This window comes from Pimephales promelas, chromosome 9 (genome assembly GCF_988280905.1).
Source record: "Pimephales promelas chromosome 9, fPimPro1.hap1.1, whole genome shotgun sequence".
Taxonomy (NCBI): Eukaryota; Metazoa; Chordata; class Actinopteri; order Cypriniformes; family Leuciscidae; genus Pimephales; species Pimephales promelas.
Window position 1 is genome coordinate 17,971,603 of NC_142777.1, and position 144,179 is coordinate 18,115,781.

The 144,179-nt window shown below is 39.0% G+C and overlaps 2 protein-coding genes and 1 long non-coding RNA gene across 11 annotated transcripts; 1 reads left to right on the plus strand and 2 right to left on the minus strand.

Annotated features, from left to right (window-relative positions):
* Window positions 1–13,415: 13,415 nt before the first annotated feature.
* Window positions 13,416–37,784, minus strand: cplx2b (complexin 2b). Of its 6 annotated transcripts, none has more exons than XM_089134811.1 (4): window positions 37,666–37,784; window positions 21,047–21,194; window positions 15,639–15,814; window positions 13,416–14,563 (listed from the first exon to the last, which is right to left on the minus strand). In XM_089134811.1, exons 2-4 carry the CDS (start codon window positions 21,075–21,077, stop codon window positions 14,366–14,368), a joined length of 405 nt encoding a protein of 134 aa, XP_088990937.1. In that variant the 5' UTR covers window positions 21,078–21,194; window positions 37,666–37,784; the 3' UTR covers window positions 13,416–14,365. The 6 variants fall into 6 exon arrangements, with proteins under 6 accessions (XP_088990937.1, XP_039510445.1, XP_039510448.1 ...); XM_039654511.2 differs by having other exon boundaries at window positions 21,047–21,202; XM_039654514.2 differs by lacking the exon at window positions 37,666–37,784 and adding an exon at window positions 37,475–37,637 and having other exon boundaries at window positions 21,047–21,202.
* Window positions 37,785–45,310: 7,526 nt separating this feature from the next.
* Window positions 45,311–53,853, minus strand: slc25a48 (solute carrier family 25 member 48). The gene is made up of 7 exons (XM_039654480.2): window positions 53,671–53,853; window positions 52,848–52,891; window positions 52,305–52,376; window positions 51,162–51,414; window positions 49,870–50,145; window positions 48,524–48,657; window positions 45,311–46,078 (listed from the first exon to the last, which is right to left on the minus strand). Exons 1-7 carry the CDS (start codon window positions 53,714–53,716, stop codon window positions 45,974–45,976), a joined length of 930 nt encoding a protein of 309 aa, XP_039510414.2. The 5' UTR covers window positions 53,717–53,853; the 3' UTR covers window positions 45,311–45,973.
* A 34,719-nt stretch (window positions 53,854–88,572) lies between these two features.
* On the plus strand, window positions 88,573–94,786 carry LOC120480296 (uncharacterized). Of its 4 annotated transcripts, none has more exons than XR_016169666.1 (7): window positions 88,573–88,653; window positions 91,312–91,541; window positions 91,632–91,689; window positions 91,773–91,856; window positions 92,006–92,190; window positions 92,367–92,491; window positions 92,609–94,786. It is a non-coding gene; the product is annotated as an uncharacterized LOC120480296 (long non-coding RNA). The 4 variants fall into 4 exon arrangements; XR_005623074.2 differs by having other exon boundaries at window positions 92,009–92,190; XR_016169667.1 differs by lacking the exon at window positions 88,573–88,653 and adding an exon at window positions 90,229–91,163.
* The last annotated feature ends 49,393 nt before the right edge of the window (window positions 94,787–144,179 follow it).

Genomic DNA, 144,179 nt, shown 5'->3' on the forward strand with positions numbered 1-144,179 from the left:
ATTGGATTATTGGGAATTATTAGAAGAGCATCCTGAGTTTAGCATAATCTTTAAAAGCTCTAACAGAATGCTGTAATATTGTATGTGCCATATCATAATGGCAAGTTAAATATTAAGCCTGTCTCTGATAGCACTGTATACTGCGTGTGTTAATTACATTTTCAGGTAAAAAAAAAAAAAAAAAAAGTATAGCTATCTTAAAAGATCAGTGTTGATCTATTTGTGATTTTGCTATAGCAAGACATGGGCTGCGTCCAAAATCGCACTCTCTTCAGTAGCATTTAGAATAAGTAATTTGTGAGTTCTAAAAAAGTAATTTTATGTTGTATGAATGTATGCATTACTGTAATTTGGACGTAGGACACATTCACCATGTCGTCATTATTATCATGTGACAGCGTCAGTTGCGTCTGGTTGCTTCATTCATATTCTCTGGATTTTTTATTTATTTTTTTTTTAATTTGTATTATATCCCGTCATGGGATAGTAAGGTTTCCATCGTATGCACACTTCAGAATCTCGCCAGAAGTAGTAGGTGAAGGGGGCGGATTGGAATCCACAGATGCTTCAATGTATATTTTGGGGTTTGAAATGGTTAACTTAGAATTGGTACCAACAATAAAACCTGTTTTGGCTCAATGGGCTTTATGCCCAGCTGCATTACTTCCTGAACTTCAGCCAGCTCCTTGTTTCCTGTCTGCCATTATTGGCCAAATTGATTAATTCAGGTGTACCTGACCTCAGTAGTCATGGCAACAATAATCAGACACACCTGAATTAATCAATTTGGCCAATAATGGCAGACAGGAAACAAGGAGCTGGCTGAAGTTCAGGAAGTAGTGCAGCTGGGCATAAAGCCAATTCAGGGCCAGTTAAGTGTGATTAACTGGCTGAAATTCGGGCCAGTTATGGCCCATGTGTCACCTTTGTATTTAATCCAGTTCTGGGCCACTTAAAGGAGCAATGTGTGATTTTTAGCGACATCTAGTGGTTCGGTTGCGAGTTTGCACTAAGGGCTCAGCCCACTGCTCACCCCTCCCTTTCGAAGAAGCTACGGTTGCTAAAACGGGACAAACATCTCGTCAGCTGAGACAGCAGAGAATAGCCAGAGTAAGCCAAGAGTGTGTAACATTGTCACTGTTTCTGCACAGTCCATTATAAACCACATCATGGATACTGTTTACAAAGCCATAGTCAGGTGAGGATCAAGGGTTTTAATATATCCACAAGTTTCCGAGGGGCGCTCCTGTAAAAAATAAAGTGGGTGAAACTTCCGGTGAGGCGGCGGAAGTAGCATTCCAATGGTATTTTGTGTGTTAGTTAGCGAAGAGGCTAGCTGTTTTTCGGAGAATTATTTTACTATTTAAAGACGCAAATCTTTATGAGAGATGTCGTTACGGAGCTCATGGACAACATGTGCTGTTCGCGGTTGTATGTATAACTGGACTAAACTAGTTCAGTGGCTTAAACGTGATTGTTTTGAACATAAGCTGAAAACAAAATCAGAGTGTTCCTGCCAACGACTGTAGTTTCCATCACCTCCCAAAAGACGACGAATCTTCCTGTGTACATTTGTTTAAATTCTTAATATTCTATAAACTTTTATCAGCATGTGTTTGGCTGTTCTCTACTGATGTTGCACCTAAACTCAGGATCAAAGCCTGTGTTGACAGAATACCAAATGTGCCAGTTAATGTATTCAAGTAGCACATTCATTTATAATTTTGAATAAACTCCAAAGCACAATGACTAAGTGTGTATTTTTTATTTTAATTGTTTGTCAGCTCGCACAACTGTCTGTCACCATGCCTTGATGAGTATTGATTATTAATAATGTTATTATAATACTCCCAATCAACTACTGCGGAGGGTAAAGGTACTGTTATTTCACCTTTTTTAATTTCGTTGAGGTTGTGTTCCCACATCGTTAGCTAGTTTGGATCGCTATAACTTGAATGACTGTCAACTGTTGAATGAACGAGTGTCAAGCATGTCAAATCGTGCTTTGTTTACTTCCAACCGGAAGTCGCGCCCACTTTTGACGCAAGGCCTCATGGGGCGTAGGAAACTTGTGGATAATTTAATATAATAATAGTAATCAGCTGATTGTCTCACAAACGTAACCAGCAGCACATTTCTCCACACATACTGTAGCAAACCCACAATACAGCGAGGGAGCAGCTATATATTTTTTCTAACAGGGTAGTAATAGTTTAGCTGGCTAATATGAGCTGTTACTGTGGCTGAGCTGGGACGCGTCCGCATCGCATGAGTCCAAAGGTCGGAAGTGCGCGCGCTGTTACAATCATGTCATCTCCGCATCCCATAGATACTATTTACTACACACAATAGGCTTTTTTCTCTGATTTTGAAAACTCTTCGTGATCGACTTTAGTGATCTAAAAGTCTCTATCGACGGCTTAGTGATTCCTGTAACGTACTGTTTTACGGTCAATGACATAATCATCAGCTGCTGTCTCACGAACGTAACAGCACATCTATCCCCAACATAACAAACCCATAACACAGCGAGGGAGAACTAAGTTACATGAAACAATCCCAACTACATATTTTACACCACTCACAAGAGAAAAGTCACTACTCACGGAGTGTAAGGCTAGCTTCCAGCTTTCCGCTACTTCTCTTTCAAGGTAGTGATGAAACGCGTTCTGTAGCGCTGTTTGTTCGCGTTCGGCTACGGTAGGAATATGACGTCACAACATGGCGACCTTCGTAGAAGGGGATTCCCGCGGTTATGGAGCTATTAACACTAGAACGGCCACAACGGTCATTTTGACCGTTTTGAATTTTATATCTACAATAACTTTGTTGAAAAAAATAATAAAATCCTGGTACCTGACTTTTCCTAAAATTGTCTGTATTTTCATTTAAAATGCTTTTCATATAAATTAAGTTACGTAAACGTAAGGCAAAAAAAAAAAAAAAAAAAATGAACATACCTATTTCGGCCATAGACGGTCATATTGACCACACTGAATTTTGCGGTATTTTTTCGTTAAATATCCCGCGGTTGATCGTGTTCTCTCTCAACTGTCAACAGAAAGGTCCGCCCGGTCACCTCTGTAGCAGTGTTTGCTATATAATAATTTCTACATTAGTTGTTAATCAAAAATAAGCAAAAAAAAAACGGACTACAGTTATCTATAATACTTACGTTATCTATAGGCTATTTAGCCTATATATATATATATATATATATATTGCGAGGCTAAAATGTCTAAAATGAATGAGCGAATGAGGAGGAACATGACTCGAACCATGGCCCTGGAGATGCTTCAGAACTTGACGAGTGATGATTCGGATGCGGTGAACAATCGGAGGTAGAAAGTGACAGCGACGTTTCCTGGGTGCAAGTTAACATTTCCTCCTCATCAGAGAGTGATTCATAGTCAGAGTCCACATCAAGGAAAAAGAGACGGCTGCTATCATCAGACACGGTGGATCCAGATGTTCCATTCATGTCGGATCATCCTGGTGAGCTCCGCTGCCCTGTCCTGCGCTGTTTGTTTTGCTGCATGGGCTGTTCACTAGTTCTGCTAGTCCTATTATTATTATTAGCCTATTGACCGCTTCGCAAATCGTCACTATCTAACATTTTCGTCATAGTTTTTGTCATTCAAACCTAGTTTTTATTTAGTTATCGTCTCGTTTTCATCTTTGAAAAAATGTGGTTGACGAAAATAATTACGAAAATTATTCGTCAACACTGTTTTTAATCTAACGGTCAAAATGACCGTTTGTGGCCGTTCTAGTAGTTTTGGAATTCTGGCACTTCTAGTGTTAATGTCTCATTCTAAGGTAATAAAAACATTACGGTTAATTAAGTAAGTTCTTTATACACCACTGAAAACATAGTTATGGATGTCATATTGCATTTCTGTTAATAGATACTCATCTTTTTTACACATTGCACATTGCCGACCAATCACCGATCTTGCGGTCCGCGTCGTCGCGACGTGTAGTTACATTTTTGAAGAGGTGCGCGTCAGGCGACGGCGAAGGGTACGCGGCATGGGACGCGTCTGTGCGTATGCTACGCCGTACCTACTGCGCCCACCCTACGCAGAAGTATAAATTGGCCTTGACGCGCACCTCTTCTACACGTCGCGACGACGCGGACCGCAAGATCGGTGATTGGTCGGCTTGGTAGCATTGCATTTCCTCCTACGCATTTCCGCACGTACCTTCTCACGCATTTCCACCACTGTCTATGATTTCCACACGTACCATCTCCTCCGACATCTTCTCTCGTTTCTGCCTTTCAGTTTTAGTAATTTCACTAAAGTGAACTGTTTTTCCACCTCAATAAGCTCCAACTCCAACATGATCAGCTCTCTTTCAATCGCTATTGCTTATAGTAACCTAGCTGCGAGGAATCTAAACACAGTGGAACATTAAAACCCTCCGCCGCCAACTAGCGTTTCGGAGCAGTACTGCAGAGCAACCAAGACCTGAACGCAGAAGTATAAATGCTCACAAATGTACACTACGGCGTACCCTCGACGCAGAAGTATAAATTGGCCTTGAGTGCGTCCGTCTCTGGTTCAGCACCAGCCAGGGCATGAAAGGTGATGCACTGACCGTTCTAATCACACCGGTGTGATCGTACGCGTGAAAGGGTTAACAGTTATTTAGATGAGCTTCTCTGATCCATTCTATACAGGCCTACGCAACCTTTAATGACTAAAGATGTTTGATTCATGTTTTCCTCAAGGAAAGACGATGTTGCAGAACATCTAGTAATCTGCTTAATTTTGTTAGAACATTACCATTTTTGAGGTACTAATTTAAAAAATGAACATTTGCATATTGTATAAGAATGAGTCATAATTTTAATATACAATCAGATGATAAGAGTGTGCATTTAAATGAACTCAGAATTATTAAGAAAAGAAGAATGATCTTGTTTAAAGAACAGCTATACCAGTGATAAAATAAATTAAATCTCTGACCGGGGAACAATGAGTCTGTCTTAAAATAATCTCAATTTACTGCATTTTGTCAGGACTTGCTGATATGATGATGATTAATTTGTGTGTTTATTGATATTGTTCATATAGTTTTATTGTGTTTATAATATAGAAAGTATGCATTTATTAGCCAAGATGCAGAAAGCCAAATGTTTCTTTTATCTACTATTCTCTGCTTCAGGTAACAGTGGAATTGTGTTCACGTTGTCATATGCCATTAAACATCGCTGATTAAACACATGCATAATGCACACAAACACACAAATGAAGAGGCAGAAGTGAAATGCTTTCTGCTTTTCTCTGCTAAAATGACACAACATATTTTCACATCTCTCTTAATTTCCATTTCAATAGATAGAGCCTCCAGGTCCCTTATGAGACTCTCTTGGTCCCTCAGGTCTTAATGGATTACTTTCTCCACCAGCCATATTATTGGCTTTCGTTACTCTTCCCATTTGTCTTTCAGTCTTTGCTCCAGTAATTTATGGGGCTTGATGTGAAACAAAACATTTTTGACATGCGATTTATTAGCACACAATACCCTTTCAGGTTTTGAATGAATCAAATTTGCAATTCACATGCGGGTGCAATATTTTATGCAGACACACTCCTGCACTATTTCTGCTCAAATATTCAGATTGAACTACATTTCTTAATCTCAGGATGTTTCTTGTTTCTTTTAAATATGTGCAAAGTTTAACTGGTTAGCAAGCCTAACCAGTGTTGGAAGGTTTCGCCATCCATCCATCCATCCATCCATCCAGACTATAGTCTTGTTAGCTTTTTATTTAAATTCTCAAAAACATTAAAGTAATTTATTAAGCATTTATTTTTCCCATTTCCAAAATAATAATTTTGGTTTATTAATGTAACAGATTTACACATTTGGTTTGACAGATGTTTTTTACAAAACATGCAATAAGAAACTCATTATATATATTGTCACACTCGTACAATGGTTCAAAACCTCAAAATGATTGAATGCTTCCGAACAAACTTTTCTTTCTTTTTTCTGATAGCCTTTCAACTTTATCATTCACATATGACAGGCATTTATGTGATGACAGGCGGTCGAAACAAGTCTGTTACACAGTAAAGCAAACTTACTGTGCATGAAAATAATGAAAATAAATGGTATTGCTTGATGCAGACAGCTTACACGACTGTGAGTTTGAAACACTAAAGCCTGTTTAGATTGGAAGTATTATTTTATTAGCTATAAATATCATCCAGTATTGTGCCTCAGGATGAACAGAAACATAGGGCTATTTGATGTCTGTGGCACACTTTTGATTTTCTCCATTGCAGTTTTAAGAGATATATTATAATTAAATATGTATTTTCTGACCATATTAAGATGAACTTTTGCAGTGCTGTTTAATCTGGTTAAAGCATAATTTTGATAGAATAGTTGTTTATTCTGATGCAGCAAATTGTGGACTAAACTAAAGTCACATTTCCATATGGTTTGCAAGTGCTTTTAAAGAAATGACAACTTGTTTTAGAAATCAAAGCCTCAAACACACAGCAAGAGGATACATCTGCTTTACATACCAGTAATTTACAGGTGTTTAAGAAGCTGAAATGAACTGTTAAAAATTCATTCAAGTAGCTGATAAAAGAAATATCTCAGTTTAATGCTTTCATTATTTCACCCAAAACAGCCACGAAATAATGGCACAATGTGAAAACATGCATGTCAAAATCTATATAAATGTCATGTTTATGTACTGATTAAGTGTTTCTAAAATCTAGTACCTAATATGTACAAAATTATTCATATTTTGTTATGCTTTAAAAAAAAAAAAAAAAAAAAACATGGCCTACGGATTGACAGTTCTCCAGCTAACAACGTTGAAGATTTTGCAGTATGTGAAGGTCACAGTAAATGGATGTATTTAATTGAATTTTTGCAGTGATCAAACCAAATTCTTTTCTTATTTATGCACATGGAATGGACAGTGCTGAAGTAAAAAGAGTGTCATGCATTTGCAGGCGAAGAACGAAAATAAATATCTCGCATCACTCCAGTCTTGAAGTAAAAAGTGCAATTGTTTAATCCAACCCTAATGAAATGTACTGTATGTGGTGGACATGTGGCAAGTTACCAGTCTCATCCCAAGTCGTCATATAACTGACGTCTTGGGACGTCTTTTGACCATACGTCAACATCCTCCTTTTTAGGGTACCCTTAAACGTCAGTTAGGTGACGGGGTAGGTTTAGGTCTGGGGTAGGGTTAGGATCCTATAATGTCATCTAATCAACGTTTAAGGGTACCCTAAAAAGGCGGATGTTGACGTATGGTCAAAAGACGTCATTATATGACGTCTTGGGATGAGACTGCACTGTAAGTTGGCAGTCCTCTCATCAAGAAACCACAACTAGATCATAGATCATAACATCCTTTTAGATCGCCTACAAAATTATACTCAGGGAGAGGCATTAAGGTATAGATGTACCCAACACTATCTCACGACCAATTCGTACGAATTCGACGCATGATTAAAAAGTGGCTAATTCGTACTAATTCGTACGACCTCACTCGTACTAATTCGTACGATTTGTCTAAACCCACGTGACGGTTAGGTTTAGGGGCGGGGTAAGGGGTAGGTCATTCGTACGAATTCATACGAATTGGCCAATTCGTAAAATATGTACGATTTAGCAAAATCGTATTAATTCGTACGAGTGAGGTCGTATGAATTGTTACGAATTAGCCACTTTTTAATCATTCGTCGAATTCGTACGACTTGGTCGTGAGATCGGGTTGATGTACCTATAAGACAGTTACCATTTTGTCTATTTAAACGTGGAAAAATCTAAAGTAACGTCAGTAAATTATGGACTTCCGGCCTCTGCAAATCTTCAATATATGCTGCATTTTTATGCTCATATTAAAAGAAAACATAAATTTAGATTCCATTGTTATGCCGATGATACTCAAAATTATCCAAGTCTCAAGAGTGTGTTAAAGACATACAAAATTGTCCGACCAGTCATTTTCTTCTATAAATTCGGATAAGACTGATGTATAACTTACTGGACCAAAAACGTGTACACAGAATCTCTAGAATTCAATTTGCATTTAGAAGGATGTACGGTTCATTCTCTACAGTTAAAGATATGTGACAGTTTTGATGTCCACATGTTATTGTTCAAGAAATTACAGTGGCTATAACATTTCTATCGTAAAGAAGTGGCCAAATGTTAAAGGGATGATCTTGTGTGGTTCTGCCATTAACAAAGTGGAAAGAGCAAATGTATGCAAATTTGGGCATTTTCTCACAAATGAGTAGCTATTTAACTAGCCAGTCAAGACTACACAGTTGACGCAGAACGTCTCGGTTACTATTGTAACCCTCGAGACGAGAGATGTAACGTCGACGTGACAACGTAATTGGGATCACTTCAGGGAGCCCAATCAACTTTGAGTATATATACAGTAGAACGAGCCAATGAACATTGCCGTGCGTGAAACGCATCACATGCCCCACCTTGCAGGCATGGGTATAAACAGGAAGCAGGTGCACGCACACATTGTTTTTCACTGAGGAGCCGTGCAGCGATGTGACATTAAGTTTCCCATTCCCTCCTTCAGGGAACGAGGATTACAATAGTAACCGAGACGTTTTCTTTCAGTCGCTCACGTTCTACATAACGTTGACGTGGTGACGTAATTGGGATCCCATGGAAAACAGCACAAGTTTCTGCCACATCCAGCACCCTACGCAAGACTCTCAGACACCCAAATGGCTGGGACGGAAGGCCTACGTAGAGGGAGTTCGGACTGCTGCTCCGTTACAACCCACACAGTGGAACTCTTGGAAAACACTGGGAAAGCGTGCCTTTCCAGGGGAAAGGGACGCTGTGGAAGCCACATCCTGCATGAAAGGGGGTAATATGTGGAGGATACAAATATGGACTGGCCTGTTTAGGGGTGACGAGGCATAGCGTCATCGACCGCCAAGTGCGCCCTTTTGGGACCCAGAGGTTTCAGAAATTGCCCATTTATTGAAAATGTGGGTACCACTAACAAAGAAAATGAAACAAAAGATTCTCCACCCGGCCCTCCACCGGGGGAAGGAGCAGTGCGTTCACCATCTCCTGAAGAGCAACTCAATGCACCTCTGGGTCACCTGTCTCAGGGTCATTTGCTCGCCTGCTTGCGTCCTGGTTTGGCAGCAGCCTGGACGGGCATGGTTGATTTCCTGCAGCTTGCTTCACGCTGAGGCCTGGATGGTGGCTGCTGCTGGGGCTTCGCGGGAACGGAGGACTTCACAGGAGGTTGACCTCGGCGACGAGCGGATGGGAGCGGGTGGGAGCAGAAGTGGCTTGTCGGGGCAGGATGTGTCAGATGGCCTCCGTCTGCTTCTGGGTGGTCGAGAACTGCTGGGCAAAGCTCTCGGCCGCGTTGCCAAATAACCCAACCTGGGAGAGAGGGGCATCCAGGAACCGATACTTATCGGTGTCCCTCATATCGGCCAGGTGGAACTCGGGCAATCCTACAACTGAAGCTCCCCCTCCGATGCTGCGATTGACATCTGGTCATCAGGTGGAGCCCCAAAGGACACGGCTGGCTGTCCATGAGAAGGGCCAGCACGTTCCTTTGGAGGCTCCAACGGCAGCAGCGCTTGTGAGGCGTGAGGGACCCACGGAGATTGCCTTGGTGGGGAAACCCTCATGGTAATCCTCAGATCACCCTGGTCATTAACTGAAATAGGTCTATTCTGAGGTCCAGAATAGATGCTAGATCGGGGCATAGGTGAGGGGACTGCACCTTCCTTGAGGTAAGCGAATCTCGATCTCAACACTGTCATAGTCATAGTCCTACAATGGGAACATGAACTATTTACAAAAGCTGCCTGAATGCCAAAACACGAGAGGCAACTATTGTGGCTGCCAGGGAACGACCACATCCAGAAACGGACAAGCAGAGTGACATCCTGAAAAGGATACAGGGTCACGCTTGTGTTGCTCTTTTAATGAAAATCAAAAACTCTCAGCGATAGCCGCGGCGTAATCAGGGTACACAATCAAAGAGGATAACCCACTGAGACTGACACACACATATACACACACATGCTGTGAAAACAGAAGTTGTGAGCTGTAAATGTTCGCTGTCACCTCTAAGCCGTGGAACAGCAGTGGAACGCCCGCTTCCTGTTTATACCAGCGTTGCGGGGTCTGGCACGTTATATTTCAAAAAAAGGCAGCTCCCACTCTTAAAAGAGAATGAAAAGAGATCAGGTATAATATAATGTGCCTCAGATCTCATCATTAAAATAATTTCAAATCTCTATTACTATTATTTTTCTACTGCTGGACATCTATAGTCCGATAGCATCTTGAACATTACAGAATCACAACACAGTCAGCCCTTTTGCCCAGTTTATTATGTAATGTAATATAAATTACATAAATTAAAATTCCAAATATGACTGTGATACATACGGATAGATGGAAGTATTGATAGTGGGAACTGAAACCTAAAGTGTTTTGATTTAGTGGGGAATCAACCAAGTATACTGTGACCTCAAAAAGTATTTGAACATGTGAGCCGCAATCAATGTACAAATTCCTTTGCGTGGGATAACAAAATGCCTAAGCTTTATTTCCGTGACCTTGTTACAATGAAATTACTGAGTTGTGAGTAACTACATGTACTTACTATAGGGTTAGGGTTTTCACTTTATTTTACAGTATGTGCACTGATGTGTACTTACCTAAGAAAGTAGTGGGCAATACAAGCAACTACATGGGTTAAGGTTAAGTTTAAGTTTTAGTTCAGGGTTAGTACCTAGTAATTAACCAGTTATTACAATTACTATAATAAGTAGATAACATGTCCAGGCGGAACACGACTGTACAATAAAGTGCTACCAAGGTTTGGTTTAGGGTTACTTGCATGTAATTATGCATAATTTATAGTTTATTATTACAGTAAGTACATGTAACATGTAACAAGGACACTGTAAAATAAAGTGTCACTCAAAATATCAAATTTCTATCGAACAAAAGTGGAACAAGTTCATAGATAATGATCTGAAGTTAGTTCTGAGAAAGAGTCTAAAATCTGTTGTTTGCAGATGCTACTTGATATTTTGCATCCAATGACATTCATACATGTTTAAGTACAACCCAATGTGTCCAAATACGTTTTGGGGTGAACCACTGCATTGTGGCTCAGGACACACTGCATGAATGTTCATGCCAAGAGGTATATTGGAAGTACAACTATAAAATTACATTTTATTCAAATGATAAATGACTAGAAATGACCCCCATTTAGCAGTAGCAAGGGTTTGAAGTGCTCTCTCAGTTCAACCTGAATGATAGGCCTGATGATAATTCACCATATCCCATCAGACAGATGGGAACTAATCTCAGGATAAAGGGAGCAGCTTCTGTTGCAGGGACAGAGATACATAACAGGTGCAACCTGACGTTCTGATTTGGTATTTAATGCAAAGTTTATCTGCATGCATACAGGGACATTAGGACTCCTATAAACCGATTCCACCAACTTCATGACAGATAGAAGAGCCTGCTTTAGACTGCACACACTGCAAGAGACATCAACAGGTATAACATGAAGTAACATTTTACAGCACAAACAGGTATAGACACACATTAATACACACTTACATTGAGAACATAGAAACACGGAAATGTCATATACCTTAGTACACTTTCTGACATGTACTATGAAGAGATAAATATATATCAACATATTTTTTACAGGTAACAGATGCTTGACTACAAGATGATCATTTTTTCATTAATTATTGCAGTCTAACAATATGGCTTTGACTAGTGAAAAACCTTTCAGCACTACAAAAAAATAAAAAGTCAGTCTCATTCTTTCATAATAATAATAATAAACCTCTGTAGGCTACTGCTTAAATTAAGGTCTACTTGAGTGTAGCATGTGCTATTCTAAAGTGTGTCATTCTGTTCTTACTAAGATTTGAATTTTTGACAAACTTTACAATCTTAAAAGCATTTTGATCACGGAACAACAAAGCCTAATTGGTACGGATACATTCCTGTAGTTATTTAATTTGCAAACAGAGTTTAAAAAGGGACACATGTTCAATCTGGCTGATTGGAAAACAAGCACTAACTCAGTGTAATCTACAAAATGAAAACTTATCTATAGGTTTATAATTCCCATCATGCAATAGAATAGCTATTTGAGCGTTACCTTACAAAATGAGTTTGCCTCTTTAACCCAGTTTTAATAAACAGTTATGTAAATATTTAACCCCCCTCCCCCCCAAACAAAAAAGTCTCCAACATGTTTATCAAATGGCAGTGTTTATTCAGAGCTTAAAGGGTTAGTTCACCCAAAAATGAAAATTCTGTCAGTATTTACTCACCCTCATGTTGTTCCAAACCTCTATGTGTTTATTTGTTCTTCTGAACACAAAGGAAGATATTTGGAAGAAGGTTTTAATCAAAAAGATCTCATTCCCCATTGACTACCATAGTAGGAAAAAAATACTATTGTAGTCAATGGGGAATGAGATCTGTTTGATTAAAACATTCTTCCAAATATCTTCCTTTGTCTTCAGCAGAACAAATAAACACATAGAGGTTTGGAACAACATGAGGGTGAGTAAATACTGACATAATTTGCATTTTTGCGTGAACTAACCCTTTAAAAATATAAAGACATTGATAATTGAAATAAAAAGCCTTAGTTCATAATATTTGCAACCCCAGATTTTGCAAGCAGTAAGATTTCGGGAAGAATATGAGCTAGCATTTTTATAAATCATGATTTTATAAATCACGCTGATATGGTTTCACGGCAGGATCAGAATATCAGAACGGTTTCTCTAAATGACCACGTTATATATCATTGTAATATATCATTTAACTGTTTCTTGTACTGTGCCATTTACATCTTTACTAAGGTGTGTAACTCTCTCTTTGGTATTTTTTTTACTGTTGTGATTTTTACTGTCTCAGTATTAATTTAGTAAATTTTCATCAATGAATTATTAATTTAAATAACACCATGCTTCCATGTTCTGCAACAGTACTCAATTTATTATTCTATACATAGGCTTGTTTTTTAATGTTAACAATTTTTTTTACTGAATGCACATTAAAAGTCATGTCAGACCTTTACGTAACTTTCAGCTAAGGCAGGCATTTTCATATTGCAGAACATCCAACATCTTTTTTTTAAATAAAATCGAACGCCAATTGTTTTTTAATTGTTTGCATGAGACCATTTAATTTCTGATTGTCGTGTGTGATTTGGCAGTGATGAATGTGCTGTAAAACAGTGACTGACCTCTGAATACATACTGAATACATTTGTAGAATCTTGTATTTCATGCTCTGTATGTTTACCAGAACTTGAATCGTCCTGGATAACTCTTCATTGTAAAGATTTATTCCAGTTTTGTAAAAAAAAATATATATATATATATATATATATATATAAACTGTGGTTTTGTCAAAGTTCTAGTAAATACTGAGCTTTTCCTGATCTTTTGCTGGCAAGGCTAATGCGAATATCAGTTGTGGTCAAATCAAGTTAAATTTTACACTACACTCTTAAAAATATATATTTATTTTTTTCATAATGTGAAGAACATTTTTTAAACTAAATAACCTTTTCCCAGTATAAAGAACCTTTTGTGCATTAAAAGGTCCATGGATGTTACACATCCATGTCTTCACATTACCATCAATGCCAATTAAGAACCTCATTTTTTTAAGAGTGTGCAACAAAAATAAAATTAATATCAATACATCACAGACGAATGAGAACTGCCAGGCTGCATTCAGGTGGTCTAACATGGCACAACTAAGACAGTTTATCAGCGTCTCCAATTTTCACAAATATGTATCGATGGCAAACGAAATTCCTCTTGTAGAAAGATTTTGACCTCATGCACACTACTAAAAGCATTACGGCTGCATTCTACACTTCACTGACATTTTTTTTTCTTTTTCTGTGAAAGAAGGAACAGTTATACCAAGTTACTGTTTTAAAATGCTCTGTTTGAAATAGATAGATAAATATCCAAGTAACCATCCTATTCCCATTGCTCGAGCTCAGTACCAAGATCCTGGAATGTGCCGTTACTGTGGGGCTGATCATTGAGTACCTAAGGCAGATAACTTTCTAAGTATCATAAACCCCCGTGATCGGTAAACAAATAGATATCTATAGAAAGTGTAAACAGTTTGAACCTGAATGGCAGTGAAAAGACCAAACGTGGTTGGGTTATGATTTGGGTTTCTATCCGTAGAAAGGAACAAATAAAATTCCGTCAAGGCAGTGAAAAGCCTTTCACATGTTTGGCAAAAATCCCCCCTCACCCATTTTCCTCCAGAAACAGCTTTGTGTCTGTTACTTTTTAAACATGTCCTGCAGAGGTCCCGGCAGGAATTTGAGAACGGTGTCTAGAATGCTCTCCTCATCCTCATCATCATCTGCCCCGCAGCCGGCTGGGATAGCCTTTTTGGGGCGAGTCAAGGAGCCTTCGCATGCTTGTTCCATAGCCGCTTTCTCCTCTGCTTCCTTCTCTTCTTTCTTCTTTAGTCCATACTATATAAACACATATACAAAATAATCAACATAATTAGACAATAGGAGAAGAGGGCTTGTTTGAATGTTGAAATTATGACATTTCTCGCTGTACTGTAGGTCTACTGTATAGGAAAAACTGTTTTATGGCAATTATATGCTATATACTACACTGTAGTCTATACTGTATGATATAATATACTATGCTATATTCTTCTATACTATACTATACTATAAACTATATGTTTTTCAGGCTTACATGAGAACAAAGTTCAAAAGAACAGCATTTGAAATAGATTTTTTTGTGTGTGACTTTTAATCAATGTAATCATTTCTGAATAAAAGTATTAATTTCTTTTTTTTTTAATCTTACTGATCCCAAACTTGTGTACTACTACACTATACTATATACACAAGAATAGAATAAAATATAGTATAAAGCAAAAAAAAAAAAAAAAAACTGCAGACACAAATGTTATTTTGTATTTTAAATTCATGATATATATATTTTTATACATATTGTGCAATAGTGTATTCTAAAAGTCAAACATAAAAAAACATTTATCTTGCAGGATTTAATTGTCGTATTTTTATTTTTTTTTTTGCATGTAGCAGACGCTTGCATCTGAATCGACTTACAAAAGAAGATCAGGCTATAAATATTTATTATATTGGCCTTAAAATCACCCAGATACATTTCTAAAGGCTCGAATTGGATCAGGCCATGCCCAGATGTTCTCATGCAGCTTCTTATGGCTAAATTCATGATCCTGTTATGACCTCATACTCTAGGCTCTATTTTCCTTCCTTAACAGAGAGCTGTTAAATTAGCTGTAATTAGCTGACATTAAGACCTCCCGCAAACGTGACATTTCATTAAAGGGTACTAAAGATTCTTATTTGATGCATTGTCCGCACACACATATTAATCACAAAGTCCCATAATCATGGTATAACGGCTTCATCTTGCTTTAGTTTGAAATTGATTAGCAGTTAGCAAATAATCCCATGCTTACCAATTCTTCTCATTTTCCCGGTCTCAGTCTAAACAGTTGTCATGAGAAGCTAAAATGGATGGGAAATGTGAAACGAGTACCTTATCTCGAATGGTCTGTCTGACTTTTTCTCTCTCTGCCTCCATACGAGCATGTTTGGCTTTCCGTTCTTCCTCTTGTTGTCTCAGCGCCTCCTGCCTTTCTTCCTCTTTCTTCTGGGCATCAGGGTCCTTCTCCTCCTCTCCACCTAACATCTTCCCCATGTCTTTTGTGGCCCCTGTGCCAAAAAAAAAGAAGAAGAAAAAAAAAGAAATATTATTACTGTTATAAAAGTCATCTATAAGTGGTTTTCAATGGCTGCTGAAACTGATATACAGAGCCTTCCCAGAAGAGACTAAGCTGTTATTTATTTACACTATTATTCAAAAGTTTGGGGTCATTTAGATGTTTAAAAAAGGAATATTTTTATTCAGCAAAGATGCATAATATATATATATATATATATATATATATATATATATATATGAAGAGTTCAGATGCAAAAGCCTCTAAATGCCATTTGAAATTTTCTTCTTTAATGATGATTTTTATCAAACTTGTATATTTAAGTTCAGTAATTTCACTTAAATGGCAATGATAATTACCTATTAATTGTTATTTAAGTGAAATTACTGAACTTAAATATACAAGTTTGATAAAAATCATCATTAAAGATGAAAATTTCAAATGGCATTTAGAGGCTTTTGCATCTGAACTCTTCATATATATATATATATATATATATATATATATATATCCTGTATATATATATATATATATATATATATATATGAAGAGTTCAGATGCAAAAGCCTCTAAATGCCATTTGAAATTTTCTTCTTTAATGATGATTTTTTTATCAAACTTGTATATTTAAGTTCAGTAATTTCACTTAAATGGCAATGATAATTACCTATTAATTGTTATTTAAGTGAAATTAATGAAATAAAATATACAAGTTTGATAAAAATCATCATTAAAGAAGAAAATTTCAAATGGCATTTAGAGGCTTTTGCATCTGAACTCTTCATATATATATATATATATATATATATATATATATATACAGTATATATTTATATATATATAAATGACACTAAGAACATTTACAATGTTACAAATGATTTCTATTTCAAATAAATGCTGTTCTTTTGAACTTTCTATTCTTTAGAGAATCCTGAAAAACATGTATCATGGTTTCCACAAAAATATTAAGCAGCACAACTGTTTTCAACATTGATAATAATAGGAAATGTTTCTTGAGCAAATCAGCATATTAGAATGATTTCTGAAGGAGTAATGACAGGAGTAATGATGCTAATAATTCATCTTTGCCATCACAGGAATAAATAACATTTCAAATTCATCAGAGATTTCAAAAACACAAATTCCACAGAAAAAAATTATGAAGGCAAACACCAGAATGATGCATCTTCCACTCCACTCACTGCCATCTGTTTAAATCGTGCGACTCTGCCTATAACGCTGTGTATTTGACATCATGTTTAGGTTTCAGCAAACAACAGCCACAGGTTATTATGGGTAATGCTGGCATTACATGCTTTTAAGCAATAGCCATGTTTGTATTTACTTAGATGTAAACTTCTTTGAAAATTAGAACAGACGGTCTTTGGTTGTAAGATTTGGTTGCTAATGCTGTATATTGTTTTAAGTCATTAATCATTTGCATAATGGCTGTGCATAATGTGAATTTACAAGCAACTGTACACTCATTTATTATTAAAGGCAGTCATATATTATGCATGAGTGTGCATTTGAAATCCAGAGTCAAGGACTACGCATTACCTTCACTTGTCTTTAATTGCTTCCATATGACGCTCAGGACACTGAAAGGGAAGGGAGTGAGAGTGTACTCTTTAAGTGGCCTTTAACTGTCTGCGTGTGTATGTCTAGGACACCTTGAGCTGAAATAACAGGCCTCGCATTGTGTCATGCTGCATTTTTCACATATGACCATATACACTCCCTTTCCAACACTAATCCACCAATTTGGGGATCCTCCATCCCCAAACTTCCTGACCGATAAATCTTACTGACCAATGAGGTTCATTCTCGTGTTACGCAGCACGTTTGAGCTCCCTTAAGAGCCAATGAGGTTCATTCTCGTGTTACGCAGCACGTTTGAGCTTCCTCAAGAACCAATGAGGTTCATTCTTGTGTTACGCAGCACGTTTGAGCTTCCTCAAGAACCAATGAGGTTCATTCTCGTGTTACGCAGCACGTTTGAGCTTCCTCAAGAACCAATGAGGTTCATTCTCGTGTTACGCAGCACGTTTGAGCTTCTGGGAAAACAAATGACTTCTTTTCTCACGTGTCAAGCAGGTTCGGTCGAGCTTATGTTTATGTTCGCTTGTTAATGTTTATATGTGAATAAAAGCCTAAATTAAATCTTTTTTATCATATAAAGCGATCAAGTTTCTTTAGAAAATTTGTACTAAACCTGTCAATTCATATGGATATGGATTAGTTTTACAATCTCTTTGTGAACTTTTTGAAGCATCCGTGCTAGTTGCATTGTTTTTTAGTCTAGTATAATCTGCAATCTCCGAGTTTGTTTGTTGGCTTTCATGGCTGTTATACGCAGTGTTTACCGCCAAATGGCAACCCAGGGTTTTCGAAATACAATATAGATTACATAGAGCACCTTTAACTTAGCGACACATTTTTTAAATGCAGTGTCACTCACGAGAGGCTGCAAAAGATGAGCACAACATGGACAAACATGTCTGTCTAGTGCACGTTTCCATAGAAAAGCAGCGGAAAAATAGCGCAATGGAATGGCAAAACGCCTTCTGTGTAAATTTGCCTCTAAGGGTGTAATTTCTGTGCTTACCAAACAAAATGTTAAAAATTATAATTTTTTTTTATTATTTAAAAAAAAAAAACAAAGTTAAATGAACCTTTCTGCCATTGGTCGATCAAACCGATAGCCCTGCCTTGAACTTACACAATTGGTTGAGCCAATTTTGCTGTTGTCGGGCTAGTCAGGATACTCAAACAAAGAGAGTAATGTTTGGATAATGATAAAAAGCCACAGTGCTACTCTTTATGGAGAAACAAATCCACAGACGTCTTAATTATAATTGTCACTGCATATTAAACTGGGATATGACTAAGTATTTAAAAATGACATGCTACACAGTATTAAGATTGAAACATTCTTCATATTTTCATGTCACAAAGCAATTGCCGCTCCTGAGAGCTTAAAACAAGATGTAGGCCACTGAATTTAGTTGTTGTCAAGTATAAAGCCACACAGAGAGTGGTTAACAAAAGAACTGCTTCCCTCTATCAGATTCTTCATGGCTTTTACATCAAAGCGCTTGGCAGGAACAGCAGTGATGGTTATGGATGGAAGAGCAAATCTGGGCTCTAGATAACAATGGCGCAGCGGCCGGAACTGTATTCCAGTATCTCTGGAAAAAGGCTAATTCTTAATGATATGTGAATTATCGGAGCTTAGGAAATTAGCATATTAATTACGTTATTTTATAACGGTAAAGTAGTAGTAGTAAAATAGGTCACTTGTATTTTAGAAGCACTGCTAGCCTTTAATAAAGCCTAAAAAACAAATATATTGCAAAAAAAATATACGAAGATAATCTGAGAATGATTAATAAGAGGTTGGTGAGTCTATCTGGAGATATTTTGTGTGATTATGCCCTCTTATAATATCACATGAACACTACAGCCCCATCCATTTACAAGCATAGCTGTCCTGAAGCACATTTTTATTACGTTTGATGTGTTTTTCTGTTTTCCATCTTTCTTTAATAAAAGTCTTTCACACCAACAGAAAACAAACATAAACAGTTTTTTTACAGTCTGCTGAACGCAGAGGGTAGCGTGGGGTGACTTCTCTGTGGGATCTTGAAGAAATTCTATATGCTTCTGAATAATTTGCAAGGGTTGAGTAAAACTAGCTAGGCAAAGTCTGTTTAATAATGGATGGTTTTCATGAGTAAATCATGCTTCATTACCTCAGAACTATGGAGCAGAATTTAAACTATGCCATTTTATAAGGTCTATGCTGCTATCATAGTACAAACCACTACATTTGGTAAAGAGATTTTAGACTTCAGGATTAAATGCAGGGCACATTTACATATCAAAGCTTTCTTTATGTATTGAAAGTGCTTCATGGAACATTTCTTTCATATTTCATTTTACATTTCACAATTCATAGTCACAATCTGACATCTTGGCCTCATCTATGTGGAACACCAAAGGAACTGTGTAAAATATGACGTACAGTGAAAAGACAATCTGTGTTTCTTAAAGACACCTCACACAGAAGGTCATTGTGTGGCCACAAAATCTGCATCTGGCCCACTCAATTAAGGGAACTGAAAGGGGAGGAATAAATTTCGTTTTATTGCCAATAGTCACTCAGCGGATAAAAACAAAATCATGAAATTGGTTTAAGGTCTCTTTGACCTTTAGACAAAGTTATGTCCATTGTATGGTGTGAATATATGATATACACACTACAAATAAATAAAATAAACTATAACCAGAGATCAATAAGTTTGTTTTGTAACTGTTCAAAATATGAATTGCAAAAAAAGATATTGCTGACTTGTCTTGCATCACAGCCCATTCTCACCCCCAAGGCGTCACTTAACTGACGCCTTGGGAAGCATTTGGACATGCTTCAATATCTGACGCTTTAGGCGTCCTTTAGCGTCAGTTAGATGACGCCGTAGGATCGCGTCATGTAAGTGACGCTAAAGTGCGCCTAAAACGTCAAATATTGAAGCATGGTCAAAGGTGACGCCTTGGGGTGAGAATGCGTTGTGCATCAAATTACTAGCAACTTCTAAATGAATCAATTATTTTAATACTAAACAATCTAATACAATGCTTTTCAAAACATATAGTTGTTTTTTTGTGGAATAAAAATGCATTTTTAATTGCACATTAATACATTTGACAGTGAATACAAATGTATCTCTTAAAAACCATCATCAGTTCATGGTTACATGCTAATATGCATGTACAATTTTTAAATATGTAAATATTTAATAAGAATAATAGTATATAAAATATAAATATAAAAACTGATCATAGTCATCAGAAGCAAACATAGACCTAAATATTATGTATAATAACAGGCATATCCTGTGCTTACAGCAGGCAATTTGAAATGCAACAATTATGAAATGTATTTTTTAATGTAGAAAATTAACTGGTATTATTAATAAATACTTTTTTGCATTATTAATAAAAAACGTTGAATATTAATGTTTCAACTATTTAATCATCAATAACTGTTGTTGTTTATTTAATTTATTATTTTAATTTTACAAAAAAAATGTCTAATCGTCATCAAATTCTGACATGCATCAAATGAAAGTTAAATAATGAACCAACTAAATGCAACATATAGAAACAATATATGATTTTTGGTCTTGAGACTAATATGCCAGTTTGATAACATGACACTTACCTCCCAATGCTTGCTTCATCACAAAATCCATGATGCACTCAGATATCTGGTCCTCTTACAGCTAAAGAAAATGTTGCATTTAGTCTTGCTGTGATCCTGATTCTGCCGCTCCACCACAGTCTGTCAGTCTTCTGTGTCCTGATGAATCCTTCACACCTACAAAATGGGAAGAAAACCTGATCAGCATGCAACGTCAATCAGAAACACTCACTCACTATATTATCAATACAACCTCAATAACATCTGTAGCTGAAATTTTTACAAAGCTACCATAAAAAGTCGTAATATCTGCAAATAAATGCACATTTATATTGCTTCTAGACAAATCCCACACAGCAGGCTCTCAAAGTAAATTCAGTTAGTTCTGAAAGCTCAACAGCTGAACATTTGACTAAAACTTTATGGAAGGTTGCTTTTCTTCAGCAGACAAGAGATGGTTTGTCATTCACCGCATTTGAGACATTTACTCCAGACCACAAAAAATCTCTCAAAGCTTGAGATGCACTAAGCCTTTGAATACTAAAAAGCATGTTTTCAGCAGAACAACGAAAACAAACCAGAACCCTATGATATATATACATATATATAAATCTGTTTCCACTTATACCAGTTTACTGACTTTTGCTATTTGTTCTTCTAAAAATATTCCTAACTGAACAATGAATAAAAAAGAAATAAAAAACGACTTGCTCACTGGGTCTCTCTCGCTCTCTCTCTCTCTCTCTCTCTCTCCTCTCTCTCTCTCTCTGTCTCTCTCTCTCTCTCTCTCTCTCTCTCTCTCTCGCTCTCGCTCTCGCTCCAATAGCCTCATTCATACTCCCCCACACTCCGCCTCCTCATCTTTCCATCTCCCTTCAGTAAAAAAAGTTCATTTTGTTCAATTTAAAGGACGGATTACCTCAATTACTGCATGTGTCTGTTTGCTTAATTTTTTTATATACTGTATATATTCATAGACTTCTGTAAACAAACACAACATTATTTAAAAGCAGTAGTTACATCACATGCAAACATAACATACATATAAAAAGGGGATGAATGTAGAGAGCAAAAGACATGCTAAATTCATCCCATCTAAAACATCCCCATGCAAAATATGTATTGCTATTGCTTTTTATGAAGCTAGACCCTTGAGATTAAAATCCTTTTTAGTTTAAGGCAAGAAGACACAAGTACATTTGAAGAAAAAAAAATGTGTCTACTGTATATAGACTAGCCCAAGTACAATTAGCCCACCCAGAGGCTAATTACACTAACCCCGCCCACCAATTTCTGGTTGGACGAGACACAATTACAAAATAAATCTGTCTAATAACAGGATCAGCTGTTTTCTTAACTAATTTTCTCCACATTACAAATCAAAAAGTGAAATAAAGTGGTATTTAATAGTAGGAAAAAAGTGTATCGGATAGGGGGGTTGGTAGGGAAGGTTTTTTGTCCCAATATGGTGGGACAATCCATGTAATGAATTTAGCCATTTATACTTAATATGTTGTTAGGCTATTGCATACTGTTTTACACTAAATCTGTGACTATTTGCACAAAGTTTAAATAGCATCTACCCACTATATTTACTTTTAGCTCAAAAATCATCCATCTACTAAATTTTACAATTATAGTACAAAGACAGAGTTTTTAACCCTGACCTATTCTTATGCAATGTCCGATGTTCTATTCCAGAGTCAAAATGGGGCTGTGATAACACCCACAATGTCTGATTAGCATAAAACAGTGTCCTTGTGTGGCTTTGAGGTCAGGTTTGTGTGCTATTTGCCACTTAATAATTGCTTCGATTGAACTGTCTTTAGAGTGTTTTCATATGTGTAATGAATTGAGAGACTGAGAAAAGATGTGGCACAATAACCATGTGCATTGAAAGATTTGCATTATCATACATTTCTTTGCATCTAATTATAAATCTTTTTCTGTCATCCCCTACAAAACCATATTCTATCTAGCTCAAGCATAAATCCCAGTGAATGCAAATTATCTGACATCCGAATGTGAAGATGTCTAAGACAGCAAAAGTATATATCTGAAATTTTACAATGCACTAATGGTGGGCAGATGTCAAGGAGAAACGACATTCATATTACTTCTGGTTGTGCATCTCATCCATCTTTGAGCTTCTATAATGATAAAATGGGATTAGTACGAAAGCCTCAAGGTTACAGTTTGCTAACTGAAAGCATTAACTGAAACTCAAAAGTGGGGTTTTTATTATTAAACTCCTTTAGATCTTCTTAAAGCACACATGATTGTACAGGATAGCTGTATAGTTTAATTCTAAAAATAATGAAGAAGAGGAGATCATACTTTTTCTGAAGCCATTAGTGGATCCTTACGTAAGCTCTACTTCAGTGGCAAACTACGAGATCACCACAGGGCATTTGATTTCCTAAACAGAGACTCACTGATGTATGGCACAAAAAAAACATTGCATTAATATGACAATTAATTTGAGATGCTTATGCACTAAATGCTGTAGTGGATTTCTGAAATCAGAGGTCTCAGGAAATCAACTTAGCTGCTTTAAGCATGGATGGAGCTGGCTAAGACTTTCCCCAATCAGGCATGAAATTATTACTTTTCCTATTAAAGACTTCACACAATTATGCAACACAATAATGCATGAATAGAAACATGGTCTTTGCACATGTACAGGAAACCTCTATGAGGAAGTCATTGTTTCAGCTTTGGTAAGAATAATAGATGCTTTTTATGGGTTTTGGGGCATATTACATACAAAACCCAGCAATAATATGCTATAAAAAAAACATTATAAGAGACTCTCCCATGCCTGGTTGAGAAAACACTTCAGCCAGATCGCAGCAGATCTGTACCCATTTTTTTTTTTTTTTTTGTCTGAACACACATTCACAAATCAATTGATTTGCTTGGGCAAATAACAACTTGTTAAATAAAGTAAATGACTGTGAATGTATCTGGTACATTGTAACTGGTAAAGTAGATTTCCATCACTTTCCCTGTGGCAGTGAAAGAGACTTCATATAATGACAGTGAAGATTAGTTCACCATGATTCTATCCGCATCTTCTCTTAAGCGTTCTCTAAGCGATGTGGGGCCAAAACATTTTTTGTCACATACATCAAACGTCTCCTCACTATCGGCTAGCTGCCTGTCCCCTAAACACACTGTAAAAAAACGCGGTCTCTGTAGTCACCACAGGCTCCACAAACGGCAACAAAAACAATCATGTCTCACCCGGACCACGAAACCTAACAAACAGTGTTCCAGCCAATCAGTGGCAAGAAGTATTTGAGGGTGGGTCTGGGGGATTAGTGTGCGTGCACATGAAGGGGGTGTGTGTGTGAAGGAGATAGAAGCATCAGAGGGAAGTTTGAAAAATGGCCGACACACGACCAAATAGACGTCGTTCTGAAGAACAAATTAAAAAAAAGAAGGAGTCGGATAAAGAACGTGCGAAGTTCCGAATTTACATCGGTAGCAAAGCTTTTGAACGATGGCGAGAACTCCGGCGGCAAAAGGGCTTCCAGTCCGACATTCAGGTTGCTCTGTTTTTGCTGGACAGGTGGGTAACGTTAAATTGTTTTTTTTTTCTTCTAAATTGACGCTTTGTGTTCGCCAAACCCACACAAGGATATAATTAGCTAGAACTATGCACGTTCACAATTATTTCAGGAAGCACGGAAGGGAGGGGGAGGAGATGAGATGCGGCGGAGGGAGGGTCTAGCTAGTCTCCGATTTGTTTGAAAATATTCCGAACGTCAACAACACCCAGGATCGCTCAGAGAACCTTTAACCCTTGTTCTGCATTATATATTTTAAGCTGTTGACCAAAAATGGTCACATATTAAACATTGCCTAAAATATTATAATTTGTATTATTTTCCACTTTTACCAAGTTAAATCTTTTAACCAGCATCAGTCCTCATCATAACTACCAAATATGTATTTAATTTCAGGATTTTAATCATTTAAATACTAGTTTTGGTGGCGATACCATCAATTTGTATAAGAGGAAAAAACACAAAAATGTAATTATTTTCCATACACTAAATGCAAAGAGAAAACGTCTCAGTCCCCGAAGGAGGTAACGGGAGGCGTGATGTCGACGTGACAACGTAATTAGGTTCACTTCAGGGAGCCCTATCAACTTCAGAGAATGAGGGTTACATCAGTAACCGAGATGTTCCCTTTCAGTTGCTCACGTTCGATGGGATGTTGACGTGACAACGTAATTGGGATCCCATGGAAAATGCCATCGGTTGCTGCCACATCCAGAACCCTACGCAAGACTCTCAGACCCCAACTGGGTGAGGCGAAAGACGGGAGCGTAGAGGGAGATCGGACTGCTGCTCCATTATAACCCACACAGTGGAACTCATGGATAACACTGGGAAAGCCAGTTGCAGGGGAAGGGGACACTGCGGAAGCCACATCCTGCCCAAAGGGAGGTACCATGTGGAGAATACACATACGGACTGGTTGGTAGGGGCAGTGCAACATATGGAATGTCACTGGAGTGGCTCCAGCCTAATAAGGGGGAGGCTACACCAGACAGAGCGAACTCTGCCAAGGGAAAAACACAGGCTCACCGCAAGGAGCTGTTCGTGAAATAATACTCATATGGGATCGCCGCAAGGATCACCACATATGGAACCCAGCCTAGCACAAGTTACACAAATATGCAAGCAATTATGCCTGGCATTGGATGCTCCACAATGTCCGACTGCCGAAGGGGTGTGGAGGAACTCACAGGGTTCGCCTGAGTGGGAAACTCAAGTGGAGCAAAAAGCGCACGTATCCGCTCCGTGGAGGGGAGTGGCGCAGCAAGCCAACAATAGAGCAGGAACTGCGGTGTTACCGGCTGGTTGAAGCGAGCACACAGGAAGAAACCAGCTCAACAGTAAGCTATAAAACCTAGCGAATGCTTTAGGTGTCGCCCAACCAGCAGCTCTACAGATATCTATCAGCGAGGCGCCGTGTGCCTAGCCTGGCTAACGCCAGACCACGTATCATTGAGAATGAAATGTGGTCTGGAAACCACATGTAAATTTTCTCGTATTTGAGGTGTGGTTTACGAGTGCCAAGAGTCGTATTATTGGGTGCTATGAATGTCTATCAAATGCGCCTGTGCATCTATCAAATGCGCCTGCGCTCCCTCCCCGTTCCGTGATTGGTTCCCTATTTCAGGGGAAAATTTGGTTCATGGGATCTAGACTGCCTAGCAGCATGAATAAAATGGCGCTGCAGCAAGGCGGAATGAGGAAACCCAGGATACCGTGTGCCAGTGCCCAAGAAGAAGCGACACTCCTAGTGGAGTTGGCTCTTAACCTAGGCGGGCAAGGCACGCCTTGGGCTTCGTAAGCCGTAAGACCGGACGAAAACTTACATCCACATACCCCTTAGCTGCTCCACCGTCGAGGGTGGTGAGGAGGGAGGAGCTACTAGGACGGCTTCTGGCACTGTATGGTGCCATCCAGGTCCTAGTTAGATCCTAATGCACTTCCGGAAAGAATGAAACCGGGGCGGCACACTGAGAACCAGCACGGCTTGCCCCGAGAAACCAATCGTCCAACCGAGAAGGTTCGGGACGTGGAGGAGGGTCCACACAAGACTGACCTTCTCGGTGGCCCGGAAAAGCATAGCCGCCCATTCTGAATCAGACTCGGGTAATACTACACTCCCGAAGGGGGTAACACAGCCGAACACAGTCTTTTGTGTTATTTCATGTCTCATGTATGTTGTAGTTTACCTTGCTATTTCATTACAGTTTGCATTATTTATTTCAGCATATCTGAAAACTTGTAATTTATCACAATAAAAATAACGGAGGTCTCTCCATAAATCAAGTGGTCTGCCGATGTTGATCTGTGTTTTCGTCCTAAGTCGATCCGATTCACGTTTGGCCTGATGAGCCTCAGCAGAAAAATTTTCGTTTTGTGTTTTATATTTTTGTGGATTTTGCGTTGGAGTCTGGTCCTTTTTTTGGTGTTAGCAGACATGTCGTTAGCTGCAGTGCCGTCGTATAGACTGGATATAAAAAGGAGAGAGGCTCGTTAGTGTGCATGCACGTCACATCTGATGGCTTTCGCAGAAAATCCGACCCAGAGACTTCACATAGAACTAGGAATACTGGCCTTCAGAGGTAATAGCAAAAACGGGTCATTGTAATTTGTGATTACAATCCCTTCACACACAGGCAATAAAAAAAAAACATCCATTTTAGAAGAAAAGTTACATATAGCACCTTTAATTCTAGAAACATATTTGTTAAATATGTGTTTATTTAAAACCTATCAAAACTACAAAACAAAATGGGGTCATTCTTCAGCTCATTTGCAGGAGCTGCAGAATTGCAATGCATGGTCCTTGCAGATGTAAATGCACAAGGGTTTCTTACAGATCCTTACCAGGGCAGGCATTTATGAGTGAAAGACATGGTCCTTGATTGCATCCATTAAGCCTATTGGAAGCTACCTTCAGCCACAGCTTAATGACCCAGGTATAAGATGCCTTGGGGCAGTTAAAATCAATAGATATGGACAAGGAAAGATTCCTGACTTTCCCGACAACCCTAGAGCTTTCAGCTTGAAGGGAGTACTGAGTGCAGATACACAACTTTAAAACACTTTAAAACTCTAAAACCTTTCTGACAGACAGTTTCTTATCCACAAAGATGCCTTGAAAGCAAAAGGGAGAGACAATAGCATCAAAACTTTGGGGAAATATCAGCATTTTCATCATCTTTTCTTGTTTCTTGATGAACTCTGCCATATGAATACAGCACACCGATTTGTATCACTCTGCTTTTTTTTTGACCGTCAAGTGTCAATGCATCTGTGCAAGACCCTATGAAATAGAAGTTGCGATAGTCTTTTCTTCCATATGACGTATATGAGTGAAACGCTTCTTAAAGGGTACATATCATGCTTTTAAATCATTCATTTTTACTCATAAATCATACATTTGTGGTCTATATAAAGCATAACTGCAATGCTTGGGTCTGAATTCCTCATTATTATAGCTCCACAGGCCCCTTTTCTACCCCTTTTCTGATGTGCTTCTGTAAGCAAGTCGTTTTAAAGCGGCCCCTTTAAATAAAAAGGAGTTGCGTCTTTCCGTTCACGGTTGGTTCAACTCCCCGCGTTCGGCCATTATTGTAGTTTGATAACACGATTACTATAGCTTCAAAGAACATTTTTATTCACACGTTAACAAAATGTCAACAACGGAAGACTTGTCCATCAAGCCTTACTTATTCGAGCCAGAGCGAGCAAGTTGAAAAAGATGACGAGGAACCTGCAGAACGACGTCTTCATGTGGATGCAGTGATGTAATTTAACTATGTTGTGTTATTAGTGAAAGTCGACTATTTCTCTTGTTAAAACAAGCACACTGACAAGATGAATGACTGCGGTCTTACCACTTATCTTACCACTAAAAATCTGTATTGATAATAATATGATAACTTACAGTATGTTTAGAAAGCATCAGAAAACACAGCAGCTAACGTTAAATGATAGAAGGAATTTACCCCTCATTCAGACGAAGTCGATCGGCAAACCCTTCTTTATACTGGCGGAGGTTGTTGAAGTGGGGATCCTTGAAGTGCTTCAGGTCACTACATCCAACAACTGAACATTTTGACTTGCCCTCTCGTAACTTCTGCATCATTGAGCTTGAACTACAAAATCGGAGCGAGAAATAATAATGGCGGATTGCTCGAAGTGTTGGACCAGTAGTCGATGTCCTTTTTGTCAGTTCCGCTGCAAATACAGTGACGTAATTGTTTCAAAAAACGTAATAGAGAACAGAAAAATCTGAACAGGTTGAAAAATATGACCCAAACAGAATATAAAGATATGAACGAAGCACCTGAAGAGAATAATTTCATCTTTTCTGTACGTATAAACACTCCAAATATACAACAAAATGCATTTAAGGGCTAAAAAAGTGGATTTTGCATGATGTATGCCCTTTAAACAATAAAAAAAAAATGTTGGGCAGGACTTGATTTTGTCTATCAGGAATTGATTGGATGTTGGTTGACTCTATTGCTTTCATGTGATTGAAAAGGTTGACCCGCCCTGATGCCTGTAAATATATCATCAGAGAAGAGATGTCCCTGTCCCTGAAAGGTCCACTTAGGAAAGGTCTGTATAGTGCACACTTTAGAGCTCACAGTCTTTGAAACACATGCATACTCAACTATGCGTGACAGAGCAGAATACTGGAAAATGTAATAATCAATTTGGCTGTAAAAGCAGATTTTAACAATGAGACACTAAATTCTATTTATTTGAATGGGGTGAATTATTATAGCTCCCTGGAACTTCCAAATATAGAGAGAAGGAACCTGGAGAGAGGCAATCCTCCGATGTCTGCAGTGTTTCTACACTTAACCCAAGCCCACCGCAGAGCTGGAGACCATGCTGATGCCCATCATGGAGCCTGAGCCAATTTCAATGCCCACAATGGAGCCTGTGCGTGAGGCCACATCTATGCAAGAGCCGAAAGTAGCCGTCCAATTCGATGGGGTGTGTGTCCCGACTTCTACCTACGAGCCGATGGGAAATAGAGAAGACCTTGAAGAGGATGACAGTCTCCCTCTCCTGATTCCACACAGTTCTAAGTTGCTGCTGGGCTTGCCCAGCTCAAAGACTGCTATGCCGTTGATAATACACCCACCATGCCTCCATCTCCCACCTCCTCTGCCCAGGCTAGTCCTTCCCTCAGCCCCGTCTATTCTGGCGCCCTTCAGTCTCTCGCCTTCTCTACTGGCTATAACCTGCTCTGATCTGCCAGGGACTTCTAGTTTGCCAGCTCAAGCCAAATCTGTAGATTTACTTTGTACCACCTCAGACCTCCAGGCCCATAGCTCCAACTCGGCCCATCGAGCAGTCAACTCTGCCTTGGCTCCACCCTCCCTCGGCTCTACCAGGGACCGTTGTCTCCTTGGCTCCACCATACTTCCTCATCCCACCGGCTCCACCTTAGTCAGATATCGCCCTGTCTGCACCACAGACTTTCAAGCTTTCCTCTGCGCTTCGGCTCCACTTAGAACCTCCGACGGTCATGTTCCACTTCGGGAGCCTATCACTGCGACTCCGCACTGCACCCTAGGATCTCCATTGTCACCCGATCCCTTCAGTCTCTCGGCTCCACTAGGGTCTCCAGACCGCTCGGTTACACCGCTGGTCGTTGGACCACTAACTCTGCCTTGACTCCTCCCACCATCGATTCTGCCATTGGCCTTCGTACCACCTGTGCTCTGGGCATCCATCTTTTCCACCCTGCATCACCTCCTCCCTGGTTCCTTCCACTGTCAGATGCTCCATTGCTGTGTTCACCATCAGCTTCTCTAGGGGTGCTTCGGATATCCCTCGGATGAAATCTAGAATCATCATCACCTTTCGCCCCGCTACCAACGACCCTGTACCCAAGTACCCGAGTTGGGCAAGCCATAAACTTTAAACATAGAGGAGGGAAGAACATCTGCTGTTGTGACTGGTATTCTTTAATATTTTTTTTCCCTTGTCTTGTCGTTAAAGTAGTGTATATTTACATACAGTACATAAATAATAATTTGAAGCATATTGAATGTTTTAAAAAGCGAAAATAGCCTGTATTTGACTTAAAATCTGTCAGCAAGCTGACTATCTATAGCTGACTATTGTTTATATGGATGTCAGTAATGGGACGCTATATATAATTTTGGCATTAATACGATTTTCCCAACATATAGTCAAGAATAAACCTGGTGTCTTTCATGATTCCATGATTCAGAACTGGAAAATAGGACATTTCTGATAGCCTGTTAAGGCAGCATAATACCTTTTGAGTAAGCTTTTTTATAGACCAGTATTATTTAAGCATACTGTAAAATGACAAAAAACAATGGAAGCTGCTTTTCTAACCATCCAATCAGTTTAGTACCATAAATTATCATAGTACTGTGTGATTATTGGGGATTTTGCAATTACACTGTAGGATCAACTTTTCACAGTTGTTTAGGAGCGAAGTCCTACTAGGTCGCTTTGCGTATAAAATAATGAGTGAGTAAATATGTTCTATTTATTTTGTATCCTCTAAAATGAGGATGTTTTCCTGGTTTTAATAAAAACGCAAAGCTGCAAGAATCTGCAAGAATGCCATGTACCTGAGGGTAATAAACACTCTTGACATTTACAAAGAAACGTTTTGAAGTTAAAACCATTACAAATGACCAATAATTACTGTTTTAAACTATAAAACGAATTTCAAGATCTTGAGTAAAGCAATAAAATGAAAATGATAAAAAAACATATATTAATGTGTTTAATTCTCATGCTGAAATTAAGTTTTTAACATAATAGTTCCTGACATTTGCAGCCAGAGACAAGCCTGAAATGAACAATATTTTTCGGCTGAGTTGTATGTCCATGATGCCTATGGCGAGTTGTTCACTTGGACCAGTTACATTTATTCTGTGACATTTCTACTGAGTTTGCCAATCCCACTTTGTGCTTCAATTATTACTTGATTTAAAAAAAAGCAAAAATGCCAAATTATCATGTCGAAGTTTCAAATCATGCACACAATCTGGCGCCTGGAAGTCTGCCAGCCCAAAATCTTAAACCATATGCCATAATTTTGTTTATTGTTATAAAATAAAAAACAAAAGCACTGATTACACAATTGTAACAGCAAACCAAATGGTTTCAACCTACTAGTCTGGACAGTAAATAAGGAACGGATGCACTTTCCGCAAAAGGGGAGATGTGGGAGGGATACAGGAAGGCAGGGCATGAAGGGTAATTAGGTTTGAGCAGCTCTGCCTGGTCTACAAAGCGATTCCGACAGAAAAGCACCATTCACAATTAGATTAAATATAGGGCATGGGGCCTGGCTACAATACTATACAGATCCATCCCAACACAGAAAAGCAGGAAAGCAATCTGTTCAATCTCAGCATGTATATTAATACATAATGCCTGGAATCATTTTGCCGGGAATCTGCATTTATTAGCACAACAAAACACAGACCTAGTGCAGAGTTCTGCAGGTCCAGTGCTATATCACTGAAAACACTGCTAAATAAATGTAATGCCACAGAGCCGGATGAAAAGTGTTTCCTCAGAGGTCTATCATGATCTATCAGGGCAGCAGCAATACATTTTTCAATGTCTCAGAAAACCATAGAGTCTGTAGCTAGACATTAATGTATTGGTTGAAAAAGAAAAAAAAGTACAATATAAATATAAAAAAAAAACTATGTATTGTTTTGACTGTAAAGAAAAATAATATGATTATAATTCTAAATTATTTAACACATGTGGCATTGAATTCCATATAAAATGGTTTAATTTGTATATTTATTTTACTATGGGATCATAATTATATCTAAATATTATTTCTAAAGACTTTCCCTATTCTTCTACAGACTGTGCAAGCATGCCACCAAAAGAGAAAGCACATCTGTCTGTCTGTAAGTATCATTTACACACTTTTCCCACTGTAAAATATTGTCACTGAGTGTTTCTTTAACTTGAGCATGATTATACATGTTTCATTTGAGTTGCCATTTTCAAACATATAACTATTTTGCCCCTAATAAAAGCTTTTCTAAATTCAGTCTACTTGTTTACCAAAAATCTGGGTAACACTTTATTTTGATGGTCCCTTTTGAACATTCTGTTGACTATAAGTAACTTTTCAACTACATGTCAACTAACTCTCATTAGAGTATTAGTAGACTGTCAGCTTAATATTTGCCAAATCTTTATTGTGATGCTCCTCCAACAGACAATCTACTGACTATAAGTAACTTTGCAACTACATGCCAACTTATTCTAACCCTAACCCTACCAGTCTACTAATACTCTACTAACACTCTAGTGAGAGTTAGTAGAGATGTAGGTACAACGTTACTTATAGTAAACTGAATGTGTTAAAGGGACCATCCAAATAAAGTGAAACCAAAATCTGTTTTAGAGACAAGCATGCTTGAAGATACAAATTAAAGATATGAAACAAACATTAAGGTAAATATCACTATGCATGGCACACAATAAAAAAATAATGCACACAAGTGATATTTACCTTTATGTGTATAATTCTGATTGTTTAAAAAAAATGTAAGATAATATTATTTGATTGTGTTTTTATTATACTTCGGATACATATACTGCAGTACAATTTGCCTTAAGACAAGAGAGTCGCACAAAATGTGTTAAAATGTCATTTTTATCACAGAATGCCATGAAACCCAGAATTTGAGAGATGTGGTGGAAGTAACACATGTGGGAATTTTCCTGTTCAGACAAAAAATGACAGAATTGCCCTGTAATGAATATACATTGTAATCAAATGTATTCATCAATAATTCAATTAAAAGTGGTGGAAAAGGTGCAATGAACTCTTAGTAGAACTCGATTTTAGTAGGTTGAAATTTGTACAGTATTTTTACAGTACAGTAAGTTGCCATTTCTGTTGTATAGGTTTAACAAAGCAAATAACACCATTTGTACAACCAAAGCACAGCCTGGGTGGTAATCACAGTCTCAGAAGAAAATTCAGATATTTTACAGCAATGTACGAAGAGTCAACATTGACCCACTTAAGCCAGCATATTATTATTACACCTCCTGGTGCGTGAGAGCAGTTAAGGACCCCCACTACCCCCACTGAGCTCCTGCTATGTAAGTGTCAAAGCCTATCACTGTGTGCTGGGTTGGGCTCACACAAGAGGTCATGGGAACCCCCCTCTCCAATGGGGGCCAATTAGCTCTTGTCACATTAAAGTTAGCATGTCATATACAGATTACTGTATTGCTGTTGACTGCACTGCTTAACACCTGATTCACACTATACATTTTGATGTATTCAAAACCAGGTCTGTGCTTTGGAAACAGATGGGCCTGACTGTAAAAAAATAAACAGTTGTGCTGAACGCACACAATATTTTCATGTGCAATCTTGTGAAAATGCCAGAATAAATTTGTATACTTCATACTGTGAAACACTGGACCACCTGTGCAAAGATATTAGAATTTATGCATTATGAAATATGCCTGGTATCGCTTTAAATGTCAGACAGATGGTTTTTCCGGATGTTCTTGGGCAGAATAATCTTCATTCGGGCCAAGAAATGTTTTCTTGGTTTTTATAGTTTATAAAGTCTTTCATTATTTAATTATTATTATAATATTCTCTATTATTCTACACTGTAAAAAAAAAAATATATATATATATATATATATATATATATATATTCAAGATTTTTTCTTTTGTCAAATCAACTTAAATAATTTATTTAGTTCAGATAACTTATTATGTTGAGTTTCTGATCATTAAATCAATCTCATTCATCGTATAACTCACTTTTTCCAGTTCAATCAACTTAAAATTTTAAGGCAACCAGGTTACTTTTTAAAGTTAAACCAACAATATTTTTTTTACAGTGTATATTCACTAAGGTATTGTGGTCAACTCAAGTTGACCAATGTTGTTAATACAAAACAAGTAACGTAACACGTTACTTTTCATAAAAAAGTAACTAACACAATTAATGACTTTTTCAGTGAGTAACGCAATATTGTATGGGCTATATGCACGCATAAGTTCCGCATTTGACCTAAGGATGCTCGTCTGTTTCCGGGTGGGGAGTTTTAAGCGGAGGAAAACCAATGAAAACGGGATTATGGCAGAGTCTTCAAAATTTACTGTCCTCCCGTCTTTGAAACGAAACTTTTGTATGTTAAGATGTAATTTTATATATAGTTATGTTTATTTAATATCATTTTAAAAAGAAGCATAAACACAACGAGGGGTGTCTGTTTTGTCTGTTTCTTTAGTATAACCATGGAGTATAAAATTCTATATAAATTCTCGGTATTGCATTGGACTCTACGATCGGCGAAAGTTATCGAGCATCCTTACACCTTCACCGGAAATACCGCCGTGCACAGAGCCCATTGTATTACATTACTTTTAAAAGCAGCATCACATAGCTGTTGACCCATAGGTTGTCAATTTCTCCTAAATCATGCCTCTTCCTTGAGTCTGAAGTGGTTGTATCTGTCCGCCAAGTGGCTAACCATGCAGAGGGAGTTTAGAAGAAATCTGGGGAAGAGAGATAAGCTTTCCGTTGAAATACTTGCTGCAAGCATTTCACCCAAAGAGCATTATTTTCAGACCATTTAGCCAGATTAAAAGTCTTTTCAATTATAATCAACCTCTCCAACATCTTTCCACAGCTTGACATGGTAACATACACATGCATAGTTCACAAAATCGCCAAATCAGACCAGGTGCAGACCAAGCTTTATTCTTTAAGGAAGCGTTAGATTTACGTCAGTGTTGTGCTGTGTTGTGTTTATCGCATGCAAAAACTAGACGTGCTAATTAAGGGATTATCTGAAGGAAAAATTATTTTTTTCCTTATAAATTATTTAGAAAAATGTTATCAATAATCACAAAAGAGACAAAAGCTTGTGGCAAACAGTCACTCCACACCTATTTGCCGTTGGGTTTTGTTTAGCAGCTGTTTAATCACAATTCTGAGAAATTTAGGGCATTTCAATGGTGACAGCAGAACCGTAGCCAGCCAAAAGGAATATGATCATAAAGCCTCACAATGCAATTTGATGGAGGTTGGACACAGCTATAAATAATTCAGCACTTGATTTCTCCCCCTGCAGCTAGACCTCTCCTGACGACTCTCAGTACCAAACACACAGCAGAGCCTTCAAACCGGCACTCCACACCTGTCACAAACAACATCTCATTACACTCGTGCTGGTGGACAGATGTGTCCATATGACTGACTTAAACAGTCATGAATCAACTTTATGCCTGTCTGAATTTCTCCTTTATTGGTTTTAAAATACTTTCAAAACTGGCTACAGCAGGCAGACCAATTCTCTAACTCTTTTCTAACTATTCAGTGACGCTAGTGGCACAAAAATGAAACAAATTACAATAGCTTGAAACGTTTAAATTATTGTTCCCATTTTAAAAACCTGTTGCTTTTAATTCAGTAGGCTATAGACAAATCTAAAGCAAACTCTTTGGCATACAAAATCAGTAAAATAGGCTAGTAGAAATATCACACATGAATGTGCATTAAAACAAACATTAAAAACAAGGTATGGAAAATGGTGCATACGCCACTGTACTTTGCTTTTTGCAGACAGTTTGAATGCTATAACGCCCAGTAAACATCAAGCAGCATATGCAATCCAATTTCTCAATTTTTGAAGCAGAAATAAAGTGATCTTATCTGTTCTTCTTCTATACATCCATTTCATGCATCCTTTCTCTCTTTCGCTCCTTTTATCTCTTCTTTTCACTCTCACAGCGCATGAATAATGGTCAAGGGTTAGGCCTAATTCCCATTCTTGCCTGAGGCCAAAAATAAGAAATAGTAGGCTAATGTGCATTTTCTATGTCCAATCAGGACGAATTCTTTTGAAAGCTAGAGTTACGCATATAAAAACAGTTGTGGTGCATGCAAAAGCCATTTGAATATAGCCCATACCATAATCACTGTAACACTGAAGGATCAGGTTTTCAGAAATGTATCGTATGAGAACTGATTATAAACTAAATTTCATCTTGATAACATGCTTAAAAAATATTGCAATACTTTTGTTTGGGTTCTCAGCAACCCCCACATTACATAAACATTACATAAACAAATGAATTTATGTGCACATTATAAAATAGCCTATTCTTGCCAATTTGAATCAGATTTGTATTGTACAAACTAACCCCACAAAAACATTACTATATTGGTTATGGTTAAAATTCATTAAAAAAATGCATGCCTATAATTTAAATTAATACCTGTCTCATGGTTCAAAGAAGCATATTAAAGAATGTGAAGCTGAAAATAAGATTAATCTCACAATTTCTATTATACACTTGCATCGTAGGGCTTTCAAATAAAAACAGTTTGTCACTAAATATGCAGCCTGTTACTTTAGCTCTGAAAAACTCATTCTAACCATAATCAAATTATAAACTCTTTCCTAAATTTTCATTTAAGGACAGTTAGATGTTTTAAGTGTTCATGTTTGAAAAATTAATAAACCAATGCAATGGACAGTAAAGGAGCTATCCTACTGTATGCTATACTGTACTGGAGCTCAAGGCAATTGTTGCCACAGATACTGGTTTCTCATACACCCACTGTACATCGGAGAAGCTTAATCTCACTGTACTAGAAAAAATCAACAGTAGAATCATGTAGGGCAGGCCTATCTTATTCAGTTGTTTTCGGCCTTGCACTCCACCGGTATACAATGCAATCATGCAGTCCATCAGCTGGCAGATTCACCAATTGCTGCACATGCGCATATTCTCTCTCTCTCTCTCTCATGCACGTCGCGCGCGCTTCTGTCTCTACCGCTTACCTGAAAACACACAAGGCATCTCTCAAAGCACCTGACAACTCACATTTCACTTGCCCTTTTCTTACACACATGGAGCCTAAACTGGCAGATCACGCCTTATCCTGCGTGCCCAACCCTCTCCATCGCCGAGTGCGTTCAGCACCAGGAACATGCAGCATTCAATGGAAACCTCGCGCCGAGTCTGATCAAAAGGATGGAAAAAAGAGAGCATGCGATGAGCGAACATTTACAAACCTCAGCGATGAGAGAGAGAGCGAGGCGATCCTGACTGCTCTGAATTCAGCGTCTGATGTGATGTGTGTGTGTGTGTGTGTGTGTGTGTGTGTGGTGTGTGTGTGGTGTGTGTGTGCTGCTCCGTATCGTCTCTCTCTCTCTCTCTCTCTCTCTCTCTCTCTCTCTCTCTCTCTCTCTCTCTCTCTCTCTCTCTCTCTCTCTCTCTCTCTCTCTCTCCCCTCTGCCATCAACAACCGATCCTACAGCTTTACGAGGAGGTTTAAAACAATCCCAGAGTACAAACAAAATGTGCGGGACATACATTAAAAAACATTAAAAACAATTTTGCATAATACGTTTCAGCTGGGGTTTCAAACCTAAACACCAAGGTTAGATTTGGAAGTTAGTAAGAAGTAGTCATAGCAACAATACGCCGCTTCATTACTTGGGGTCGACAAACACTACAGCAAAATCTTCTAATTATAGATGTAGGCCTAGCTATCAAAATCAAACTTAAGTGTTTTATTTAAAATTTTCTAATTAGCATTTAGTTCACTACACACAATTACAATTCGTGTTGTTCAAGATGAGTCTAGATTAGTGATTCCATGGGATGTTTCCTTAAAACATTATTTAAAAGTTACATTTCTGCATTTCAAAATCTGAGTGTAAATGCAAATGAAATTCCTTTTTTTGGTGGTTTGTAAAAATAATGACTTAAACGTACAGTGTGTAAATTTTGGCCTCCAGGGGTTGCTAATTTCTTACAATAACAAAGACGTTTAGTGACACAAAACATCAAGCGGAATTATGGATCTTGTCGTCAAGCTGATGGATCTTTCAAGGATGAGAGAATACAGTGATGTTTTTAACATGACTGTGGTGTGAAGCAGGGCGCGATTGCTAACAAGAGACGTACCAGCGCCACACGCAACACGAGTCCCGCGGATACAAAGGAATAAGGACTTTTCATTCTACCGAACTACATGCAAATGCTGACTTAAGGTGTAATGTGTACAAATTTTGAGTATATATTAACAGAAATGCAAGATTAAGATTTCCATTACACAAGAGTAGATGTTACAACTTCATGCGGATTTGTACTCGGCTTTTGCCAAGATAGCATCAAACTTCAAATAATAGCCCGGGCTTTTACTTTCCCAAATCGTCAAACTTCACCAGCATAGACTCTTTAAAATTCTCCAAATGCTCCATGTGAAACTGTGGTAGTGCAACCTTTTATTATTGTGTCAATTGATTTAATATGCGTGAGGGAGAGAGAGCAAGACAGCACTCGTGTTGTTTGAAGACGTGAGATTGTGAGCGCGAATCTCTCTCTCTCTCTCTCTCTCTCTCTCTCTCTCTCTCTCTCTCTCTCTCTCTCTCTCTCTCTCTCTCTCTCTCTCTGCTCATTATGCACCCTGTCTAGTGCAGCAGTTATTCTATTCTACATCACTCACCAATCAAAAAGGCGTTCAGGACAAAAATTGCGGACGATCTGACGGGTTTTATTAGATTAAATACAACCCGAAACTAAACACACACACACCGGCCTGGATTTGTGACCTGCCTTTATTTACCCAAACCTTCAGGTACACCAGACGTGTAAAATAGAGCCGAGTAGGGGACATCTCTAGGGCCTTCAAATGGGCACCTTCCGTCCTCAGTGTTTCGTCGACTAGCCCACAACACCTCAAAAGGGCTCGACAGTGACTCTGGCGTCCCAGAGTCACCCTCCTCCGTCCCCCGCTCAACTCAGCCCAGCTTACTGACCTTTAAATGGCCTCCTGCTGCTGAGGTTGCTCCTTCCTCGTAGTTCACATATGACCTGTCTCACGATCTCTCCGCAACTCAACCATACGCGCCAACCCTTTTGACTAAGGCTGTCGAGCCCCGCTGTCTTCGTTAAAGTAGGTTCAGTGGCAATGGTTCTGTATGGCAGACTACCTACCACAATATCGGCCCAAACACCACCACTCATTCACTCAATATACAGTAACGTAATAACTGTAATTACTATGCAAACTATACAAATACACTAACAGACTCTTCGAAAATGTTCTGCCTGTTACACAGCCAGCTAGAATCCTTCTGTCTCAACCACAGCCAGTTGCTGCTCCTCTTTGCTTCTTCAGATAAGTTCTTTACTGTGCAACGCAACTCTTGGCCACTGAATCCGACGTCTCTGAGGAACCGGAATGTAGAGTGTGCCACAAATCATCGACAACCCACTTCCACTTGATAAACCTGGACTCTCCATCCTCGCTGTTCTGCTTCAGTGGCCAGATGAGCATACACCAGTTTCTTCTTCTCATATGCCTCGTCTACAGAATCCTCCCATGGCACTGTTAACTCTATCAGTTGAACAACGCGTGCTGATCCAGACCACAAAAAAAAAATCTGGTCATAGGTTAGTGGTGGCAATCTCAGGTGGAAAAATAAACCGTTGATCAAGATCAGCCAGCATTTTCCAGTCCCTAGCAGCTTCCAGTTGTCCTGGGCGTGAATTGTTTGTAACACCTTTTATTGGTCAACCCGGTCTCATCCCAAGACGTCATATTACTGACGTTTTGGGACGTCTTTTGACCATACGTCAATATTCGCCTTTTTAGGGCCCCATTAAACGTCGGTAGATGAGGTTATGGGATCCTAACTCTACCCCAGACCTAAACCTAACCCTAAACCCAACCCGTCACCTTACTGACGTTAAAGGTAAAGCGTCAGTTGTATGACGGCCCGGGATCGCCATCTACCGACGTTTAAGGGGGCCCTAAAAAGGCGGATATTGACGTATGGTCAAAAAACGGCCCAAGACGTCAGTTATATGACTTTTTGGGATGAGACTGTGTTATATTGGTGGTTGCTCGCCTGGGCGGAGGAATATTGTCTTCTGCGTGTAATGTTTTGCTAGAACAGGCGGCAACCTATTGGTCATGCTACACTTGCCTTCCAATGCTAAAGCCAAACATCGCAGTACTTGGTCATGGCGCCAAGTAAACAGACCTTGGTTAAGAGCCACCTTACATCCTGTCAAAAGGTGCCTTCATGTGGCAGGTGATGAACACAAAGGACAAGAGGGATCCTCTCCCACCCAGAGGTTTAGGTTTTGCGGTGACAGGAGAACATCATATGTTTACCTGATAAGGAAACTAATCCTACTCTCTTCCAATGACCAAAGGTCTTGCCAGCCCATCTTGCGTTGTTCCACACTCTCCTATCTCATCCAATCTCCCTGCTTGGCCTGGGAAATGGCCTTTATACACCTCATACTCTCCTGCTTTTCGCACCTCTTTGACTTCCAGCTTCCTCCTTTGAGCTGCGCCTGTCTTGTCCCATTTAGGAAGAGCTAAACTGAGCCCAAAACTCCCTCTTACAGTACCTGTCCCACGATATCCCCAATTTGAAGGGCAGCCTTTGCCTCTACCACAGATTTCTTTGCTGACCACTTTCTACAAGTTTTTAACACAGGTGCTGCCTCCCTTACACATTTGTCATGTGCCTCTACTAAGGTCATTTCCAATCTGATCATTCCGCACTTAAACTCATCGGTCATTTACTATAAAGTCCCACTCTGCTGAGGGAGCGTGGACCTCCCAACCATTTCCTGATGTATGAACTTATTAGTGCTTCCAGCTTATCCACTGTTGTCAAAGAAACCTCGTACACAGTCAGTGGCCACAGCAACCTCGGCAGTAGACCAAACTGAAAGCACCAGAGTTTTAGTTTGCCTGGTAGAGCGCAACTGTTTATGCTCTTCAACCCTTCCACTGCTTGTCGTCTAACTTCTCCCACTCGAACTGTGTTCTTTAGATGCCCATTTTACCATCTCCAAAGTCTCTTCACTGGCTTCTCAGAAACTGTTGGTATTGCCTCACCATTAATGAAGAATGTTTTATTCTTGATTTAGAGGGCTTAAATTGGATTTGTGCCCATTCAATATTATCTGTTAACTTACCCAATAACTGATTAGTGCAGGCTAATGTTGTAGTCATGTTATCATGTCATCCATGTATTATCTGATGGTAGTCGCATCCCAGAAGCGCAGCGCTCTCCTCCTACTACCCATCTGGATGCCCTAATGATTACTTCCATTGCCATGGTGAAAGCCAGTGGAGAAATGGTGCATCCTGCCATTATTCCAACCTCTAAGCATTGCCATGTAGAGCTGAATTTTGGAGTTGAGAAACTAAATTGCAAATCTCCAAAATAGGCTTTCACTAAATTTGTTATTGACATTGGTACTCTGAAAAATGCTGCCCAAAGAAGCTCTGCCCAATATGACATCCATTACTATGTTTTCAGTGGTGTATAAAGAACTTACTTAATAAACTGTAATGTTTTATTACCTTAGAATGAGACATTTATATGTACATAACCGCGGGCACCCCCTTCTATGAAGGTTGACATAATGTGAAGTCATGTTTCTACAGCAGCCGAACGCAAACAATGTCTGCCCAAACACCACCTCTCATTCACAAAATATACACCGGAATTTAATAACTGTAATTACTATGCAAACTCTACAAATAAACCAACAGACTCTTCAAATTTTTCAAGAATTTTACAAAACCATAGCGTGGCGGCCTGCACACATCCAGCTAGAATCCTTCTGTCTCAACCACAGCCAGTTGCTGCTCTTCTCTGCTTCTTCAGATAACTTCTTTACTGTGCAACGTTTTTACCATAAACACCGTGAGTAGTGACTTTTCCCTTGTCGGTGGTGTAAAGTATTTGGATTGTGTTATGTAACTTAGTTCTTCTCCCTCGCTGTGCTTTGCTATCTAGGGATAATGGGCTGGTTACGTTCGTGAGACAGCTGATTAATACTTACTCTTGTCATTGACCGTAGTGCAGTAACGTTACAGGAATCACCAACCCGTCGATCGCGATCGACAAGTCGATCTTGGAAGCATTTTAAGCCGGTTGCAAAGAGTTTTCAAATTCAGAGAAAAAAAAAAAATATTGTGTGTAGTAAATGGTGTCTAAGGGACCTTTGGGTTCATGCGGACGCGTCGAGTTTAAACAAGGCTTTACGCTTTAACCAGCTCAGCCATAGTAATAACTCATATTTAGCCAGCTAAACTTTTACTACCCTGATAGAAAAAATATATATAGTTGCATAGTTCCACATGGTTTTTCTTCCTCGCTGTGTTATGGTCACCATGCTTAAGAATGAGATTACACTTAAGACAATATAAAACTGTGAAAATTTTATAATTTTACCAACATTTTACAAATTAGAAGTCCTGTTGAAAAAGAACCATAGCGAGGGACAGGCTAAAATCCTTACCCATAGCATAAAATATGTGATTTTAATTATTTAAAATTATATTTTATTGGCTTTTACTTGGTATTATATTGATGCATATGATCTATATTGATGCATATGATCTATGCTAAAACATACCAAAAATGTATTTCAAAGTGAACTATCCCTTTAACAGTCTTTAAGACGACTAAGGCTAGTCTATGGTTTTTTTTTTTAAAAGGTGCAAACAAAGGTGCTGAAATGGTGTTGAAAATAAACAATACAAATAATAAACAATAATGTTCAGTGACATTATCTGTCAGCAGTGTGGTATTATGTGCATTCAGCTATTTTAGACTTTTAGACTGTTTTTTTTCCTTTCTGAAGGTCAGCAGGATCTGGTTGTGAAAGCGCTGTGTACAGTTGATTACTGATCCCTCATTACCTCCTGTACATAGACCTGAACAAATATTACTGACAGGTGCTCGGGCTACTCTGAGTAACACAATCAGTTCAAACAAAAGCAGAACAGTACCAGCCATATGGGGTCTGATTTTAGAGATCTGCTCCATTTAAAACTGGCTTTATGACATAACGTCTGGAACAAGAGAACAATGAAGTTTAGGTATAATGGGAGCCACAATGAAATCATAATCCTTATATGTCACTAAATGAGCCACAAGGGACCCTTTAAAGATAAAATCCATACTGAAGGTTTTGGCCAGATTAATGTCTGGTGTGCATTCGGCCGCCAACACCATGTCACATGGTGAGTCTATTTCAGTCTGTGTTAGTAACTTATTAGCATCTCAAGCACACACATAATCGCTTTGTACAAAAGCTTGGAAAAAGAACAGGCATTGTGCAGCTGATTGTGATGAGCAGATCATCCATCAAAATTAGGCTTTCACACTGTCCGGAATTCAGCGACATGTGAAGTTGTAAATATTCATGCACGCAAATAAGTTAAGATGAACAACAAAAATAGATCAAACCTCTGCTGCATATGGAACCCCCACATCTGAGTCATCATTTAATCCGAAGATATGAATATTTTAAAACAAGGGTTGCTGTCTGTCTAGAGTTTTTAATTGCAGGTGTTCTCATTATTCAATCTGTTTTTTTTTTATTATTATTATTATCATTTTCAGAATAGTAACATTTAAATATCACTTTGGTAACACTTTACTTGAAGGGGTGTGCATAAGACTGACATGACAGTAACTGTCATTAAGTGTCATTCGCTCAGTTATGACATTTTTAATGCAAATATGACATTGTTTGAGATGTATGACACATTGACATTATAAACCAATACATCATAACCTGTCAGAGTCTTTGTCTCGACAACTTGACGTTATTAAGACAACACAACCTGTCATAAACATGACATAGGAGATTAATTATCTTAACTTAAGAAACCACTTAGTTTTATTGGTTAACATTACATTAAAATGTCAGCTGGTTGGTTTTCATGAAGCAATTATAACGTTTTAATGACAAATTCAATTAGTACCACTGTAGTTGAGGTCACGTAAAATATTCATTACACAGTTATAATGCCTCATGACAGCCAATGTCAAAGCCAACCACATGACGATTTAACTTAATTGAATGTCAAGTTATCATGACAAAGACACTGATAGGTTATGATGTTATGGTTTATGTCAAGATGTCATAACAAAGACATCTCAAACAAAGTCATATTTGCATTCAAAATGTCATTATTGAGCGAAAGACACTTAATGACAGTTGTCATAACATGCATAAACCCTACTTCATATTCAAGACATATGTCATGGTTTTTGAAGTCTTATGCACACCCCTTCAAGTAAAGTGTTACCGTTACTTTTAACATTAAACTTTACTTTACTGGTTTATTAAACTTTACTTTTCCTTTTAGCTAAAGCCGAACTATGATGTGAACTATGTGTTAGATTGGATGGATTTAAAATAGCGACATAATATACAAACAGAACGCCATTTGTGGTTTATTAGTGCAGAGTATAGCATATGATTTCTGAAGCACGACTAAAAGGGTTTTTGGCAGTATAATTGGCTAGGACTTGTCTGTAGCGTCTAGGGAAAATCAGTGTGGTGGTGGAGTTTGGCAGAGGACAGTGACACAAGGATGGCTGGTGCTTTAAACGATGCCTGTGTCCTCAGCTGTTTTCACTTAAAACTCAGACTCAGATTGTGCTCAGAATGTCGGGTTGTAAAATCATTTTGTTTCTGAATAAGGTTTGTAATTACTCAGACATACAGAGGACCCCTCATCAATGCTTATTAGAAAAGGTTGCTCTGGCAGGTTTGTTTTAGATACAATGTCACCATCTGGTGGATAGTGACATTGTATATTTCCATGCAACTGCTGACTTTTCTGACATAATGAAACAGCGCCACCTAGAGAATCAGAAATAACACCAAAAACATTCAAGATTTATTCAAAAGTCACTTTAGATATTTTATATTTATATTATTTTTACATCTCTTTTCTTCACTTTATATTCCTCTTTCCATAACAATCAGATGATAAGAGGAAAGTGGAGGTTGTGTAAAAAAAGGATATGAATCATTACAAATATTTTCAAGGACATGAACACCCATGACAAGGTTTTCAAATGAGCTTATTCCAACATATCACATGCTGAAAGCAAACTTAATTCTAAAAAAAATAAAAATTCCTATTTACATCAAGTAAAATACATTTGAAAGTGATTCATAGAAACAAGCATGCAAACACTTTATATTACAGGTTCACTATATAATTTGTTCTCATTTGCATATTATTGCATTAGCAGATAAACCTAAAGGCACTCCGCACAGAGCCCACTGACCTTATCTAAAAAGATAATCATATATTAAAATATCTCAGCAAATCAAATATGTTCAAAGTATTTCATTATTTTTCACCATTTTCTTAATATAAGAAACACAGCTTCACTGATACTCTTCATTGTATTAACAATGAACTCACATTAATGCCACATGTAAGTCTACATGCCATTAAAATCACAAATTCTATCAAATAATTTCTGAGAGCATATATTGTGCGTTATCTTGTTTCAGTTTGAGTCTGTGTTAGGAACTGCGGAAAAACTGGAGGGACAGCTCGTAACCAAGAAACATGGTTGCACACATTGGAAATCCTCTGATAGCATTCACAGTCGCCCCACGAAAGAAAACCTGCATTGGAAATTGACAATAAAATGAAAAAACAAAACAAAAAAAAAAAACCCAAAAGCATCAGTATTATATTTCATATAACATCAGCAGGTTCAAACATAAACAGCAATTAACTTAATTTGTGCCCATGACCTATTTTATTGACAATAAAATGAAAAAAACAAACAAAAAAAAAAACCCAAAAGCATCAGTATTATATTTCATATAACATCAGCAGGTTCAAACATAAACAGCAATTAACTTAATTTGTGCCCATGACCTATTTTATCTGGTCTGGCCTTTAAATTACTTTAGTTAGTGTAATGTTTTGTACAGTATATAAATTACTGGTGTAATGTAGTGAATGACTCCCTCTTTTTAAAGTGTCCCTATCTTACTATTTTTAAAGGTTTCTAATTTTGTTTTGGAGGTCTTCTACAATAGGTTTACATGCACCCATTTTTTTGGACATCACCTAATTTCTCAAAAAGTCTGAAAACATTAATTTAGATCCCTCCTTTCTACTTCTGTGTCTTAACCCGACGAGAGTGGCGTGATGTGATGCAACAAAAGACAATAGTACCATTATAATCAGTGATGTTGTCTGCACTGGATGTGGTGCGACACGTGGACATTTGTCATGTCCAGTGTGGACAGCTTCTAGCTTTTTCGGAGTGGTGTGATGCGGCACGTCAACGGTCACGTCCGTTGTAGGCACGGCCCGGGCTGCATGCAAAATCGACCTCTATACCCTCAAATAGGGTATTATATGAGGGACCAACCATTTGTAGTGGTGTCCGAAACCATTAGTGGACGTTATTGAGTGCACTCATTCAATCCCACATTGCACCACAATAGCGAGTATGTACAGACGATGTACATTAAACGACTGTCCGAATTTGCTCACTCGTTTTCATTCACTCCTTCGGGTGAACAGTATTAGTGGACTAACGTAGGGAATAGTGAATGAGGGTTTAGGAGGCGATTTTGGATTCAGCCATGGTGTAAGTACTCTGCTCTGATTGGTCAGATGGCCCAGTCTGTTGTGATTCGTCTACTCTGCTCTGATTGGTCAGATGGTCCACTCTGTTGTGATCTACTCTGCTCTGATTGGTCACATGACCCAGTCTGTTGTGATTGGTTGCCCTGGGGGCCGCAAAAGATTTACTAGGGGTTGCTAAGCTCGTCATTAAGGATTTTGAAAGTTATTTTGAATGTATCCTGGAAAAATGTTTGGAAACCACTGATCTAACGCTTACAGTGCATGTCAGCTTCAATTTCAGCTCTGGAGACTCACATTCCAGGCCTATACTACTAGTTGGTATGTAGTGAGATTGGAATTGCTGACGTCTCGTTTCGGCAGTTCAGAATTAAATTCTTCGCATTCAATTCTTTCTTTTATAAGACAATAACTCCATTTATCGTGCACTTTGATCTTTGCAGGTCTTTACATTCAGGTATATTACAGACTACATGGAAGATAATATTCAAAAAAGCATAATAGAGGCCTTTATAGATGACTGACGTAAATACAATAATCTTATTTGGATGTAAACACACAAAGCACATTTTTTTTAGGTGTACCAAACGTGTTTGAGAGTGTACTTGTTTACTTTCACTTTTACTTCAATATAGTAGCTGCATGAAGGAGTTCACTTTTGAAAAAACTTTTGCTGATAATTTACTCACCCCCATGTCATCCAAGATGTCCATGTCTTTCTTTCTTCAGTCGAAAAGAAATTAAGGTTTTTGATGAAAACATTCCAGCATTTTTCTCCTTATAATGCACTTCAGTGGGAACCAAATGGTTCAAAGTCCAAAAGACACTTTCAGTACAAACTGCAAACTGTTCAAAGGGCTTTACATGATTCTAGATAATGAATAAGGGAAACGATTATCAAGCGAAAACGATCGGTCATTTAATAAATAAATAAATAACAAAGTTAAAGTTTTATAAGCTCAAATGCTCGCCTTGCTCTGTTCTGTGACGCACGTTTTTGTGACTCTCACAATGAACGAGTCTTTTTCCGAGTCACTTGGTTCATTCAACGAACGAAACGAAAGAATTTCAAGGCTAGCATTTGAGCTTGTAAAACTTAAACTTTGTTATTTCTTTTAAAAAATGAGTGATCGTTTCGCTTGATAAGACCCTTAATCATCGCCTGGAATCATTTAAAGCCCTTTGAACAGTTTGCAGTTTGTACTGAAAGTGTCTTTTGGACCTTGAACTGTTTGGTTCCCACTGAAGTGCATTATAAGGAGAAAAATGCTGGAATGTTTTCATCAAAAACCTTCATTTCTTTTCGACTGAAGAAAGAAAGACATGGACATCTTGGATGACATGGGGGTGAGTAAATTATCAGCAAAAGTTTTTTGAAAAGTGAACTCCTTCATGCAGCTACTATATTAAAACTTTGTTTCAACCCTACTTAAACAAATATTGTATAACATCCATTACAAACTTACATGTATTCCCTCTTTCTTGTAACTTTGCATGATGCAATCAATAATGCCCTTGTATTTCCTCTGCTCCATGGCATCGGCCTGCAACCTGCTTTTCACCACGTCCGCAGGTGTGGCGGTGACCCATGAGATGGATCCTGTGGAACAACAGCATAAACACAAGTGAAATAGAGTATCTCTAAAATGCTTGACTCCCACTAGAATCATGTTTAGGTTAACCCAGGCTCTTCCAGTCAATTACTGATAGAAGGGAAATATTAAATGGGAATTACACTGAGAAATCTCAAAACAATCCACCCTATGACTCACCTTAGCCAAGAATACACTTGTTAATCAATGCATGACTGCTGATAAATAGTTTGGTGACATACAGAGGTTCTGACTCAGCTTTTTAACTCAGTTGAACTTGAGAAAACAATTTTGAAAAACAGCTCTGTTTTTTGAAACAGACTTAAAAACACTACACTACACAACACTGGTGTTTACACACACACACAAAATACATCTAGTGTTTCTTTACACTCTTCTTAAATGTTCTAAAAGTTTGTGGGGTTTTTTTCTCACACCAATGCCATTGAAGAACCGTTCTGGGTTCCCAGAATAAACTTTAAGTGACCAGTTCTTAAAATAAAATTTGTGTTTGTGTGATGAACTTGGTGTGATGAACATTTTAACATTAAAAATAAACTTTTTTTCCAATGTAAAGGTACCATGGATTTTAAAGGATCTTCATGAAACCATTAATGACAATAAATAAAGAACCTTTATTTATGAGAGTGTAGGTAAGGATCACATTCAGGCAAGAAAATAATAGCTCTCTTAAACTTATGAACTAACTCTGTAGTAGAGAGCATTTGATAATATTTGACCACATTTTAAGGACATGATTGTTTTTCTCCAAACCAGCCGGCCTGCAGCCGATTCTGAAGACTTCATTGGTTATGTCAATCACAGTGCTCATTGTATACACAGAACTACAACAATTAAAACCTTTATCCTACCCTACACTCTGAACCGGTTTGGCAGCATTACATGTATTTTTGGTAGAGAAGGCAATCCAAACAAAACAAATCCACACATGAAAATGATTATAGATATAATTCATTATATAATATAATTCATAAATCAAAAGTGCAATATTTGAAGTGGACTATAGAGGGACTCATGTTGTTAGCCTAGCAACATGTTAGTTAACATCAAATTCTACTGAAATCTACTGTGAGCCTGTGCATTTGAGAGAGTTTCATATCAGTCACTTATTAGGTTCCACCTTAGTTAGAAGCCAGGTGCCTGTGTAGGCGGTAGATAGAAGATACTAGGTTTTGGAATAGATCTCATGTCTCATTTACCTGCTAAACCTCCTGCTACCCATATGCTGCAGGGATGAGGGGTGCCTTTGCCATCAGGATTCATCCAGTTACAGAATAATGTGTACGGTACGAAGTACAGGGTGTAACCTGGTATATCCCGCAATATCATGGCGCCCGCTCCTCGGTAGAGCCCTTGAATGCCCTCGTTCTGCAGGACAGTACTAATGCAGTGCAGCGGCCCTCTGTACATAGTCTGGGACTGAATTCCCATTGACCGAAGAGGGACACTTCCATTCCCAGCAATGTTAAAGTTCTCTGAAAACACACAAAATAGTACATGAGCACACTGTGTCTTTTCATAGAGATTTTTTTTTCTCAATCGTTCATTTCCTTATTAGCTTTCAGTAATCATTACATGGGATTGTTTTCTTTAACCCTTTCACACATAGAGGTCACTACAGTGGGCATCTGTAGCCATTTACAAAAACCATTTACTTATGTATGTATGCATGGGTTTTGATGGCATAGTTGCACATCAACCACTAGTGCTACAAAGTGGCAAGCCTTTATATGTACAGTAGAATTTGTGCTTTCTTCAAACCAAGATTGCCAACGGCCAGTCAGAAATACCAACGAATATCTGGAATATCAATCCATTTGTAACATTTATTACATCTAAGGACTCATTTCAATTTTCCAAGTATTGATTTTAGATTGGCAGGAAATCTTATTAGTCATGTCCACTAAATTAGACATCATCATGCATTGCTAGCTATATCTCAGCTACACTCTAAAAAATGCTGGGTTGTTTTAACCCAACTTTGGGTCAAATATGGACTAACCCAGCCGTTGGGTTAAATTTTTACATTACATTTTTAACCCAACATTTCGGGTTTGTCCATATTTGACCCAAAATTGGGTTAAAACAACCCAGCATTTTTTAGAGTGTATAATTCATACAATTACTGTTGTCTTCATCTGCAGTAGCATTGTTGGCTGTAGATATTAGATATATAGGTTATATCAGAACATCACATCCTCATATATTCTGATATCAAATACACGTGGATTGCAATCTCTAGAACAAACTCAAGTGCATTTGCAATAATTGATTCTATATTATATTTTTGTTGTATATATTTAATAGTTTTCACAATAGTTTTCACAATCAGTTTCAAATTACTGTAGAGCGGTGTACTAGTGACATGTCAGGGCCATTTTATGATTATTTGAAAAAAAAAAATTCTTACATACAGCTCTGTTAACATGAACATGTTAAGTTCTACTCCATCATAGCTCCAGGGTGCTAAAATTTCAAGACTCCAGCTTACCTGCAAGAACAGGTTGGGCTTGCATCTGCAGTCTAATTTTGACAAGGTCAACAGGGGCACCCACCCCCACTGAAACCAGACCGGTTAACATGCTCGCTACAGTCAAGTCAAGCATGCTGCAAGGGTGTCTACTGTCACCATAACGATATCTGCTAATGAAGCGTTGTGTGTTGCTGAAGATTCCAAACACCACTGAGTTATAGAGGGTGATGCTAGCCAGAGGAAAGGACAGGCCTTTGAAAAACCCTATAACCTGAGACAACACAAAAGAGAGATATGTCTTTGTCATGAGGTGTCTAATTGTGCCTCCAAGTAAAGGAAAAGTCTGTTCATACCATAAATGGGGTGATTTTATATATCCAGTCCATCCCGGGGACAACTGGGAACAAAGATCCTGGCCCATGTGATTGAAAGTATAGCCTAATCATTAAGCTTGGGGAGTGAGGGGGCCCACTTACACAAATATTGTCCTATGCTCTGTGATTTTCATTGGTTACTTTGGCCAGTCCTATACATCTTAATATATTATACAGAATTTAGTAAAAATAGGGTGTTTTTTTAATCATTTTACTACTTCTGTTTGAGATGTTGCCATTTAAATCCCAAGATGCTGCAACATTTTACATGAACAACAGGCAATTTATTAGGAACTATTTCAGATGTCTTTTTAACCAATTTTCTTTGGCATTATTGGTTATTTCATTGTTGTAATAATTGTTTTATTTTGTTTTTAATAATCCTCAAGGAAGTGACATTTTCTTTTTTTTAGAAATTACAGTAGTCAACATTTGAAGTGGGTCAAAAACGTTTTTTAATTTTGGTTTTAATTTTGATCCACTTAAAATGTTGACAACTCTAGCATGATATTAACAACATTTGAGAACAGGATGAAAAACTATAAATGACTAATATAAATTATCTAAAGTAAATACATTCTAAATTAAATTAAATAAATCTAAATTACTGTAACTCCAAGTTAAGTATTCAGGATAAGTGTCAATCTCTGAACAGTGGCTAACCTTGCTGATACCATGCTGTAATAGCATTATTTGCATTCTGTAAATAAGTTTTTTTAATTATTACAAATGTTATAAAGTTAAAGACCCTAAGGTTATAGCTCTAAATAGCAGTAAAAGGTCTTACATTTTCCTTTTTGTAGATGGATACAATACAGTGGAGAGTATTCTTGTATCCATTGCCAGCTTGTAAACGAGTCTGTAAAAGAGCACACATGAATGTTTCTCATTATGATTGACTTCATTCCTAACCAAACAATGTTATGCCTGCCCAGTGAGTAAATATAGAAAAATGATGCCTTATGAAGTCACTTGGTTTCAAGGTGTGGGTTTGTCTTGTCATGTTTAGTGTTTCCCTGTCTGTCTATTAGTCATCCCAGGTGTTTCCCATGCCACCTTGTTGTTATCCTGTCTAGCTTGTTTACACTGTCTTGGTGAGTTATTGATGTTAGCGATGATGTTGGTTGTTCTGCCCCTGAGTCATGTTTCCAGCTCTGAGTTTGTAAAGTTTGAAGTTTAGTTAATGAAGTGTGCTGCATTTGGATCCAGCTTCCTCCTTTGCTTCAACCACTTCATTAAACTTGGAGTGTAAAACCTATCAACTTTTTATAAATATATAATAAGTAGCCTACATAATCTTACACAAAACAATAAAAAAAAAAAACCTTACCTTTACTGTGTCAAGCGGATGTCCTACAATTACACTGGATGCTCCTGCAACAAAAACAGTGACAAACCTTCAAAGACAATTATAATGATAGATATTGCATAGCTTTGTGGGAGGCTCTCCTTGCATAACACAGTGTTCTTTTTCATGAATAAGTTACATTGTTTCGAACATTTCATGGTGGATGGGCTTGGCATGCACATTATTGAGGCATTACAGAATCTCTCCCTTTGAATGGAGAACCAAAACCCGTCTTTCCACCAAAAACCGTTCAAGGTTGAGAAATGTAGACCAATTTTGCCAAAACACGAAATCTGTCTTGTTTGAAAGAGCGCGGAAAATAGATTTATTTTGTCTGATGGAGCAAATATTTGTAACTGAAATCCTTTCGTAGCCTACAAGTGAAGTGAAACAATTGTCGTTAAAAAACTTAACAACAGAAACAACACACAGGCTAACTAATAAACATAAACACGACTCAACGACGCCCCTCACGCGGCTTCTTGCCATCTCTCCATCAAACTTCTTTTTTCTACTCTTTTATAGCCTATTGACAATTTTTGCGGTAGGCTACTTTAAAAAAAAGACATTCTAAAAAGCTGATAATGCTTCTCTAACTGCTAAAAGTGCTAGTTTAATTGAAACTTACATCTCTTTTACTTCTATAGCCTAGAAAAAAACAAAACAAAACAAAAACTGTAGCGTACATCCTACAAGCTGTTAAATCGTACAAATAAGGCAACTCTCCGAAAATGTACGGTTGGGGTTTGTTTGCAATCTTAAACATACGAAGCTTCTTACTAAATGCAAAACAAATAAAACTCACCTCCAATCCATCCTGCTAAAAAATCATCCAGATGAAAGACTGTCATTGTAGCAACAGACTGAATCTACACTGGAGATTTCCACATAAGAGTCGGCGTTGATACGGTTTAAATGATGACGGTATCTGTAAACTTAATCTAAGAGTTCGTCAGATCGATAAAAGCAAAGGTAACTTAGTCTCATCCACACATCCGCAAGGAGGGTGTGTTTGGGGGCGTTGCAGGCATACGAAAATAGATTTGTCCACCAACACCCATAACGAGCTGATTAAAATGCGTTGCTGCAAATATATTTCTCACTATATTGTGAAATATAATGATTAAAGTGCGCGAATGACTTTACGGAGCTTCGAGTTCATTTTGAGGAATGCCTGGAATGTGGTGCTGTCCATGGCTCACATAAAATAAAACAAAACCATATTTTTGACAAACCACAAACGTTCTCTTGAAAATAAAGTTTGATTTGTATCTAAATGATAAACTTGACAATCATTTACTCTCCCATGGCCAAGTCCTTGACATGAAACTTATATGTTGAGATGTAGGAAATGTTCTGTTGCCTAAATAATTCTTCTGTACATGTGAAAAGTTACATGTCAGTGTCACTGGCATAAGGCAAAGTGGGCTTCATGTGGACATATCTATGACTTATAAGAAGAGATAAAACATTCAACCCACTTAAACTAAAAATGTAGGCTAGTTTGCACCTTAAAACAAATGGTTATGCCAATGGTACAACCAGCAGTGGGTTCATCGCACTTTTTCGACCACTTTCAATTTAATTTATGATTATGATCACAGCACCATATAGATGGAAATGAGCAACCTGATGCAGTCTGAAATCTTCTCTTTGTGTAAACTGAAATCACATTCCCTTCATTGTGAAATAAATTGTTGATTCACGTGCTCTCCAAAATGTTTTGGCACAAACTGTGAGTCTCACACAGAAAATGAACTCTATGTCAGGTTGGACTCTGTTGTAAATCCAACTACCAGGGAATGTTCTCAGAACTTCTCTAAAGTTTAGGCAAGGTTTTCTCAAAGTTATGAAAACACATTCTTACAACAACATTAATAGAGCATTCGTTCAAATGTATTTGGTCTTTAATATTGTCAAAATATTGATTTATTTTTAATGTTTGGAGAACATTCAGAAATAATGTATTCATAATTTAATAGGGAGGTTCATAAAAAACATGCTTAGGAGTCGGACATGTATCTAAGAGCGATAATGTACTAATACCTGAATTCATAATTACTATATGAACTAATCATAAGTTAAGACTAATGAGGAACTAACCTTAATATGACATAAGTCATATGAATTCCTGCATGAACATACCATCTTAACACATTTGTATAAACTGCATTATGATATAAAGACAGTAAACCAATCCATAAAATGACCACATAAATAACCATCATCTGTCCTACACTGATTTTAATTTTGAAAATTGCATCTGTTAATGAATATGTTAGTGTAGGTATTTCACTCTTGATGGCAGCAGTGTAATCACTTAAAACAGAATGAGATTAAATTGTTTTTAATGATGAATCCATCATTGTGTGTTCAATGAGTAATGTTAAATGTAAACATTGCAAGACATAGTGTCATTCACTGAGGTTTGTGACAGTTGCTGGTGTCAAATTTATGAACAATTTTACATTGTGCACTTATGTCTTTCTTCTGATCTAGAACATGTTTGATTTAGTATAACCTGAAATGTTAATTAATGCATTAATTAACAAGCATGTATGTGTAGTTAAGATGGTATATTCACGTAGGAATTCATATGACTCAAAGTAATTATCAATTCAGGTATTAGTACATGTGTATTATTGTATAAGTGTGACCCTTAGAGCTTCCACAACAAAGACAGTATAGAAGTGGTCTTGTGGTTGGGAAAAACAATATTAAAAACTTGGGGACTGGCACATCCTGATATTGGAACAACACTCCCGGAAATGTAATCATAACCATATCTCTACCTCCAAACCTAATAAGTTATCGTTTAAATTAGAGTGAAATGATAGGTGAATAACACTGATGTAGAAGTAGTTGTAAACCTAAAATTGTCCATCAAATCTGATTGGTTGATTGAAAAAAAAAAATATATATATATATATATATATATTAAAAAGATTTTTTTTGGCCTCATTCATGTTGCACACTATGGTGCAGTCAACATGGCAGAAAATCTGGTTTAATGTTTTGTTTGGCTATTTGGCCCATGACTTACAGTATCATTAACTCACTCATAGTAATAAAGTCATATTGTCTGGGCCTTTTTATGCTTTGTCACCTGACCTGAAATGGGTGAGGCCCTGATGCAATCCACTCATGCATTGCAGGAATCCACATCCTGGCTGCTTTGAAATGCAAGTTTGTGGAATAAAAGGTTTTTTAAGGATTTTGAAAAGATCAATTCAGGATCCTGTGAAGTTTCTCTGAGAACAGCTATTGTTGTGATAAGTGATCAACATTTAGCCACATAACACGGCCGTCTTATCACAGCAAACCAGATTGCATGTAAGGTACAGAACGTCTTATCACAGCAAACCAGATTGCATGTAAGGTACAGAAAGGATGAGAATGCGTTGGTCTGTCTGTGCAAATAACTAGGCAGCTCAAATGTACTTGTACTCATTTTCATGCACTACAAGAGATCTCCTGTGCATCTGTTCGTAGACTTGACTACTAATGAGTATTTGTTTGGGTGTTAAGAAGAGCTTGGCAGTAAATTCTGTCAAACGTCAGCAGAATAAATTAAAAGCCAAAATTGCGTGGACAAAACAAAGTCTTTGTTTCTGACACAGAATGAGTAGTGTATGACTGGGAGATTGCAGCCCTCAGAGGTTTTCTCTTAAACTTTCAATTTTGGCTAAGGGGGGGGGGGGGGGGGGGGGGGCTGTAAAAAGTTGTTTGTCTGAGGTGAGGGACGAAGAACAAACAACTAAAATATGCTCGGACATGCATTTGACAAAACAAAAATAACAATAAAAAAAAAAAAAAAGAAATCACATGAAGTTAAGTCTGGATATTTTTTTTCCCAGAAACAATATACTGTAAAACATGCCCAAAGAAAAAAAAATGTGCATGATACTTCTGGTTATAATTCATTTCAGAAGGCTGAGCATTCTTGTTGGTCAAGTTTCTTTGAGCCTGCTAGAATTAGAAGTTGGACAGGTCAAGGTCTCTGGTTTCAGTGCAAATGAAAGATAAAGTCTTTTTAACCAACTCATGTGCTCTTGGCCCACTGACATAGTTAAAGCGGTCATGCATTGAGAACAGCTTGTTTCGGATTGTTTTACTTAATAACTCACTGTGCAATGTGATGTCAGAGTGACCTCTTTTCTATGTAATTTTTGGACATCCAATTTCTGTTGTTTTGTAATGCCAGGTGACGTTTTTTTTTCTACATCTCTGTGTTGACACAGTTTACAGTGATTCGCAACCTCATATCGGTGATCTTTGTTTTTGTTACTTTTGGAATTGACAGTAAAACCCTATCTGGAATGAAAAAAAAGAAAAAAAAAACTATTTAAAAAAGTATACTAAAAAATATATTTAAATATAACAAATATTGCACCAATGCACCCTACCCCTAACAAAAATTATATTATGTTATGTTGTGTTATGTTATATTAATTATAGTATTCTTACTAATTTTAATGATAAAATATTATATAGCAATTATAAATAACAACAAAAATAATTCTAGTTTAATACAAACAATCACACACATTGGTCATTTTCTAGAATTCTACAATTATTCCTTTCTAGAATTCCCCTCCACTTGAATTTGACCTCATTAAAGTTTGACCCCAAAGTTGTGTAAATGTTAAATTCACAGAATTCAAATGAAATGAAAAATGTTGAGTAATGTAGATCACCAGACGTCATTGTAAAACCTTGACAATCTGGGTGTGTTAAACTATTTGATTCCCATTGGCTCTCAGTGGCAGTGAGATAAAAGCCTCAAACCTTCAGGTTTAGTCCTAGTCTAGTCATTTTTGCAACTGCGGAATAGTGACACTTTTTGTAATGTTTTGATCACCTGGTACATCCCAACAGCATTATTGCAAGCATAAACTTTTTGGACAACTGATTATAAAAAGTAACCAGCCTGATAAGTCTAGTGTGTAAACCACAAAGAGAAGTGCAAATGTTACTAAAGTGCAAAATATACTAATAATCTAAAATATAACTTTTAACTTAATTCTAACTTGCTATATTCTACATGGTATATTTTCATGTTGATATATTTACACACACACACGCACAAACACACACGCACACACTTAAATGAGTATGAATTCCCATGAATAGCAGCACGCAGCAATAATCAGAGCTGAGCGAGCTATCTGTGAAAATGTTATTTGAACATGTTATTGTGTAAATTAAATTGAAATTTTCAGGGGATGATTACAATGGTACATATCCAGTTTCATTTTAAGGCACCAAAGGGTAACACTTTAGAATACGGTTCCTTCGTTAATGAATAACTACACAAGAACTAATGAGTAACACAATATTAACAATCTAGTAACTATTATTAACTATCAAGAAACTCTGATTAACGAACTAGTAAGTAATAGTGCGCAGACGAAAGTGGTAGTTCACTATTAAGAAATCAACTCCTATTTTTTTAATACTTCCCAGAGAACTACTGAAAAAGTTTATTAACAATCTAGTAACTGCTATTAACTAAAATAAATTCTTATTAACGAATTAGTAAGTAATAGCTCACAGATGAAAGTGTTACTAGATACTTCTGTGGGAATTACTAATTATTTGGATTCGTATTATAACAACGCATTCTCACCCCAAGGCGTCACCTTTGACCATGCTTCAATATTTGACGTTTTAGGCGCCCTTTAGCGTCACTTACATGACGCGATCCTACGACATCATCCAACTGACACTAAAGGAAAGCGTCTGTTAGAGGACGCGGTTAGGTTTAGGTGTGGGGTGGGGGTAGGGTACACGCGATCCTAGGGCGTCATCTAACTGACGCTAAAGGGCGCCTAAAGCGTCAGATATTGAAGCATGTCCAAATGCTTCCCAAGGCGTCAGTTAGGTGACGCCTTGGGGGTGAGAATGGGCTGATTATAAAGTGAAGATCATTGGAACTAACTAATTACTCAAGTGTTACTAAAGACATTTTCCAAAAGTTACTAAAGTTCACCAAAAATCTTAAACGTTTGCACAAATCATGACTAGATCATGTAGTAACACTTGAGTAATTACTAGTATGATCTTCACTTTATAATACGGATCCAAATAATTAGTAATTCCCACAGAAGTATCTAGTAACACTTTCATCTGTGAGCTATTACTTACTAATTCGTTAATAAGAGTTTATTTTAGTTAATAGTAGTTACTAGTAGTTACTAGATTATTAATAAACTTTTTCAGTAGTTCTCTGGGAAGTATTAAAAAATAGTAGTTATTGATTACTTAATAGTGAACTACCACTTTCGTCTGTGCGCTATTACTTACTAGTTCGTTAATCAGAGTTTCTTGTTAGTTAATAATAGATTGTTAATATTGTGTTACTCATTAGTTCTTGTGTAGTTATTCAGTAACGAAGGAACCATATTCTAAAGTGTTACCCACCAAAGCATTGAATGGCAAAGATCCTGAATGGCATCTTACCATAAAAATATTTCTCAAGATGCAAAATGCAACTTAGTCAGCCAATCAAACCAATGCTTTTGCTAGGCCCTTTTTAGGGGGGCTTCAGCTCCTCACTGTCTTTTAGTCAGCATTAGCCGTGTTCTTTCGTCTGCAGCGCCAGCGGAAGAAACAGAGGACAAGGTGTGTATATTGATAGATTGTTACAGTATATATCTGCATCTGAGCAGGTCTTTTATAATAAAAGGAGTTTACATGATGCGGGTGCAAAAGGCCTACATTCACTGTTTTCCCTGCATTCACACCCTCAGTTGTTACCTCCACCGAAAATGGAATGTGACGACATACTTTAGAAAATGGTATTTTCATTTGAGAATTACATTTTAAAAATTAAAACGCATTATTTTGGATGTGGGATTAAACATTAACATTATGCACATAAATTAGTAAATACACTGTTAAAAATATGTTACTGTTAAAATTAAGGTTTGCTGGTTTAGCTTAGGCTATAGCCTTTACTCAAACTTAAAAGTTTTAGTTTATTTAAACTAAAAATTTGAGTTGAAGATTAAAAAAGAGATTAGTTTATTCAACAAACGTTTAAAATAGTATGTTATCTTAACAACATTTGTGAATCTAAGCTGATTTGAAAAAAAAAAATTGTGAAAAATTGGCATTTGAGATTGTGACTGAGCTCGAGAGTTTAAATCTGTGTGATTCTTGCAACTGATGTCACAAAGAATCATTCAGAAGCTTCATCAACGATTCCAAAAATTCTTTCATGTTAATGACGTACTGCAGTGATTGACAAAAGAGGGTAGAGTGGTTATTCTCTTTAGAGTTCAAAAGATGCAGCACGCACATCCAGAACCATAAAACTGGGTGCTGGGCAGACAGGTAGTTGCAAAAGTAAACAATGAGTCTGTACACCATAAAATGCTCCTTAGCAATTTTAATAGTTGCTCACTATGTGTAATGATTTGGGCCCAAACCCTTCATCAGACACAAACAAAGTTGGGAGACATACCTCCATATATACAGCCAGCCATGCATACAGTTTTCACATGATCACACACATCCAGGATAGGACCAATCAAGTGAAAAAGCAATTACATCAGAAAAACAGATAAAAAACACGTAAGAAGTATATACCAACATTTATAATACAATAGAATCCATTAGAAATATAGTAGATAGCTGAGCAAAGGCTAAAACACGGCCTAGATTTCATTAAAAAAGTGTCTCTATGAGCAAGAATGTAAATACATAAAGGATACCACAATGATGTGTTACATAATATCATATACCGAAACAGCAAAATGATCGCATATCATTTACACTGTTTTCACAATAACAGGAGTTATATACAGAAAAGGCTTCAGGTCAAAGTCTTCATTCAACCCTTTTGGAGCTAAAGTGTCCAGGGTATAGATCCAGAATGCTTCTTTTTTAAGTAAAAGACAAATTACGTCTCCTCCACGGGAGGGCTGTTTCAATGCTGTTTCAAGTTCAATGCCACAATATCTGAGAGAAGAAACGTTATGAAAAGCTTTTGAAAAATGCACCGCTATTGGGCTTTTGCAGTCACGAATGTTAGATCTGTGTTTTGAGATTCTAATTTTCAGTGGCCTAGTCGTTTTAACATAGGCCAAGCCGCATGGGCATTTATGTAAATAAATACGATTCTTTGTATTACAGGTAATCACACCTTTGATATCATAAAGTTTCCCAGTACACGGGTGATTAAAGGTGGTAGTTTTATATGTAAAGTTGCATTGAGTGCAGTTGCCACATCTGTAATTCCCAAAGGGAATGGACTTGCTCTTGGAATGCTCTTTTGTACACAATGCAGGGTGATGTAGTAAAGCATTTAAGTGCTGGATCAGAGTCAATAATGTGCCAATGTTTTTTAATGATGGATCCAAACTCTCTACCAAGTGGTGAATATTGGACAACACAGTTAATTCTCCACACAGAAGTTCTGGATCTGGTGTTGCTAAGCCAGTCACTTTGCGATGTATTTTCAAAACGATTACGTGGTAATACATTCATGTTTATATTGTCTCTGATGAAAACGTTTTTTCCAAATCAGCTGCTTGGGCTTGGAAATCACTGTCAGAACTACAGATCCTGCGAATGCGCCAAAGCCGAGCCAAACGCAGACTCCTCTTGATTGGAATGGGAAGGAAAGATTGTTCATGAAGAATTTCTGTTTAAAATCAAACTTTAAAATCAATTTCGGGTCATCCACTCCACTACAGTGAGAGCAGCCAATGCCCATGTCTTGCGTGCGGAGATCGCAGTCCTACTGGCGAAGGACGCGTTAGAGCCGGTCCCTCCAGCCGATTTGAGGTCAGGGCACTACAGTCCCTACTTCATTGTACCCAAGAAAGGTGGTGGGTTACGACCAATCTTGGACCTGTGAATTTTGAATTGGAGCCTCCACAAGCTACCGTTCAAAATGCTAACGCAGTAATGCATTTTGCAAATGCATCTGTCCTTGAGATTGGTTTGTAGAGATCGGCCTGAAGGACGTGTACTTTCATGTCTCGATTCTTCCTTGACACAGGCCGTTCCTGCGCTTTGAGTTCAAGGGTCGAGCATATCAGCACAAGGCCCTACCCCTCGTGCTCAGGCACCTCAGCCAGCTTGGTCTTCAGGTCAACTGAGAAAAGAGCAAACTTGCCCCCGTGCAGAGGATCTCTTTTCTCGGAACGGAGTTGGATTCGGTCGCACAGACAGTGCCAGTCAAAGAGCAATGCGCTCAGTTGGTGCTGAACTGCTTGAACACATTCAAAGGCAGGACGGCAGTCCCATTGAATTTTTTTTTTTCGGAGGCTCCTGGGGCATATGGTAGCAGCAGCAGCGATAACCCCGCTCAGCTTGCTTCGTATGAGGCCGCTTCAGCACTGGCTTCACGGCGAGTCCCGAGATGGCCATGGCAATCACACCAGTCTGCCGTCACACCTTCAGCCCCCTCAGATCTGTCAGATCCCTCGTTCCTTCGGGCAGGAGTCCCCTTGGAACAGGTATCCAGGCATTCTGTGGTGTTCACAGATGCCTCTGCCACCGGCTGGGGTGCCACGTAAAACGGGCAGTATCAGGGGTGTGGACGGACCCTCCGAGCACTTCAGGACGCTCACTTTGAGCCTCTGCAATCAGTAGACTTAACGCTTCTTTCCATGAAGATTTTGCTACTGGTTGCATTGGCCTCTGTCAAGAGTGTAGGAGACCTGCATGCATTTTCGGTCGACGAATCGTGCCTAGAGTTTGGGCCGGGTGACAACCATGTGGTATTAAGACCCTGGCCTGGCTATGTGCCCAAGGTGTCACAAGAACAGGACGGAAGCAATTGCAAGTAACTCAATTTATTAAGGTCAGAAGACACAAAGACAATCTCAGGGAATAACACAGCAGATGGTGGCGCAGGGACTCAGTGGTCAGCGTGCAGGTGATGGTGAATCCAGTGCGGGTGACGATAATCCAGTGCAGGTGAACATCCAGACGAGACAGGACACGAAGACACCGAAAAGGGACTCAAACTGGAACAGACTGCAACAGGAACACGAAGCACGACACAGAGGACACCAAACCAACGATCTGATAAAGAGAGGAGATTTTGATGAGTCCTCCAAAACCACACCACAGATTTAGCACTATGCTAATTTTCAGCTGTAGTCCTACACAATTAAGATTACATGACAAAGTTAAAATTACATTTACTTAAGGCAGGACTTGTTGCTTTGTTCATTGCCACAGATAATTTTGCAGAGACAAAATTTAAATCGAAACCGGGAGTATATAAAACCGTGTCAAAGATCTCCATGTCGTCCCCGGAAGTGTCATTTATGTGCAAACTGAAGAGAAATGGACCCAGAATAGACCCCTGGGGTACCCATGAGGTACATGATCTGAACGGTGAAGTTTTGTCATTTATTCTTACGCACTTGTAATGGCCTGCTAAGTCTGATTGAAGCCAACTAATAGTATTTGCGTCGAGATTGAAATTCCACAGTTTTGTCAGCAGCACTGAGTGTTTAACGGTAGTCCCCATGAGTTGTTTGCTCTCGAGTTAGAGAGTGATGTAATAACTTTGTTGACCTTGCCTTCATTTACACATTCAAAGTCCAGTACTTCCACCAGAGAGGGTTGTGTACTTCCTCTGTGGGACCAACAGCCGTGACCCCAACAATGGCTGCAAATGGTGTTAAAGACAGCTCTAAGGCTATGTTTACACTGAAACGATTTTGAAGAGAAAATGCAAAAGTGGCGTTGCGTCATCACTTTTTATTCTGCGTTTAGACGAGCGTTTTGTGTGGGAAATCCATGTGCAAATGGTGACGCGAAAGTGTGTGAAATTCAATGTAGTATGCACTTCAGGCGGCTAGGAGTGCATACTACAACAACACCAAGTCCACGCGCCTGCATACAACCTTCACTTTCAAGCAGACTTTTGCGTTTTTACCATTTACACGGGAGCACGGCGGTGGAGTTTTTTTTAAGATTTCCACTCTGGAGGGTGGTTTCACTTTTTTGCGTTTTTAAGCCCCCAAAACGCCGTCGCCGTGTAAACGAAAGGCACATCCGATAAAATATTTTTACGTTTTCACCCGCAAGCATTCTCGTGTAAACAGGGCCTAAGTGTTTACTTAAGTGTTTACTTTACTGAGCCTGGTTAGCACCTGGATGGGAGAGGTGTCAGTGAGGCCAGCAGTGGGTGCTGCTCACCCTGTGGTCTGTGTGGATCCTAACGCCTCAGACAGTATAGTGACGGAGACAGATTATTAGAAAAATAATGATTTAAGATGTATGTTCTGTATGTTACACACAGAAATACCCATACAAAGGACCAAATCAAGAGTGTGACCATGCTGAGGAGTGGGGCCAGTTACACATTGTAAAAAAAATAAATGAATCAATAACGTTTAACAACTCTGTGACTAAAGGCTTCTATTGACAGCAAACATGAACGTTAAAATCACCAAGGATTACAATGTTGTCACAAGAAGTTACAATCACATATAAAAAGTCTGAAAACTCCTGTATAACATCTGCATTATATCTGGGAGGTCTGAGAGCAATTAGACTGTACCTCAAAACTCTGGTAACTCTCAACAGGGATTAATCGATTTCATTTTTAAAAATAGATGCTATTCCTCTGGCACCTCTATAGTTCTCAGGGTAGCCTATTAAAAATTTGCAGTTCATAGGTACAGTAAGTTCAGAGAAGGGGCTTATATCCCGATCTTTAAGCCGTGTTTCAGCAATAAAAAGTCTAATTTGCATGATACAAAGAAATCAGTTTTGTTTGTAATAGATATATGCTATTGTCGCTATATTAGAAGCATCGTGTTGAGTACTGGCCTTCACTGGTGTTGTGTCCACAATGTTTAACCCCCTCAAACGTGCAATTTACACGTTTGCGTTAACACACTCCAGTGGAGAGATACCCGGACGCAATCGCTTCTGCCATAACGACCTATTGGTTTTCATTAAACCAAGAAAAAATTAATTTTGTTTTATTTATGATCACTGAGAAATGTTCTATTATTTAAAATGCATAAAATATGTATTATTTAATTGTATATTATTTTATTATATATTTATTGTATGTTAACTTTAAATACTCGTCCTAGTTCTGTTGCTTAGCAACGGGAAGAAACTCAGTGCCCAACCCGGTATCACGACAAGACATAATCACATTGATCCACTTTGGAAAATGTGTAGATGTCACGGTTTAACACCCTCAAACGTGAAACTTACACTTAAACTGAAACTTAACCATATGACCTATTGGTTTTCATTAAACCGAGAAAAATGAAATTTTGTTTTATTGAAGATCACTGAGAAATGTTCTATTATTTGAAATGCAAAAAAAACATTTATTATTTTCAAGATCATTTGCCTCGATCCACGCCGGAAAAAAAGTCTAAATATCACGTTTTTAATGAAGCAGCTTAAATGGTCCACTTTGGAAAATGTGTAGATGTAACGGTTTAACCTCAAACGTGAAACTTACACGTTTGCGTTAGCCCGCTCCAGAGATGTTGACCAATTCGCAATCGCCTCTGCCCAACGCAACGACCTATAGGTTTGGTTTTTTTTTCATTAAACAGGGAAAGAATTTTGTTTTATTTACGATCACTGAGAAATGTTCTATTATTTAAAATGCATAAAATATTTATTATTTTCAAGGTGAAAAGGATTCATTTGCCTTGATCCACGCCGAAGAAAACGTCTAAATGTCACGTTTTTAATGAAGCAGCCTAATGAGTAAAATCACGTTGGCCCACTTTGGAAAACGTGTAGATGTCACGGTCTAAGTTTTCAACTCAAAACCATAAATAGGGCTATACTGCCCTCTTGTGTCAAATTATATTTCTATATTTATTTTTCCAACAAATAAAACCAAACCCGAAATAAAAACCCATCAACCTTGATATCAGCAGTCTCAGTGGCTCAGCTGATAAAGCGTTGGGCTTTAAGAAGACCTGAGTTCAAATCTCATTTTTGCTTACATTAAATTATTGTGATTTTGTGAATTATATGCGTCAAACAAAGTGGCCAAAACAGCATTTCTCCAACCCGGTATCACGAAAAGACGTGAAACAATCATGCTGGTCCACTTTGGAAAATGTGTAGATGTCACGGTTTAACACCCTCAAACGTGAAACTTACACTTAAACTGAAACTTAACCATACCCAGATAGCAAAAAATATCCGCACCGCTTCTTTTTGCCGCCGACCCGATATAGGTGCGTCCCGTTGGCGGCGATGAAACGTTTGCCGCCGAACACGTCACTGACGGTCACTCCCATTTTTTGCGAGATGCCGCCGGCGAACAGCTGGCGGGCCGCCTGCTTCATTTTCACTGGCGGTTGCCTCCGTCTCAAAAACCGACAAAGTTATTAGAATAAATGCAGCGTCTGTCACATCCCATCTTGCGTTCTTTTACGAACGCGTCAATATACGCGTACATTTTTTATATAAAGTTTAAATGATCATATCTCCGTTTTTACTTGGTCTATCAACACAAAAATATTAAAATAGAATTTCAAGTCAGCTCTTTCGACAAAAGTGGACTGCCTGAAACGCCTAAAAAAGACCTATCCAAATTAAATTGCATGCTGTTCTTGAACCCTTGGGACTATTTGAATACTTTTGGTCTCTTTTGAAAGGGGACACTTTGAGGTTTGTTCCTAAACAGTTAGAATCACAGTAAGTCTTACTTGTTTTGAGTAATATAACTTTGAAAACACTAAAAAAGGGTGAAAAAATTTCCGCCTACATTTTTTTTTGTAAATGGATGTCTGCAGATAATTATAGCTATGAGGTATTACCTGGAAAACACAGTGTGATCACAGCATGAAGCCTTACCAAGCCCAATTTAAAATTTTATAACAATAGATTAGAAAATGAGTGTTTTACACGTTTATCTAAGTGTACGTCTAGGCGTTTCCAAAAAAAGGCCACTTGGAGACTCCAAATGACCCTTTGTTACCACAAACACATAACATGCTGCTATTCATGAATGCTTAACTCTACAGTCATAAATTTGGGCTCTAATGAAACGTTACGCTTAGAGATGTTATAATCCTTCCAGATTCACTGTCAATAATTGCTAACACATAGTAAGGGAAGCATAAAAACAATATAGTGGGTTTTTTTTCAATTCTTGAAACCAAACTTTCTACAAATAAAGAGACAAAACAAGTTCTATTGAGTTAAAATACTTTAATATTAGAATATTAATATAAGAATATATATATATATATATATATATATATATATAGGGAAGGGAAGGTGAAGGATGGGGTTCTTCCTCCGATGAGGTACTGTCATGACCCTCAGTATTTCTTCCTCTACTGACTGGCTCCCAGACTTCATCTGACTCATTTTCAGATGATGACCTGTGATATAAAACAAAAACAAAGAAATAAGTAATTTACAAAACATTTACACTGTTTCTGTATCCACATTCATATAAACAGAAACACATATGCACACAAACCAGGCTTATATACACCAGTTCATGAGCACACACACACACACACACACACACACACACACAAGAAGTTAGCAGGTACACGTCAACATACACACACACACACACACACACTGAACTGCGCTTGCACACACACACACACACACATGTGTGTGTGTGTGTATAAAACCTGTACATATACCTGTATAAAACCTGTATCTGTTTATACAGCCAGAAAAGGTCTCCAACTGCGCCAACCTCCAGAAGGCAAAAAGAGATCAAGCACCTCATCCAACAAAGAGGCAACTTCGGAAGCAGTGGAAGAAAGCCTTGGAGGGGGAAAGGGAAGGCATCGAGGTGCTTCAAGCTGACATCAAAGACCAATTGGCATCCCTCCACAGAGCAAAAAACCTGTGGAAAAACAGAGGAAAAAAGAAAGATCTAGAACACAGTTCTATAAAGACCCCTTTAAGTTTTTGAAAAGCCTCTTCACTAGAGAGAAAAGTGGATTTCTGAAGGCAGCAAGGAAAGACCTGGAAGATCACCTGAAAGCGACACACTCTGATCCAAGACGGCATGAACGGATGACCATTCCACCAGACATCCCACCAATCAACTTACCAGAACATCAGATGCAGACTGGTCCTCCGACCTGGAGAGAAGTGGAAAAGGTAGTACAACGGGCAGGGGCGGCATCAGCCCCAGGTCCTAATGGAGTCCCATACAAGGTGTACAAGAATGCACCGCGTGTCCTAAGGGTTCTTTGGAAGCTCATGAGAACGGTGTGGCAGAGGAAGATTGTGCCCAAAGTATGGCGTAGGGCAGGAGGGGTCCTGATCCCAAAGGAGAAGAAGGCGGAGAAAATTAGCCAGTTTCGGCCAATATCCTTTCTAAATGTAGAGGGTAAAATCTTCTTCAGCATCATTGCTAAAAGGATGTCTGAATACATTCAAAGGAATAAGTACATTGATACATCAGTACAGAAAGCAGGAATCTCAGGCTGTTCTGGATGCTTGGAACACTCTAGCATGATCTGGCACCAGATCCAGACCGAAAAGGTGAGGAAAAAGGACCTCCATGTCGTCTTTTTGGACCTCGCTTTTGGGTCAGTGCCCCATGAACTCCTGTGGGCTGCCTTCACCTTCTTTCACATTCCGGACACCATTAGAACCCTGGTTAAATCCTACTTCCAAGACCTGCAGTTCTGCTTTACCACAGCTGATTTTACCACGTCTTGGCAATCATTGGAGGTTGGCATCATGGCAGGACGTACCATCTCACCCTTGGCCTTTACAATGGCAATGGCAGCTTAATTCGTGCACAAGTCTTCCTCCCCTCAGAGTCTTTATGGATGACATCACTGCACTGACCACCACTGCTCCATGTACCAGGAAACTGCTCGGAAAACTGGAAGAGAACATCAGCTGGGCTCGAATGAAGATTGTGGCGAGGGGTGCGTGGTTTGGCGAGATCTGCAGTGGGAGAGCGAGGGCGGAGCCAGGCGGTGACTAAGCGGGTCAAGTTCAAATGACGAACACCTGTCTGTGATTGCAGTAATTGGCATGAGGAGACCGCATATAAGCGGCCCGGGCTGACAGCGGGGGAGAGAGAGACTGGGAGCTCGTGCACGGTCGGAGAAGACGCGGAGATCGAGAGAGTGAACCCGAGCGAGAAGCTGTAGCCAGCGGAAAGAGTTGCATTGTGTTTCTGTTTTGCTTTCTGTTGCTTTTATTTTGAGTTAAGCTATTTTGAGCGCCAAGGGCGCTGTAGGAAGAGTACAAAGCTTGAATAAAAGTGCACGAGCCCCAGATATCGCCGACCCTGTGTCTCCTTCCATCACCCCCATTCCACACTGAACCTGAACGTTTGTCACACTGGTGCCGAAACCCGGGATGGAAGGGGAAGGGGAAGCCGCCACCAGACAGTCCATGCCAACCCCATTTGCGGAGGTCATCCACGCGCTCGCGGGCCTCCATCAACAACACCAGAAGGCACTGCTCAAGATGGAGGAGCAGCAACAGCGTCGGTTCGAGGCGCTCCTCCAGGACCAGAAGGAGGACCGCGAGCAGTTCCGGAGCTGGTTGGACCGGGAGGTTCGAAGCCCTACATCGCTGGCCGCGGCCGCAGCCATGCCTCTCCATAAGATTGGTCCCCAGGATGACCCGGAGGCATTCCTGGACCTCTTTGAGAGGTCGGCTGCAGCCGGGAAATGGCCGGCAGAGGACTGGCCCATGCGCTTGATCCCGCTGTTATCGGGGGAAGCCCAGATGGCCGCTCAACAACTGCCAGTCCAGAACCTCCTGGTCTATGAAGATCTGAAGCGCGCCATCCTTCAGCGGGTCGGCCAGACCCCCGAACAAAGTCGGCGCCGGTTCCGGTCATTGGAGCTCGGCGAGTCCGGTCGGCCTTTCGCCTTCGCGCAACAGCTCCGGGTCGCGTGCCGCAGATAGCTGGTGGCCGAGGACCGCGACGTCGAGGGAGTCGTGGAGCAGGTGGTACTGGAGCAGTTCGTGACCCGGCTCCCAAAGAAGACTGTCCAATGGGTCCAGTGCCACCGCCCGACGTCGCTGGACCAGGCCATCCAGTTGGCAGAGGACCAGATGGTGGCGTGCTCGGGGGTCGGCGATATCTGGTGCTCGTGCACTTTTATTCAGGCTTTGTACTCTTCCTACAGCGCCCTTGGCGCTCAAAATAGCTTAACTCAAAATAAAAGCAACAGAAAGCAAAACAGAAACACAATGCAACTCTTTCCGCTAGCTACAGCTTCTCGCTCGAGTTCACTCTCTCGATCTCCGCGTCTTCTCCGACCGTGCACGAGCTCCCAGTCTCTCTCTCCCCCGCTGTCAGCCCGGGCCGCTTATATGCGGTCTACTCACGCCAATTACTGCAATCACAGACAGGTGTTCCTCATTTGAACTTGACCCGCTTACTCACCGCCTGGCTCCGCCCCCGCTCTCCCACTGCAGATCTCGCCAAACCACGCACCTCTCGCCACAAAGATAAAGCCATCAAAGTCACGTTGCATCTCCATTGTCAAGGGAGTTCTCTCTGACTACAGATTCTTTATTGGAGAGGAGCCCATCCCAACAGTGTCTGACCAGCCTGTTAAGAGCCTTGGAAGGTGGTATGACGCCAGCCTGAAGGATAAAGATCAGGTACAGCAGCTGCGGAAAGAAATCAGAAGTGGGCTCCAGGCCATCAACAACACTCAGCTCCCTGGAAGACTGAAGGTCGTGGTGGCTCCATTGATGGTGGAGGAAATACACCGACAGGAAGAAGTAGCAAGGTGGACCAAGGCAGTTTCTCTTGGTAAACAGGGACAGTCGACACGTTGATGGGGGGGGGGGGGGGGCTGTGGCGAAAAGGAGGATTAGCTGGATTGAAAAGCCTCTTCACTAGTGGAAAAAGTGGATTTCTGAAGGCAGCAAGGAAAGACCTGGAAGATCACCTGAAAGCAACATACTCTGATCCAAGACGGCATGAAAGGATGAACATTCTACCAGACATCCCACGAATCAACTCACCAGAACATCAGATGGAGACTGGTCCTCCGACCTGGAGAGAAGTGGAAAAGGTAGTACAACGGGCAAGGGCGGCATCAGCCCCAGGTCCTAATGGAGTCCCATACAAGGTGTACAAGAATGCACCGCATGTCCTAAGGGTTCTTTGGAAGCTCATGAGAACGGTGTGGCAGTGGAAGATTGTGCCCAAAGTATGGCGTAGGGCAGAAGGGGTCCTGATCCCAAAGGAGAAGAAGGCGGAGAACATTAGCCAGTTTCGGCCAATATCCTTTCTAAATGTAGAGGGTAAAATCTTCTTCAGCATCATTGCTAAAAGGATGTCTGAATACATTCAAAGGAATACATTGATACATCAGTACAGAAAGCAGGAATCTCAGGCTGTTCTGGATGCTTGGAACCCTCTCGCATGATCTGGCACCAGATGCAGACCGCAAAGTTGAGGAAAAAGGACCTCCATGTCGTCTTTTTGGACCTCGCTTTTGGGTCAGTGCCCCATGAACTCCTGTGGGCTGCCTTCACCTTCTTTCACATTCCGGACACCATTATAACCCTGGATAAATCCTACTTCCAAGACCTGCAGTTCTGCTTTACCACAGCTGATTTTACCACGTCTTGGCAATCATTGGAGGTTGGCATCATGGCAGGACGTACCATCTCACCCTTGGCCTTTACAAGGGCAATGGAGGTCATCATCTGGGCATCAAAATGGGTAGTTGGTTGGCAGCAGCTTAATTCGGGCACACGTCTTCCTCCCCTCAGAGTCTTTATGGATGACATCACTGCACTGACCACCACTGCTCCATGTACCAGGAAACTGCTCGGAAAACTGGAAGAGAACATCAGCTGGGCTCGAATGAAGATAAAGCCATCAAAGTCACGTAGCATCTTTATTGTAAAGGGAGTGCTCTCCGACTACAGATTCTTCATTGGAGAGGAGCCCATCCCAACAGTGTCTGACCAGCCTGTTAAGAGCCTTGGAAGGTGGTATGACGCCAGCCTGAAGGATAAAGATCAGGTACAGCAGCTGCGGAAAGAAATCAGAAGTGGGCTCCAGGCGATCAACAACACTCAGCTCCCTGGAAGACTGAAGGCCTGGTGTTTAGAATTTGGCCTTCTTCCCCGAGTGCTGTGGCCACTTACCATTTTTGAGGTCCCAATCTCAACAGTGGAGAAGTTGGAAAGAGGAATCAGGCCGCATCAAGAAATGGCTTGGCGTGCCTCAATGCCTAACCACCATAGGCCTCTACGGAGATAGCGCCCTCAAACTGCCCCTCACCAGTTTCACGGAGCAATTCAAATGTGCTAAAGTAAGACTCCAGATGACACTGATGGATTCTTGTGATGCAATGGTGAGTAACAATGCACCAACCTTGGTGGCAGGCCGCAAATGAAAACCAACCAGTGCGGTGGAAGAGGCAGCAGCCACTCTCAGACTAGTGGACATAGTGGGGTACGTCCGGGAGGGAAGGGGAGGCTTTGGGTTAACAACTAGGCCACCAGCCTGGAATAGAGCCACGGCATCAGAAAGGAAGAAATTGGTGGTGGAGGAAATACACCAACAGGAAGAAGTAGCAAGGTGGACCAAGGATGTTTCTTTTGGTAAACAGGGACACGTTGGGGGGGGGGGGGGGGGCTGTGGCGAAAAGGAGGATCAGCTGGATTGAAAAGCCTCTTCACTAGAGAGAAAAGTGGATTTCTTAAGGCAGCAAGGAAAGACCTTGAACATCACCTGAAAGCGACACACTCTGATCCATGACGGCATGAACGGATGACCATTCCACCAGCCATCCCACCAATCAACTTACCAGAACATCAGATGCAGACTGGTCCTCCGACCTGGAGAGAAGTGGAAAAGGTAGTACAACGGGCAAGGGCGGCATCAGCCCCAGGTCCTAATGGAGTCCCATACAAGGTGTACAAGAATGCACCGCGTGTCCTAAGGGTTCTTTGGAAGCTCATGAGAACGGTGTGGCAGAGGAAGATTGTGCCCAAAGTATGGCGTAGGGCAAGAGGGGTCCTGATCCCAAAGGAGAAGAAGGCGGAGAAAATTAGCCAGTTTCGGCCAATATCCTTTCTAAATGTGGAGGGTAAAATCTTCTTCAGCATCATTGCTAAAAGGATGTCTGAATACATTCAAAGGAATAAGTACATTGATACATCAGTACAGAAAGCAGGAATCTCAGGCTGTTCTGGATGCTTGGAACACTCTAGCATGATCTGGCACCAGATCCAGACTGCAAAGGTGAGGAAAAAGGACCTCCATGTCGTCTTTTTGGACCTCGCTTTTGGGTCAGTGCCTTATGAACTCCTGTGGGCTGCCTTCACCTTCTTTCACATTCCGGACACCATTATAACCCTGGTTAAATCCTACTTCCAAGACCTGCAGTTCTGCTTTACCACAGCTGATTTTACCACGTCTTGGCAATCATTGGAGGTTGGCATCATGGCAGGACGTACCATCTCACCCTTGGCCTTTACAATGGCAATGGAGGTCATCATCCGGGCATCAAAATGGGTAGTTGGTGGGCAGCAGCTTAATTCGGGCACAAGTCTTCCTCCCCTCAGAGTCTTTATGGATGACATCACTGCACTGACCACCACTGCTCCATGTACCAGGAAACTGCTCGGAAAACTGGAAGAGAACATCAGCTGGGCTCGAATGAAGATAAAGCCCTCAAAGTCACGTAGCATCTCCATTGTCAAGGGAGTGCTCTCCGACTACAGATTCTTCATTGGAGAGGAGCCCATCCCAACAGTGTCTGACCAGCCTGTTAAGAGCCTTGGAAGGTGGTATGACGCCAGCCTGAAGCAAAAAGATCAGGTACAGCAGCTGCGGAAAGAAATCAGAAGTGGGCTCCAGGCCATCAACAACACTCAGCTCCCTGGAAGACTGAAGGCCTGGTGTTTACAGTTTGGCCTTCTTCCCCGAGTGCTGTGGCCACTTACCATTTTTGAGGTCCCAATCTCAACAGTGGAGAAGTTGGAAAGTGGAATCACAGGCTGCATCAAGAAATGGCTTGGCGTGCCTCAATGCCTAACCACCATAGGCCTCTATGGAGATAGCGCCCTCAAACTGCCCCTCACCAGTTTCACGAAGGAATTCAAATGTGCTAAAGTAAGACTCCAGATGACACTGATAAATTCTTGTGATGCAATGGTGAGTAACAATGCACCAATCTTGGTGGCAGGCCGCAAATGGACACCAACCAGTGCAGTGGAAGAGGCAGCAGCCACTCTCAGACTTGTGGACAGTGCGGCATGTCCAGCAGGGAAGGGGAGGCTTTGGGTTAACAACTAGGCCACCAGCCTGGAATAGAGCCACGGCATCAGAAAGGAAGAAATTGGTTGTGGAGGAAATACACCGACAGGAAGAAGTAGCAAGGTGGACCAAGGCAGTTTCTTTTAGTAAACAGGGACAGGGACATATTGGGGGGGGGGGGGGGGGGGTGTGGCTGTGGCGAAAAGGATCAGCTGGATTGAAAAGCCTCTTCACTAGAGAGAAAAGTTGATTTCTGAAGGCAGCAAGGAAAGACCTGGAAGATCACCTGAAAGCGACACACTCTGATCCAAGACGGCATGAACGGATGACCATTCCACCAGACATCCCACCAATCAACTCACCAGAACATCAGATGGAGACTGGTCCTTCGATCTGGAGAGAAGTGGAAAAGGCAGTACAACGGGCAAGGGCGGCATCAGCCCCAGGTCCTAATGGAGTCCCATACAAGGTGTACAAGAATGCACCGCGTGTCCTAAGGATTCTTTGGAAGCTCATGAGAATGGTGTGGCAGAGGAAGATTGTGCCCAAAGTATGGCGTAGGACAGGAGGGGTCCTGATCCCAAAGGAGAAGAAGGCGGAGAACATTAGCCAGTTTTGGCCAATATCCTTTCTAAATGTAGAGGGTAAAATCTTCTTCAGCATCATTGCTAAAAGGATGACTGAATACATTCAAAGGAATAAGTACATTGATACATCAGTACAGAAAGCAGGAATCTCACGCTGTTCTGAATGCTTGGAACACTCTAGCATGATCTGGCACCAGATCCAGACCGCAAGAGTGAGGAAAAAGGACCTCCATGTCGTCTTTTTGGACCTCGCTTTTGGGTCAGTGCCCCATGAACTCCTGTGGGCTGCCTTCACCTTCTTTCACATTCCGGACACCATTATAACCCTGGTTAAATCCTACTTCCAAGACCTGCAGTTCTGCTTTACCACTGCTGATTTTACCACATCTTGGCAATCATTGGAGGTTGGCATCATGGCAGGACGTACCATCTCACCCTTAGCCGTTACAATGGCAATGGAGGTCATCATCCGGGCATCAAAATGGGTAGTTGGTGGGCTGCAGCTTAACTTGGGCACACGTCTTCCTCCCCTCAGAGCCTTTATGGATGACATCACTACACTGACCACCACAGCTCCATGTACCAGGAAACTGCTTGGAAAACTGGAAGAGAACATCAGCTGGGCTCGAATGAAGATAAAGCCATCAAAGTCACGTAGCATCTCCATTGTCAAGGGAGTGCTCTCCAACTACAGATTCTTCATTGGAGAGGAGCCCATCCCAACAGTGTCTGACCAGCCTGTTAAGAGCCTTGGAATGTGGTATGACGCCAGCCTGAAGGATAAAGATCAGGTACAGCAGCTGCGGAAAGAAATCAGAAGTGGGCTCCAGGCCATCAACAACACTCAGCTCCCTGGAAGACTGAAGGCCTGGTGTTTACAATTTGGCCTTCTTCCCCGAGAGCTGTGGCCACTTACCATTTTTGAGGTCCCAATCTCAACAGTGGAGAAGTTGGAAAGAGGAATCACAGGCTGCATCAAGAAATGGCTTGGAGTGCCTTAATGCCTAACCACCATAGGCCTCTATGGAGATAGCGCCCTCAAACTGCCCCTCACCAGTTTCACGGAGGAATTCAAATGTGCTAAAGTAAGACTCCAGATGACACTGATGGATTCTTGTGATGCAATGGTGAGTAACAATGCACCAACCTTGGTGGCAGGCCGCAAATGGACACCAACCAGTGCGGTGGAAGAGGCAGCAGCCACTCTCAGACTTGCGGACATAGTGGGGCATGTCTAGCAGGGAAGGGGAGGCTTTGGGTTCACAACTAGGCCACCAGCCTGGAATAGAGCCACGGCATCAGAAAGGAAGAAATTGGTGGTGGAGGAAATACACAGACAGGAAAAAGTAGCAAGGTGGATCAAGGCAGTTTCTCTTGGTAAACAGGGACAGTGGACACGTTGGGGGGGAGGGGCTGTGGCAAAAAAGGAGGATCAGCTGGATTGAAAAGCCTCTTCACTAGAGAGAAAAGTAAATTTCTGAAGGCAGCAAGGAAAGACCTGGAAGATCACCTGAAAGCGACACACTCTGATCCAAGATGGCATGAACGGATGACCATTCCACCAGACATCCCACCAATCAACTCACCAGAACACCAGATGGAGACTGGTCCTCCGATTTGGAGAGAAGTGGAAAAGGTAGTACAACGGGCAAGGGCGGCATCAGCCCCAGGTCCTAATGGAGTCCCATACAAGGTGTACAAGAATGCACCGCGTGTCCTAAGGGTTCTTTGGAAGCTCATGAGACCGGTGTGGCAGAGGAAGATTGTGCCCAAAGTATGGCGTAGGGCAGGAGGGGTCCTGATCCCAAAGGAGAAGAAGGCGGAGAACATTAGCCAGTTTCGGTCAATATCCTTTCTAAATGTAGAGGGTAAAATCTTCTTCAGCATCATTGCTAAAAGGATGTCTGAATACATTCAAAGGAATAAGTACATTGATACATCAGTACAGAAAGCAGGAATCTCAGGCTGTTCTGAATGCTTGGAACACTCTAGCATGATCTGGCACCAGATCCAGACCGCAAGAGTGAGGAAAAAGGACCTCCATGTCGTCTTTTTGGACCTCGCTTTTGGGTCAGTGCCCCATGCACTCCTGTGGGCTGCCTTCACCTTCTTTCACATTCCGGACACCATTAGAACCCTGGTTAAATCCTACTTCCAAGACCTGCAGTTCTGCTTTACCACTGCTGATTTTACCACGTCTTGGCAATCATTGGAGGTTGGCATCATGGCAGGACGTACCATCTCACCCTTGGCCTTTACAATGGCAATGGAGGTCATCATCCGGGCATCAAAATGGGTAGTTGGTGGGCAGCAGCTTAACTTAAGCACACGTCTTCCTTCCCTCAGAGCCGTTATGGATGACATCACTACACTGACCACCACTGCTCCATGTACCAGGAAATTGCTCAGAAAACTGGAAGAGAACATCAGCTGGGCTCGAATGAAGATTGTGGCGAGGGGTGCGTGGTTTGGCGAGATCTGAAGCGGGAGAGCGGGGGCGGAGCCAGGCGGTGAGTAAGCGGGTCAAGTTCAAATGACGAACACCTGTCTGTGATTGCAGTAATTGGCGTGAGGAGACCGCATATAAACGGCCCGGGCTGACAGCGGGGGAGAGAGAGACTGGGAGCTCGTGCACGGTCGGAGAAGACGCGGAGATCGAGAGAGTGAACCCGAGCGAGAAGCTGTAGCCAGCGGAAAGAGTTGCATTGTGTTTCTGTTTTGCTTTCTGTTGCTTTTATTTTCAGTTAAGCTATTTTGAGCGCCAAGGGCGCTGTAGGAAGAGTACAAAGCTTGAATAAAAGTGCACGAGCCCCAGATATCGCCGACCCTGTGTCTCCTTCCATCACCCCCATTCCACACTGAACCTGAACGTTTGTCACACTGGTGCCGAAACCCGGGATGGAAGGGGAAGCCGCCACCAGGCAGTCCATGCCAACCGCATTTGCGGAGGTCATCCACGCGCTCGCGGGCCTCCATCAACAACACCAGAAGGCGCTGCTCAAGATGGAGGAGCAGCAACAGCGTCGGTTCGAGGCGCTCCTCCAGGACCAGAAGGAGGACCGCGAGCAGTTCCGGAGCTGGTTGGACCAGGAGGTTCGAAGCCCTACATCGCTGGCCGTGGCCGCAGCCATGCCTCTCCATAAGATGGGTCCCCAGGATGACCCCGGAGGCATTCCTGGACCTCTTTGACAGGTCGGCTGCAGCCGGGAAATGGCCGGCAGAGGACTGGCCCATGCGCTTGATCCCGCTGTTATCGGGGGAAGCCCAGATGGCCGCTCAACAACTGCCAGTCCAGAACCTCCTGGTCTATGAAGATCTGAAGCGCGCCATCCTTCAGCGGGTCGGCCGGACCCCTGAACAAAGTCGGCGCCGGTTCCGGTCATTGGAGCTCGGCGAGTCCGGTCGGCCCTTTGTGCAACAGCTCCGGGTCGCGTGCCGCAGATGGCTGGTGGCCGAGGACCGCGACGTCGAGGGAGTCGTGGAGCAGGTGGTACTGGAGCAGTTCGCGACCCGGCTCCCAAAGAAGACTGTCCAATGGGTCCAGTGCCACCGCCCGACGTCGCTGGACCAGGCCATCCAGTTGGCAGAGGACCAGATGGTGGCGTGCTCGGGGGTCGGCGATATCTGGTGCTCGTGCACTTTATTCAGGCTTTGTACTCTTCCTACAGCGCCCTTGGCGCTCAAAATAGCTTAACTCAAAATAAAAGCAACAGAAAGCAAAACAGAAACACAATGCAACTCTTTCCGCTGACTACAGCTTCTCGCTCGAGTTCACTCTCTCGATCTCCGCGTCTTCTCCGACCGTGCACAAGCTCCCAGTCTCTCTCTCCCCCGCTGTCAGCCCGGGCCGCTTATATGCGGTCTCCTCACGCCAATTACTGCAATCACAGACTGGTGTTCCTCATTTGAACTTGACCCGCTTACTCACCGCCTGGCTCCGCCCCCGCTCTCCCACTGCAGATCTCGCCAAACCACGCACCCCTCGCCACAAAGATAAAGCCATCAAAGTCACGTTGCATCTCCATTGTCAAGGGAGTTCTCTCTGACTACAGATTCTTCATTGGAGAGGAGCCCATCCCAACAGTGTCTGACCAGCCTGTTAAGAGCCTTGGAAGGTGGTATGACGCCAGCCTGAAGGATAAAGATCAGGTACAGCAGCTGCGGAAAGAAATCAGAAGTGGGCTCCAGGCCATCAACAACACTCAGCTCCCTGGAAGACTGAAGGTCGTGGTGGCTCCATTGATGGTGGAGGAAATACACAGACAGGAAGAAGTAGCAAGGTGGACCAAGGCAGTTTCTCTTGGTAAACAGGGACAGTCGACACGTTGATGGGGGGGGGGGGGGGGGGGGCTGTGGCGAAAAGGAGGATTAGCTGGATTGAAAAGCCTCTTCACTAGAGGGAAAAGTGGATTTCTGAAGGCAGCAAGGAAAGACCTGGAAGATCACCTGAAAGCGACATACTCTGATCCAAGACGGCATGAAAGGATGAACATTCTACCAGACATCCCACCAATCAACTTACCAGAACATCAGATGGAGACTGGTCCTCCGACCTAGAGAGAAGTAGAAAAGGTAGTACAACGGGCAAGGGCGGCATCAGCCCCAGGTCCTAATGGAGTCCCATACAAGGTGTACAAGAATGCACCGCATGTCCTAAGGGTTCTTTGGAAGCTCATGAGAACGGTGTGGCAGTGGAAGATTGTGCCGAAAGTAATAATAATAATAATAATAATAATAAATTTTATTTGTAATGCACCTTACATTTAGAGCAAATCTCAAAGTGCTACAGTTTAAGATCATGAAAGCCAAAAGTTAAAAGTCAAAAGTTCTGCTAAAAAGAAAAGTTTTTAGTCCTTTTTTAAAAGTCTCAATAGTTTGAGGTGCCCTCAGATGGTCAGGGTGGGCATTCCAGATCCGAGGAGCGGCAGAGCAGAAAGCCCGATCACCCATGGTGCTGAGCTTAGTCTTGGGGAGGAGTAGACGGTTTGTCGTTGATGAACGGAGGGATCGTGTTGTTAGAGGTGTGAGTAGTTCTTTCAGATATGGGGGGGCGTTTCCATAGATGCACTGGTGGGTAAGAAGGGAGACTTTATATTCAATCCTAGCGGAGACAGGAAGCCAGTGAAGTGAATGGAGGATGGGTGTGATGTGGTCGTATTTTCGCACTCTCAGCAGGATCCTTGCAGCACTATTTTGAACACACTGTAGTCTCTGCAGGCTTTTGTTTGGGATCCCGATGAAAAGTGCATTACAATAGTCCAGTCTGGAGGAGACAAATGCGTGGACCAGTTTTTCGGCATCAGCTAGGGTGAGTGTGGAACGTAGTTTTGCGATATTTCTGAGATGGTAGAAAGAAATCTTGCAGACGTTTTTGATATGTGATTCGAATGTGAGTTGTGGGTCCAATTTTACACCAAGATTGGTGACAGTTGTGGAGAGGGGAATGTCATGACCAGAGATAGTAATGCCAGTTATGGGGGAGGACTGGATTTGATGTGGAGTGCCAGCAAGAATTGCCTCTGTTTTGGAGCTGTTTAACTGGAGGAAGTTGTGTTTCATCCACACCTTTATCTCCTCCAAACAGGCGGTAAGTGTTGCAGATGGAAGTGATGTCGATGAGTTGGCAGTGGTGTTTGTTTCCGTTTTCAAATACAGTTGTGTATCATCCGCATAGCAGTGAAATGAGACTCCATAACGGCTGATGACGTGACCAAGAGGAATGATGTAAGTGATGAAGAGGATAGGGCCAAGAACTGACCCCTGGGGGACCCCGCAGGTGACTGTGTGTTGCCGGGACCTAGCACTTCCAAGTGAAATGTACTCTGTTCTGTTAGTGAGGTATGATTTAAACCAGTTAAGAGCAGTGTCAGTAATTCCAGTGGTTTGGTGTAGACGATTTAGGAGTATGCCATGGTCAACTGTATCAAAAGCTGCCGACAGATCGAGTAGTATGAGGAGTGATGGTGAACCCGCATCAGCTGTCATTCGTAGGTCGTTTGTGACTCTTACCAGGGCTGTTTCCGTGCTATGGGCATGGCGGAAACCAGACTGGAATTTTTCGAAAAGATTGCTGTGTTTAAGATGTTCATTTAGATGGGCGGCAACAGCCTTTTCCAGTACTTTGGAGAGGAATGGGAGATTGGAAATGGGCCTGTAATTTGCAAAAACATCTGGATCGAGGGTGGGTTTTTTGAGAAGTGGTCTGATCATGGCGGTTTTTAGGGCAGGTGGAACTCTGCCGGACCGGAGGGAGTCATTTATCACAGTGGTGATAAGAGGGCTTAGGACAGATATGTTTATTTTCAGTAGAGATGTAGGAAAAGGATCGAGGGCACAGGTGGTAGATTTCATCCTTTTGATTATCTTCTCAACCTCTTGCTGTGTGATTTCTGGGAAGCAGTGCAGGGGCTCGGGGATTGCAGACTGTGAGGGAAAATTCAGGGTGGATAGTGTTGAGGATCCAGGAAAGGTAGAATGAATTGAGTCTATTTTTGTTTTGAAAAAGTCCAGAAAATCATTACAGTGCTCTTCTGTAGTTTCTATAAGTGAGGGGGTTTGTGGTTTGAGCAGATGATTTATGGTAGAGAAAAGTTGTTTGGAATTTCCGGGACTATTCTTGATGACGTTTGAGTAGAAATGAGACTGTGCCTTTGTAAGTGACTGAGTAGACCTTTTGGTGTTCCCTAAAAGCAAGCTTGTGCACAGAGAGACCTGTGGCTTTGTATCTCCTCTCAATGACACGGCCAGCCGCCTTCATTTTCCGTAACTCATCAGTGTACCAGGGGGCCGAACGGGCAAAAGTGACCGTTCTGGTTTTGACCGGGGCATGGAGATCCATAATGCTTCTGAGGGTGTTATTGTTATAGTCCACTAGATCTGTGGGTTGTGAGCAGTTTGCAGAGAGGAGATGCTGAAGGTCGGATGTCATAGTCTCATGGTTGATATTTTTCAAGTTTCTGAAGCTGATTTGGCGTTTGGGCTTGGTGAAGGGGGACGGTGAAGACATTTCCATGGAGATGGCCTTATGGTCGGAAACTCCCAAATCATACACCAAGAGATTGCTGAGATAAACAGAGTTTGTAATGACTAGGTCAAGAGTGTGGCCCCTGGTGTGGGTGGGGGCATCGACAAGTTGTGTCAGATTAAAACAGTCAAGTAGTTGGAGGAATTCTGCAGCGAAACGGCAGGTGGAGGAGTTAACATGGATATTCATATCTCCTAGTACAATGGTATTGGCAGACATTGTACAGAAGGTTGAAAGAAGATTGGATATCTCTGGGATGAAAGATGGGTTTGGTTTGGGTGGCCGGTAAATAAGAAGTATTGTCGTGGAGAGAGGGTGCTGACATTTAAATGCAAGGCATTCAAACGAAGTCAGCTCAGGCAGGGTTATACTGGACAAGATCAGATCACTTTGGTGGATGACAGCCAGACCGCCACCACGCCCTGTGCTGCGGGCTTTCTGTAAATAGCAGTAGCCAGGAGGACAGGTCTCATTTAGAAAAGAATAAACTTCTGGTTGATGCCAGGTTTCTGTGATGCACATCATATCCAAACACTTTTCCAATATATGGTCATGTATGAGGCCAGATTTGTTTGTGATGGATTGTGCATTGAAAAGTTCAATCTTGATATTTGATGTAGTAGTGAGTCTCTGGATTGGCCGAAGTAGGCTGAGATCCACTCCACGTTTTCCAACCTGATCAGTGGGTAGTATCGTCATGGCAACTCCGGCGTTACTAGTCCTGGGAGTGGCAGGGCCCTGATGACGTGTTCGAGATGCGACGGTGCGCACGCGAGACAGGAGGGATGAGATGTTGCGATCAGACTGGGAGAAAACAAACTTTCGACGGCAACTTCTGTGAATATAACGGGGCCGGCGAAGGAGTCCAAGTTGTTTTATGACTGATTTGCACGATGGAGTGGTATAGATGTTGAATTCCTTCAGCTGGATGGCGGAATAATTCAGCATTATGCCGATCGTGGAGAGTGGTCTGTTAGCCATTTGCAAAGCCCGTGATGGGCAGAGGAGAATCACCAGACACAGCAAGCAGACAACTGTGACTCCGGATGGACACCTCACGATCATTGACAGCGGGAAAAAGCCTCACGGAAAACAGGCGTAATGGACAGATACGGGAATTCTCTTGCGATGGAAAACTGGTAGGTAGACAGCCGCTTGAGACGGTGGAATCCGTACAGAACACATCCAAATCCACAAAGTTTACTAGTGAGCAACGGCACTAGTAATAACCCTCTGAACGTAATACTGATCGATAAACGTTATACTATATATACCGTGACAAAAAACGGTTGCAGAGACTTATTTTTATTTTTATTGTGGTTAACGTTAGAGAAACGGAGAAGCGGCGAACAAGCCACGCCAGCGTCCTCTCCTCTCCCTAAGCTCCTTAATAGCTAAGTATGGCGTAGGGCAGGAGGGGTCCTGATCCCAAAGGAGAAGAAGGCGGAGAACATTAGCCAGTTTCGGCCAATATCCTTTCTAAATGTAAACTGGAATTAAAACTGGAAGAGAACATCAGCTGGGCTCGAATGAAGATAAAGCCATCAAAGTCACGTAGCATCTTTATTGTCAAGGGAGTGCTCTCCGACTACAGATTCTTCATTGGAGAGGAGCCCATCCCAACAGTGTCTGACCAGCCTGTTAAGAGCCTTGGAAGGTGGTATGACGCCAGCCTGAAGGATAAAGATCAGGTACAGCAGCTGCGGAAAGAAATCAGAAGTGGGCTCCAGGCCATCAACAACACTCAGCTCCCTGGAAGACTGAAGGCCTGGTGTTTACAATTTGGCCTTCTTCCCCGAGTGCTGTGGCCACTTACCATTTTGAGGTCCCAATCTCAACAGTGGAGAAGTTGGAAAGAGGAATCAGGCCGCATCAAGAAATAGCTTGGCGTGCCTCAATGCCTAATAGGCCTCTACAGAGATAGCGCCCTCAAACTGCCCCTCACCAGTTTCACGGAGGAATTCAAATGTGCTAAAGTAAGACTCCAGATGACACTGATGGATTCTTGTGATGCAATGGTGAGTAACAATGCACCAACCTTGGTGGCAGGCTGCAAATGAAAACCAACCAGTGCGGTGGAAGAGGCAGCAGCCACTCTCAGACTTGTGGACATAGTGGGGCATGTCCGGCAGGGAAGGGGAGGCTTTGGGTTAACAACTAGGCCACCAGCCTGGAATAGAGCCACGGCATCAGAAAGGAAGAAATTGGTGGTGGAGGAAATGCACCGAGTGGAAGAAGTAGCAAGGTGGACCAAGGCAGTTTCTTTTGGTAAACAGGGACAGTGGACACGTTGGGGGGGAGGGGCTGTGGCGAAAAGGAGGATCAGCTTGATTGAAAAGCCTCTTCACTAGAGAGAAAAGTGGATTTCTGAAGGCAGCAAGGAAAGACCTTGAAGATCACCTGAAAGCGACACACTCTGATCCAAGACGGCATGAATGGATGACCATTCCACCAGACATCCCACCAATCAACTCTCTAGATCATCAGATGCAGACTGGTCCTCCGACCTGGAGAGAAGTGGAAAAGGTAGTACAACGGGCAAGGGCGGCATCAGCCCCAGGTCCTAATGGAGTCCCATACAAGGTGTACAAGAATGCACCGCGTGTCCTAAGGGTTCTTTGGAAGCTCATGAGAACGGTGTGGCAGAGGAAGATTGTGCCCAAAGTATGGCGTAGGGCAGGAGGGGTCCTGATCCCAAAGGAGAAGAAGGCGGAGAACATTAGCCAGTTTCGGCCAATATCCTTTCTAAATGTAGAGGGTAAAATCTTCTTCAGCAACATTGCTAAAAGGATGTCTGAATACATTCAAAGGAATAAGTACATTGATACATCAGTACAGAAAGCAGGAATCTCAGGCTGTTCTGGATGCTTGGAACACTCTAGCATGATCTAGCACCAGATCCAGACCGCAAAGTTGAGGAAAAAGGACCTCCATGTCGTCTTTTTGGACCTCGCTTTTGGGTCAGTGCCCCATGAACTCCTGTGGGTTGCCTTCACCTTCTTTCACATTCCGGACACCATTATAACCCTGGTTAAATCCTACTTCCAAGACCTGCAGTTCTGCTTTACCACAGCTGATTTTACCACGTCTTGGCAATCATTGGAGGTTGGCATCATGGCAGGACGTACCATCTCACCCATGGCATTTACAAAGGTAATGGAGGTCATCATCCGGGCATCAAAATGGGTAGTTGGTGGGCAGCAGCTTAATTCGGGCACAAGTCTTCCTCCCCTCAGAGTCTTTATGGATGACATCACTGCACTGACCACAGTGCGGTGGAAGAGGCATTAGCCACTCTCAGACTTGCGGACATAGTGGGGCATGTCCAGCAGGGAAGGGGAGGCTTTGGGTTAACAACTAGGCCACCAGCCTGTAATAGAGCCACGGCATCAGAAAGGAAGTAATTGGTGGTGGAAGAAATACACTGACAGGAAGAAGTAGCAAGGTGGACCAAGGCAGTTTCTTTTGGTAAACAGGGACAGTGGACACGTTGGGGGGGGGGGGGGGGGGGGGCGGGGAGGAGGATCAGCTGGAAGGAATTGTGCAGCATGGAAGCAAAACGTATCAGCTTTACCATCGGGGCTACATATGATGTCCTTCCAACACCTAGCAATCTCCATCAGTGGTTGGGTGAAGATCCAGGATGTGCCCACTGCTCCAGGCCAGGTTCTCTCAAGCACATATTGACCAGGTGTAGAGTCAGCCTCACCCAGGGACGTTAAACTTGGCGTCATAATCAAGTCCTTAAGTTGTCTTAATGTATGTGTATATATGGATAATTACAAGGAGACCCTCCAACCTGAAAGAGTTGGAGCTCATCGCTAAAGATGAATGGGGAAAAATACCAGTGGAAACATGCAAAAAGCTGGTCAGCAATTATAGCAAGCGTTGTCACTTTTTGTTCAAATGTAAAGAAAAGATTTTTTCCACAATGATGCCTCTTGTACATCATCTTATTATATTTTAGGAGAAAATGTGTCATTTTGAATAAAGAAAAAACTTGCTAGTTGAATAAAAGTAACCAAATCAGAATTTGAAACACCTGTTCAATTTCTCATGAACTCCAAACTGAATGTCAGAATGGAAAGAATGTGTTATATAATATATATTTATTTAAAAAAAATCTGTTATGTTGTTAAAATTAAAAAAAATATATATATATATATATATATTTATTTATAACTGTTTAAAGTTATGGTATACGATGTTAAAAATCATTCCAGAAAGCCTGAGACTGTAGGGAAGTTTTAAAAAAAAAAAACTCATCCCACCCCCCCACACACACCTCTCCTCTCTGTGCTACCTGATCCCTGAGCTATGTCACGTTTGAGTTCACGTCAACGCAAGACTAGCAACACATGAAATGTTCTGCTAAGGTTTTGACTAATTGTTATAGCTGCACACAGCGCATCTTGTTCAAATTCTGATCGGCTCGAACAGAAACCCGCTAGGCATACTGAAAAATATTCAAGCACTTCAAGAAATATAATTACTTTGACCCGTGATAGGCGATGCTAAACAGCTAACATTGCCAATGCCGACCGGCAGCATGAGCAGGTTGTCAAACTGATAAAAATCTATTCATGTAACACACGTCACAACATAAAAGTCAGCTTCGGTTTTCAGTCCCAGATCTCCCTGAAGCTTCCTCCAACGGTTAATTGTGTACCCTGTATTAATCCTACTTAGAGTCCGGCGTTACATTTTTTTTTTAATCTCTGCTCTTTCCTCTATAGACTTTCTCTTTCGTCCAAACTTTACAGTAGGGGCAAGCAGGGGCCGCTTGCTGCTGTCGTTTATATTTTATCCATTGCTGATCTGATGCTACACAGACAGACGAGCGAGATAGACAGACAGACGAGCGAGCCAGACAGACAGACGAGCGAGCCAGACAGACAGACGAGCGAGCCAGACAGACACACAGACAGACAGACAGACGAGCGAGCCAGACAGACAGACGAGCGAGCCAGACGAGCGAGCCAGACAGACGAGCGAGCCAGACGAGCCAGACAGACGAGCGAGTCAGACAGACAGACGAGCCAGACAGACGAGCTAGACAGACGAGCGAGCCAGACAGACAGACCAGCCAGCCGTGCTGCTGCTGCTGCTGCCAAGAGGTCCTCGCTATAGCACGATGACGTAGCTGGATGGTCCAATACGTAGTGCAGTGTTTCCCAACCCTGTTCCTGGCGGCACACCAACACTGTGTGTATTCTTTGTCTCCCTAATCAAACACACCTGATTCTGTACGCGCAGTGTTGGTGTGCCACCAGGAACAGGGTTGGGAAACACTGACGTAGTGGATGGAGGTGTGTTTTGGTGACGTCATATACGCATGCGCAGTGCCAATCTCAGGATTATAATTCACATGCATTGATCTTAAGTGATATGCAAGCTCAATATTGTACTGAGATGATGTTCAAACCTGTGTAGTATAGTACTGTTAAATAATAATAAGTAATTATTGATGAATAAGTAATTATTTACATAAATGGGATGCTTATCCGAGATTCACTCTACATAGGCTACATGCAAAGTTATTTTAAATTTTAAATCACATGATTTTAAACCAACATTTGATAGATTAATAGCATGTGCACCGCAAGTATTTTTTTTAATGCGTGTATATAGAACATTTTAAAATAAAGCAATTTTATTTTATTCATATTTGCTGTTGATTGGAAGCAAAAAATGTCAAAGTAGTCTAATTGTCTCTAATTTTAAAGGTACAACTGTAAACATCTTAAAATACCAGTAAACATTCAAAGGAAAATGCTAAAATAATAACAGCATCAGGAAAATAAATATTGTCAGATGTAGGGAAAAAAACCTAAATAAAAGCCTACATGTTCCTCTTAATTTGCTGTTCAGTGAGACATGTCTGGAAGCTTGTTTTCGCCACAGAGTGAGAAATAAAAAAGGTAATTGCGACTTTTTATCTCACTACTAGTCAGACTTTTTATCTCAGAATTTATATAAAGTCGCAATTGTAGGTTATAAAGTAAGACTTTAGTGATATAAAGTCGCAAATGTGTGTTATTAAGTCAGATTTGCGTGATATAAAGTCGCAATTGCGTGTTATTAAAGTCAGAATTATGAGATATAAACTAGCAATTGCAAGGCTACTTGAAATTCTGACTTTATAATATGCAAATTTGGAGATATAAAGTCGCAATTGCATGTTATAAAGTTAGAATTGTGAGATATTGAACTATTCTGAGGTAAGAAATAAGTAGCCAGATTTTTTTACCCTTAAAATTTGACTTTATAACTCACAATGGGAGATATAAACTCGCAATTATGTTATACATTCAGAATTGCAAGGAAAAAAAGTCAGAATTATGATTTTATAGCACACAATTGCGACTTTATTTCACACAATTCTGTCTTTATAACATGCGACTGAGGCTTTATTTCAGGCAATTCTGATTTATATCTCACAATTCTAAGAAAGTCAGTATGCGAAATGTATAGACCATTTCAAAAGATGTAAACACTGGTCCAGAAACACTTCCTGTTTCAGTTTGTAACTGTTTTCTTTATTTCACATGTAAAGAAAACATCTTAAAGATCCTTTTTTAACTTTTTGATTCAATTTCAAATGTTCTGTTGGTTGTATTTTATCCCAGCTTTTATGTAGTGTTAAAAAACTGAAACAGGAAGTGCTTCTGGACCAGTGTTGTTTACATCTTTTGAAATGGTCTATACTCGCAATTGTAAGGAAAAAGTCACAATTATTTTTTTTTTTTATGTTTTACTCTGAAAGCTCTGAAAATAACTTCCATACTAGTGAGTGACCATTTATATTTAAATGTAGCTATTCTTGGAAGATCAATGTGCGATTGCTCACCAACTCTCTACAATAACTATCAATAGATGGTTTGCAGTTACGTGATTGTGTTGACGCGCGGAATGCAGATGGAGGGCAAGGAGTGAAGAGCGCAATGGACGAGATGGAGGAAAATCCGTAATGTACTACTTTAGACGCTATTACAAGAGAAATATATCAACAGAAAATCGAAACATATGTTGGACGTGATCCTTATGTTATGTAGAGGACCGATTTTCAACTGAATTGAGAGATTTGCCTGCCATCGAGGCGGTAGACATTAGCAACTAACTCGTCTTACAGACATACTTTAACTTTACAAAGTTCGGAAACTGGTACATTACACAAACAGCCACAAAAGTGTTATTTATGTGGCTTATAATTACATTATTCAGGTGTTTAAATACAATGTATTAACTCACATTTGACGAAGTGATCACTGTACACACACAGGCATTTCCCATTCGGCTCCTCCCGACCGCAGACGTAGGTTTGCAAGGCATTTTTTCTCCGGTGTTTTTCTGTCAATTTCTTGTATTTTCCCCTCTTATGAACAACAACTTTTGGCACACGATAAAAACTCCTCGTGGTTTGATCGATTTGAGCAACCATAAACGAAGCAAAACATAGGCATTTTGAGTGTGTTATAGTGCTTCCTAAATATAGAAATTCACTTCCTGCCCTCCATCTGCATTTCGCGCCATGGCAGCGCAGTGGCATGACGTCACGTGAAAACAAGCTATTCTTAATGTGCATGTGCCATCAGCGTTTATCACAGGATCGCGTTTAAAGTCTGTTTAGAGAGAAATTAGGGGTGTCGTCCCCTAATTTAATAACAAATTATCATTTCGACAGAAATGAATCAATTAAAACTTTAGCTGGAAATAGCCTAAGATTATTCACGAACCGCTATAAAGCCAAAACAATCTTTGTTGCATTAAATTATATGCAATTATGCATAGCCTATCTATGTAAAGTTGCTTTGAAACAATCTAAATTGTTAAAAGCGATTATATTACGTTACAGTCTCCACTATGTATTGGACCATCCAGCTACGTCATCGTGCTACAGGCTGCAGCGAGGGGTGTCTCTGAAAAGGGCTGCTTTGCTGCTGCATTGCTGCTGCATTGCTGCTGCTGCTGCTTTGCTGCTGCTGCTGGTGCTGCTTCTGCTGCTGCTGGGGCTGCTGACGCTGGGGCTGCTGCTGCTGCTGTTGCTGCTGGGGCTGCTGCTGCTGGGGCTGCTGCTGCTGGTGCTGCTGCGCGCGCAGGCGGCGGGTCAGGTGCGGATGGAGATGCAAGCGCCAGGCGAAGTTTCAAGTGGACCTGGTGATTGGATGACAGCAGTTGATGAGAGGAGTTGATTTATATGCTGGTTGTGGTTATATAGTACAATCCTAACAATATGAATAGAAAAAAAGAATTAAAAAATTTCATTCAGTCTATTGGCTGTACAGCTGCAGTTTAACCAATGTAACCTGTCAAGTTCTCTGCAGCTGTACAGCCAATAGACTGAATGACATTTTTTTTCATTCTTTTTTTTTTCTATTCATATTGTTAGGATTGTACTATATAACCATAACCAGCATATAAATGAGGATATTAATAATGAACAATCTTTGAAATCGTATACCCTAGCTTTAATATATACATTTAAAATATTTTTTATAATATTAATATACAAAAATATGCATTTATATTATTATATATTATTATATACATTCATTTTTTTTAAATAATATAAATATTGTAATTCATTTGATCTACCCCTAGATAAAATAGTTTTTGGACAACATTTTGACCCATCCCTATTTGTCTGAGGTTAAGCTCCAATTGGACACATTGTTGTAGGGGTTGTTGTAATATATCGAGAAAACACACATTGTTGTGTCATTGTTGTGTGATGGATAGATAGATCTATCTATCTATCTATCTATCTATCTATCTATCTATCTATCTATCTATCTATCTATCTATCTATCTATCTATCAGCATCATCTTTTAAACATCATTAAACATTCAAATGTATGCATTACATTTGAAAAGATTAGAGGATTATAATAAAAGCTAATACCGATTTTTCGTTATCAAAGTTTATAGTTGTAACAAAAATCAGAAATCTCACCCTCCTTACCGTTTTATATAATAATTTCCTTTTCCTCAGTCGAGCGATTACTCTCATCTAACCGCTGAAAAGACGTTTTTCGACGAAAAGACAGGGGCACGCTGTTTCGTGAGAAATTTTCATTCTAAATGCCTTAATTCGGGAATTCGTAATTAGCGCGTGTGCAATGTGCAATGTGTGCAATGTAGCTATAGCTAACCCTCGTGTGCAATGCGTGTGACGTCTGCAGACTCTGCACGTGTCTTGCGGAAGAACACTGTAGCCGGAGCTAACTTCTCTCCATTAATGTCAATGGCGAGTCACGCAGGCACTGGGCAACTCCGCATCTGAGTCGGTAAAATAGTGCGAATATAAACACTTATTATTTTGTTGAACAGACCGGAGCGACGGCTGATGGGGGCGTTTCAGGACCGCCCACGTGTAGAAAACGAATTTAAGTCATTTATTAGTTTTTTTGTCTTTGAACTAAAAAACGAATAAACGAGCCATTTTCTCGTTCTCTTACGAGAGGTTCTCTCGATCGTATTGCGTAAGTATAACTTGTATAATAATATATTATAATGTATATAGGTTGTGCAAATTATTTTGTTTGTCCGAACTAGTATTTAGTTCAGTTCACAATGTAGGCTAGCTAGCACGCTATAGTGGTTAATATTGGTTCTCTTTGATCACTGCAGCAAGCTTTATGGAAAAGAACATGTGACATACAAAATGCCTGGATTGGTTTGGTGCACCTCCTCAGAAAAGATGCCTAAAAGTATGGTGTCCTTGATAACATATCATGCTTCCCATTTGAAAACTTCCTTGGCATGGGTGTCTTAATAAACAATAGACAGTCATCGCTCAGTTATTGGCCCTTGGACTCCCCCGGCACCTCTTGTACAGCATTAAGTTTTCTGCTATGAAGGTATATGTCTTAGTGTCCATCGTTTTAACAGTATTGAAAACAGTGCCTTTAGTTGTATTTAATTTTTTTTTTTTTTTTTTTTTTTTGCAGATTTACAGAGACTCCAGAATGAAAAACAAACCCTAAGGAAAAAGCAATGCACCAGCAGGTGAGAATATGCACTCTTTCTTAAATTTAACTTTTTTGTGTGTGATGTAGGTCCAAAATTACCATATGCCTTTCATTTTGTAGCGTCAGATGACAGCGGCTCACTTTAAGAGCAGGCGAAGCAAGTTGGGATAATGTTGAAGATGTTTGCTCACACTGGGCAATCAGGTACAACTTGCAAACAACTTAAGCGTTGGTTGTTGGTTTAATTCCCAACGGGGCCCATCTGCACATGTAGTAGAACTAGATATAACTCATAGTTTAGTAGTTGAGGGACCTGGACTGACTACTTTATTCTTTTATTCTGGGAACCCCAGTAGGTGCAGACGTCTTGGAGAGTTTGGGCGATGTTGTGCGCAGCATGGACAACAAAATGGACTCTATGCTGCATCATTTTGAGTTATCCCTGCCAGGGGATCTGTTACTCCCACTAGACACCCAGGAAGATTTGGCATTACTTGACAACAGTATGAGGCAGGATAAAGAGCTCCATGTACAATTTGTAAGTGTTCTGATTTCGTTTATATCGCAATAGTGTAAAAAAAGTTTTTTTTTTCTTTCTAAAAAGTAAAATTAAGATTGTACACAGCATATTCTACAGTATGAATCCACACCCTCTTACATTTTAAATTTATGAGAAGCTTCAGATAAATGTAATTTGTTAAACTTTTTTTTCAGGGACCTAAAGACAACCGTGTGGCGAATGCTTCAGAGTATCTTCTCTAATCACCGTTCCATCAATATAACCTGGTCTGGTGATAAAGCATGTTTTAGAGACATGTTCCTGAAGACCATTGTTCAAAGTACGTTGGATATATATATATATATATATATATATATATATATATATATTTATATTTAAGTAGATGTGTATGACTTTATGCCTTTCAAATGGAATGACAGATCTTTATTTTCTACAGGAGCCATCCGAAAGAACCCGGCGACCCAGGATGCCACTGATGAGGCGATCCAGGTTAACATTACACATCACCTGAAAGGAGCATCTGACTGTGCAGGTGGAAAAAGGCACCGCTGAGTGGGACCCACAGCCGACCCCTTAAACCTAGGCTGACTACTGACACCCCAGCATCACTTGACAACTGGAAGCCTTTTTTTATCCTGCAGACAGTAACTTCAAGACATCTAAAAAAGGCTTGTTACAGTGCTTAACTCTTCTATTTAAATACAGCTTGTAAATCCTAGAATATACATCTAATATTTGATTTCTGCACATTATCTGGTATCAAATATTCCACTTGCCGTGACTTTAGTATTGGCTTATTTCATTTCGTCAGTGCTTAACGATTCTACATGCTCTATGCACGAACCCTGCTGACGTATGTCCGAAAGAATCTCAGCCAGCTTCTTTACTTCCACAAGCGCATTCTGCAGGCAAAGTATATAGCGGCAAAACTTTAATAAAATTCATTTTCTTTCACTTTTCAATTCCTCACAGTGTTGTTAACATCATTATCGTTAACCGCAAGAATTTTTTGTAAACAGTGAGTGTAACTTGCCACTATCTCCACCTAATGCAAAACCGGCTTCTGACGCAGCACCGGATGTAACTGGGCGTCCTGAGACAAACCCGGAAGCGATCGTGCATAGCCTGTTATAGTTTGCAAATCCTGTTTCATGCCTGATATTTGATATTGCACATTAACTAGTACCAAAATTCGACTTTAATTCCATCAGTGTGCTTAACTGTTATTCTATTAAAAATAGCTTGGAATACTAGGCTATTTCATACCTCTGATACTTGAAATTGCACATTACCTGGTACCAAATATTCTACTTCATTCTGTCACAGTGCTTAACTCTTATTCTATTGTTAAATATAGCTTGTAAATCCTTGTGCCACAGGTCAGCATGTGTCCTTCACTTTCTTTGGTACCAAATATCCTCATTACTTGTGTTTACTGGTAATTCTTTTCATCCCAGAGCTGAACTCTTTATGTTATTAGCATGTATTGTAAGTGTTATAATATATATATATATATATATAGACACACAGTGTTTTTTAACTAAAAATGTATTGGAAAGCTGTGTGTATTTGTATTTTTCTGTTATATTTCAGCGATCTGACATTGTCTGTCACCGTCCCACAGGTGGGACGTTTGCCACTATATTTTTAAAACAATAATATCTTAGTAAATACCTTAAATAATATTGACAAACTATATATCATTTGAAAGCTTACAATCTCTAGTTTCCATATTTGGTGACTGATTTTCAAAATATATTACAGAGGAGCCATAATTTATCAATATAAAACAAGAATATTTTCATACTCATAAGGCGTGTTCAGACCTTTATTTTAAAATAGCAGTAAACATGAAAAATCATGAAAAAATGGTAGATACCTCAGTTTGTTTTCATGCCAAAAGTTCAAAAGATAGAATCCATTCAATTATTTTGGAAAAAAAAAGGTCTGAAATGTTTGAAATATCAAGAAAAAAATAATAAATTCACCATTTGTGACGTGTCAGCTAGCTATGACTTACATGCGTGTTCTTTGTATGTGTTTCTTATAGGTTCAATTAATATCAAAATCTGCCAAACTTCCCATGCTTCTTCTGAATAGGATCTCTACTTCAGAAATTGTATGAAAATTGTGAAAATAATGGTTCATATCACTTAAAACACGAATGGACATGCAGGCGCCCTTATATGGGCAGTAATGGAGTCTGGTTGTGCCCTAGTGAAAAAGTTTGGTACTGCGCTCAAACAAAATCTTACTGAAAGCTCATTTTTTGAGATATCAACCTAAAATTTGAAACACAACTTGTTCAGATTTTTGGCTTTGATCTTTCTGCCATTTTAGAGTAGCCCAGGTTTTGAAAATATATATTTTATGTAAAATATGAATAATTAATATTTTTACATTGTACATTTCCATAAACTCAAACTTCTATAACTTTTTTTCTGTTTCACTTTCTTAATTTATTTCACTTCTACAAAAATCTGCCAAATGTCTTCTTTAAAACAAGACCAATCATATGTCTATATTCCAAAGCATTCTTGAATTACAACCATTTAAGTTCGAAATGTGCATTTTCATGTCTATTCAAAAAAGGAGGGGTGACAGTTAACAGGTTAATGACAGTTACTGTACTTTCAAATGTGGAAATAAAATGTCAAATGAAAATTTGTCTGGTTTGAGCAATCATTATTCTTGATAAACTGCATGCTGTAAATATTAAATTAAATAAATAAATATATAGTGCAATAAGCGGCGGGCCGCGGTCAGCGCGCTCGAAAAAAAGCGTTTGCCTCCGACGGGCCGCTGTAGGTCCGCCTTTGGTATAATGGCGGTGGAACGGCGGCTGGCCGGCGGGCCGTCCGCGGAACGAAGGCGGTAGGAAGGCGGCAGACGCTTTTAAAAAGCGGCTGCCGCCGGCGGTCCGCCGTCAAACGTGTTTGCGATTACGACACTTCTACTGCCTCCGGAGCGCCGCCGGCGACCCGCCGACTCATTGCTATCTGGGTATGACCTGGTTTTCATTAAACCGAGAAAAATGAAATTTTGTTTTATTGAAGATCACTGAGAAATGTTCTATTATTTAAAATGCAAAAAAAAAAAAACATTTATTATTTTCAAGGTGAAAAGGATTCATTTGCCTCGATCCACACCGAAAAAAAAAACGTCTAAATGTCACGTTTTTAATGAAGCAGCCTAAATGGTCCACTTTGGAAAACGTGTAGATGCCGTACATAACAGAATAGAACCCCAATCAAAGAAATACATCAAATGCCTATATTTCTATATTATTTATGTAGAACCCCAATCAACCCCTTTTTTTTTTCTCAGAGTGCACAATACTTTTAGGAGTACTCAGTATAATTTTACAGCTTATTTAAGCTAATTTAGGTTACCACTTAAGCAGTTAAACAGAATAAAATAATTTAAAAAGTGAGTAGGCTATTGTATATTGATCAAGTTTTGTGTTGTATTCCTTGCATGGCTATTGTGTGGTGCAATAGCCATTATATTTCAGAAATATGTTTTGCTGTTACCATCAAGATATTTTTCCAATCAAACTATATTTTGTTGTAAATAGCCTGTATTTTGATGTCAAATGCACACACAGCAAATTCAGATTCAGCTCGGTAAAATGGCTAATGCTAATACATCATTATGCAAACCTAAAACACTCCTTATTTAGCCTGTATATGTCATATTAATAATATAATTTTGTATACTGTATTTTTGCAATGCCATTCATGGCAATATTTGTTGGTTTCAATTTAGAGACAATTTTGTACTTTTGAACGTTAACCAATTTTGTTACTGAGTCAGGTCTGCACTGAAGAAGAAGAAAAAAAAATAGCACATTAATTTTCGGGAGGCTGTATAACCGAGAGATAAGTTTGTAATTAGCTGTGCAACCTGCAGTTATTTGACAACTCAAGCATGTTTCTCTTCTAGTGAACACAAGGGGGCAGAATAGTATAATCTATTATTTTGCCAACCTTATCCAAAATGTTTAGTTTCACCATGGTTTTGTACTTAAATTACCTCTGACCTTTTCTCTCTTCCTATAGATTCTAATCACGGAGCACAAGGCTCCGGACCGATCCCTCCAGTTCAGAGGAAATGCGGAAAGGTGAAATTTCCTATAAATCTTTCCAGCGCACTCTCCTCTGCCCTTGCAGATGGATGGAACTGAATACTCATTGGTTCTGTAATAATGATATCCTTTTCCCGCACTATTCAGTTGTCTTTCTCTCTTTCTTTCTCCTCTTTATATATAAATGTATGTAGGCCTATACATTAACAATTGAAACTATTTAAATTTTTTAGCGTTCATGCTTCATGGTTATTTCTTCTGAAGCTGATTATGGCATATACCACTGGAATAAAACAAGTTCCTTTTATTTATTTTTTTATAGCAGCAAAAATGTATGTAATTATGTGTTCTATGTAATTATACTCAACAGTTTTGTGTGTTTTTTTATGTTTTTGAAAGTTTACTTAAACTAACTGTTTTCCATTTGAATATATACATTTATGAATTAGACATTATACATTACATTATACATTTAGTAATTTATGAAAACTGAATGTTTTAGCATCATTACTCCAGTCTTCAGTGTCACATGATACTTCAGGAATCACTCTAATGTCACTCGAATGCTGATTTGCTGCTCAAGAAACATTTCTATCAATAATATTATTGATAACATTATTAGCAATAATAATTTCTGGATTCTTTGATGAACAGAAAGTCTAAAAGAAGAGAATTTATTTGAAACAGAAATCTTTTGTAAAAATGAACATCTACAGTATTTACCTTTGATCAATTAAAGGAACAATTCACCCAAAAAATGAAAATTATGTAATTTACTGACCATTCATTTGTTCAAAACCATCATGTTTTTCTTTTTTTCTGAACACAGAAGTATATATTTTGAAGAATGTGGGTAACCAAACAGTTGATGGAAGACAAAGCCAATGACTTCCATAAAAAAAAAAAAAAAAAAACTCAGTTGTGTGCAGGCAAACTAAACTCAAGATTGACAAATGAAGCTCCAGTGACAGTTGGAGGGTAAACAATCTTTCAGATAATCAGCTGAAAGTAAAACCATTACTACGGCTTACAGGGACAATGACATTGTGTGCTCATAGCATTACAGCTTAAATAGATTTAGTTTTCACTAGTGTAAGCTGTAAAATATTTACATTTGCTCTCAATCTAATTCTAATTACACAAGGAAATGACCACTGTATTGGCTAGGGAGTATAAAGCTCATTTGCATTCAACGAGAATCACAGTGAAGGGCAACGCAAAAACAGCAGACAGAAAAATCTTCTACTGTCCTTGACATGCCGGGACAGTAGTAGTAGTAGTAGGCAGCTAATAAAAAAAAATTAAACTGATGCACAATTCATAAATCAAGAGCCCAACTCTTGGACCAACACGATTGCGTGCTGCAACAAAACAAGATCGACCGCTCTAGTAAATTTAGAGACCGTGGAAGGACACAGTCCTTGAAGGGAAAGGTTAGCGCTGTCCTTGAGTCACATGAACAGACTGTGTGAATCACACAAGGGTGGATGAAGCAGTCAAAGTTCTACAAGAACAAATTTCTTATGTAAAAGGATGACTGCATTTTACCCTACAGCAGCAGATTAAAAGAGAAGCGACTTAATGTGGAGTGACAGTCCTAACGGAACTGGCTGAGAGTGGCGTGGTATGGAGACGCAACGCTGACTGGCCACAGATCTACAACGACACCCAAGGAGGAGCTGAAAAACTGTCTAACAAACCAGGAGAGGTTTTCAAGCTGCAGAATAGAGCCATCTTGCTTCTCCTTCTCAAGCAAAGATTCCTGACACCTAGTGTTGACGGCACACTCTGGAGACCTTCCTTCAGTCCTCTCTCTTTTCCCTACACCACCTGTACAGAATAAACAAAAAAGATGCTCCTTAAGGGGGTGTTGTTGCACTGGCTCTCTCTCCATGTCTCTGACCTCCGTATAAACAGTCAAATCCTCACTAACAAAGAAGGATCTGGGCCACTTTAGGAAGAATGAGGCCAATCAGTGGAAATTCTACATGTAATTTACATGCACCGTGTGAGCAAATCTGAGGTGACAGAGCTCCAGCATGTGAGAGCTGGATGTATAGTCCTCCAGCAGCAGTTTAAAGCTGGCAGGCTGTTGTGCTTAGTCATCTCTGGATTTTCCTCGTTGCGCTGCCAGGCCTGGATGCTGCTCGGTCTAGACACTGGCTTCCATTGGTCATGTGCAGCTGGGAGCTGTCAAGTTTTTCATTCATTTTAAAACGTCTACGGGGTACCGAGGACCTCGATCTCATCTGATAATCTGCACTAGCAGCAAAGATTAAAAAGAGAAAAAAGAAAAGCCTCCAGTTGTGCTCGTCTAGTTTATCTATAAACATAAAAAGGGTGTTTTATTAATCCATTTTGGCATAAATCTATGCCCGGCTCACTAAAATCTAATGTAATCTGATGAACAAACTTTCATACTTTTCATAACTATATTGTGAAAACTGGAAAAATGAAATTCCTTGATTTATTTTTGTAATTTTGCAATTACTGGCCTAATGTAACCTAATTTTGACAGAAATCTATGGTTTTCATAGATCAATATTTTTATGATAGTAATACACACACACACATTATAAGCAATATGACACATACAAGATATAATGCAAAATTAATAAAATAAATTGAATGACTTCACACCACTTCAGTAAACAAAAAGCTAACGTTAACTTGCATTTTATACCTTTTGTTGCCAGTTACTTTGTCCCCTTTTGCTCCACCAACAAACATATTAATAAACAAAGCCGAAGCAGGAAGCAACATGCTTGTCTTGAGTTAATCAGTGCTGTTAATTTGAACAAATTGGTAGAGTAAATTATTGAGTGACTCACTCATAAATACAGCAACTTGTTTTGTTCCTGATTAAAGTGGACAAGTCATGCTGAATCCACTTTTTTAGCCCTTAAATTTGGAGTGTTTATAAGTACAGAAAAGTTGAAATTATTCTCTTCAGCTGCTTTGTTTATATCTTTATATTCTGTTTTGGTCATATTTTTTCAACCTGTTCCGATTTTTCTGTTATCTATGACATATTTTGAACAATTACGTCACAGTATTTGCAGCGGAACTGACAAATAAGGCCCAACACTTCGAGCAATCCGCCATTTTGATTTCTCGCTCTGATTTTGAAGTCCAAGCTCAATGATGCATAAATTACGAGAGGGCAAGTCAAAATGTTCGGTTGTTGGATGTAGTGACCCGAAGCACTTCAAGCATTCCAACTTCAACAACCTCCGCCAGTATAAAGAAGGGTTTGCCGATCAACTTCGTCTGAATGAGGGGTAAATTCCTTCTATCTTTGGAGATGACGAACAGAGCATTTCGATAAGCTGTAAATATCGTTAATAGAAATAAAGTACTTTCTTAAAACACATGATGGTCATGGTTTAGCAGTACCTTTGTTTTTCTTTGTTTTTGTTTTGAAGTAACATTAGACGTCTGCAGTATTATTGTTCTTGAGTTTCATCAATGGTCATTTAGCTGCTGTGTTTTGTGATGCTTTTCTAAACGTATCATGTTATCAATACAGATTTTTAGAAGTAAGATTAGACCGTAGTCATTTATCTTGTCAGTGTGCTTGTTTTAACAAGAGAAATAATCGATTTTCACTTACAACACAAAACAGTTACATCATAGCTGTCAACATTGAACATTGAAAATAAGGGAGTTTTCCCGGAATCCATCCCCAAAATAAGGGATTTTTTTTTTTTGCACGATTCTCACCCACAAACTTTAAAAATAAAGCACAATCCTTAAAAGTCTAAGGTGTTCATAACTAGCCTATGTGTGAGAGAGAAAGAGACAGTGTCATTTAAAGGGAAAAAAATCTACATTTGGATTAGCATGTGTTGCTCTTGGACAACAATTTCAACATTTAGCCTATCACACATCTTCCAAAATCCGCGAAATAGGGAAGTGGGCTGTGTTTATTTTAATTACATTTACACATTTTGTGTAGCTTTAAAGAGCCTATTTAGCCTGATGGTGGACCATCACTCAGAAGACACACTATCTTTATATCCTCCTGAGGCCCAGAACGTTTTTTTTTTTCAAGTTTTTTTTTCTTCTTCATGTAATCACATTGTTAAGAGCTTAAGAAACAAATGAAAAAAAAAGAAAATATATTTTATTCATATATTTGAAAATCTATTTATAATAATTATTATTTGTTTAAATTACATTGATATCTGAATTTATGTAAAAACCTAGACTTTCAAACATCAAAATGTAATGTATTAATATGTATTCGAGTACAAAATTACATTCAGCTAGCCTAAACATCGTTTCCTATTTTTTATTTATTTTTTTGCCTGGAAACGCAAAGAAATTCCAGGCAAAGATACACGCCTGCCTGTCGCGTGAAAAATAGGCGTCAGTTCTATTTCTAGCATGCACGCGTTTTCTGGAGACGCGCGTGTCACGCAGGCAGCGTGCAAAAAACGGACACACCACGCAGCCAGTGTGTCTCCGGCCAGCGCGCGCGGCACCGCATCCGAGGATAAACGACTTCAAGCCGAATCTGTCCGAGCCCGTACGTCTCACACAATCAGAGAGTAAAAATACGGTATATTTTATGGGAAAATACTCAAACGGGAAGACAGCGGGAAAAGAGCTAAAATACGTGAGAAACCCGGAAAAAACGGGAGGGTTGACAGCTATGAGTTACATACCATTGCAATACATCCACGTGAAGACGTTGTTCTGCAGGTTCGTCGTCGCCTTTATCAACTCGCTCGCTCTGGATCGCTCATGTAACGCTTGAAGGACAAGTCTTCCGTTGTTGACATTTTGTTAAACTGTGAATAAAAATGTTCTTTGAAGGTATCGTATATAATCGTGTATCTCTAATCAAACTACAGAAATGGCCGAACGGGGTGTAGTTGAACCAAGTGTGAACTCAGCAACCTGGAGAGCGGACGGGGTATGACACGTCTCCTTTTTATTTAAAGAGGCCGCTCCAAAACGAGTTGCCCACAGACGCACATCAGAAAAGGGGCAGAAAAGGGGCCCGTGGAGCTATAATAATGAGGAATTCAGACCCAAGCATTGCAGTTTCGCTTTATATAGACCACAAATGTATGATTTATATGTAAAAAGGAATGATTTAAGAGCATGATATGTACCCTTTAAATCAGTGTTTTTGAAAGAAATGGATGAATGAATGATTTAATGACTTACCCATAAAGACAGTCACTTGTAACCACCTGTGTGATCAGGAATGGATTAACGCTCTGACCTCCCGGGCATTAGAATGCCTTTGGCATGTGTGCAATGAAAAATTAGAGCACCATGCCGTACTGCTAAACACATAAGCAATGAAAAATCAGATTTTGTAACTTGTATTTACATGATACTGTAATTGAGACATTAATTCAAGACATTCATTACAAACATGAAGACTTATACAGAGAAATGTATTGTCGGAGTGAAATTTAAGTGAACGTTGTTTTACCTGTCAGTGTGAGAGATACATGAGGGGAGCGTTCGCTTGTGCCCAACATTACACACGTCGGGTGCTTATAAATTGGAAGGCTGTGTCCTAAAGCTTAATTTCTCTGCTGTCATGTCATCAAGCATTGAAGGTCATCTTAATTTGAAAAATCCTTGGAAAGCATCCTTCATTTGGCATATTTTGAAGGCTACATCAACTGTGAAACACTCACAATCCTTTGCACACATTCCAATACACACACACACACACACACACACACACACACACACACACACACACACAAAAATTGGCAGAAAATGGCTGCTTAGTTTCATTTTGAAATGAATAATAATAATAATAATAATAATAATGTTATTGCCATTGAAGACATGAAGAGTTCAGATGCAAAAGCCTCTAAGTGCCATTTGAAATTTTCTTCTAGAATGATCATTTTTATCAAGCTTGTATATTTAAGTTCAGTGATTTCACTTAAATGGCAATGATAATTACCTATTGATTGTTATTTAAGTGAAATTACTGAACTTAAATATACAAGTTTGATAAAAATCATCATTAAAGAAGAAAATTTCAAATGGCATTTAGAGGCTTTTGCATCTGAACTCTTCACATGTTTTCTTTTGTTTTGTTGCAGATTCACATAATGCTAAACCTCCAATGATATAAGTAACTGGGAGACCACAGACAGTTTAGTGGTTGTTAAGTGCACTTTTTCTTTTTTGAATTTTCATTCTGAACCCACTACTCTCTCTTCACACTACAAAATTACATAGTTTCTAGTTTGTTAAAAATACACAAAAGAAGATTATTTATATGACAGAATTTACTGCATTGTGAATAAAGAATTTAGACATTTTTTTTTAATTAAATGTTCCTTGATATTTTGAAATGTGGGTGAAATATGATGTCCTGGTTTGAAAAAAAAAAAAAAAAAATCTGAATAATCCTCAAAATTCCTGATGGTTTTGGCAACTTCACTGACATTCTAAATGGATTTTAGGAAGAAAAAATTACTATGACTGATCCTTTAAAAAGGATGTAATTGGAAGCTAGTCTTGAATGGCAGGTGTGTTAAAAACTGCAATTCTCTCGGTCTGCATATAGCGAGCTACAGAATGTGTTTGCCTGAATTGTCAGTTTCTTTGGTGCAATGACACATGTGCGTCCCCTCTTGTGGAAAGGATTGCCTGTGCACCAGTTTGGAACATGACACATCCTCATGGGGGATGTTGGAAGCCTCATGCATCATGACCTTCATTCCTGTCTGTGGAAACTATAGTTTGATGGGAAAGTTTTATTATGCTGTGCTTTACAGAACATCTACATTTTTAGGTAGCAGGATTTCTCTCGGGACCTCTGGGCTTGAATCTACTTCTTTGTAGGCTCTTTTCTCAGTTTGGTTCAGATTTCTGATATCATTTTATGAATTTGGATGGTCTGAGATTAAGTGATGAAACAAAAGAGAATAAAAGATTGTTTATAATCAGCTCATCCTTTTAGAGTCCCCTATCTTGTGCCAAGGCTATTGTTTGCTAAATCAACCATGAAAGGGCTTGTTGTTCCATCTCATGCTCTCCTCTCTGGCCTTGAGGCTTTATTGTGTTCTGTCATTGCCTTAAGTAGGACTGAATGCTCATATTGGCTTTCAGCCATGGTTTCTGCATTCTTCCCCCTTGGCCTCGGTAGTTGACAGGGTCTTCACCATGGCTTTCTCTCTAAATAGCACAAAACTCCGACATTACTGTAAGAGCCTTTTTGCCAGTGGTGGGCCGAGGCACATAACCTCACTCATTATGGCATTTTGGAGTCATTTGGGTCTGCAGTACTTTTTAGTGCTTGGGGTTGTTTTTATGACCATGGTGTAATTAAGTCAGTCAGTTTAGAAATAGTTCAATTCAGATGGAAAATTATTTCATTTGTTTTTGCCCCATTTCCAGATTTCCCTTGAAAAAAAGTGTTTGTTTGATGTGATTCTTGTTTATTTGACACTTAAAATGTTCCATCAGATTTGTCTTTATAGTTTTGAGGTATGGTTCTTCTTATTATCTGCCTAGTACCTAAAGGGACAAAAGAAAAAAGTGCATTCGCTCGAAAAATCTTTGTGAGGGAAATAATACGAGCTAGGAGGAAAATTTTTTTGCAAACGAACGCAAAGTTTCTCAGTGGAAAGTAAAGTTTTTGCAAACAAACGCAAAGTTTCTCAATGGAACATGAAATAGTTTTCCTCCTATTTATTTTTTCGCCATCACCATTTCTCTTTGTATCTCCAACCCTCACCAATTTAACACTATTTACTCATATCTGATGTATGATTTTACATTAATGTCTTCAAACACAGTTAAAAATATAACTATTTAGTGGTAAACTATTGTTTATTTTTTGGCTACTGCTAATATTAATAATTGCTGTATACTTTTTTTTCTGAAATCTGAAATAATCTTGGTATAAATAATTCAAACGTAGTGTTTTACTGACTGTTAGTATTGTATTGTTGTTGTGTTTTTTATATTTTTTTATTTTTCTTGTATGTACAGCACAGTGGTCAACTTCTGTTGTGTTTATTTGTGCTATATAAATAAATGTAATGAAATGAAAGGTCTATGTAACTTTTTTTCAAAATTAACCTTATTTAAATAATCAATCAATACATCATCAATCCTTCTTCCAAAATGTGTTTTGGTCTTATCCTGATTCACTATGGTTTATACATATCAAAAAAGTTAATCAAAGTTGTCCTAAAAAAAGAACGGGTATGATCAAAATTCATGTATAACTTTGATGAAATGTTTTGATCCACTGCAAATGTTGACTTGTGTATTTTAGACAGAACGGGATGCTTTTCTTCCAAAACTGCATGCTTACGTCACTGGCCAATGCGTGTCTTGTCATGTTCGCAAATAGAGAAAATTTGGCTAATTTGATGTGTGTATTGTGTGGGAGTGGCATAGGTTAGTTGTCACACTGAGGGAGAATGTTGACAAGTAACATGCTAAATCACGAACTTTTGGGGAATCACCCATGAACAGAGGAGAGTCTTCCAGCAAAAAAAAAAAAAAAGAACGTGACAGAGCTTGTGATAAAACCAGAATTAACATTGGAATTTTGTAAAAGCGAATTGGTGATGACGTTTTTATTACTGAACAGATAGTGAGGTATTTTATTGAACAGATAAATTGCATATGTAGCTCTCTAACAGAGTTCAATGTAAGAGCATTATCTATGGGGAAGGGTCATTTCATTATGGTTGTTTTAGCACTGTGATGGAGTGTATTTTCAAGAAAGTACTGTTTTTTAATAATGAGTAAAGCTACTGTAAAGTGTTTAGCTAGTCAGCTTGAGATCCTTTCCATCTAAACTGGTTATATCTCTTAAAGGGATACTCCACTTTTTTTGGAAATAGGCTCATTTTACAACTCCCCCAGAGTTAAACTGTTGAGTTTTACCGTTTTTGAATCCATTCAGCCGATCTCCGGTTCTGGCAGTACCACTTTTAGCATAGCTTAGCATACATCATTGAAGTGCACAAGACCATTAGCATTAAAAAAAAAAAAAAAAAAAGACCAAAGTGTTTCGATATTTTTTTCCTATTTAGAACTTGACTCTTCTGTACTTACATCATGCATTAAGACCGTAGGAAAATGTAAAGTTGCGATTTTCTAGGCTGATATGACTAGGAACTATACTCTCATTCCTGCACAATAATCAGGAAACTTCACTGCCGTACCATGAGTGCAGCAGGCGTAATGTTATGATGCAGTGCCTGAAAATAGTGCCCAGCTTCCAACGTGACCGGGACTAAGTTTGTGTAGTCATCGCGCCTGCTGCACTCATGGTACGGCAGAGAAGTTTCCTGATTATTACGCAGGAATGAGAGTTTAGTTCCCTGCATTTCACACAAGTGTTACAACTAACCCCTCTGTCTGTTACAATTAACCCTGCGTATGGGATAAGTTGTAACATTTGCACTTCTGTCACTTTCAGTCCAACTGTACGAAAATGGTGGGTCCTATAGAAAAAAAAACTTTAAGTGTTCATTTGTAGCAGAGATGTGTATGTTGCTTGTGTAAAAAAAATAAATAAAATTAATCTAACCTAATTATTTTTTAATTAATGGAGCCAAAACCAATATGCATTAGGTTGTGTCCCGCTCTCCCCTACCTTTTAAAGAAAACATTTAAAGGTGATTTTCCCAACTTTGATTCTATATTCAATATACAGATGTTTACACGTTACATTTTCAAGCCATTTGATTCAGCGTGACATATTAAGGTCTATAAGAAAATAATTCATCTCTTGAGTAGTTGGGTAAAAACCCCTCAAAAAAGCTCTTTTCAGAAAGCTTAATCTTTTGATCCTCGTCACATTCTCCTTTTGTATAGGAGGTATAGAAAAGGCAGGTGGTGTGCACAGATTTGCTGGGTGAAAGATGTTTATGTTGCAGGCAGACATCCACACGTTTTATAGGGGACAGATGGCAAATACACGATAAGAGCATCTTGGGTGCTGTCTTTATGGAATTTGTTGCTTGTTGTTCTCGATGCAGTGCAAGGCCCCTTCAGAGGAAAGTGAAACACTTCTGTAATCAGATCTATAAACGTCATATGGTCGCCCCTTTATTCTTTCATTTATCAAACGTTTGAACTTGCAAAACAAAGGATAATACTAATACAGTTATGGAAAAAGTAGCTTCTGACTGTAGATATATTTGGCATTTGGAGATTTACAGTACATATTGAAATAATAGTTATGTGTTCTGTTTCTTCCTTATAAACAAGAGATTTTTTTTGATGACATTTTCAGTGATTAATGTATTTTTGGCTGCAGTGTTCTACAGCAATTAAAATGTATGAAAACAGTCTCTTTGACAGTTCCTTATATTCTACAGATAATTATTGTGACATACTAAGTCTTGAATCACATTCACAGACTGAATTAATCACAATGGCTGTTATTTACTGTCACTGTACTAATTACAGTACTAATATTTTAGTAACACTTTATTTTGATAGTCTACTTTAGACATGATTCTGCTTGCTATAATACATTTGCAGCTACATGTCATTAACTCTCATTTGAGTAATAGACTGTCTGCTTAATATCTGGTAACTCTTTATTGTGATGTTCCCCCAAAACTATAAGTTGACAATTTATCTGATATTAAAGCAAAACGGTACCCCCATTTTTACAAATAAATGTACGTTTATTTGCCCCAGATTTCTTTTTCATTTTTTCTAACAAATTTGGGGTTTAACTTGAACAACAAATCCCTTTTTGTAGTGTGATTGTTCAGTATCCTTTCACTCTCTCGGTTCTCATCGGCTATATGCTTATTATCTCTTCCCCATATATACTGTATTCCTTTTACTATTTATTTTATACTCCCCTTTATGTCATGGTTGGCTGTATAAATCCAACAAGAAAGAGATCTGTGACACCCTCAAACAAAACGTTAACATGAGACAAAGAATTAACTGAGGGTATGTTTACATGACAACGATGTAATAAAAGCGCGAAAGTTTTTCCTTTGCGTTTTTCACCTACAGACGACAACATTGTCAAAATGATCCCCATTCACACGGATCTGTGAAAATGACTAAAAATGCTGTACTATTCACGCCAGGCCAATTAGTTGGCGGTTTTTACTTTGTAATGAAACACTACACAACTGAACACGCATGTGCATGACGTCCCTATTTTCACAAATTCCCATTTTTGCAGTTGACACAAAAATTTTGCGTTTTCAGGCCTTTGTCGTGTAAATAAACTGACTATTTTTTTAAATATTTTTTTTCAGTTTCAGCGTTGTGCAAATACCCCAAGGGCTCAAAATACACAAGATCATTAAAGGGAAAGTTCACCAAAAAATGTACATTTTGTCATCTCAAGTTGTCCCAAACCTGTATATGAGTGTCTGGTTGCCAATGCCATGTTGGTAACCAAACCGTTGATGTACCCCATTGTCTTCAGTAGGAAAAAAAAAAAAACTTTTTCGAAAATATTCTTTAAAATATCTTCGTTTGTTTTTAGCAGAAGAAAGAAACTCTTACAGATTTGGGAAAAAAAAAATTATAAGGGTGAGTAATTTATGACAGCAGTTTTCATTTTGGGTGAACTATCTCTTTAAACAAAAGGATTAATCAGAAACCATGCCAACTAATAATTAGCTAGAACACAGGCAAAACATTGACAAATAAAACCATGATTAGAAATTAAACAATACAATGAAACTAACACGACATGACTGTTACACTTTATAATATTTGTGAAAAATAAGATATGACAGTAATAATGTTGTTACATCAGGCCTGACAGAATATTTGTATTCATTATTACAGTAATAATTAATTATTCAGTCTTCAGAAAGCAGAATGAAAAGTGAAAAAAGATAGCTGAATATGAATGCAAAAAAGTCATTTCATTAAACACATTTCATATCTTAAGTACACACATTTACTTTGATAGCCATAAAAATAAGTTCTGCCAAATCTTTGTATTTTTTGTGGACCCCATATTACCTTATAGGAGGTACCTTTTTTCCTATATGGCCCCTTGGGATTGACTTTTGCTGTCAAAGGTCTATAGATATACAAGTCTATTTAGTGAGGGTGGGCAGTGGGACCCTCTCAGTGGTGTGTAAAGAAGCATGAAGGTTGAGTTCCCTCAGGAAGGTTGAATAAAAGCGTGTTGAAACGCCAGCACTGTCAATGCTAATCTAAAACAATTGAAAGAAATAGTCTCACTGCTCTTAGTTGGAGCAAGACTACATTTGTTTTTGTCAAAAATGACTATAACGTTTATGATTCCTGATGATGTAGAGAAAGGTCAATGCCATTACACCCCTCACCTTCAGACCTCCTCTGTCTTTGCTTGAGCAAAAAAAACAAAAACCCTATTATATCAGGTACGATTCCTCAAACACACCTGGTCTCAGCCATAAATCTCTGTCTCCATTATAGTTCTGCCAATAGCATGGCCATGCTGGCTGCACACACTCTTTATTGTGGGGTTTGATGCATATTTCACAGTGCTGGGGTGTGACAGAATTGGGTTGGAAAATGAGGGAGCAGCTTCATTATGGTACTAGTGGATTGTTCGCTGGAGCTGCCAAAAGTGGCATGAAATGGGGGGAAAGGAGCTGGAAAAATGGAGGAAAGGAACGAGAAAGAAGTGACAGGAATGAGACAAACTATACCAAACATCAGCATCTAATTTTTCTTCCCTTGTTTCTGAAGCAGCCGTCAAGTGTGTGGAGAAAACCGGACGGCGTTTAGCATGACCATTAAAACTTCCTGAAAATAGCTGCAGGTTTTTCACTTCACAAGCATGACTCTGAGATCACAATGTGGTTTAAATGCCCAGCCCTGCTTATTTGTGACAAAGATCCCATCATGAGCACTTAAGAACATTTAAACACAGATTAGTTTATGATCGACCTGTCATAATGTAAAGCAGACTTTGCAAAGAGGTTGTTATTGGATAAAAAAGTAAAAAATAAATAAAAATAAAACTTATTGACATGACATGACGTATTTGACATGAAAAAAAATACACCAAAGGTGCTTTTCTTAAAGGGGAGTATAGGTATTTAATACAAAATAACTGTTTTGGCATAAAAAAATAATTTAAGATGATCTCGGGGGAAAAATAAATGCAAAACAACACATTTACGATGTGTTCTGTATTCACTTGAGGTAATACTTAAGGCTCTTTCCCCAAACATATTGATGCTATATTTCTTCAAACTGTTTTTTAGCTGCAGGGTTTTGTGTGTCGATCCTTATTGACAGCTCCAGGCTTCTTTAGCAACAAAACAATGCTTCATGATTGCTGCTGTTATCTGAATCATTTATCTTTTTCCCTTCCTTTCCATTGCCAAGTGCGATGTGATCAGAAGCTGATGATTATATATTTCCAAGTATGGCACTAAATTTGAGATTAATCTTGACTTTCAATAAAAGTGCAGTGTGCAAAGTTTCTTTATCGGCTTTTTGAAAAAAAACGATAAAGTATTTTTGAAACAAATGTAATACGCCAATAGCCAGCCAAATTAAGTAAACACAAAGTGCACTCTTATAGATATAAAATAATTAATAAATTACTTTCTTTTTAGTCATCTCTTTGAGAACAAGTCAGTCAACTTAAAAAAAAAAAAAAAAGAAATTTTAATTTTTATGTTTCAGTAGGAGGCAATATTCACCGTCATCCCGGTTACCGTAATTTTGTATAGTGAACTGACTGTAAAAATTAAGGCGCTTTATCTAATCAAAAAAAAAAAAAAAATTGTGGCAACAGATTACAAGCAATATTATTAATTAAATTTAACAATAGAATTGAGTAACAATTAATCAAATTAATTCATTAAAAGTTACCCATTTAAAATGAGTAAAACGTTTTTCTTTTTTTTTTTTTTTTTTTTTTTAAAGTATGCTTAAGTCACCATTATGGTGCTCAGTGTTAGGTTTGTTTTAAAATGACGGTTTTCTCCTTGATTCTGCTTGTTAACGTGTCTTTAATGCTGGCAATATAAAATAAAGATAATATAAAATAATCAATCTTTGACATCTTGTCTGTTATTCAGAATTTTTTGTTTAATTTTTTGGTGTAAATTTTATTAATTTTAAATGGTTAACTTTTAGGGAATATTTGATTAATTGTTACTCAATTCTAATTTGTTCAACTTAATTAATAATATTGCTTGTAATCTGTTGCCACAATTCTATTGATTAGATAAAGCATATGCATTTTTACAGTGTAAAAGGCGGACATTTCTAGAACTCGGTACTTGATATCGCCATTTGTCTTTTTAAGACACAGTTTCAGCTTGGGAATAGTTCACATCAACCCGTTACCTTCCTGAAGACACAATTATATTTCAACTTATATAAAATTATTAATTTAGCATGGATGGGCACTAAACTATTAATTAACACTTTAAATACATTATTTGTCAGATAGAATCGTTAAAATCTTGCATAAAACGTACTTCTCAAATTGGAAAAGCCACAGTTTCATATTAGGACTCTTTTATATTGCCATTCAGTGAGGGAAAAAACTATTTCCTTTTCACCATCAAATCTCACTCGGAGTCATAAAGATAAAATGTTGGATGGAGGAGGGTCATCAGAATCAATGGGTTCTTAACTTTGATGCTATATGGCATACTTAATGAGAAAAATATAGTTTACTACCCCTTGGCATGAAATGCTAGACTAAGCTTTTTCCAAGGGCAGCATTCAGTCTGACCTATCAACATTCAGTCCAGCATCTGCTATAAATTGCAAGGCTGTGCGTTAGAAAGGACTTATATTGATTACGAAGAGTGAGTAGGACACTAGAGCTCCGCTCTATTTAGATTCTTATTAACCAGAACACACACACACACAGACTTGGCTTAAAACACTGCTTCTTCAAATACATCCAAGATGCTTGGAAAACAGCAATATTTCAGGACGATTTTGGGATTCTGTCATTATAGCAAAGCAAAAACAAATGTATTTTAATTTTATCCGGATAATGGATTCTGCAAACATGAGATGTACTCAAGTATTTTTTCTTTGATCTTCATTCCAAACAATAAAGTGTTTGATTTAATGAAGCATTCAACATAATCGCCTAACTGAGAACGAATGAGAAATACAGTTTGATGTGATTGTTATTTCCCATGTAAAAGGTTTTTATATATCTGTCTCATGTTCTCCAGAAAATACTAAATCGGTGTTCTGAGTCTCTCTGGTTGTGGCATTGGTTATGATATATCCTATCTAATAACTTGTCATTTAGAGACAGTTGATTTAACACAAGAGGCTTTATATTGGTCAATGCTGGTGTGACTGGCAGCATAAATGGTAAAAATTTCTCGCATGATGCATTTATTGAACTGCAGACCCATTTTTGTCCACACTTGGAATCAAGATGGATGCATTAAAACCTCACAGATCAAAATCATTGGTGAAGAGAAACAAGATCCTTAGAGAGGAAAAGGTTATATCAGGATGAGGGATTTTTCAAATGAACCTTTAACCTCCTCCGTCTCTGTTACATCTTATTTCCCCAAAGGTGAGAATGATGTTTTGTTGCTTATATGCAAGCATGCCATCTGCTTTTTAATAACTCTCCATATGGTGGTGATCCAAGCATAGTAAACAATTATTAATCTGTGATTTACAGCCCAGGTCAGTATTTTTCTGTTGTTTAAAGGGATAGTTTACCCAAGAATGATTTTTTAAGGATCATGTGACACTGAAGCTGATATATATACTTCTAAGTCTTTACTTTGTACTTGTGAGAGAACACAGTGACCTAAAAGAGCTGGAAACGTCAGAGCAGGACAATGTGCAATAAAATGCCAAATAAAAGGATTTAGTGCCAGTGCTAAAGATGCTGTCATATGACGATTAGCAAGAGACAGAGAGTGCAAGCTTATGATTGCCATAAAGCTGAAATAAACGAGTTTGCTAATAAGCAGTGACACATGCAAGTAAGCCACATATGCAAGTCCTTTACTTCTGCTGTTGACCAGTGAAGTCCTGCTCTTGCATCAGAGGCTGCAGACTGCAAGGAAGGGCTTTTGTAGTGTAAGCTTTGTGCCTGCATTGCAGAGGCTGTCGGAACACAGATTGATTTGTAGATATTGAGACAACAGTGATTCGTTGCAAAGACCACTTACATCAGCACTCAAATCAGTCTTTTGAGCTAAAGTTGGGGGAGGAGGAGGTGATGAGACACCCTGTTGTTGTAACTTGATGCTTTAAAAATGTCTTGTCGAGAGATGCTTTAAAAACACACTGTTATCATTTGAAATTTCATTGCACTTTAATGTCTGGTAAATAAATATTTCAAATAATAAGGCCATTTTAATGATGAGGTTGCGCGTTTGTTATCAACTGACAACCATAAAGTGTATTTACTGCAAAAGAAACTGGGCAGTGTTTAATTAATCAATCATGCTATTAAGGTTGATTAATCAAACACTCATTTTATTATTAAAGTTATTATAGAGTCAGTTAATCAGTTATGGAATGACAGAAAGTACAAACAGTATCAATAATTTAAGTAAAAAAATGTACCAAAAAAAAATGTGTCATGTACCATAATCAGTACAAACTGCATGGTGTATATGATAAACCAGTGTTGTAGTACTCGAGACTCGGACTCGTCTCGGACTCGGTCTCGAGACCATATTTTAATGGTCTTGGTCTTGTCATGGACTCGTGTGCATTTGGACTCGGAATTGACTCGTACTCGAACATTTTTTTTTTTTAGGACTACTTATTCCCGAGTCCACTCGAGTTCAATTCAAAATATTTTTCATGATTATTAATGTATGTTAATAAAATATTTCTTTAAATTGATTGACACGCCCAGTGATTGGTGATTTTCTAGTGCGCAACAAATTGTAATAAAATTACTTTTAACACCACCTACTATGTGGCCTTTTTACCCTAAACTGATCATATTTTTTAAACTCTAAGTAAATTCAGTAAAATAAAAAAAGGATTTCTCTAAGTAAATAAAAGTAAATTAGGTAATCAACCCTCACTGGTCTCGGTCTCGACTCGGACTCGACCGTCTCTGGTCTCGGACTCGACTTGGACTCGACTCTCTATGGACTCGGTCTTGACTCGGACTCGACTCTCTCTGGTCTCGGTCTCGACTCGGACTCGAGTGAGGTGGTCTCGACTACAACACTGTATAAACCAAATCATTTTCAAAAAGGTAGTTTGGAATAAATGCCTAATCCATGAAAAGTTAATTTAAATAAAAAGAACAATGTGCATGGACAAATGATTTATATAAAATTATAACAGATTTGATGACTTAGTCATTAAAACGTTCCAATTTTAAGTTTAAGAAATTGTACTCTTGGTTGCAGTTTTTTTTTTTTTTTTTTGCCGTATTTCAATTCCATTTTTCTTTTGACATGAACTTTTTATAGTAGTTTGAGAAAATGACATAAAGTTTGGCATCTGGCCTCATTCCACTTTTTCAGAAATGTATGCATCCAGCAGTTACTGAATGAGTCATTCCTGTGCTATTAATCATGTGCCGAGCTCAGTTAAGACAGTTCTGTCTGTAGAGCACAGCATGCCATGTTAAGAGCAGTGCTTGTTTCTTCCTGCCTCTTTAGAAAACAGTTGCCTCTCCTTCTGTTTAGAGTAGCGAGGGTTTCTCCAGAAAAGTCACCATCTTATCTGAGCTGTTATTGCATTACATGAATTCATGCCTGGGGAAGCTCAAAGAGATGCGTGTGTTGAAATCTGGAGAGAGTGATAGATTTAGACGAAGTCCGAGACCAATATTTTGATCCCACTCTATCCATTATGAGTTTAGACTGTGAGAAAAAGATGGTGAGTTTCCCATCGAAGGCTTGTTGAGTTTAGCTAACAGTATTATATAGACATTTGTGTTCTCTCAAGCTTGTGAGACAGTAATCTTGTATTTCAAATACAAGACAATTAACATGTGGTTCCCAGACCCAAGTCTCAACGAGAATTGGGTCTGGCGTTAGCCAGGCTAACCACTGGCACTGACAGCCAGAGAGCTGAAAATTATACTCAACCACTTAGTTCACAAATCACTAAATAAATAAATAAATCATAATGAGTTCTGTCATCAGTTCTGTATCTCAATAACTATAAGAATCAAAGTACGGAAATGTGTGCTTTTATGTATGTTGGTTTCAAACATCTAGTTTGGGTTTTGTGCGAGTTAGGGATGCAGTAAAATCTCAAATGATTCGGACGCTTTCTTGTTTTGTATGAAATATGTGCTTGTTGCCATTGCAAGCACATTCTCCAGCACTACACTGTCTACTTTGACCTCAAAATGTTTATAAATCATTGGGGTGAAACGACTCAGGGCCCTTATTTGCACCAGGTGTTGCATGAAACAACTTGTCCTACCTTTGAAAGTCAAATGTTCTACACAGTGGCATTTCACATTAAGATCCTGAGAGTGTGACTGAAAACAAGATACTCTTAATTACATTACAGTGAACAGTCAAGGGAAATTAACCAATAAGCAAGGTGAAACATTTGTGTCAATTATGCATAGAATTTAAAGTTAAAATCTCCAGCTGGTCATGCATATTCCCTAGTAAGTGAAGAGGTGGCTGGTATTTATTGAAACACAAAAAAGCAAGCAGGGTTTTTCGAAATATTCTTATCGAATAGCAGTGGCAAAAGGTTGCAAAGGATGAATCAACCCCCCTGAGCAACTACAAAGTCAACAACTTGCCATTATTAGAATGAATAATGAATCGAATTAAGATATTAATCTCATACGTGCTGTACTATGAATTCATAAAGTGAGAGTTGCTGCATTATTCATCCTGAGAGGAACATCATCTTTCACACCAGCAAGGGGTGATTCCTTCATGCAGAGAGATAATCGTCTTGGTGTTTCCTAAAGCGAGCAACAACACATTTCTATCAGATTATATCTAGATCAGGATTAGGTATAGCTTTTTTTTGCTTATTTGACTTGCGCCACAGGCAAACAGCCAGGTATATCATTGTGTTATTTTGCAGATAAATTGCTATGTACACTCAGGAAATTAGAAAGTGTCTGGTAAATATGATTAATATTCATAAATAAATTGATATTCAAAGTTTTGTCAGGTTTTTACTAAATGAGATCCAAAATCATGTTTCTCATTATGTTAGTCAAAAAAAGGTTGGGTACAAGCATTACATTTCTTTTTTCCTTTAGCAAATGGTAGTTTGCTATATTATAATGCATGGTTTCAGACAGAGTTGAAGGTGACGCAGGAGGATGCATCCCCTCTAATGAACAACAATTACACAAAGTATCTACCTTGTAAATTAAACCCGCCCCATTCCCTTTGGATAATTTAATGAATAGCGATTATGTTATTCAGCTATATACAGATATTGTGATTTCATCGCTATTTATGTTTGAATGCTGTCTCAGCAAAGTTTGCATATTACTGTTGAAATGAGAAAAGTCAAGGGATATACAACAATTGCTACCTGCGATGGAAGCAACTTATCCACTAGCAACTTAGCAACTAGCAATTTAGCCAAAATAATGAAGAAAAAACAACAAAAAAAAAAACCCAATTAGAATAGGAAAATTCATGTTGTCATTTGGATAGCACTCACTGGGTTGACTAGCCTGGATGCCAGCCCGAACCCCGCCCACAACATTTTTTGGTCGGGAAGTTCGGTCTGGACTCGATCCATTGAGGAGAAATTATGATCAGTCAAGAAATGAACGGGCCAATCAAATTGCCAGGGCGGGCTTTAAACGATGATGGACAGATGATCTGCAAGGACGTAATTATCACGTTATCAAAGAGCGCTTAAATGGTTTCCCAACGCTGTCACGTCTGTTGTAAAATAAATTTACAGAGCATTTATTTTAATAGACGAACAGAAAACTGCAATCAAGCCATTTGTCGATCAGAAAGATATTTTTGCCGTCCTTCCTACATGATTCGGCAAAAGTGTAACTGATCACCTGGCTCCGATGGTCGTTAAGAAGATGGGACGTAATGAAAAGCCTGTGGTCGTTGTGATTTCTCCTTTGGTCGCACTCATGGAGGACCAAGTAAAAGAAGCAACACTCGTTATTTTACTTCTAAAATAAGTAAGTTATATAGTTGAAAACTGCGCTATGCAAAGTATTTGACTTACTGCTGATTGGTTGTAGGTCTACCGACTATCCAATTGAGTGCAGAGTTTTTTTGTTTTGTTTTCCTGGTTCGGTCAAGACACGCCTCATAATCAAAGCCCTATGGAGCAGTTTCAGACTCGCATTCTGACTAGAATATGAGTATGACGAAGTCAGGCTATGGGTTGACTGCTCCTAAGGGCAAATTGCAATAACACTACCAAACTACGCAAAGTGATTGCAGTAGCCTAAATAAGACACACGGAAGAAACAGGAACAATCTGACATGGGATTTAATAACCGAAGAGACGTTATTACAAAAGATGAGGGTGTCAAGTAGAAGTTTACATGCATACTCTTTGTTGTTCATCTTTTCTTTTCTGACTGACAGCAATATCCTTTACACTAATCTGTTTATTAAAGGGATAGTTAACCCTAAAATGAAATTTCTTTCATCATTTAATCACCCTCATGTTGTTCCAAATTCAAGACTTTCGCTCATCTTGCTTGCATCACGATCAGGTTGTGCAAACACACAATGATGCAGATGTTAAAGGAGCATTTCACCCATTTCAACATTAATCTTTATTGAAAGTGGATCATATATGTAGTCGAAAAGTAAAAGAATTTTTTAATTTGGTGCCCTCTTGACCGAGAAAAGACAGGAAATAACCGAAGGGTGCGAGTCAAGACTGAGTCCATAGAGAGTCGAGTCCGAGTCGAGTCCGAGACCAGAGACAGTCGAGTCCGAGTCGAGACCGAGACCAGTGAGGGTTGATAACCTAATTTACTTTTAAATTTTACAGTTTAAGAAATATGATCAGTTTAGGGTAAAAAGGCCACATAGTAGGTGGTGTTAAAAGTAATTTTATTACAATTTGTCATGCGCAGTTAATCACCTAGACGCACTAGAAAATCACCAATCACTGGGCGTGTCAATCAATTTAAAGAAATATTTTATTAACATACATTAATAATCATGAAAAATATTTTTGAATTGAACTCGAGTGGACTCGGGAATAAGTCAGAGTCCTAAAAAAAAAAAAACAATTTCGAGTACGAGTCAATTCCGAGTCCAAATGCACACGAGTCCATGACAAGACCAAGACCATTAAAATATGGTCTCGAGACCGAGTCCAAGACGAGTCCGAGTCTCGAGTACTACAACACTGCACGGAGGAGCGGAGTCATAAAATGAGGAGCGACGACGGCAGATCGAGAGAGAACTACTGGGGCAGCCAATACCACACCTATTGCTGACATACCAAAAAAAAAGGGAAAAAGAAGAAGCTTCAATTATATTCAAATTTACAAGAGGCAAAGCAGCAGTGACATTCTAGGGGTAAAACACTCAACATAAACGGAAATGGGGCTCCCTGGTTATCTCCCCCACCTGCAAACCTCAACTCGTAGACAATGACAGACTGTGCCAGCCAAGACCTTCGGTAGATCAACAATGCTACCCGGAACTGTCTGGTACACTGTCAAACATCTTCAGGTGACAGCACAACAAACACTGTAAAGAGAACATACTGTATGAGCCGAGGGTAATTACGGTTTTATATGAAGTATAAAGGGCGCGGCTGAGGGGAAGAGGCACACGGTGAGGATAACCTTGCAACAACACTTACTCTGTCGGTTACATAATATAATTAATTCCTCTCTATACCTCCCTGCACCCTATACTTGTCCATGCCAATCCCTTGCTTTTTGTGTCAGAACTCTTGTTTTAACGTCAGCCTTTCTGTTGTGTTTGTTTTGTGTCTTTGTTGTCAGTTTCTCTCACTTTGCATTCACGGCTGAACCTCTTTCTTATCAGTGCTCATGCTCTCCTTATACACACCTGTCTCGCATCTGTCTGCTTCATGGTGTTTTGTTCTAGTCATGCCTACATACATGTTTATTCAGTCTTGTTTTTTTCCCTTTGATTTGCATGTTTCCTGTAATCAATCCTGGATTGGCTTGCTCACCCAGTTTTGATTTGCTCCTGTTTTGGACTATTGCCTTGGCTCTACCCTCTGTGCTGTGGATCTGCCTCTGGTTTTGACCCCTGCCTGCCCCTTGGGTTTCGCCTCTGTCCTTCCCTTTGCTTGGTGGCTTGGCTGCCATTTTATATTTGCATTTTGTTTTTATTATTTGCTGTTTGGACAATAAATTGAGTGATCTGCTCTTGGCTCACTTTTTATCCCAGCACCCGTAAGAAACTCTGACAACAACGAATGAGGTTCGTTTTCGCGTGTCACGCCACCACGGTCGATCTTCCGCAAGAACAAGTGAGGTTTGCACTCATGTGTCGAGCAAGTACTGTTGAGGTTGTTTATATTTGCTGATTAGTGTTTATGTGAATTAAAACCTTAATTAAATCTGTTTATCAATTAAATACTTGGATCTCTCTATGAACATTTTGAAGCGTCAATTTTGGAGTAATAGACTTTCAAGGGAGGGACTGAAATCTCTCAGACAAAAGTTTTACGGATTTGGACTGACATGAGGGTGCATAAATGATGACATTTCAATTACATTTTAATTGAATGTTTCTGGTCTTATTGTAAATTTTGTGCATTTTTTTACTTGGAGTATCTTATCAAATATCCTGTTTAACTTTAAAAATACAACACATTACAGATGTGTAGATCTAAAAAAAAACTTCTTTTGCTTTCCACATGAAAAGAGACACCAGTGATTTTGCCAAGAGATCTCTCGAATTTATTTATAATATTTATAAGACATAGGAAGAAGAGAAACAGAGGTCTTCATTCTGCATCGTTATCATCTCTTCCTGCTTTTCGGACAAAAGGGACTCAGTTTAAATACTACTGACCAAGAAAAAAACTGCATCACCATAGTAACACATGCATGACCACAAGAACATGTGGTTCCCATTAACAATGGAATGTATATCCAACTATACACTGCATAAACTTTCAGTCTCACTCCAACATACATTCACTCATACAGTTTAACTTATCACAAAGTCTCCTGTTCAAAACATTATAATTACAAAATGCAAAGATTACAAATGATAATGTGTATACATGTAATAAAACAGATACATATTATGAATATTAATAAAAAATAATAATAGTACTAAAAACAACATTAAATGAAGAGATTTTGAATCTTCAGATGTAAACTGGGTTGCGAATGGAGTTTTACTTTTTAATTTGTCTAAACATGCTTAAATGACCTTTTCTCAACAAGCATGGTTGTCCTTTGCTAAATGAAAAAAATATGCTCATAAAAATGAAATTGTATTATATACAAAACTTCATTATGCAGCAATTTAATCAAAATAATTTTTCCATCTAAAAGTTCCCAGTGGACCGTCATTAAGCATATTCCTCATTTCTGCCCATAGATGAAGCCCTGAGGAGGCATATTACAGCATAAACTGCAGACTCAGTCCTGGGAGCCCCATCACAGATAAATTACTCCACCCACATACATCAGCATCAGTCCACCGAATAGTCTGTCTCCGAGATGCAAAATAATACAAGCAACATATTTAACACCATCACCACTATACAGTAAATCCAACCCGATCTCACGACCAAGTCGTACGAATTCGACGAATGATTAAAAAGTGGCTAATTCGTAACAATTTATACGACCTCACACGTACGAATTAATACGATTTTGCTAAATCGTACATATTTTACGAATTGGCCAATTCGTATGAATTCGTACGAATGACCTACCTCTGACCCCGCCCCTAAACCTAACCATCACGTGGGTTTAGACAAATCGTAGGAATTAGTACGAGTGAGGTCGTACGAATTAGTACGAATTAGACACTTTTTAATCATGCGTCAAATTCGTACGAATTGGTCGTGAGATAGTGTTGGTATAAATCTGTCTGTTGCACTATTGTACCAATCCCATATGTATAGGAATATGAAATTCTCCATAAAATTACCAACGTTATCTCACCAACTCGTGTGAGTGATTAAAAGGTGGCTAATTCGTACGGATTTGCACGATTTATCTAAACCCACGGGGGCAGTGTCAGGGGTAGGTCATTCATACGAACTGGGCAATTCGTGAAATATGTACGATTTAGCAAAAGTTTTACTAATTCGTAAGAGTGAGGTCGCATGAATTCATATGAATTAGTCACTTTGTAAAATTCGTACGGATTGCTGTGAGATCAGGTTGAAAATTACTGGTATAAAATATCTTAATAATACATAATGCCCTTCCTGTGAGCAAATGCTCATTCATCCGTGTGCAAGATTGGAGGCTGTCTGACTGTACAGTGAAAAATAATCACCCAATCAATGATGACAGGATTTCCCACCCCATCTGGATGTAAATGTTCAATAGATACACAATGACATTAAAGGGATTAAAGGAAATTCCAGAGGGATTGTAAATGACAAGGACAATAATCCCAAATGCCAGTTATAGAAGATCACCCAAACAGTAAAATATCCACAGTCGTTTTGGCTCTGCTGTTTCCCCAGTGGAGGCAGAGGCAACATAAATAACAGTTTGATAGGTTCATGTTCAGAGGTCACTGAGAAGGTTCTCGCAAAAAAATTGAGTGCAAGGATACTTTATGACTTCACTGATTTCATCTCGAACGTGCCAGTCATGTCTCAAATGAGATTATTTGATTTACTCACAGTAAATAGAAACTATAGATGTATGTATTTATAACTGCATAGACTCTAATTAAATATTGATGATCTATATTTAGTGATTCAAGGCTTTAACAAGGATTTAGGGGAAGTTAGCTTGACTTAATAATTGATTTATCTTCTGGACTCGCATATGAAATAGCTACATATTACATGTGAAACTCTATCGAATACTTGTACTTGGCTATTTAGATCTTCCCATCACATAAAATGTTGCCGTGATGAGCATTGAGCAAGCAGATGACAGTGTGTTGATCGCGAGAATGAAGATCTTACCATTGCAAGAGTTTCTGTAATGCTTTCACCAATGTAAACACGATGTACAGTAAACAGTAAGAACTTCGGTGTAACGCGCATCGATGATTTCATAATGAGTTGTCCAGATAAACTCGCACTGTGTGGAAAGATTTTTCTTTGATCACTTTCTGTATATAATTTGTACACAATTTAAAAACGATTATTTTCATCCTACTAAAAGAAACGATGTGAAGTTGATATTTTAGTCACTGGCTTGCAGATGAATACACAGTATTAAACGATTTTGAGAGAAAGATAACCTGTCTGAACTTCAACAATTGTTGCTTGGTAGCTTGATCGATTTATTTTCAGACGTTCATCGAGGCCAGCTCTGTATTGGCCCAAGTTGAGGAAACAGTCGTCAGTGAAATGTTGGACCACACAAAACTTAAGTTGTAAGTTGTGTCGGCACATTTCCCAACACATTCTCACCCCAAGGGGTCACCTTTGACCATGCTTCAATATTTTACGTTTTAGGCGCCCTTTAGCGTCACTTACATGACGCGATCCTACGGCGTCATCTAACTGACGCTAAAGGAAAGCGTCAGTTAGAGGACGCGGTTAGGTTTAGGTCTGGGGTAGGGGTAGGGTACACGCGATCCTAGGGCGTCATCTAACTGACGCTAAAGGGCGCCTAAATCGTCAGATATTGAAGCATGGTCAAATGCTTCCCAAGGCGTCAGTTAGGTGACGCCTTGGGAGTGAGAATGGGCTGCATTTCCAGAGAAAATAAAATGAACCCATTGTTTCTTCAGAGGCTCGGATGAAAGAACTAGAAAATACTTTTGTGGTCAATTGTACATCAGAACATGATCAACTGCTTCGCTCGTTTGCATATAACGTATTCTCACCCCAAGGCGTCACCTTTGACCATGCTTCAATATTTGACGTTTTAGGCGCCCTTTAGCATCACTTACATGACGCGATCCTACGGCGTTAACTGACGCTAAAGGAAAGCGTCAGTTAGAGGACGCGGTTAGGTTTAGGTCTGGGGTAGGGGTAGGGTACACACGATCCTAGGGCGTCATCTAACTGACGCTAAAGGGTGCCTAAAGCGTCAGATATTGAAGCATGGTCAAATGCTTCCCAAGGCGTCAGTTAGGTGACGTCTTGGGGGTGAGAATGGGCTGATATATTAGAGCCCGACCGATAAAGGCTTTTGAAGGCAGATACCGATATTTATATTTATACCAATATTTTTGGGTTTTAAAATCCGATATTCCGATATATCGGCCGATATATATATATATTTATTAATAAATATTGTTGGATTTCACACACGTGTAAAAGAAAAGCTAACTTTTCTGCACAAGATACGTTTGATACTTTTTCTCTATGTCTAAATGTTCACTCCTCGCAAGTATAACTTACATTTTACAATGCAGGGACTGTAACTAGAGATATGCTAGTTATACAGTAATCATTACTTTATTTAGGCATAAAAAGTTCATTGTGGTTTCCAAGCTCATTAATGTTAACGTTAGCGGTCTTCCACTGATGATATTGGCATTAGCTTGCTTTGTGGTTAGTTAGTCTGTGATGAGCCATAATTTAGCAATAGATAACATCATACTGCAAGTTGTAAAACATACATTTTCAATATAACAGGCCAAGGAGAGATGATTGAAGCGTGTTTTATCCATTTTTATTTTTTAAATATTCATTTATCGGCCATTATAACTGATACCGATAATATGGAAAATGCCTAATATCGGCCAGCCGATATATCGGTCTGGCTCTAATATATATATATATATATATATATATATAAAATACTGTATTATTTAAATCAAATATATGAGTGTACTATTAGGCCTGAAATTACATAGCATTGATAAACAGTGCACTACAGACTATTATTGCAGCCAGGGAAAAATAGTGTTAGGTATGGATTTATGCAGGACTGGTCAAGGGAGCGAGTTGTTGTTTTCTACGCTGTTTAATGATCTGCTTCGATTAATCTCATCTAATATAATATAACAGGCCACACTCTGAGAGGCTTGATTTGAGAGCATGGGTGATTTATTAGTTTATCTGTGCTCCCCGACAAAAATCCTCTCCCCATACCGTAATCTGCTCACATACCCTGAGCACCATCTGGGGAAAGAAAAGATATTGAGGTAGCTAGTGGAAGACGCCCGCAGAAAGCAACGTAATTGCTTGTGAGCAATGCCTGTCTCCTTGCACACATTTTCCCCTTTAAACAAACCTCACTAATGTAGACATGGTGGCAGATTACCCCCTCCACAGTTTTAAAAAAATGCTGGTGTAGCAGCTTTGTCATATTACACCAAGTCCTAACACTCATCTTCAAATCACAGGACCTGTAAAAGGCCCCAACCACAAAAGAATCCATAGCGTTAGAATAGAAAGATGGATGTAATGCATTTTCATGTAAAGCGCAATCAAATGTAAAGTGCTGTACTTGTGATAAGGACAGGATGTAATGACTCTCGCAGCTGCAAAGCCATCCGGCAAGGCCACAGTTTGGGAGGAGATGATTAGGCAGTTGTGCGACTCCTCAGCATGTTCTGGGAACAGGATTCGGCTGAGTGAGGTGTAGCTTAATGTTCCGTGCGCCTCATTTTCACCCACAGCTGAAAGGAAGTTTCAAATGGCACAACTGTGAGACTGAACCTGTTAGCGGAGACAGTAAATTGAATCGGAGAAGCTCGACAATGCTTTTTCATTATGAGATGCGGTTCTCCAAACACTTGCAGTAAAACATTCAGTACTTGAAGTGTCGAGCCATTATATCTTGACATCCAAAAACATCCATGTTTATTAGAGTGTATTGCTGCAATTGGTGTTCAAGTAATGGCAACAAAACAAGGATAACATTTTCAATAATTTGAAGGTCACATCTCACGTGTCTTGTAAAGGTTTCTAGATATGTCTTTATGAAGGATGGACCTCAGATCAATACAAGTTCATTGTATTTTGTTAATATTACCCTGTAGGTATTCTGATTACCATTGTTGGTATTTTCTTAGATGTATGTGTTTATACTCTGTTTTATTTTACCTTGTAGGTAATTGATTACCATTGTTGGTATTATTATAATTGTTACCTGAGTTCATGATCATATATGGTGTGTATTTAGGATATGTTTTGTTTTGTTTTAGTATTGTTTTGCCTTTGATGAGGGAGAAAGGGTTTCCCTTCTTTCCCTTCTCATGTTTTCATATATGTACTTATATTCAGAATTGTTATTGAGTGTTATGATAATGTGTAAGGAAGTAACTATTATTGTTTTGTTTTTCCTGTTTTTGGTAACCGGGGTGGGTTCAAATAAGTTTGACTTCTATCCACTCCGTTTCGAGCAATAGATTTAGGTTTTGTTAAAATCGATGGAAATATTATGAATTTAAAGGCTTGTACAGATTAACCAAAATGCTGCATATTGCCTTGTCATGTGTAACTACATATTGCTCGAAATAAACAAATAAATAATAATAATAATAATAATAATAATAAAAGTTTTTTATTACTACAGTATCTAAGGTCTTATTGTGCAGTATCGCTCTCTCAGTGGGTTTTTCTGCATCTCCTCCAGAAAGATGAGGTGAATGACAAATGACAACACCCCAGAGTCTGGTGTCTGAGTCTTGCCCCAGACTATCCCAAAAGCTCATAATTTGATGTTCTTCGGAGTCAAACGGATATGCAGTGAGGGGAAGAAATAGTAACACTTTACAATAAGATTGGTTTCTTTTGTTAACATCAGTTAACTATAACAGTTAAAGGTGCAGTGTGTATTTTTTAGCGACATCTAGTGGTTGCGAGTTGCATTAAGGGCTCAGCCTACTGCTCACCCCTCCCTTTCGGAAAACCTACGGGGGCTAAAACGGGACAAACATATCATCGAGTGAGACAGCAAAGAATAGCCAGAGTAAGCCAAGAGTGTGTATTGTCACTGTTTCTGTACCAGTCCATTATAAACACATCATGGATAAAGTTTAGAAAGTCACAGTCAGGTGAGGATCAAGGGTCTAATATATAATATAATAATAGTAATCAGCTGATTGTCTCACAAACCTAACCAGCACATTTCTCCTCACAGCAAACCCATAATACAGCGAGGGAGAAGAATGAAACTGTGCAACTATATATATTTTTAACAGGTTAAATATGACCTGTTACTGGGCTGTGCTGGTTAAAGTATAAAGCCTTGTTTAAACTCGACGCGTCTACATGAGCCCAAAGGGGCGCAGGGCAAAAACTACATGATTGTAAAAGCGTGCGGGTCTCTGCATCCCCTAAATAACATTTACTACACACAATAGACATTTTTTTTTTCTCTGATTTTGATTAACTGGATATGTTTTATTTATTTGTATTGGTATATCCGTGCCACGGGATGTTTAAAAGTGCTGGGGACAATGTCGACCCTGGCACAAAGTGATGGGGAAATTCGCAAATAATTATTATTATTAATAATAATAAAATGTGTGGGGTTTTTTTGTGTCAAAATATTTCCCAATGCCCCTCCAGTAGATCTGCTCTAGCACCGACTTTGTTAGGGGTGTAATAATGGTACACAAAAGTCAGGGTTTCGTACATACTGTACCTCTGTTTTACGGTCACGGTTCAACATAAGTTCGGTACAACAGGAAAAAGCAACAAATCCACAATGCTAGGTTTCTCATTTACTTTGAACAGACAGTTGTGCGAATTACAGTTTACAGTTTGTTCAAAATAGTGGCATTTTGTCCCCCCTGAGGTAGTGTTGTGGTGGTTAGCAAACAGTGTTGCATTACTGTCCATGCCCCCTTCTGGATTAGAGTGTGGATCGCCTGTGACTGACTGTTTTCGTTGTTTGACTGTATGCACTGAGCCATGCCATCTGTACCATGCACCATTCGCGTCGGAGTGTTTTAGTGGTGTTGATTATGACCAAGCCATAGAAATAAAGGCTTTTTAACTTTTCTAAAGATAGTGCCTTGGATGTTCCTGTTGATTTCCACCATTACACCCCCATTTGTTATTTATTATGGTAGTATCCCAAAGTGTGTTATGTTTAAGGATTTGAATTACTTGTTAAGTTTTATGATAAGTTTATAATTATTATTTTTTTTATACCATTAATGTTCTTATCTGTTTGAGTGTGCAAAATAAATCACGAATAATACATTTTAATAAATGTTTTGCAATGATCCCAGAGCTAAATGATATATAAAATGAGTTATTTCACTGAGCATGGGAGATGTTAATGGGAAAAAAGTGACTGTAATTTGTCATGTCCTTTGATTAAAGCTTTATGTGAGAACTACAGTAATTACTTAAGAAGGTCATTGCTTTTCATTTGGTCTGCCACATGCCATTTCTATAGAAAAATGACTGATGGCGCCACCACAATATTATGTAATGACGAATAAGCAATCTTGTCACTAATTATTCTTCTTTACATGTCACAGCAATGGTATTAAAATATCAAAAAAGCTTCTGAGTGCATGTATTTGCATAGCTAATTTACCTGAAAATCTAAATATTACATATCACATAAAATCAGGAGAGAGTTTTTGGAATAGTTGGCCTTCAGAATGGACTCGCATAAGCCGATGAATCCTTGAGTAAATGTCAGAAGATTGTGCTTTTGAGAAAAGAAATTAATCATTGTGTGAGTCCTGGAGCAGCAGGGGGAATAAAATAATAAAAATAATAAAAAAAAAAATCTAGTGCTCCAGGGTGCTGGTGAGAAGAGGAAAGTGCCTCCACTGTCACCTTTAAACAGCTCCTGGAAGCTATTTCCCAGATTTGATTTGCCTCACTTTCAGGGAAGTCTTGGCCCCACATTCACAAAGACATCACTTTATATCCTGTCAGTGCTGCGATTCATGGCAGCTCTCACTTACCCCGCTGCTGTTGTTATGAATCTTATTACCTCCATCCTACAAGAAAGAGATGCATGAAGCTTAAGAACAATGATTCAATGATGCAACGCTTGTATGCATTTGACCTGACTAAAGCTGAAGTGTGTCATTTTTTGTGCCACTCACATCAAATGGAATTGTGAAAATAATGACTGTGCTCAAACAGGTCCTTGATATTCCTGCTATCTGCCATAGTGCAACACTTGGTTTCTGGAAGTAAAAACTTGTTAATCAATGGTATATGCGTTTGTTCAAGCCATCTGATTGCGTCTTGAAGCACATGTGAAATCAGGCTGAACTTCATACTGTAGCATTTGACGTCATGACCAGGAAGCTAAGACCAAACAATATCAGCTTCTGATTGGCCAAAGCAAGTCAATCACATGCAGGCATGTAGGAAGTATGGAAACTTGTTTTTTTTTTTTAGAGAACCAGGGTTACAAGTCGTAACAGAGACGTTGCCTTTCACTGGTTCAAATGTTGACGCTATGAGAACAATATACCCACTACACCATACTGAGTAGGGCCTGTCCTAGTGTGAATCATGGCGAGCACAAATCTAGTAAGTGACGATAGGAGCAGGCTTCACTCAATGTATAAAGTGCTTAGAGTCATATTACAAGATTAGTAGTCAAAAAATAGGAGAGAGGCCACACTATGCAAATGTAATTTTTATTTTAATTTGCAGAGATGCGTTTCGGCGTGTGCCTTCTTCAGTGTACAACAAGATCACAATGTAGCCAATCAATTCAATCATTCAATTGAAAGTCAAGTCACCTTTATTTATATAGCGCTTTTTACAATACAGATTGTATCAAAGCAGCTTCACATTGATAACATGAAAATAATACAATACAGATCAATAATATTGTTGAATATTAAATGTCCCCAACTAAGCAAGCCAAAAGCTAAGGCAACAGTGGCAAGGAACCAAAACTCCATCAGGTGACTGAATGGAGAAAAAAAAAAAAAAAACCTTGGTAGAAACCAGGCTCAGTTCTCCTCTGGCCAACGAAGGAACAGTGTGATTCGGGAGCATTATAAAACAAATTAGGTCGAAACATTAAGAGTATTTGTCTATTTCCATCTGCAGCACGGTGGACATATTTATCTGGTTCTCTGAGTGGACACAGCAAGATTACGCAGCTTCTCCGTGTCTGCCATCTGAAAGGGAGGGCAAAAGGCCTGCAATATTATATGTTGTGCCACATTTGTGGGAACTTTTAGCACGTAACTTGATCTAGGTTGAATAAAAGCACTATACCAGGAGCAAACTCTAATCATGAAGGGGAAACCAACAGAGCCTGAAGATCTTCGACTCTCTTAAGAGACTCAATAGCCAGCTGGAAAGAGTAACATAAACGTTCCTGCAAAAGACTCAGTAGGTTCAAAGGGCACCATATATGTGACCCTGCCTGTGAAAACCCAGCTAAAGTAATTTTTTTGTGATTCACTGTTTTCTACATACAATCATCCTACATAATGTAAAGAACATTCTGTGAAAATATAACCTTGATATCTTTAATATTGACTGAGTAAGGCTGTGTCAAAAATTTGCTAAATTCCGGGCTCAGAAAATCATGTTTTGGAGAAATTCCATTTTTAAAAAAAGCTTATTTTTAAAACTGCAACACATTTGATCCATAATTATCCTCCATATGTGCCATATACCACATTAAAGCTGAGATTCTCCCTTTTTTAGTGATATATGACACATTTTGGGGAAAATTCTTAAAGTTTTATAAAACAGGCCTATTTATTATGATGTGCATGTCCAAAAAGCTAAAAACATTGAAACGAATGGGGCCATCACAAGAGCTTGATTGTAGCAACAATTATCATGTCAATTCAGTGGAATGATTTGTATAACTTTATTAGTAAAATGAAATATCAGTGCAAATATAATATCAATAATATATCAATATCAAATAATTAACATGTAACATTTCGGCAGAAAATCTCATTCTCTTACTGGGCCACGGTGTAACATTGAGTAAATCTGGAGTAAAATGTTTTAAAAAAATAAGTCAAGGGATAGTTCACCCACAATTTTTAATTCTGCCATTATTTACTCAGCCTCATGTTGTTCCAAACCAGTTTGAGTTTCGTTCTTCTGTTTAACACAAAATAAGATATTTTAAAGGATGCTGGTAACCAGACAGTTGGCGGCACACATTGACTTAGTAGGAGGCGAAAAAACACTATGTAAATAAATGTGTGCCGTCAACTGTCTGGTTACCAGCATTCTTTAAAATATCTCATTTGTGTTCAGCAGAAGAAAGAAACTCATAAAGGTTTAGAACAACATGAGGGTGAGTAAATTATGACAGAATTCAAATTTTTGGATGAACTATCCCTTTAACAGGTCAGTCTCAAATTTCGTACACATTCTAAAATTGTCTAGATGCAAAATATTTAATAATCTCATAGATTCTATTCACAAAAGTCTGTGATCCTTTTTTTGATTTAGTGGTTTCTTCCCCAGAGTGCAAGTGTCTTTGTATTGGTACTAAAACTACCATGTCTAGTACAGTATTGTCCATCTCCAAATGACTCATCCTGAGTGACAGCAACTCTCCCTCCTTGAAAAATGAAGAACACTTTTCAGCATTGAAATACTTGCAGTTGCAAGAGAAACTTATTTTCAGCTTCACATCTGGAATTCCAGCATTAGAAGCAAATTATTCTTGTTGGTGTTCCCTCTTCAGATTCGCCAGTCTATAATAGGTTGAGGTTCAATCACCAAAACTGGCTCGTCCTCATCATCATGTTGGTCACTGCCTGAAAAAACAAGGATATTTTTTTCAATTCAAAGCAAGAGACCTAAATGGAGAACTAAACATGGGGGCGGGGGGATTTATCCATTTTAAATCCACATTTAAAATGAATAATGAAGCATTTTATATGAAAATATTAGACTGGATCTGATTAATTGCGGGGAGGGCATAGGGACAAGAAACAGGTAGGCCTATGGCTACATGGCCCTGGCTTCAATTCAGAGTGTAATCAAACAAATAAACATCATGTCATAAAAGTAATTAATTTAAACTGACTCAATTCCAACCAACAAATGTAATAAACATTTAAATCCACTATGTTTGCATCATAGTTTGAATTCTGTGTTAGCATTACATTGGCACTGACAGTATATTACATATTCAGCATTAAAAAAATTATAATGACAAAAACTTACCGTCAAATTCCTCTTCAGTTTCGTCAAAGAATGTGTCCTGTTCATCATCACCATTATCCTCCAGAAAATAATCCGCTATAAAACCGCTTAAATCATAATTTGGGCAATTCCACCGAGATTAATATCTAAGCAATCAGACATTTTACGTTCTTGCACATGCTTCGGTGCTGCCATGTCAGATGTCAAAACGACGCAGTTAACAGTTAATCCAGCAAACGAATTATATTATTGACACTTATAAGAAACAAATATAATATAATAATATTATTGGCAGAATACAGAGCTACAATACACATAAGCTGTTCTTAAGTTAAATGTTTGGCGATGACACGGAAACACCTCAGAGATCTGAACCGGCCGGCTGAAGTGAAGTCGCTTTTTTTCCATTGTGTTGACCTGATTGCCACTCGTGCGGATTGATTTTAAGGTCTGTTTACTCTTTCTAATAGAAAATAAGTCAAAAAGAAGTTCCTGAACTAAATGATAGGAATCAGCAAGTGTTGTTGCGCTGAAAAATAAACCCGGATACGATTGAAATCAATGTTAAAGCCCGCGTCCGGTTTTTTTTTTGCTGCGCAAAAGTATAACGTAGTGTCAATAAAATCATTAATTTTAGTATTTATCATGTTATAAATTAAAATTTGAGTATTGAATCTCAAAACCCTTGTAATAATCTATCATTTACAGCAATAAACACAAATTACCTATTTTTGTCATTTTTATGGCTATGACTACTTTGACGCTCTTTTATTCATAATTAGATTCTGCGACTTTAGCCGGGGTTCCACAGGCGGGGTCACATATAGCCAGGCCTTGCAACATGATGGCCAAATCCCAAGCTGAAATCCTTGCATGGCTTGCAGGCCCCAGCCTCAAAGCACCACGTAAGAAACAAAACACCAACAGCTTTCTCCCCAATGACTCACCACCCAAAGGTGAGAGGTATGCAGCTATGCCTGGCACCTTTAAGGTGGAAGGGGACAGCTCTGCAGAAAATCTATCCTAGAAAAACACTTAAATCTCTGAAATCTCTCCACTTCAAGGCATACAGTTTCCTAATGGAGTGAGCTGTAGAATTAAGGACTGTTTAAACAACCTCAGTTGAGAGACAAGACAGAGTTCAGGACTTGATCCCCAGCAGGGATGAAAGATCATGCACCCAGCCTGTGACAGAAGGAGGAGAGAACCAAACACGGCCTGGCCAGAATGGGGCTACAAAGTGTGGACTGATGCCCCGGAAGTGATCTCTCGCACGTGTACGTCACTCATTTCCACAGAGATTTCAGAAGTGTTACCCTTCACTGTGAAGATCCAAACATATTTAGATATACAGGAAATTGCAATGGAAGATGATTTCGATACTGCTCAAAAGATCACTTCCGGCGCTTTCCGGCGCTTGTGCAGATAGGAGCGCCCATGCCTTCAGATCACTTGGACGTGGCTGTGGTAACAAGAGGTAAAACCGATATAAATATTGTTCGTTTTCTCACACAAACCGCTCGTTTTGTGTCTTAGGCCATCAGTGTGTACTTACATTTATGAGTCATTAAATCATGTTTAATTTGGACTTCTCTGTGCATGCTCTTTGAGGTGGACCCAGGGGTGGACCCCATAAACCTCCATTATATGACTGACAGACAAGAACGGTTTGACCTGAAAATATAAAAATTGAAAAGAGCAGCAATATTTTATTTCAGACATAATGGAAACATTTTTTTTTTTATTCGCGAGTAACACGGACACGCAAATGGGTTGAAAATGTTTAAGCACCTAACTAGACGCGATAGACGCGTACGCTGGTCGCGTAAATTTGGTCTCCTCAAGCAAGGCACACAAACATGAGATAATAAGCACTTGTCTGTCTTTTTTTGATCGCTATCTTCCAACATTGCACTCTGACAAACTGTATTTCTGGGCACACTCTTTTTATGCGTATTTGGCACCACCAATTGTTGCAGATGTATTATTATTAAGAAAAAACAAACATTGTCTTATATTTGGAACAATACAGTATCCATTTATTCATGTACCACATACGCAGGCAATTGTTTTTTAAATATTTTTAATTTATTCTATTTGTCAAATTGAACTCTGACATTTCTGAATGGAAATCAGTTCATTATTTTTGGCATACCATAGTGACTCTTAAATGTGTCTGTGTGTGTGTTTTTTTTTTTTTAACAAGACAATTTAATTACCATTAAATTCCTGTAAAAGTGCAATTTGTAGGAAGATGTCGTAGATGTTTTGAACGGTCCAGACTGCTTTTATCTGCGGCAAAAATCATGCATAGATAACACAGTACAGCTGTAGATCTGTTAATGGGAAACACCAAGTTGTGAGTTGTGAGCTTAGCCCAACTTTTCTGACTTAAAGGCCAAGAAAGAGGAACAAAATAATAGAAGCATATATCACTGTCACCACTTCACAGCCTTGTGATTGATGACTCCAAGCACTGGAGATCCTAACTTACAGCTCACTAATGTCCTGATTATACCCTCTACACCATGTGACTGAACTCTGCTTCACTTTAGATTATTCAAATATCAACAAGCCTGCTCTCAACCTCCAAATAACCGATGAGTTATCCTTAAGATGGCGTTAATAAAAGACCGAATGAGATTTTACCCAAGCGGAGCCGGCTTTCATGCAATCCATATGCTGTCACCACATGCAGGAAATAAGAGCTGTCAAATTCCTTCATGTACGAGTCAAAACTCTATCATTGCATATGGGTGCAATGCATTAATTCTGCAAGGTTTAGTTCTCTCCAGCCTTGGTGTGTGAGACAAATGATTTAAGCAGAGCCTAACATCATCTGATGTCTTAGTAGGTCACTGAAAGGCAATGCCAATGAAATTTACTTAACAGTTCCAATCATACTTAATGTGAATAAGATAAGGGCTTGCTGTGACTTTCTTCTGGTGGGCAAATAATATTGAGGAATATTTCCTTGTCCCGTGCTGTTTTCCTTTTTGTCCTGTTTCACTTTAAAAGTGAACAGAAGCACAAGAGAAGCATAACAGATTATGAGTCTTATTAGTAATAAGAAACACAAACTATGGAAACACAAGGGACAACACAGGGCAGCTTAGACACACAACAGGGAACACTAGGACGTGATGGGGTTATTTTGCAATTATGACTGACTGGTTCTACTGTATCCTGCTTATATCCTCAGTACATGACTACTAATCAAATAAATTAATTGATTACATGGATATTAAATGTATTAAATACATGGATGATAGCAAGAAAACACACTACTTGGCTTAAGAGAGATATAACCAGTTTAGATGGAAAAGATCTCAAGCTGACTAGCTGAAGACGTTACAGTAGCTTTACTTATTAATAGACATGGTACATTCTTGAAAATAGATTCCAGCACAACGCTACAACCATAATGAAATATGACCCTTCACAATGAATAATGCATTACAATAAACTCTATTAAAGAGCTACATATGCAATTTATCTGTTCAATAAAATAAAAACGCTATCTTGTAAGCATTGCTTGTACAAAACTTCAAATCCCACAGTTCTCTTCTCGCCATCTCCGAAAAGCCAAGCCAATCTTGATTGTATCAATGTTCTATGTGTTCTCTCTCATTCAGGTCTTTATTATGTGACAATGGCCATTTTGGTATTTTTCCAAACAAAGTTTTTGTATACAAATGCAGTTTAGAGGTAAATTTACAAAAATATTTGACTACACACCACACCACACCATATCAAAAAAAAAAACAAAAAAAAAAACAGCATACATTTATAGCAGTATGAAAAGTTTCTGGTGGCATCTCAATTCTAACAACATTAAATTTGATAAGTATTCTGTATAATGCCATTCATCTCTTTATGAGTGGGAGGACTTACAATTATGATTAATGACTGCACACTGATATTACTGTGTAAATTATAGAGCTAGGGAGATATTGAGTGGGAGAGAGAGAGAGAGAGAGAGAGAGAGAGAGAGAGAGAGAGAGAGAGAGAGAGAGAGAGAGAGAGAGAGAGAGAGAGCATAAAATCTGACCTCAAAATGAAAGAGAAGTCAGCCCAATGATAGACAGTTTGTTAAAATGCAGTCTGTGCTCCTCCATTGTTGTGTGTGTTATTGGTAAGCAGCCAAACAGTCTCAAACGCTTGGTAATATTTATGAAACATGTTAAACCCAGATACTGGAATTTATTCTAGTTCCAATCAAAAGCAGTGTGTGAAATTAAAAAGCCTCCTCTGAGTAACCTCTGAGTAATCTTCTATATTTGTGTAATAAAGAGAAAAAAAAGCCTAGAATGATAAGGAAAATGAAGGGTTATTGAAGCATTTCCTGTTAAAACGACCAAGTGCTGGAGGTAAAACTCATAGTTCATTTAACTGTATCCCACAGATAATGCATTTGCCTAATATAAGCTAATGGCATATTAATGATAATAGAAATGGAGACGATTATAGATAGGACCCACACAAAATTCAGTGTATAGAAGATCTGAAGCTATACAGCATTCAGTGCTGGAGCTGAACTCAAAGTCTTATTATCCAGGGTTAGACACAGATGTTTTTTTGTTTTGTTTTTTTTTTTGTTTATTTACTAAAATGCTCAGTATTCAATTCACACTCTCCATTCCATTAGATGGTATAAACACTCATTAAATTCACTGAGCTGTAACTACAGTCAACTCACTTTTAAATTAATTCTCCCTCTGCATAAACATTACCCTTGACTTATCAGTTGCTCTTGAAATGAATGAGAATGGGCAGCTATCTGATGTATGGGAATGGAAGGACGGAAGGATGGAAGGATTTTAATTTAGGCATGACCAATAGAGGATAGTGTCCCAAGAGGACTTCCAATGAATGCTATCAAAGAAATTGTGTTCAGAGCATGCCTGTGATTCTCTCTGTGTGTAGATTGGCGGACTGAGGTCGATATTTATCTGTAATTGGGTATATATGAAAGAGAAGGAGTCTTTCTGGATAAATGGGAACAGGCTATTTTGTTTTCATTTTCTTATTAAATTAACTCAAGTCACATACTCAAACAAAAGTATTTGAAATGACTGGCTCTCTATTGACCGCCATTCAAAATATGCATGCATTCTGACAAAATATTGCAAATATTTTGCTAACAAATTTGCAAGCAACATTAAAATGACAAAATTGCCTTATGGCCAGTGTTTTTTTGTTTTGTTTTGTTTTTTTCTGGCCAAAATATAATTCAAAAAATGGCCTAAATATAAGTTTAAAATTAAAACTTATCTGAATTAGCAATACATTTTTTTTAATCATATGTATTTTGAAATATAATAAAATATAATATATAAAATCTGAACTTTTTTTCATGCACCTGCTAAGAAAGTGCCACTGAGAATAATTAGGTTAAAGGACAGAAATTCTACTGGGAAGAAGAAGAAAAAGGTGAGTTTGCTTTAAAACCACATGTATTCATCCAAGGAAGATAAATGTACCAATCCGCTGTAACTCCAATGAAAATCGCTTCGGACAACTTCATGAATGTAAATGCAAAACTGGCTCTTGCATTATTTCACATTCGTTATTATTTCAACATTCATGTTCAGATCAAGCGTTTTTGTTCTGCTTGATCAATAGTGGCTCAAAGCCAGAACCTCACAGATGTTTCATGGTCATCTCCTCTCACACCTTATGGTTTTCATGGATGGAGAGTGCATGGAGACATACTTTGGAAGTAAAGATGAATAATGTAATGTTTCTTCTAACCTAAATCTGTTTTAAAGCAGATCTTCCAAATTAGTTTCTAAAACCCTATTGTAATCACAGCGAACTCCAGTGTAAATTACAGAAAAGTACAGAGTATATAAAATATAATAGCTCTATGTTAGTCCTTCACACATATATATGCCCTTTCCAGTCCATTTTCCTGTGTTGCTCTACATACATAATTCAAAAGAAACTGTAGCGGTTTTTGGAAGGAGTGGAACGGTCAGATTGACAGCGTCATGAGAAGATATCATGTGCGGCGTAGCGATCAGTGATGTGGTGAGAGTTCACCAGGGCAAACAGCAGGGGATGGAGAGAGACTGTGCTGTGCATTGGCCTGTCACATGAATGAAAAATAGTCTGCTTTAAAGAATGGATGGAGTTGTACCGGGACCTCGACTCATCCTTTTCAAACAGCTCCCACTTTGAAAGCATATACGTTATGTGGGAGTTAGATGGTGGGAGAAAAACAAAACAGATATAAATAATTTCTCCTTGTGATACCGCAGACAAGAAAAATGAAGAAGGGAGCACTACATAGGTATATATGTCTTATCAGACAGCTTCTTATTGCATATGTTCCACCTGTAAATGACTGCATTTATAAATGGTTGCACAGTGTTGTTTATCTTGTGGATACTTGAACTGATAGGAGAGACTCAAATTGACTCTGCACCTAAACCTTGTGAGCTGCCTTGCTGGGTGTTCAGACTGAAAAGTGAGCAAAAGTCCTTCAATTTCATAACATTTAATGCTTTCTGGCAACATGAGCAGCAGCGTTTGAACATAGTGGAAAAGTTTCACTTTTCCACAGTGGGTTTTAATTGTAATAATTTGTGTTTACATCACTCACAAGTGTCCTTAGCCATGCAGCTACAAAGAAATTGATAGGACAAGTGATGATTTATATGTTGTGATGTCACTACATGCATACTACCAGCACAGTTCAGCAAACGTGCTGAGAATCCCAGGCTGAGAACGGTTTGTAATCAAGTGGAAATATGTCTGTAACCATTCCTTACCATTCTTGGAACCGTTCGCCCAATGCCGGAAAGTGGCTTTGTTCTTTGGGGAACTCAAATTTATTCTTCTTTGGCATCGCTGTGAGATAAAAAATGAATAAATAAATATACATTTTGCAACCTTTATTTTTAAGAGTGTAGGTTGTGTTGTTAAGAATGTAGTGATTGTATCTAAAGATGAAGATGTAAGCCTAAAATAAAGTATTATTAGATAATTGCATGTTCTTCCAATGCAAGTCTGTGGTATAAATAAATGGAGTCCTTTCTGATATGAAATATTATGAATCTCTTTCATAACTCCTTTAAGTTATAGGCCTCTGTAATTGGCATTTACCTTTTTCTCTTTCAATTTCCACTCAGCTGCTTCTTGGACACGTTCCATATGCACCAAAGGTAGTGTGCATTCAGCGTGAAACAGTGCGAGAGATTCACACTTGAGTGAAGTGTTATCAGTGAATACAGTGAGGCAGAGCAGGGGTCTCATTAGTCTCTCGGACAGCGAGAATCTCTCTACTATATGTGAGCTATTATTAAGGTTATTACAGTATTTGAAAATTGCACTAATTTTTGTTTGTTTCGTTTTATGTGTTTGTTTCGTTTTAATTAGGTCTATATGTGGTTTTACAACATCATTTTTAACAGATGGCTAATTTATTGACAGGAAGTATGAAAATGGTTTTCGCTCCATTTTTATCTTTACAATATATAACACTACTTCTGCATTTGTAATAGTTTAAGCTAATATTTATGTTACGAAATTGATACTTTTATTCAGCAAAGACGCATGACAGTAAAGACATTATGTACAAAACATAATGTAACAAAAGTTTTCTATTCATTAAAAAAAAAAAAAAAATCACAAAAACATTTCTGAATCATGTGACTGAAGCCTGGATCAATGATGCTGGAAATTAATTTTAAAGCAGCACGATGTAATTTTTCAACCTTTATAATATTTTTCCAAAACCCTGGAGATGGTACATCAACGTACAATAGGTTGAATGACAGGTCTGCCATAGCCTGACAGTGTCTGTATCGCTTTTACTGGCACTATGTAACTTCGAGGTGCGGGTAGGAACCCGAGCACAAAAAGAACTACAAAATTGCTTTACGGCATACATCACTTCCCCCACTTCCTCAAATTCCGACGCGAGAGCTCAATGAGCGTTTTTTTCTTTTTTCTTTACCTCTGTATGTTGTCATGGCTCCGGTCCGGTGCATCAATCTTCCCCCGCCTAGCAAATGTGAAGTGCGTCAGAAACAAACCGCGCGCGATCAGTTTACTGTTGATAATGTGTTGTGTCCGCATCCAATGTAAACTGCATTGCTTTCTTTTGAGGGTGCTTAACACACTCAAGCATCCCCGTAGAGCCGAGGCAGGCAGCTAGTGCCAGCTCGAGACGTGAAAGTATACTAATTACTGAGTTTGGCAGGGGCTACATTCTTGCAAGTAAATAATACATGATAACTATGTCTGCAGGCTGATAGTCATGTTTGTTATTTGTTTTTCTGGTGAAAGTGTCTTGCCTCAGGCTATAATGCAAATCGATTTTTCAAATTTGCAGATTCATCTATGGTAGCTTGATATTATAATATTGACGATATGGCTATTATCTACCAACAAACATTGAATTGAATTAGCATATCCATTTTGTAAAACAGTTGGCTAATGAATGACTATAAAGACGCTGGCTTGTAAACGTGAGCTACGCGATCTTTTGACATTTAAACAAAAATAAAGCCCATGAAACTATATTCATATGACATGCTGAAATATATGCCAATATACCTGGGATGAAGTAATTTCACACGCAACACTGGAGTCTGCCCAAGATGTGAGAACTCCTTCCTTCTGCAGAGTTTGGGGGTATCGCTTGTCAACAAACAGCACGCGTGTATTCCCTAGTGTAACCATGGCAGATTTTACGACAGTAGTAGAAGACAAAACTGTTTCCCAACTGTAGGGGGACCCCGAGAGCAAAATTCAAAAGTAACATAATGCTGCTTTAAAATAAATTTAACTATATTTTAAATTACAATAATTTATCATTTTTACAGACTCTGCTACTTACAGTATGGGTGGACTTCATCACAACAACATACAACTACCTCATTATATTTTATATATAGATGTGTGTATACAAAATGTGTGTATAGATCAATCCATCTAGAAAAAAAACAACCTTCAAATAGACTGTTTTGACAAAAACTCTTCCTCTGTCTATATGCTTCAATGGCTCTCATGCCCTCTTTCCCAGCTACATGATTCACTGTGTTCAACACACTGTACATCAAGCTGCACGACTCAAATCACTGGTGATCACAATGTCAAAACATTACAGGCATGTACAGATATAACACAGCACAGCTTATGTTCCGGTGGCTGGTTTAGGGCTGTTTTTCAGCCATATGCCGCCTGCAGCAATACTATGGTGTCAAAGAGACTGCAATCTGCTCTCTACGCGGGTGCTGAGGCGCTGATACAGACTGCAAATGCACCTGTATCACATCACTCTTTCCAAATGGGCAGAGGCAGGTCAGGATTCATGGATTTAAAAGCACCATGTGGTGTGAGCAAAGCCATTGGATGCCTTTAGAAAACTGCACGTCTGCTGTTGAGATGGAACCCCGGGGTGGCTGTGCCACAGAGAGGATTGTGTACAAGGGTACTGAAGGTCAAGTTGGGGTATTCCATCTTCCCTTCTTCATGAATGAGTGTACAGTCAGTTCAGTATGGCTGAAAGAGTGTAGCACGCTCATTAAACGCTATGGCGCTAATTTGAAACAGCCAATTGAAAATTATACACAAGAAATTATGTACAAATGTGCTATTTAACAACACAACCTGACAATCTGAAGCTGTGGAAGGCAGCAAATGGAAAATACATGTCCAATTAACACTTTCAAGAGTTCATCACTTCCACTAACATAATGAAATATTTGCGATATGTTGCTTGCAAAAACAATGATGTATACTATAATACACCCTTGTTGTTTTTATATAATTTATAGAAAAGTCTTATTAATTCTTATAATTCTTATAAATCAGGTCTTTATTGATTTTTTAAATTAGCTTTTATTTTTATAATTTCAGAATTTTCCATTTTAATGTTTTGTAGCATGCCTATCAGTATTTTTTTTTAATTCATTTTATTATTTCATTTATAACATTTTAAGTTTTATTGACTGAATTTATTTTTACAGTAAAAATTCATATTTTATAAGATGATAATATTATTAAATCTGACGGGCAATTATATCACAAACACACACACACACACACACACACACATATATATATATATATATATATTGTAAAACTGTAGAACCAAAACTTACATAGTGCATGCAAACAAACACAAAACACAATCATGGTAACATACACAATAAAAAAAATGACAAATAAATATTAATTTAACAATATGAAACATAAAACCCATATAATACTGATACAAAAGTTATTGTGCAGGGTGACCGGGATTTATTTACAGGTTTTAACATTGTTTAACTGTAAATATATATGGCTTTTTATACTAGTAGTCAGCCTCAGCCATAATGAACTTTTTTCAAAATAATTTTTGAGATAAAATGAGAAGTATTCAGCTTGCTATTTGATCATATGGTGTGCCCCATGAAGCGAGCATGTCAAAGAAAGCAGTTTTTATTACTCGACTAGCATTCCTTTGAAAATGTATCAAAAGTTTTAATTTCTTTGCATGTAAAACATTTTGAGTAAAAAAAAAGACACATACCAATGGCAACAGACTGTTTATCAGGTTTTATCGGATCAGTTTGTTACCCCTCTGCTTGTTTTTACAGACTGAACATGCTCAATCAGCATTTGACATGTCGTAAAATGTGTGAGAAATGATATACTACAATCTGCTGATTATCGACATTGGAAGGTTGCGATGTGAATTAGCCTTAAGAGACTAAAACTGGTGATTTCCAGCCTGGTGATTAAGATCAGTGCAGACAAGTCCAAATCACAGTCAGACCTCATTTATTCAACACTGTTTCTTAAAAGATTACCAAATGATATCACGTTATGTTATCAATGACGTTGAGAGTCTTTCATCCCACTTTTGGGTTCTATTTTAGGCTCTTTTTTCAGTCAGCAGCTTATTTTCAAGAAAACAATGTAATTTCCGAACACAAAGAGCTGCAATCCATCAAAAACCAGAGAGAACCAAATATGTTCTGAGCTCTAACTGGCTTTCTTTCCTATAGAGCTGTCTCCTCATTCTGACTATGAAATTTAAGCTTGATCTGTGCATTGGCCACTTCAAATCTAGAATGGTAAAATTGATGTTTGGCAATTCATTAAGAACAAAAACCATCTTAAGAACCAAATTAAGAATGTCCCTACACTTGACAATTGTCTCATGCAAACATTTATACATTTGACTTGTAACACACTGAGGCAAATTAACTAAACATTAAAAAAGCTATATTTGATATTAGTACTCTTTTGCCATTATTTTATTCTAATTTGAAGGTTTCTCATGAAGACACATATTAAATTAACTCGTTACAAATGCTATCTGACTCCAGAGCACACGAACAGAAAATGGAGGCCACATTTTTTAGATTTCCTCTGTATTCCGCCCAGAGATGGCGAGATAGGGAGAGGGAAAGAAAGGAATATCGGGACCGCAGCCAAGTGTGACAGTGGCGTTCACATTTCTCCAGAAGCCTCTGCGGGCTGAAACTCTGAGCTGAATGCTGAACACCTCTGTGCCGCACTGCCGCTCCACCCCGCCAAGATAATAAAAAGCAACCTCCAAGCTGAGGACAACGCAATGGCCTCCGCCGTGCAGAATTAACGGCACCCCTTAAACTCAGTGGAAGATTATGGTGGATCCACAGTCACGAGTTCTTCGGTGCTTCATGACGGTAATTGCACTCTTTACCAGTGCCTAGAAAAATTTGTAAACGATATGACCTTTTCGTAAATCCCATCCTTCACTTTGAGCGTGGGCTCAGTCTAATAACAGTCATGTAAAGAGGGGTTAATGAACCGTGATGATAAATACACTGAACTATAAATGACCAAAAGCCATTTTTGGTCACACTTTAGATTAGTGTCCAATTCCCACTTTTGACTCAGTAAACTTCTAATTACTTCTTATTAATTGTTAGTTTGGATAGTAATTACAGTAAGTTGGATGTAGATTATGGTCATGCAGAATAAAGGCCCTTTCACACCGGATGCGTAACGGAAAAGCGAAACGAAAAAGCGAATAGTTCGCGTGAGAATATTTCGCGTCAAAACCATTCACATCAGCCGCGACGCGAATTTGCGACGTTCAGAACTTCAACATTCCAAAACATTCGCGCCGATGAAAGCAGACCTGATTTTCATCAGAAAACGTAGGCTACTCTATACTTATTATTATAGCCTATAGGTGAATAAATATAGATTTTATATTAGATGTCTTTTTGAAGTGATGTTAACATGATGCTTTAATAGGCTTAATAAAAAAAAAAAAATCCCAATCTCTAAATAGCACATTTTCAAGCACATAAGTCCATTAGGAAAGATAAAGATGAATGCGTTCTTACCGGATTCGATCAGTGCATTTTGAATTTATATTGTTTGTCTGATGATCTGGCAGCTTCGATTGGACCTTCTTTTTAATTATGTGCATGTCAGTAACTCGCAGTAACTACTGGCAGGTGGAGCTCACTTTCACCAGTTCACTTTAGGTCCACAGTTGCCTGTTCCTTGTCCACGCAGCATTCATCAGAGCAAACACTCTCTCCACGAAGAGTTTGTTTGTTTGTGATGGCTCCATTAACGTCTGTGCTGTGCATTTTCTATGTTTTCTTATTACATTTTTTTAAATTGTAGAATTGTTATTTAAAGGACGATTAAATAAAAGGATGCAGACAAAAAAAAATGCGGTACAGTGCTATGACTTGCGGGACGTGGCACATAGCTTCTTCATCACTATCATTATCATCCAGTGAAGACAAGCTTTTTATTTTATTTAAAAGCAGAAAAGAAGGTTTGGGGCACCCACTACCGGAGCTAGAAACATATGGCAGAAGGTGAGCTGTCCCATTCATCAGGGGCTACGTTTACATGCAATCAAATAAACACTTTTAGTAAACGTATTGAAGGCTCAAATGGACTGAAAAGCCTTGTAAACACCCGGTTGGGCTCGATACGAACGAACGAGCACAACGTCCCACCAGTCCTTGTTTCAGATATTCATTCACAGACTCGACACACAAGCAATCAGAAGGTCCGTCCGTCATTGCTGCGGTCACGTCACCTTTGTTTCCCTGTATATGATTGGCTGAAGCCTTTTCTTTCGCCTCAAAAATCGACATCGAAGCGAAAAAAATAAAAGTCGTTTTTTCGCCGCAGCAGATTCGCGTTCGGTGTGGAAGCACTCATTACACAAACAGCTGATCAAAAAATAAAACCATCGCGCGAATTATTCGCGCGTCAAAATCGCGTTCAGTGTGAAAGGGCCTTAAGGCATTAATATGTGCTTTATAAGTACTAATAATAATAAGCCAATATACTAAAATATGTCTGCAAATAAGCAACTAGTTAAACGGTTGGTTCACCCAAAAAAATTTAAATTATGTCATCATTTCCTCACCCCCATGTCGTTCCAAACCCATAAGACCTTAATCTTCAGAACACAAATAAAGATCTTTTTGATGGAATCTGAGAGATTTCTGTCCCTTCATTGACAGTTAAACAACTACTTTGACTTTTCAAATAGTTCATAAAGGGAACGTAAAACGAATCCATATGAAAAGAAATTTTCTGAAGAGACACAATCGCTTTATATGATGAGCTGATTGAATTTACGCTTTTATTCACCAACATCAGGTTGCATGTTAATCATTCACATTAAAGGGTCCAAGTAAAGATCTGTTGGGTATTTTCAGCTCAAAATACCCAACTGATCATTTTTTACAGCGTGGTTAAATTGTCACTTTTTGGGGCTCAGAAAAACATGCTGTTTTAGTGTGTGCCCTTTAAATGCAAATAAGCTGCTGCTGCCGACACAAGGGGGCGGAGCTTCATGAGCTAGTGCTCAGTCTCTAAGGGTGTA

Bases quoted from the DNA above. Each gene is read 5' to 3' on its own strand.
- slc25a48 (XM_039654480.2), bottom strand. From the start codon at position 53,716: ATGACAGTCTTTCATCTGGATGATTTTTTAGCAGGATGGATTGGAG. The intron at 50,146-51,161 runs GTAAGCTGGAGT...GTGTGTTTTCAG, and splicing joins AGCCCAACCTGTTCTTGCAG to AGAACTTTAACATTGCTGGG. The intron at 46,079-48,523 runs GTAAGTTTGTAA...TTTCCAATGCAG, and splicing joins ACAAGAAAGAGGGAATACAT to GTTTTCTTTCGTGGGGCGAC.
- cplx2b (XM_089134811.1), bottom strand. From the start codon at position 21,077: ATGGATTTTGTGATGAAGCAAGCATTGGGAG. The intron at 15,815-21,046 runs GTAAGTGTCATG...TTTTTGGCACAG, and splicing joins GATGAAGCAAGCATTGGGAG to GGGCCACAAAAGACATGGGG. The intron at 14,564-15,638 runs GTACTCGTTTCA...GTGTTTATATAG, and splicing joins GACAGACCATTCGAGATAAG to TATGGACTAAAGAAGAAAGA.